The following is a 121,896-nucleotide window of genomic DNA, read 5'->3' as shown; positions in this document are numbered from 1 at the left end:
TATATACATGCAATTTACAATTTCTTTTAAATATTAATTGAAATTATGAATTAAAAAATAAAATATGAAAAATATATGAATTATTTGGTAAAAACAAAAAAAAAAAAATAAAAATTAAAAAAAAAAAAATACGTTATTTACACTTTATTTTGTTATTATTATTATTTACTTATTGGCTTTGTTAAAATGAAAATCAAATATTATTATAATTAATTATAATTAATTATATTTACATTAAGTAAAAACATCAATATTATTATTATATTATTATATTATGAGTAAAAAAAAAAACAAAAAATATAAAAATTTAAAAAAAAAAATCAAATAAAGAACTAAAAACAATAAAAAATAAATATTTTTTTTAGCGATGGATTTAAGATTTACTGTTTGGTTTATTGTTAATGGAAATATTGGCTAGTCTAGATATTTAAATTAATACTGTTATTTTTTATTCCTATAAAAAAATTATACTACCATCGTAAATTTTAAAAATTTTTTTAATCTAAATAGTACAAATGAAAGATAGGAAATAAATGCATACATATTTATTTATATTTAGAGAGGCTATTAGAGAGGGTGATGCTATCATTTGAAGTTGTTTCTTCCACTTTTCTCAATTAAGTTCTATTCCAAATTACTGGGGATGAATTGAAATCGAGTTTATGCTATCTCGGTTTATACCGGTTTCTTTACTTAATATTGTCCGGCAAATCGAAGTCCGAATTTATGTAAGTTCTGTCGTAACCGGACAGAAACGGTTTGTATATATTCTGGAAATACTTTGGACGGGGGTTTTTTCAGTGTTGGGAGTCTCACGTCCAACTCTCTGAGAGATATTTTCGGTTATTTACTTTTGACCATAATAGCTATAAGTGGAATATGGGAGAACTACAATAAGCCATTACAATAAGCGGTTGTCAGAGGGGACGAGTTCTTTTCCCCATATCTAACTTCAATGATTTAAAATCTACAATGAAGTTAAATGATCAGCGATAAGACATAAGTGATAATAATATAAAACAAAAGGTTTTGTTAAAGAGCTCGGTCCATTATAGACAGAAAAAAATTTTTATAGGTAATTATTAGGTACAAGTAGGTATATAACTGACTATTTTGAAAATAATAAATTACATACGCATGTTATTGTTCTGTTAGTTGTAAAATTTTTTTAGAATAACACGAATTAGGATAAGCTAGTCAGTGAATAGTAATATTTGCAAGGAAACCTTTATGTTTTGTTAATACTTTTTTGTTTTGAATTGAATTATTTTTTTTTTTAGCATTTTATATATGTACATACATATTTTCTTAAGCCCTTTTAATTTCTAGATTTTAATTAGTTTAAGATAAAAGCAGCATATTTAGGCATATCGAAGCATATCAAGCATAATTTGTCTTTTTATATTCTATATCCATGTATCTATGTATATCAGTTTTTAAATTACAAAAATTGTGAGAGAATCTCCAAACACAGGACGTTTACCTAAATGTAGGTCTCATGTCAACTTGACTTATTCAAGAATACTGTCTTAATTAATAAATCAATTTGACGTTAGATCTGCATTTTGATAGACGTGCGTAGTCATTCGTACCATAATTATTTTGTACATTATGTTAAGCAAGTAAGACTATAAATTAAGTAAAACAAACTACTACATATGTTTTTTTTTTGTAAATAATTTTTATTTTAATAATTTTATTAATGATAACACTTATATATTATCTAAATTTAAACGTTTGGATTTCAAGTGTATACTTACACAGTTGAGATTAATAATTTAATTTTAATAAAACAAAATATTATTAAATTTCATGTCTAAATTTTATTTAAATTATGTACGTTTCAATAAATACATATTTATTTACCTACCTACTAATATTAACTTTATTTTTATATTTTTGTATACTTTAACTTTCATTTTAAATTTTCGATATTAGACTTTCATTTTAAATATTATTTTGGTGTTAACCAACTTATTGTATACTTTCATATGGACAAGCCACACAAAATTTACTTTTTAAAATTAAAGCTGTTTTTTACGGCATATTAATTAACAATTTAATGTAAAGAAGCAATAATTTTGAGCATTGATTTTTTTCGGGAATTACACTAAGCACAGTTTCATTAAATAAGAAGCGCTATAACATATTTACAAACATCGATTTTTTGAAAAGCAATTTGCATGAGCAAATTATTGGTACTTACCTATTCTATATTGAATAAAATATTATTTTCGATTGCGATTTTTCATTAATTTTTAATTATTTTAAAAATTAAAAAATAAACTTTCAATTTTAAAAAGAAAAGAAAACAATTTTATTTTTACAAATACTTTTTTTTTTCTCATGATTACCATACCATAATAATTATAAAGAAAAATTAATAAATAATGAAAAATGAAATAAAAATAAAGTAAAACAATTTATAAAACAAAAAAAATATGTAATGGTCATAAGGAATAGTCAACATAATAACATAATTTTTTTTTTTTTTAATTTTCAATTAATATATAAAATACAAATTTAATATTTATTTAGCTACTCTTCGCCTCAAAACTGGCGTTGTTGGAGTTGGTGGTTTTGTAACCTAAAATTTTAAATTAACAAAAAAATTATAAATATTTTTTTATACATACAAAAAATTATTATACTGATATGAGGGAGTAAAATGAACTTACTGCTTTATTAATTGGTTTTATTGAATTAACATTATTTGTTATTGGCGAGTATTTTGGTGTATTATCTTCAGCTCCTCCAACTACTGTAACTGCTACGGGTCTTTGTGAATCAGGCAATCTTTCTGTACTATTACCACGTGATTGTGAACCAGATCTTCTAAACATACCAGATAGACGATCTTTTAAGTCTCTTTTACTGCTTCGTAGATCACTTGACATGCTAATATCTGAATCTGAACCTTGCATCTACAAAAAACAAATACACAAGGTATCAATTAATTTATTAAATAATAAAATAATTTATTAAATAATAAATAATAAAAAATGTTTATAAGTACTTTAAGAAATTAAAGTAAACTATTTTTTTTTAATACTAACCGAACCCTCACTTTCAGCATTTCGTCCACCTTTTGTTAAACTTCTTAATTTACCCATAAGACTACGTTTCTTTTTCCTTGGTTGTCTTGGAATATCACTTTGTGTTGAACCACCCGATAATCTTGAATCTAAATCAGAATCTCTAATAAGACCTACACCACCCATTTCAGAATCTATTGATTGTATTGATGACATACTACCATCATCTTGTCTCCAAATAGACTATAATAAAATTATTATGAGTATTTCATTAAATATTTATAAATTATAGAGTAAAATTATAATATAAATTTTATAGAATACCTGATCAGCTTTGTTAGCTTGATCTAAACTTAAACTTTTACGAACTAAACCACCATTTTGACTTCTATGTAAACGACCAGGTGCTCTTGGTATTGTTCCACTACTATTACCATCATTTTCTGTTGATGCAGCTCTTCTTAGATTACTACCTCGTCGTATACGATTTCTTTCCATTTCATCTTCAGTCATTCTTTGATATCTTCTTAATTCTTCTGATGCTTCTGCTAATCTTGCTAAAACATTAGATATTTGATCGGCAGTAACATTAGATGGTGATGGGCTTTGACTTCTTCTCATTGATGCTGAATCTGGTCTTAAACTGTTACTACTTGATACTCTATTTTGTTGAGTTGTTGCAATTTTAAGATCTGGAGCTATTTTAACTAATTCATCAACAGTTTGTAATAATGTGCCAACTTTTCGATCACCATCTTGTTCTAATTTTCGCCTTAATAATTCCTTTTCATATCTTTCACGTTCACGACGTAATTTTTCATTTGCGGTACGAAGTTTAGCATGAGCATCTCTTAATTCCAATAAATCACATTGTAATTCAGAAACTTTCTTTCGGCTTTCTTCAACTTCTTCATCCTGAGTTCGTTTCAATTGTTCTAATTTACGTTTAGATTCAATACGTTCTTTATCTCTTTCACGTTCAACTTCAAATAGAGTTTGCCTAAGATCACGTGCCAGTGTTGATGTTTCTTGTAAAATTCTCTGTTGCTCTTCTCGTTCTTTTTGCCATGATAGTTCTAATTTTGTTTTAACACCAGCTACTCTTGTTCTTCCTGAACCTATTACACGATCTTCTTCAAATTCATTTAATTTTGATGTCATTTCGGCAATTTTTATCTCATTTGATGTTCGTTCTGAAACTAATTGATTTTTGTATTTACTTGATTCCAGACGTGCTTCACTTAGTTGATCCTCTAAGCAGCCAATCTTAAATAATTTAAAAAAAAAAGAATAATTTTATTAAAAATTAAGATTTTTATTTCAAAAATTAAATATTTTATTAAAGGAAACGCATTTTACCTGTTGTTCTAAACCAATAATTCTTCCCTTAAGATCATCTTCGTCACCACTACTTCTTGAACTTCTACTTTGTCGTCCACTTCCAGTATTATGTTTAAGCTCTCCAATCTGTTTTTGAGCAAGTTCTAATAATTGTTTAAATGAATCACGATCTTTTTTAAATCTTTCACATTGCCTTTGCATTGAATTTATTTCAGCACTTAAGTTTTTAAGTTGTTGTTCGTAACGGAGTCGAGTTGAAGCTACCTCAGATTTTGAATTCAATTCGGTATTTTCAAGTCTAAAATCATGAACAAAAGGAATTCGAAATAAATTAAAACAAAACTAATTATAGATTTCACTTACTTGATTTTCAAAGCTTTAATTTCATTTTCAAGAGAAGTATTTGAAGATGACATTGATGCTTGAGCTTTATTAATTTTTTCATAATCTTTTAACTTTTGAAGTAAATCTTCGTTTTCCTTTCTTGCTTGGAATACCAAATCAACATTCATTTCATTTTCCCTTTTCAAACGATTATATTCGACTTCTTTTTCTTCTAATGTACTCTTTAATAATTTCTTTTCATATTCGGCGCTACTACTTTTCATATTTTTTTGTTCGTTCTCTCTAATTGTCTTTTCAGCAATTGCTAATTTTCTTTGTAGATCCGTTTTGTCTGCCTTTAATAAATCATATTCATTTAATTTTTGTTTTATTGTTGATTTTTCTGATTCTAAATTTTTCTTTTCCATTGCTAATTGAGCTTTCATTAAAACATTTTCCTCTGATAAATTCTCATATTTTGCATTTAATTCAGAATATTTTTTCATTTCTCTTGCTACATTTGCCAATAAATCTTCATTTTGTTTTCTCATTTCAGCTAATTGTTTAGATGTTGCAGATGAATCTAATTTTGGTGTTCCAACTTTACTTTTAAGATCTTTAATTTCTTTTTCTAATGTTGTTTTAATTTTCTCTAAATTTTTATTAGCTAATGTCAATTCATCATCTAATTCACTTGTTCTCTTCTCCCATTTTTCACGTTCTTTTTTCTCTTTTTCTAAATCTTTTTCAATTGTAGCAACTTTATCTCTCTCATATTTAAGTTTAGCATCACCTAAACTCTTTGATGATTCTGCTTTTGTCACCTAAAATAGAAAACAATTTTTTTTTTTTTTTGAATAATTTTTTAAAATGATAATAAAAGAATTTAAAAAATTTAATTTACTTGAGTTTCCATTTTTTTAATTTTACTTTCTAAATCCTTAACTTTTCCAGATAAATTTTTACATTCTTCATCAGATTTTTTATATTTTTGTTCCAATTCTTTCTCTTTTTCGGTTGGTAATGCCGATACTGTTTTGCATTTTTCTAAAAAAAATAGATTTTTGAATCAAAAACTAATTTAGATTTTATTGTAGCACGTCGGCTCCCAAAAAATCACCACCAGTATTTGTTATAATTGTTGACAAAATCAAGTTCATTTTTTTTTTCTGGATGTTGCAAACAAATTTATTTTAAATTGTTTTGGATCTGTACAAGGAATATCATATTGTGGTTTCAAGTAAGTGAGAGGGTAACATTATTCATCATCGGATTACAGCCACATTATATTTTATAGGTGATAGCTAGTAGGTAGTATGTAAACAATATTTTTATTTAACAAAAAAAAACCTATACACATAAAAATTAAAACTGATTTTAAATAGGAATCCAAAAGTAAGTCTCATTGAAAATTTTAGAAATATTTGAAAATAAATTCTATATATTTTTTTGTATATAAAATTGATGAAACATACATATTTGTTTTTAGTGAGGTTTAAGGTCTAAATGATGTAAATTTAATAACATACATACATAATATTATAATATTACAAATTATATATGAAAATTGTTATCATTTACAAAAGTATAATTTAATTTATATAAAAGTGTTTAAAAAGTGTTTCACATTTATGGTTGAAAATTTGAAAAAAAAATTTTTTTTTTAAGAATAATATACAATACATTTATAATGTAGGTACTATACATACATATTGATAACAAAACAAAAATTGCATGCATTATGTGTATAATATATACATATATATATGTATTAATATATATATATATTTTATATGTAATTTATTATATACATATTTATATAGACAGACTGATGGATGAAAATTTAAGTATCCGAAGATACATTGGAAACCGTTTTATTATATTGTTTTTTTTTTTTTTTTATTTATTTTTTTGATTTCATTGAAATTGACAGCTTACTAAGTTCCTCAAGTTCATCCTTTACCAATTTTAAATCTGCTTCTAAATTTTCATTTTCACTTTCTAATTTATTTTGTTTTTCTGCACTACAATTCCATACCATAACCCTAAGTTCAGCAATTTCTTCTTCCAATTCCCTTACCCATTTTTGTAATGTTACTCTTGTTATTGTTTCATTAGGATCTTTTGGTGTTCTTGGTGGTAAATAAATATGACTTTCTAATTTCATAATTATTAAACGATTTTTATAAAGATCACGTTCCATTTCGGCAACATTAAGTGATTCTTTTAATTCATTAATATTATCATTTATATTATTTGTTGTTATTATTTTAGATGGACCATTAATTAAATTAGAATTATTATTAATATTATTATTATTTTTGTTACGCAATGCAAGTACTAATAATTTTCGATTTTCATAAACAAGTTTATCATTTTCCTTCGCGATATTTATTAATTTAGAACGTAAAATTTCTGCATCTTTTTCAATTATTTCAAGTTGTTTTTTATAGTCAACATTATTATTTGTATCTATTGGAGCTGGTGGCTGATTATTAATTGTTAATTTTTTTTTAATATCCGCAATCTCACCTTGTAATGTTGTTATTGTACGTTCCTTTTCAGCAATATTTTTACGTAATTGTGCTAATTCATCTTCCAGTTGTTTAACCTTTTTATCATTGGAATTCTTTGAAGATAATATTGATAAAGATTTTTTTGTTGTTGTAGTTGAATTTGAATCATTTGATGCTTTTAATTTATCTTGAAGTTCTTTTATTTGATTTTTAATTTCTTTATTTTCATTTTCAAGATCTTCAACTCTTAATCGTAAAATAGATGCTTCATGTTCATTAACTTCTAACAATAAACGTAATTCAGCTGGATCATCTTCATCAGAAATACCTTCATCACGTTCATGTAATGGTTCTGGACGATTTGATGTTGTCGAAGGTTTTTGACCTTAAAATAATTTTATAATAAATTTTTACATTCTTTATATATAAGATATTTATAATAAAAAATTTATATATGTATTTCAAATAAAAATTAGAGTGTTATACAAAAAAAATTTTGGTATAAAAACAATAACAAAAATTTAAATAAAGCAAATTTGCAATTTTCGGTATAAATTCTGTATTTCGGAATGCGCTTACATTTTTAGTTTTATGAATATAAGGTACTAGTTCAAATTTATCGAAAATTATTGTAGGGGCCGAATGATTTTTTTTTTTAAATAAAATTATAGAATAAATGATTTCCGTGTGATATATGATTAATCGTCTCTTATATCACGAAAATGTTTAATTCAAATTGACATTAAATGTATTTTTTGGGATAGTTAAAACTGAAGCTTTTCGAAATTTCCAATTTATTTTCTTCGATTGCAAATATTTAAACGAATTCGAATGAATTTTAAAATAAAGATTTTGATCTTTAATTCAATTTTAATGATTTTTTAATAAATTTAATGAGTTTTTGTTCATTTTAATGAATTTTTAATAAATTTAACGACATTTTATTATAATTTTTATTGAATTTTAGTAAATTTCAATTCATTTTAATGAATTTTAATTAAATTTAATGACTTTGTATTTAATTTAATGATTTTGTATTTAATTTAATGATTTTTTATTCAATTTTATATGAAATTTACGACATTATTTATGAATGTAATTATTAATAATATGGGTAAAAACTATAAGTGTATATTTTATAATGTTGTTTTTTGTTTTTATATAGCGAGTATGTTCATCAGTTTATAATACATATATTTTTCATAATGAAATTTAACAAAATCACTTCAATTTAATGACGCAAAATACATTCTTATACAAAATAATCTTTCGATCTTATGAATATAGATAAGCCAATTTTATGTACAAATTCTAAATTGAATTTTCGAATTCAGTGAGTAAAAAACCTATTTTTATTATTAAACCAAATTTTTTTTCATTATTCAATATACATACATACATACATACATTCATTAAATGAATTGAAGAAAAATCTAAAGATTCAAAATTTGATTTTTACGAGATTTTGTAAAATTGATAAAAATGCTAATACCTTGTATTTTTATGTAAAATTTTTTAAATATTAGCTGCACATTCACATTTATGCTTCGGTTATGATTGTAATGGAAATATAACAATAAGTTAGGTACCTATACATAGTTAGTAAATTTTTTCACAAAAAAAGCTAAAAGAAAAAAGCAAGCCTTTATTATTTTTTTAATATTATTTAAAAATGTTAGTTACCTAAAAATTAAGAAATAAATTTTGCACTAATAAAACCGGCAAAAGAAAAAAGATTAGAAAAATTTTTCCCCTAAAATTGTTTTTTTCAATTAAATTTTGAAAATGATTCAAAAAAAAAAAACAATTAATTGAACAAAACTGAAAAGAAAGATTAAATGAGCAGCTGCAAAAAATGGCAAAACCAAATTAATTAGATTAAAGAAAATAGTTATAAATTAATTCTTCACACTTTTTTATTTTCTCTCTGAATCAGAGTAGAGATTATATTTTTAGTTCAATAAAATTATATAATCATGAATCTTATATGTCAGTCAGTCAGTCAGTCCAAACCAATCGAATAAAATAGGAAAATTTTGAAAAAATTATACAAATAATAAGTAAGAATTAAAAAAAAAAAATAAATTAAAAATATTAAAAAAACTATCATAAAAGTGTAGTATGTAAATTTAAGAACAAAAAAAAAAAAAAGTATAAGTAAGAATTCATACTTCCATATCGTAATGCCATTTTTCTCAACTGCATCATCAATGATTCATTTTCATCTTCCAACCTTCTTGCTTTCTTTATAATTTTATCAGCCTGAAAAATTATTAAAAATTTTTTTTGTTTCGTTTTTTTTTTTTTTGGTTTTTTTTTTGATTTGTTTGTGATTTTTGAAAATTTAATTAAATTTATTTATTTTTTTTAAATAATAAAATATTTTATGAAAATGTTGGAATGTTTATTTTTAAATATTAAATATGATTAACCTTTTTACTTTTGGAACTTTTGTGTATTAATTTAAAGAAATTTAAACTGACTTATATAAGTGTTGTCGCATGTCTGTAACATAATTTTACTTTAGTATCAGAATTAGCTTGAAATAGAAAATTTTATCTGTCAGAATTTGACAGTTTAAATTATTTTTTAAATTGTAACAGTATTGACTAAAATAAAGAATCTATAAAACTCTATAAATAATAATTAAAGAGTAAGAATAGAAAAAAGAGTAACAGAATGAAGTCAAAATGTAAAAATAAATAGTAGCAGAAAAAAGCTTATAACATAATAGATCTTGCAAATACGAAAAAATAATTTTTCGGAAGTCACCACAGATAATTTCTGTGTAGTATTTATTGCATAGGAAAAATTGGTAGACTTTTTTTTAGTTAATACTGTCACTCTTTCTTAAATCAGTTAATATTCTTCATGTTACACTTTATTCTTAGGTATTAAAATTTTCACATAAAAAATTAAATAAAAAGTAATATATATTTTTTTAAGTACTTGAAATTGTAAAATTTTAAAGTATTTTTCTAAAAAAAAAATTGCAGAGAGTTTCTACGCGAAATTTAATCTATCAAAACAGTGATTTGACAAAGACTTTTGCGTCAATGTTTTACATACATGCTATTTTCAATAAAACACAAAATTATTTTATAGTACATGTGTTAACCGTTGGTGAAAGAGTCGTAGTGTAAATATAGCTAATAATAATTTATAATTATAATATATTATGTTCTAGGTATAATATTATAAAGTTGAATTTTGTTATTCTTTCAGAGATTAAAATGCAATATAAAAATATGTATAATTCCGTTATTGAAGAAGTGGTGAATATAAAATATAATCATTAAATTACACATGAACTTATGGTGAATATCAGATAAAACTACAAAATTTTATATTACTTCTTAATATATTATGTATAACCACATACGACAAACTTCAATAATTTGTGTTTCATAGTTTAATGTTTCTGCATGCGTACTACATTCGTAGAGAAGTAAAGAGGTTAATATTATAAAATTACGTTTTTTAATTAAAGTCGCATAAAATTTAGACGAATTTTATAATATTTTATAATGATGAATTAAATTTGATATAAAATATCGAAAGTATATAAAGTCATATTAAAATTTTTAATAAATGACAGAAAATGTAAAAGAAAAGAAATAATAGTGTTGTAATTTTTGTATTAAAAATTTGTAAAAATAAAAGTTTTATTTCTACTTTTCGAATTTTTTTTGTTATCCATATTTTATTTTGCATAATTGGTTTTACTGTTATTTATAATATTGTTAACAAAATATTTATTACTGTTATTATAATAAGTACTGTTATTATTACTGTTATAATAATAAGTACTGTTATTATTACTTTAATTAAATGCCGTTGATAATAATTATCGTATTTGATCTTTAATTATTCTCCGACAAATTTACAAAAAATTTGTTAAAAAGTGTAAAATTTGTAATTATACAATATAAATAGGTTTTATTTTAATTCAGCTCTTGAATATTGTAATAATATTATATTTATAAAATCATAATATAGGAAATATTGAATTAAAAATAAAAAGGTTATCTACAATCTATATTAGCTATAAACTATGTAAATTTGCTTTTTGGCATTGGATAATTATCATTTATTTATTTTAATAATATTATATAAAATTTTATTTTGTTCGCATTATTGTATAAATATATATACTGAACACATAAGTATATTATTACGAAAATGTTATATGTATAAGGTAAATTATATAAAGTAAACCAATTTTTTTTTACTTTTGAATTTTAGATAATACCTGTTGTAGCAAATACTAAAGCTTCTGAAATACATTTTGGGAAGAAAAATCCCACTGATTTTGCAACACCGAATAATCCAGATGAAGCCATTGGGCTTGGTTCTCTTATAATATTATTTTCATCATTAAATATTGTTTTATTTAATTTTATTTTATCTAATAATTCTTTATTTGAAATATCATCATTCATATTATTTTCTTTATGAATAATTGTATTATCATTATTAATATTATTATCATTATTATGATAATTATTAATATCATCAGTTTGTGTATAAACGCTACTAACTGAGCGTATTTCAGTTTTAGTTAAAATTAATTCTTGTAAACTTTCATCATTAATATCTTCAATTGTTTGAGTTGTTAAAGTAATATAACTTTCATCAGTAAATGTATATGCATCTTTTTTCTCAATATAATTATGATTTTTATTAGAATTTATTGGTAAAATCATATTAGATTCATGATCGCTTTCTGTTTGATCGTTATTATATTGCAGATCATTATTATTATTATTATTATTAATTGATAATTTGTCAACTTTTTCAATAATTTTGTTTAAATTATAAAATATATCATTATTTTCTGTTTCGATAGAAACATCAATCTTTTCAATATAATCTGTATTTATTGAATTATCAATTTTTTCAATTTCTTTTATACCATCAGTATTAATCGATACATCAATCATATTTTTATTATCATTATTATAATACCTTAAAATATCACATTCTATTGATACATCACATGTTTCTTTTTTATTTAATATCATAGTTTTATTATTAGAATCTGAATAATTGATATCATTAAAGTCATTATTATATGTTTGAGTTCCAGTTGGAATTAAAAGTAAACCAACTTCTTCAGTTTGAACACCACGATTTTCTTGTGGTAATCTAATTGATATTTTTCGGCGTTGCCTTAATCTACGACTCTAAATATAAATTTTTATATTTTTTTTTATCATTTTATCAAATACAATAATATTTTTTAATGTATATAAAAAAAAAAGTGTATGTAAATGTTTGTGTGTTGTGTAAAAGATAAAATGTATAATAAATAAATATATTGGAAAAAAAATCGATTTAACATCGTAAGTACCCTATGTAAATTTAAATTGTGCATGATATTACAAACCTCTTCTTCAGCAAATTTCAATTGTTCTTTTAAATCTGCTTCTCTTTCTAAAGAATCTTGTAGATCACGGCGTATTTGTTCAGGATCTTCTTGTGATCCACCACGTGTTAATGAAGCCCTCGTATGACGTCCGCTGTCAGCAGATGTTGATTTACCGATTGTTGCTAAAATTGGTGCTTTTTTAATAATACCAGGAGTTTTACTATTTTGATCGATTTCAGCCTAAAAAATTTTTTATATTTATATAATATCATATGATTTTTTAATGTTAATTAAAAAAAAAAAATATTAAACACCTGTAATCTCCTTGAAAGTTCATTAGCTAATTTTAAATCATTTTCTAATATTTTAACTTTATTTGCCAAATCAATTGAGGAATGCTGTTGTTTTTCATGTTCTAAAGTTTCTATTTTTCTTTCAGACTTCTTTAGCTTAAAACTAAGTATACGACAATTTTTCGTTTGTGCTTCTAGCTCTTTCTTCAAATTTGTGTATTCGGATGCTTGATCCTCACGAAAACTATCATGCATTTCATCCATTTCTTGTTCAACACCTCTTAATTCTCTTTTCACTTTATTATTTTCATCCATTAATTCCTCACATAATTGTTCGGCAGCTTTTAATTTTTTTCGTAAATCATCTTCTGATGATTTTGATGATCTTGTTTCTAATTGTTTTAATTTAGTATTTAAACTCTTTTTGTCTTCTTTTAATTCATCTACTTGATTTTTTAATTCATTAACTTTTTCTTGTAATTTTAATGCTTCAGAGGCAGCTGTACGATTTGTTGTTGTATCTAAGGATGCAAGACGTCGTAATAATAAATCACTTTTTTCGCGTTCAGCTTTTTCAGCTCGTGCTTTCATTGATGCTAAATCTTCTTGTAATTGTTTTATTTCTTCTTTTAAATGATAATCAGATGCTGCAACAATTGTTGTATCAGTTGATTCAGTTGTTATTGATGATAAATCATCTTGTTTCTTTTTTCTTTCTAAATTTTTGTCTTTAATTTGCATTAAAAATTGAACATCTTTTTTAATTGTTTCTTCATGATTATTTGCTGCAGCTGTAATCACTGTTGTCTTTTTCGTTAATGTAATTTCTTTCTTTTTGGGTGTTTCAATTTTTTTAATCGGTGGTAAAGAAGATTCTACTGGTAATGATAAACGTTTCTTTGCATCACGATCCGGTCTAGGTGGTGGTGGTTCTGGAATTGAAACCGGTGATTTTTCTTTTACTGGTGATTTCTCCCTAAAAAGGAAAGTGGTTTTAAAATTTTCAACTATTTTTTACGAAGATAAGAAAATGTATAATTTAATATTAAATAGAAATCGAATTACTTTTCAACTTTCTTTGGTAGACTTCGTTCTCTACTTCTTTCTCGGCTTGCTTCTCTTTCTTGGCTATTTTGTTTTTTTAATAAATTCATTTTTCTAACTCGTTCCGCTAGTGAATCAGATTTTAATATAACAATATCTTCTTTGACTGCCGATGAAGACGATGATCTTGTTGGTGGTACTGGCGGTCTTTCTTTTGATAAACTTTCTTCTAACTAAAATGTATATGACATTAAATATGTAAAACAAATTTAAAAAAATGATTTTAATAATTTTTTTTTTAGCTTATACTTCTTTTGTATCAATGATTGTGGTATGCCTCCTATTTGGTAGTTGAAGTTTGACAGAAACATTAACGTCATTTGATTGATTGCTGCTATTATTTGTAGTTGTTGTGCTTTTATTATTGTTGTTTGCTGATTTTTCATCTAAGTCTGGAGTTGAATTCCATGAACTTGGTCTTTTACGTAATTCTATGTTATAGTGAACAACTATTGTCAGTTTTTGTTTTTTTTTTTAAATTTTATTTATTTAATTTTCAAAAAATTTAACAATTTTTTTTTGTTTTCAGCGTTAGGCAGCAATCGTATATATTGTGTAATTAACAACATTATGTGGCGGGCGACGGCGTGTATGATGCAGCGATTTACAACACAAAATACATGTTTTTTGTTTTTTTTTTTTTTAATATTTTTGTTGATTATTAATGCAGTTGTTAGTTGTTGCGATTCATATTTTTTTTTACGATGACAATTTGATTTGAATTTATTTTTCAATTTAATTTTGTTTTTGTATACATTAAATGTTTGTTTGTATTTTAGCAATAAATAAACAATCAGTAAACAATACATCAACAATATATAAGTGTTTGTTATATAATAATAAAATAATTAAAGCAATAATTTTTCAATTGTATCACAAAAAAAAAACAAATTGTTTATATAATTAAAGTAAATTCAATTAAATTTAAAGTAGTATACAAAACAAAGATAATGTAGTACAATTATTTTACACAAAAGATTTATGTTGATTCAAAGATAACACATAATATTATATAATAGTTATATAGAGATGGCAAATATGTAAGTTAAAGATGGCAAATGTAATATTTAAAATAAAAATAAAAAAAAAGAAAGTACTAAAATTAGTGCAGAAATCTTTATATAGATTTTATAATAATAGAGTAAACAAAAAAAAAGTGATAGAAAAATTATAATTTATAAAAATTTTCTACATTAAAAAATTAAAATTGAAAAAAAGAATACAGAAAGAATAAAAATAAGTATGAAATTTAATTTCATTCAAAAAATTTAAAAGTGAAAATAATTAAAAAAACTAGAACATTCACTAGAATTATATGACTAAATAAAAGTGTGTTTAAATAAAATTTTAAAAATTATCACTAAAATCGCACTAAAAAAAAAAAAAATAATTTCAATGAAAATTTTAAAATAAATTTTCTACTCTATTTTAAAACATACGCGCTATATTTTGGTTTTTAATTTTTTTTTTCTTTTCTTTTGTTTTTATATTATATTAGACAACGAACACTTACCAATATCACCATTACTATTTGTATCAGCACTAGAAAGATTTTGTGTTGATGTCCAAGAACGTTGTGAACGTGATATTGAACTAGCATCTGATATATTTGGTGATGATGCAGCAACTGCTTCATCAGCACGACTTTTGCCACCATGCTCCTTATAATCACGAAAACATCTTTTACAACGTGTTGGCCATCTTACTTGCGGATGAAATCCTAATGGACATAATTGATCACCTTTTGACATTGGATACATACGATGCATTTTGAAATAATTTTTTTTTTGGATGTTCACGTACAAATAATGTGTAAAAATTTTTTTTTTATTTAAAAGTAAAAAAAAAACGAACTTTATAAAAATTTTTATTTTTGTATAGATGAGTTTCTGAAAAAGAAAAAGAAAAATAAATTAGAAACATTAATTTTTTAAAATAATTTAAACTTAATATTCTTAAATGTAAAACAAATTAAATTTTTAAATAAATTGTAATTGAATAGGAGGATTGTACATATATTAAAGCCGGTTTTCGCAAACAGTTTCATGTACAAGATACTTTGTTATTGAGTAGTCTACTTGTATTTTACGTTTAAAATTGACATGACTTATTATGGGGCTCCGTTTAAGCCGATTGCACACTTTACACTTACAACAAAAAATAAAGTAATTATTGGGAGGAAAATAGTTACGCACATTTCCTCCAGTAGATGAATTCTTATTCTTATATGGAAAACATTCATTAAGGTCAGTTTTTATTTTCCTGTATAACGGAATTGCCATACAATACAGCGATCTGTTTTAGATACTTTTCTAAATTATTTTTTTTAGAGGCGTGAAATGTCATATTCCTTTAAATTGCTTATAAATTGTTGAATTAATATGAAATTACCGTTTAATATAATGTACTTTCTAGTGCACATGTACGTAAAAAATACTTTATAATATATAAAAGCATAATATAATGTATGTGTATATAATGTAAATATTATTCTTTTTCACAAAAATAAAAACCGCATTTGATATCGTTTAAAAAAGAATATTACTTATGTTAAATAGTAAAAATAAAAAATTTCTAAGGATTCTAAAATATTTCTAAGGATATACATAAATATTGTTTATATATAAATACAACTCTACGTTTGAGTGTATTGTTATACTTATAATGCATGTTGTTATACATGCATACATTGATTTACAAAATATGTGAGCAAGAAAATAATAAAATTATTTTAATTTATTGAAAAAGGATCAACAAATTAACAAAAATAAAAAAAAACTTAAAGAAAAAATACTTTGACCAAAAAAAAAAGTTTAATAAATTGAGTTAAGTAAAATATATAAATATCGCTGTGGACAGGATTCGAACCTGTGCGGGCAAAGCCCAGTGGATTTCGAGTCCACCTCCTTAACCACTCGGACACCACAGCCACGGGAATCCTTATTGCAAAATGTAAGTTTATACATATATATGCTTGTAATAAAATTTTGAATTAATAAATAATTTAATATTCTAATTTAATTTAAAAAAAAACAAAAACTAATATACATACAATATAATTGATTTTTGAACGGGTATCCAAATCAAAACAGTCTTGAAAATTGTATAAATTTTAATTTAAATTCTAAAATTCGATTAAGTAAATGATTTTTGTTAAAGTGAAAAATAATATAGAATTTTGTGAATTGTATAATTTTGGCGCGAAACTTGATGCCCAATTTTCGATAATAATAGAGATAGTGTCATGCAAATCAGCACTTATGTTAAAAGGGACGTTGTAGAATACACATTGTGGAATTAATATAAGCTGAACCTTTCAAAGGTAAGTGTTATATGGATTAATAATTAAATTTAGAAAAAAAAATATATTATAATTTAAATATATGGGAAGGAATAGAATAATATAAATATAAAATAGTATTAGTGAATTTGGCTTATATTCTCAGATTTAAAATATTTTATATTTATCACTTTATAGAATTCTCTATAGTATTTGCAAAGGTTTCTTCTTTTGTAGTTAACTAAACAAGAAATTATAAATAATTTGCAAATAAAATTATTTTTGTATAATAATCTTGTGAATATGGCAACAGGTGATGTATAACGTCATTGAAATTTATCGAATGTGTCATGGATTTTCACGGTCAATTTAAAAAAGCGATAATCATTATAATTTATAGGTAGAAAAGTTATTATTAATAACTGGAAATCTGTATAGTAAAAATTCAATAATTTATTTTTATGCAAGTATACATAAGTAATTGTGTTCTTCTCCTTTAAGTTACTTTCCCTTTTTTGAATTAAGTACATAATTAATTTGGTTTTATTTATAATACAATTTTTACATTCATATACATTTACAAGTTGTATAACAATTTTCCTTTAATTAACCTTGAAATTTTAAATATTTAAAAAAGACTAATATTTAAAAATATCAAAATAATTTCTTCGGTATTATATTTATTGAAGAAGTATAAGTATATTAAAAAATATAATAAATTTAAAGATATACAGTTAAATTTTTGTGTATACTTATACATTTTTAATATAATATTTATTTAATTTTATACTTGTGAGTAATCATGATTTTGCGTATACTTTTAATGATTTTTATTTATTTTATAAAATTCCAACACATTCTATTAAAATACTTTAACATTTAAAATATTTTGGACATTCTATTGTTTTATATACTCTTTGAGTGTGGCTAGATATATAACATAATGCTTGTTATGTTAAAAAGTGAGATTTTTAAAAATTTTGTTCACGTTCTAAGTAATTGTCATGATATTTTTTTGCAAAAAATTTGTACTTATAAAATCATAGAGACACAATATGATTTTGTGTTTTATTAAAAGATTGTAACAACATCCTACTTCGGGAATGATCGTCATTTGACAGTAAAGTGTTCGGCGTCGCTATGTCAAAATGATCGTAAATGATTGCCAAACCGGGTAACTTTTTTCTTTTTTATGATTTTGTGTTATTATAGAGGTTCGTTTTTAGTAGTTATTTGAAATTCAACGATAATCAATGAATATTTCGAGACAATACTTCGTAAGTATTATCTTAAAAAAATTTAATTAAAATATTTTAGATGGAGCCATTCCTTTATTTTAATGTTATTATCATGAAGATTAGAATTGTTATAAAAGTAAATACATCCGTAACATAAATCCAAATCAAATGACAAGCAACAAGTTTATGATAGTTATGACGATGAAATACTTAGATTGTTACCGCCATTTTGGACGCGTCAAATGACGATCCTTTTGCGGGAAGGAGCCTAATTTGGAACATATAAATTTAGCAATTATACCGGATGGTGTTTATTACTTAAAATACTTAAGACGAGTAGTTACAAATTTCTCCAGTAGATGGCATTGAAGTGACTTTTTCAATTCTATAGAGTTTTATTTAATTTCTGATATTTTTAATGTTTATGACTAATTTTAGCTTACGTATCTATAAGAAAATGGAAAAATATTTAAAATATAAAAAAAAAATTGTGATAAAATTTCCTTTAATCTTTGTGATTCCGTTATTTTTCTATTTATGTAAAATCAGGGCAGTCGCATAAAAATATTTTACATCGATACTTTTACATAAATATTTTAGATACGTTTATGTAGTTCACATTTTTTTAAATAAAATTTTACTTTAAACATTACAAAATGTGTAATATAAAATAAAGAATTTCAATAAGATTTAATTTGATTTGATGTCACGGACCAGCACCAAATATTTTTAATTTTTATTATTCAATTTCATACCTACATACACTATTTTAATGATGAGATTATTCAACAGCAATAAATCTTGATTTGTTACATGTGATACAGTACTATGAATACATAATATATTTCATATAAAAATGCATAGACATATATATATATATGTCTATAAATTTGGTGTATATATATATATATATATATACACCAAATATTTAATATTTTATGAAAAAGAAATTCATTTCCTGAATCATAATCCAATAAATTTGGTGTTAGGTAATTTAATGTCATCCCTTTTTATTTTTTTTTTTTGTTCTAAATTCAATTGTTCTATATTATATTTTCATTTAAAATATTCATAAGAAATTTAAAAAATGGTAACAAAATATAATGAAAATATTTTTATCACTTTTTTTACATAGTGCTGTTCAAAAGTATGATGGCATAAATTTTCGGTTTTTTGAGTAGATCTTTAAAATTCCTATATTTCTATAATTGTTTTCTTCATCAAAATGCAAAGCCATCTACCGAACTTATTGTAAGAATATCTACCGAACTAAATCGACAAACGGCAACGACGGACGATTATCGTTGCTAACTCAAAACAATAGCGGGACGGTAAAATCAATTGTGCAGTATTTGCTATAAAATACCAATAGGATTTTAGCCTATTTTACCGACAGCCCTTAAATGCGCAGCTGTTGTAATTTCGCTTGAAACTGGCCAGTGCCACTTATGTATATTGTGTATTGATTATATGTTTATGAATTCTGACATTTCGCTGCGGAAAATCGCTCTTATTCTGTTTTCAACTTAAATTAGTATTTGCATGAACATCTACCGAACTAAATTACCGTATATTGAGATCTTAGAGAGTTATAAAGGCAATGAAAAAATTTATAATTAATAAATAAATTGGCACTCAGAATGTTAGATACCCTATTTGAGGGTTATTTACAAAATAAATATTGCTTATTAATATTGAACTCGCGTCCGCAAATTGGTTTGATCGCCTTCTCATTTTAAAGTTCCTTTGAAGTAATGTATGTAATATCTTGAATAAATGAACTGAATGTGTGTAAACAAGTGAAGTGTAACAACAGTATTTTGCATGATAATAAATTTTGTAAAGTATTGTGTTTTTTTTTGTTTCATTTTTGTATTCTTATGAATATTAGCCATAGATAATATGTTAATATGTAGAGAAAATTTGTTAGGTTAGGAAAATAAAAACGTCAGAAATAAAAATATTTTTTAATTTTTGGTTTTTTCTTTTTAACATTTCATAAACAGAGACTTTTTCCGTTTGGCAATTTTCCATTAAAAAATGAAATTTTTTTTTGATATTTTTCAGAATAGCAAAAAAAAAAAAACAAAAACAAAGGAAATTTTAAACGGCTACTTTTTTGTACGTTGGTACAGTTTCATAGTGTGCGTAATGTGTGTAAATATGTACATATGCACGTAGATAAAAAATATGTTTTTTATAAATCTAAATATTTTCTGTTTTCTATTCTCTTTTCTATTCGAATAGTAGGTGGCATGGCAGGTTTATTCAAAATTATGGTTCATTTGTTCGACAATTAAATAGATTTTGTTTAGAAATATCGCAACAGTATATACTTAAGCCAAAATATTCGGTAAAAATATGAGGCTGTTTTGTAAAATATATTCTTAGAAAAATTAGAATTATTTGTTTCAATATCTCTCTTGTTCTTTTCAGTTTAAATATATTACATTTATTATAAATGTATTAGAGGCGTGTTATTTAGAAATTTATTATTTATTATTAAAATTCCATCAAAGAAACACAAATTCTAAACATAATACCATATGTACATACATATATACATTTATACACACATATATTATTTATGATTGTAAAACATTTTATAAACTTTCTAAAATTTTAAAAATTTTAATTTATAGTCAAATGTTTTTAAAATTTTTAAGAATAAAATAAAAAATAACAAAAGAATATTATTTATACTCGTATGTATATATTTTAGAAATTTTTTGAATTGGCTCTCTTTAGTAACAATATTTTTATCTATGTATGTCTATATATCGACTGACCTAGGTTAATAATATATTCTCTAATAAAATTCAAATATGAGTTCAATATAAACCTATACACATAAATGTTCGTTATGTCATTCAATAAATACCTACGCGAGATGAAAATATACATACAATAATCAAAGAACGATTGTAATTTCGAGATTTAAAAGTTAAATATCTTTAATATTGAAAAATTTTCCCAATAGCCTTACATAAATATGAATATCGTTTCTAAAAAATTTTAAGAAAATTATTTATAGAGTCATAGAGACAAATTTCTAAAATATAATATGTGAAGTAATATTCTCCTTTTTAAAGTCGCGGCTCCATTAATTGTAGTCCTGTCTCAAAGCACCTACGATTAACTAAGCAAATTTTATATATTAATATAAATGAAGCCCCGTAATTTTTAAATGAATGATTATTAAATTTGGAGAATGTAAAAAAATAAATAAAATCCGATGTTATTTAACAACAAAAAAAAATTTTTTTTTTTTATATTTTGTAGGTGTAAAGTTCGGGCCAAGGCCAATTTTTAATATTTAAAAATTAGGTCAAACAATATACGATATACAATAGTATGGTTCACTTCTATGTATCCTATATTTATGAAAATGTAAATAGATTGAGAAATCTAAGTGATTAATAATAATTTCTAGCTGGAGATTTCATTTTATTTATTTGATATACTTAAGTAGTGCATGTATACATGATAATGTTCCATGTATATGCAAGTATAGTTCTAAAAATATTTATGTATTTATGTTTAATATGATTTATTTTTAATTGTTTACAATATTTAAAACAACAGCATTATTTTATTTTAATTTAACATATATACCCAAATTTTTTTTTTAGATCTAATTTACATATTTTTTAATTAAAAAAAAAACCTAATATTTTATCATTTTAGAGTAAAATGTAAACATATTTTGAGAGCGGTGCTCATTATTTACCTTATATGAATTTTTATAAATTTGTACGTAATTTAAAAAATAAACACACGCCTCCACTTATTTATTAATGTAAATAAATAAATTAGTAGGGGTTAAGCTCATATATTTTACATAAATTTTGATCATCTTATCATCTGTATTGAAAATTTTTTAACTTAAGTTATACCAATTTTTAAATTAAGTATATAATATAAAAGTGATTATTCCCTTAAAAAAGAATACATACTACAATAAATTTTTAAGAATACATTTAAGTTTTTTTTAAATAAAAAAAAATTTAATATACCGTTACCTGTTACTTAAGGCAGTTCTTAAAGAGGATCAAATATTTTTGTAAGATTTTTCAAGTTTTTTTTAATAATTTGTAAAGCATTGATAATTTGAAATCTTAAATAATATATTTTTTTCGAATATAAATATATAGAAAGAAGGTATTAAGGTGCATGCCTCTATATATCGCAATTTATTCGCTTCATTAACTTCTAAATTGTTGTACATCACACTGTTCATACTTGTAAGGGCTCGCCCCGCATTATTGTTAAGGTTCAAAGCGATGGACATAATGATTTCATTAGCGTATTTTACGAGGTATCTACTCAGGCAACACAAGTACAAAAACTGGTAGGTCAGTGTGTACCTGCAGGTGGCTACTAATCATCGGGTGTGACACAAATGCACATCACGGGATATGAGGGAGTAGCAACACTAATATTACCTGTGAATCTTTCCAAATTTGAAGTGCTACTGGTGGGCTTTGCTTTCACGGCAGCGAAATTGCCATTTTCCGGGTATTACAAAGTGGTCGAGTTCATTAAGAGGGTAAACCTCGAACAGGTATAGATCCCTATGCCTGGTTGTACAAAATTAACAATCTATAATCTTCATAGGTATTTCGAAAATATTAATTAAAATATGTGTATAAAAACTAAAAAAATTTGAAAATAACATATTATGATTATAAAAGTAAGTAAAAACTATAAAAGAAATATTTCTTTATTTTTCTTTTAATTAATTAAAAAGATATTATAATGTAAACGATATCATTTTAAAAGTATAATTTGGCAGACATTCCAATTTGCGTCATAAATATTATAATAAAAATAATTTTGTAAATATACAAAAAGAAATTCCTACAATAATCTTTAGTAATTTTTATTATCCCCACTAATAAAAATTGATATAGGAAAAATAATGAAATGTAAAAGAATTCAATCCTAATATATTCAATAAATTTTTATGGCGCCTATAAATTATTTTATAATTAAGCTTCATAATTTTTCAAAAAGAACAATAAAACAGAAAATATTTTATTTGTATACTTGGAAAATATTAAAGAGTCTGACAGATTTGGCAACACTTTTAAATTTTTCTTATATTTTTTTGTTTTGATTTCTAAATAGCTAGCTGTTTCACTTGTTTTTTTTTTTTAAGAAAATTTTAATTGTGAAACTAATAAAAAAAAATTTTTCGGCTTCTTCTAAATTTAATTTAGAAAAATTATTTTTTTCTGTAATTTTTTAAATATTCAGGTAAAATAAGAAATAAATTTTATTATATTGTTGGATCGTTGACCTTTTTTTTGGCATAAATTTTTAATGGCATTCGCATTATTAATCGTTTTTCATATACACTAAAAATAATTACTAATTATTTTTTTTTATAAAATAAAAAATTAATTTTTTAAATTTTATTCTCTATAGTCTTTAATTATGTCGAACAGGAATGTATGTTTGTATATGTACCAATTTGAGTTTAATAAAACAATTAATTTTATAGATTTTAATAAAAAAAAAGTTTTTGTTCCGGAAATGGTTTTATTGTTGTGGTTTTTTGGTGATAAAAATTATTTTTTAAAAGTACTTGAAAAAAAAATATACTTTTGGTTCCGTTGTCAGGTGTGGGGTTCGAACCCACGCTCCCGTTTGGGAACCAGAGCTTAAATCTGGCGCCTTAGACCGCTCGGCCAACCTGACGTACAAATATTAGAAGCTTTAGTATATTAGATATATACGCAGTGTTGAAAGTAATGGAAAAATTACATGGCAAACGTCTAAAATAACATTTGCCGGGTATTATACTTATTAACAAATTTATTTTTCTTCAACTTGCGGTTTAAAAAAAATGGTTTAATAAATTTGTCAGGTGTGGGGTTCGAACCCACGCTCCCGTTTGGGAACCAGAGCTTAAATCTGGCGCCTTAGACCGCTCGGCCAACCTGACTATATTTTAAAGGCTATTATAAAAATTATAATAGTATATTGTCTCAATAAATTGTAGGCTATTATTGTTCGTGTTAGGTGTAAGAACGCAGTTCTTCTCAAGTTTTGTGAATAAACATAAAAATTAGAATGGCGACAATATTCAAAACCCATTCAAACATCATTTTATGTAATAATATTACAAAATATTGTAATATATTAGACAATGTAATAGTGTAATGCGTTGGCTATTATAAAAGTGATCGTATTCGGATTCAGTTGATTAACTGGAAACTATCGAAATTTCGTACGCAAAAATTGAAATTAGGACTTTAATAATTAATTTTATCGTTTTATTTGAGCGATTGAATATGATAAAATAACAGGCATTTCCATAAAATACAGTAGTGACTCGATGTATTTATATTTGATTTTCGGATTGTTCAAGGGTGCATGAGAATAAGAATAATTTTCTTTTTCGAAAATTTATTACTTTCAAAATTTTTATAAGTAATAAAAATTATTGTAATATATGTACAAATTTAATTGTACAGTGAAGTTGTATAATTAAATATAAAAATCCAAAAAATATTAATAAATAATTTAATTAAAACTCTTATATAATATGTAAAATACGAGTATATCAATTTTTCTAAATTATTAATGAAATAATGGCGAAAGAAAACAAATTTTCTTAAGTATAGAAAAAATTTTCTTTGAATTTTAATGTATTTAATATGAAAATCTTAAAGAATTCCCAGAAAATAACCTAAATTAAAAAATTTTTAATTTAATTTTGTTCTTATGAGATTGTTATTCTGTTTGTTTATTATTTTATGTGCACTTAAATTTTTTTTTAATTTTTATTTTAAATATAAAAAGTTGTAAAATTTTTAATGATTAAATCGAACAGAACAGAACATAATAAAAGTTGCACAAATTTTAATTAAAATGCAAGAAATACAAAATAAATTTCTATAAAAATTAGGTTCATATGAATCATCGTATTATTCTTACACTCCTTTAATTATAATTTAATAATAATTTACATTGTTATAACAGCATTTTATAAAGATATACATGCATTTAAATTGAATAAAAATAAATAAATAAATAAGATTAAAGAACATTTTTTAAAAACTCAAAAAAAAAAATTTAAAATGTTTATTATTACACTTTCAATTTAATTTAATTTTAAACGTGTATAAAATTTATAAATAAATGGATATAAATGTATGTATATCGTAGGAACTTGAATGTTATAGTATAATATACTGTGAATATTCATCTAAATTGAAGTATTCTATATTCTTCTTGGTATAATATATTTTACACACGTTTATAGCTTTCCATTTAAGGGCATACAACATTCTATATATGTATATAACACTCCCGACGGTATTTATTTCCATTTCAACTCGTCTAGACTAGGCAAAGTCATAGTTAAAAGGAGTTGTTAGGCACATTTATTCTGAGAGATGGCTATATATTATAAATTACTTCAGAAATGGCTCTAAATTGATTTTTGTAAGTATAACAATAACTTGTATAACAGTTATAGAACAATATAACAGTTATAGCACAATATAACAGTTTCAAAAATATTTCTGGAAATTAATTTCTATTAGAATTATTTGACTTCAAACGATTAAAAAATTTTAATGTGTTTTTTTTATTTAGAAAATGAATTTTTTCTCAATGCGTATTCTTTTATTATTGTAAAGTTTAGTATTATGACCGAAACACTGCGTGATAAAGTTTGGATTAGGGAAATTTTAGGAAGTTCTCAGTATTTTACTATATATTTTAAAATAATAAAATGCGCAAATCCCAAGGTATATTCTTATACATATGTATACGTATTGACATAATATTTTAAAATTCTTGTTTCAATTGCAATTTCAATACAACTTAACTTGTATAACATTGTGTGTTTAGTGTGTTACACATGATGTGTAGCTATTTTGATGGGGCCCTATAAGAAACAATCGTTGTTGTTCTAAATAGTTTTTTTTTGTTTCTTTTTATTTATTATCTTTAAGTACTTTAGTTTCTTTTCTGTAAAACATTCTTTGTTCAATTGAATTGTTTTCTATATTTTATAATTTAATTTTATTTGAAATTTTGGCTCATCTAATGTTTTAATGTCCCAATTGCGGTTTATAAATATACATAATTATTATATCTTTTGTTCTCATGTTTTTTTTTTGCAAATTTTTCAAACTTGATGCATAAATGAACGCGTGAACATTTTCTTTCCATTTTTAAAAATTAATTCAATAAAATTTCAATTTATTTGAAAAATTTCTGTGAAAATTATTGAAAATTTTCTTACAATTGAATTGAATTTTGTAATTGAATTCTTTATAAGAGAAAGGATATTTTGATTTAGCCATGATGTAAAACGGTCATTTACATTCTAATTTTGTACATATACTGAAAACTAAAATTGTATAACAAATTATAAGAAATTACGTAGACTTTATCCGATGCCAATTATTTATACATATTCAAGATATTTTTGTCATTGGCAATGAAATATTTAAGAAATATTTTTTTAATTTTAGCTTCTTTTTTTTGTAATTTTGATTGTTTTTTGTAAATAAAATTTTTATCATTTACTTTGGATATTTTAGAAATTTATTTTTATCCTTTCTGGAAAACAATCTGAATATTGAACTGATAGATTCGAAATGCAAACATTGATATTTTTTATGCGAGTTGTTTTTTCCATCTAAATTATTGCCTATAGGTGTGCTATAAATATAAAACAAACTTCAACAATTAAAATAAAATTTATTTTTATTTTAAAGAAGACCCGCTTTCCTCCGTAACAAGAAGTCGCCTATATCTAAATAAAAAATATACATGCCGTTACTGTATGCTAGAAGTTAAGATAACAGAAAAATCTGAAAAAGTCGTAATGTTTGTTCTTAAGAGGCCTTGAACAATGATTAGTATAGAACTCTTTGAAAATTTAACAAAATTCGGACAAAATGTGGGAATTTTTATTTTGAATCATGTTAGTCTTTATAAATTCTTATTCCCTTGACAAAAAGCATAGACATAGACATACTGTTCTTGAACTTGCGATGTAAAAAAAATGCTTTATTAATTCTGTCAGGTGTAAGGTTCGAACTCACGCTCCCATTTGGGAACCAGAGCTTAAATCTGGCGCCTTAGACCGCTCGGCCAACCTGACGCACAAATATCAAAAGTTTTAGTACATATAATATACATGTAGTATTGATGGCAATTGTAAAATTACATGGCAAACGTCTAAAATAATGTTTACCGGATTATTATTTATTAAGAAATTTATTTTTCTAACTTGCGGTATAAAAAAAACTGCTTTATTAAAATTTGTCAGGTGTGGGGTTCGAACCCACGCTCCCGTTTGGGAACCAGAGCTTAAATCTGGCGCCTTAGACCGCTCGGCCAACCTGACTTCCGAGTATCGAGAGTTTTAATCTAATATTGACCTTTAATACTCGCAGTTTTATTTGATTTTCACTATTTTTCACTATTGTAAGTTTTTTACTTCTGTATCCACACGCAAGTAAGTATATGCAATTAATAATGTACAATAGTAGTATATAGGTAAATAACTAAAATATTGTTCAGCTATCAAGAAGATTTGTTGTTGAATACTAATAACATATTATTCATAAAAGCTTTTTGTGATAAGAAAGAAAACTATTTCGTTATGCATGCCGATATGTGGTAATTGAATAGGTACATTAAGCATTTATAAATTTGTAATCATATCATGTTATAAATTATTAATTTAACAATTAATAAATTGAGATTTAACAGAGCTAATGCTAAAAATTAAATTGTGGTGAGTAATTTGACAGACTCATGGAGTGGGGACTTGCATATACATATGTGATACTGACAAACTTAGCTACACAACATAGCTCTATCAATAAATATAATTATACATATATCATGCATGTATTATTCGAATTGTTTTCCATGCCTTTTGATTATGAGAAACGTGTACAGTTTTATTTGATTTTCGGTCTAATTTCTGGCTATTTCAATTAAATTTCGTATATATTTTTTTTTGGCTTTTAGTTATTTCTCTTTTTTTATTCAAACAGTAAAAAGTTAATCGTGAAATGTAAAAAATGTTGTTACATTTTTCAATTCGATGGTCAGAGATTAAAGGCTAATACATAAAATGTATTGTATTGTGCAGGATTGTCTTTGTTAAAAACAAAAGCAATTATCTATTATTTATTTTATTTTGAAAAAATTGGGTCAATATAAATGGTATGTATGTATAACATTTAGATGTTTACTATGTGTATACGTGTAAACAATTAAGATTTGAATCTATATAGTTCGACTCCCATTATATAAATCATTATTTTGTCACAAGATTAGTTCGTAATAGAGACAATAGAGACAATTCGCACTAGTTAGAATGTCATTCATATTAATTAATTCAAATTAGTTTGTGTTAGAGGGAATAGGCGTGATATAAAATACGAATTAATGATTTTTAAACGAATTTAATTGTTTTTCGTGTTAACGAGGTGGTTTACATTAACATTGTTTTGCTTCGAGCTAATTTCGGGAGAATTTGTGTTTTCTAGGCAATCAACGCGAAAGATTCGTTTTTTTGACACCTAAACGCAAATGCAAAGTGCAGCAAAACAGTTCGTATTAAGGAGAATTTCGTCTTATAGGATCCGTTCTATAGTAGTTTGACTGTACAATTATCGTCCAAAATTTTACAATTTTCTAATTAAAAATGTTTGCCAATTCATTTTTCAGTCTAATTGTTTTTCCCCTTTCCACTCATTATGCCTAAAGAACTTTCTCGAGACCTAACCTCCTGATAAATTCGAGTATGTTGTGGGAATCGACTTCTCCTAGCTCACTTACTGCGAGGACGAAACCACCCAGAGACTCCGTACTGTTCAATGCTCCACAATCACCAACAATTTTGTTAAATATTCAAATATTAAAACAAGTACATAATTTATTATGCGATTATTAGAAATAATGCCTTTATACGTAAGTATACGTTAATTAATCGAACCGGGTGCAATTTTCATTTTTAAGTAAAAAAATGCACACCTACCAAAACTAAATGCGTATTTGCATTATATATGTTTATCTAACTAAATAATGTAGATGTATACCGGCCGATAATTATTATTAACAATATAATGTTAAAAAAAAATCCCAGACAATTTTATTTTAGACCTTCGAAAAATTCAAAACGTAATATAAAAAAAATTTTTTTTTTATTTTAATATTTTTTTTATGAATGAATAAAGGCCTATAACCTTTATTACTCATTTTTTTTTCGAAAAAAAAAATAAAAATAATTTAAGAGTGACAATTTTAGTCTATAAGTACATACATTGAAATATATAAAAATATTAATTTATAATAAATAATTTTAATATTGCTCTAAATGTTAATAAAAATTTTATATACATACATACATGCCTATAATGTACATGACGTGAAAGTGTTGAAAACGTGTAAATAATTTATTTTTCATTTACCATCATGAGAAACAATTCGACAAAAAAAAATTTTTTTTTCAAAAAAAAAAAATATTGTTATGATTTTGCGTTTTGAGTTTTTCCAATTCTCACCGCGCTGCATTGCTTACCATGCTAACTCATAAAGTTTTTGTATTTTTTCGTTGAATTATCCAATATAAATTATTACCGTAATTTATAAATACATTGAAAACAACTGTTGAATGTGTTAGTATCTATACACTTTACATAAAATTCATAAAATACTTAGTTATACATGTGTGTATGTATACATATAATAGCGCGATATTGCAAAAGTATTTGACACAGTAAAAAATGGCTGGTTTTTATTATATTTATTTGATTAAATAAATATTTAAAATAAATTTAAAAAATCAAAAAAAAAATATATTATTAAAAAAAGAACATTTTGATTTATTACTGTTTTGTGTAATAAAAATATTTAAACACTTTTTACTTTTCCAATTTGAAATCATAAACAAATGACTCCTTAAATATTTGGTTTATTAAAATTGAATATCGAAATAATATGAAAGTGTACGTATGTATGTGAGGTGCGTATATGTATTGTGTAAAATATAAAATATGCGAAAAAATTGGTCAGACAATCTAACCTAAAAAAAAAAAATAATAATATGTAAATTCAGCGCAAAAAATTTAACCTAAAAATTTTCATATATGAGTATTAAATTGAAACGATAAAAATAAATTTTTAAGTGTAAAATGTAAAACAGTGATTCTCAAACTTATTACGTTTATAAACTGTTTTAATATGACAGTTTCGTAAAGCCGTTGTTTACGGTATATTGTTCACATTTTTGTGAATGCTATAATCATTCAATTTTGGTGTTATAATTTAAAAATGAACTGTCAAAAATAGTTGCCATTGTGTATATTAATTTTATATGGAAAAAAATTTAGTGTCATCATTAAAAAAATAAACTTAATGGCACAGCTCTTTAATATTCACTAATTTTTTCTTTAGTTTATGATAGTTTTTGCCTTTCACACATTTTGCCTTCTCTTTTTTTGTGGCAATGATGGAAGGCGCTTGCAGTAATGCAGTATACTATTACACGTTGCACTTAATGAATTGTTAGCAATATAATCTTATCATCATTGATTTGTTAAGATGATCAACGAGTATCACTTCAGATGGCGCTCCAATTTAAAAAAATATGCCGTATCGTTACCATTCTCTTACAAAAACCAGGTTGTCATTGTGCGTCTAGATACAGGCCGGTTATAGGAGTCAAATCTTTTCTTTAAGAAATTTATCTATACGAGTATACCTGACATTTTTTGCTAGAAAAAATATCAAGTCTGGTCATGCTCTTCATACTAAATTTCATATTTTTAGTTAAAAACTTATGAAAAATTTTTAAAATTTGAGATTTCGCTGCATATACGTATTGTAAATCGGCTATTAATTTAAAAGTTAAATTTATAAATTCGCTTTGTTCTATAAATTGATAAGAATGTACAATGTATTTTTTTATGTTTTTGATTATTTTAAAAATTCTAAATTCTTAAACCAATTTATTTTAAATTTTTTTATTATTATTTTATAGTTTACTTTATGTATACATTAATGAATACATTAAAACGTTTACGTACAAAACTATAAAAACAAAAGATATTTTGAAAAATTGCGTAATTAAAAGCACGCCATGGCAATACTTTTTATAATATTAAGTGTTTGGATATTATTATAAAAAATTCTGTAATCGTTTCAAAACATACCATACACAATTTTTTTGTTTATTTTTATAAAAAAAACCCATTATTAAAATAATGAAAAGGTGCTCGCGTCCTCATAAAAAATAAAACATTAAAAAAGAAAAAAACAGAATATTAGAGCATAGAATTCTAAAAACAATAATTTTCCGCATACTAATCTAAAATTTTTTAGACAAACCGAAATATCCGCATGCATACGTACAAAATAATATTATAGTTACGATGATAGAGATGATAATGTACAATTTACGAGTAAAAACAAACATTTCAGCTAAACTGTTTAATAAAAAGTTTTCCACTCCGTTTTGTAAGACCTTATGTTTAAAATTTAGTTTGGTAAATTAGTGACTATGCAATTCTCTTGGAAACTATAGCTATCGCGCCGCAACATGCTTCGATCTCAAAAGAAAACTAGTGATATTTATGCTATTTATTTATGTCGAGTTCGATAATGATTTGAATGCATTAAGGATTGTACCCCATATTAATATTCCATATTTTTGTTTATGATTTACACGTTCTCTAAGGATTTACTTTTATAATTAAAGGAGACTATATGGTTTCTTTGGGATCTCGAACCCGATAGTACTGAGTTTAAAAATCTTTCTAAATATTAGTTGTATATCACACCCACATTGAACAGCCGTATGAATATATTTAAAGACTTTTCAATTTTAGTATAACAGGAATTTTAAATTTAGTATAACAGGCATCCTGCAATTATTCCAAATAATTCGGATGAATATATAAACTTAAAATAATAATTATTTTTTTCAAGTCTCTCCAACTTCTAAAAATATTTATATTTTTTTATAATTTACTCTTATATTTACATTTGTAAATATGCACACTACCACACTACAGATAAATATTGATCTGTATAACAGTTATTTTTATGAATTATTGTGCATGAAAAATTGCTGTATACGTATAAAAGATAAATATTCAAAATTTACTAATTTCATTACAGTTTGAAAGCTTCTGAATGTATAAAAATGTTACGTACATATTTGCATATTATATACTGTTATATACTGTTATATACTGTTATATATGCAAACATTTAAAATTATATATATGTGTGTACTTACCTTTCTTATAATACTATGTATATTTAAATATAAAATTGATTTTATTTGTTATTTTTTTTTTTTTAATTTTTTTTTTATATATATATTAATTAATTTTTTTAATTTCATTAATTAAAATAGAAAACAATTATTATATTTTTATAATATTTATATTGTTGTTATAAATAAAATTTATATTTCCACTTTAATTTTATTAAAAATTTTCTTATCCATATATTTATTTCATTATTGCGTAACATTTATAAAAGAATTTTCTTATAAAAAAATTTTTTTTTTTTGTGATTTTTATTAACTTTTATTATTATTATTTTATTGTATAAAATTATTTTTTTTTTAATTATAAATAATGTTGATCTTTAATTTTCTGTGCATCAGGTTTTTTTTGTTTTTTAATTAAAAAAATTAAAGGAAGAATTAAAAAAAGAAAAAAATTAATTTAATAAAAAATATTATTAATAATTTTTTTTTTGTGATATTTTATTTATTTATTTATATAAAATATTTAATTTGATTTGCAAACAGTTAAAACAGAAATTTTAAAATAAAATTTAATTTTTTTTTTTATTTTATTTTACAAAATATTAAAATAATTTTTTTTATATATTTTTTTTCATTTTATTCCAATTGCGATTTTTAAAATTTTTAGCTTTTATTCAAAAATAGATTGACAACAAAAAAAAAAAGACAAAAAAATTTTTTTTTCATTTTTGTTAATTTTACCGATATACGGCCGCATATACTTAGTGTGTTTAACACACGCACGCACACAAATACAAAAAAAAAATTCACGGGACTTCTTTTTATTTTATATGTCAATTATGTGGGAATTTTTTTTTCTCTTTTCGATTTTCAAATGAAAAAATTATGCGATTTTTTTATTTTTTTTTAATTTTTAATTTATATAAAAATAAATAATAGAAAAAAAAAAAATTAAATTAAAAATTTTCGTTATATAAAAAAAAAAAAATTTTTTTTTTTTTATTTTTAATTAAATGAGCATTTTGAAATATGGTACACAAATTTGAAGTTGAACAAGAAGCGAAAAAAAAAAAATTTTGTTTTTTTTTTGTTAAAATGCTATTTTTAGGTTCAGATTATTTTTTTTTTGAATATTTCGATTTTAAGTTTTTTTTTTTTTTTTTTTTTTTCCTTTGACGACTTAACATTTGGAAAACACGTACTCAACTGAATTGAATTTTCTAAATTTGAAAAGAAAATAAAAATTTTTTTTTCGAATTGTAAGAAAAAAATTAATATCGAAATTTTTTGAATTTTCGAAAAATTTAATTTTATAATGATCGGGTTGATGCGCTCATACAATTGCAATGTATAGAAAACGACAAGTAAAAATTTTTGTGATATTTTTTGAATATTTTTGTTTTTTTTTGTGTTTGCAAATATAAAAAAACCACCTTGTTTGTTTTTGTTTCAATTTTCTTTTAATCATTATTTTCTTGTTTGTAAACACATCAAATTTTTGCTCATTTAGTTTTTGTTTATCGTTTTTTTTTTGGTGTTCGTCCGTACCGTAACTATATTTATTAAATGGTTTGCAAGACGATATTATGACAGAAAATCTAGGCCATGACATTCATTGTACGTATGTTCTCAATTTTCTTGGTATATTTTTTTTTTGTGTGCGGTTGTCTTCCATAATAAATTTTTTTTTTTAATTTTCTTATTTATTTTTTTATCAAATATAATTTGAGAAGAGTATTGCAGTAATACTCTTTTTTTTTTTTAATTTTGATGTGTTAATAATTTTGTTTTAAAATCAGGTTTTACAAATTGTCGAGAGATAAAGATAAGAGAACTCAAATCTTTGTCAGACATATGTATAAATTGTGAGGGAATTTAACACAGTTTAAAACGCACCTGGTTGGGTAATAACATTAGTTTTGCTTTATTGTTACTAAAATGAAAATATTTAGTTTATGGAGGAAAATGTTTTATTAATGTGGTATTTTATGGAAAGAATTGCAACAGTATATCAAAATACTGTTGAGATGTTCAAAAAAATAAGCAAACGAGTAGCGACGGATTCGACCCATCATTGAACTCAAATACTAGAAGTGATTTTTTTTTGTTATTTTTTTGGTACATTTTTTCTTAATTTTTCTATGTTTTTTTTTTTGTTTATTTTATAAAATTTATATGAGTGGAAGACGATAAAATTGAAATTTATTTTGGACATCAATTAAAGTGAATTATGTGTTTATATTTTATTATATTGGATTTAAATATTTGTGTACTAAATGTATTTTTTGGAGTCATCATGACGATTAAAGTATTTACTGATTATTTACATTAAATTATGTTAGAAAATTTTAAGATATTTCTCGTAATAAAATTAGAATTAATTGAAAATGCTGTTTTTTTTTGGTTCTCTATCGAAGATTATTTTGATTTTGATTATTTTTAATTTGATTTTGATTTTCTTTTAACAGGAACGGATGGAATCGAAATATGAGCGCCATCTATGTTTTATATGTTAATGGTTTAGAGATTGGCTAAGCGGGTTTTTTAATGATATAAAAATTTTCCATGGTTTGATTCTTTGCTTTATTTACACTCTTTCATTTATCAACCTTTTTTTACTGGATAAGATTTTACAATTTGATTGTACCAGATTTCACATGTATGTGTTTTGGTTTTTTTAAAGAAGGTTTTTTATTTAGCTGAATCCTTAAGTAACAATATTTATTATGATGATTAATATCCTTTATACTCAATCAAATTCGGAATTTTTAATAATTTCAAAAATTAACCTATATGTATTATGTGTATGCGTCGCAATTGCACCGATGTTAATATATTCGGAATTTTTCTCATATGTTTATGTGAATACAATGCAGATATTTAATGAACGTGTACTAATTATAAAATAATCTGGTTGTTTATGTCAATGATTAAATTATAGCATTTTGTGACATCCAACAATTTGCTATCTCAGGCAAAAAATTGTGTAACATTTAGTAAGTAAAGCAAAAATTAGATGCACATAGCTACATAATACTATCTTATTCGTTCATAAATAAGAATATTCGAAATGTTCGAATTGAAATTTTGTATGCAAAAAAATGTCATTTAATGGTTTTTTAAAGAACTTTTTTTCGAAGATAGTTAAACTTAGCGAAGAATTTTTTTTCGAAGATAGTTAAACTTAACTCTTGTTTGGAAAAAAAAATTGTTAGTTTCGCTGAATACTCGTAACAAAAGAGAGAAATAGATGTTAGTTGTAAAAAACAACTTCCAGTTTGAGAATTGTTTAGTGAAATACATTACACTTTCGAAATAGTCTTCGATGGATGTAGAATACCCAACAATTTAACTCATTTTCTAAAACACTATCAATCAAAGTCAATATATTTCTTAAGCGAAAATTCAGTTAAATTCAATGAAACTTAAAACATTAACTAGGATATACAAACATACATATTTTGTTTCGATTAAATGTATATACATTTTACAATATAGAATTCCAGTTTTATATTTTCAAATCGAGAGTACATTTATTTTTCAATTCAAAACTATTTAGCAATATTTTCATTCATAAAAAAATGTCCAAAATAACAAGTAAAAAATATCGCTATCAATATTCAATTTACTTTAATAATGTCAGCAGAGTGTAATGTAAGTTTAATTATTTTCTGAATGTATTTAGGTTATACGACGACTAATTTGAATAAAGAAAATTTTTTCCTTGTTCTCTTATCAAAATGGAAAATTTCCATTGCACGTTTTCATATGCATCGTTTTTTCCTCACAATTTTCATTTGTCAAATTTAATTTTCACGATTTTACAATTTTTTGCTCTTTTTTGCCGTCTTTCTTGTTGTTTTTTTTTTTTTGCAAATTCAATCTTAAAATAAGATTTTGAGGGTAATTTTATTTGGTATATAACGCAGTTGAACAGCAGGTCTCAATACACACAATTAAAATAAAGCAACAAATAAAATTTTTTCAAACCAAAGCAACTTTAACAATTTAATTTTATTAACGAAAAAAAAAAAAAGGAGCGCAGGAAGTATTTTTTTCTTCTTTTTTTTTTTTATTGTTTTTTAGGATATTTCCTGATCGAATGGGGTCATAATAAAATCATGTTGATGAAAATTGTTACCAATGTTCCGATTAAGTTTGATTGAAAAAAATGCTTTTCGAAAAAATCACATTTTTATTAAAGAATTTTTGAGATTTTTGAGATTTTCTATCTTAGATAACATTGGGGTAGTGTATGTAAGCTTTTCCAATATTTTATCCATGCTATTATATCCTTGCAATGTTTAGCTTATAATCTTATTATTTTAAGTTTTTATTTTAAGGAATCGTTCCAGCTGATTTTGAAACTGCTAATCATTGCTAATCCTTGCTTTGCCTACTGTTAATTCTTCATATTTAAGAGCTGGCTTCAACATTATAGCGTTGAAAATATGAAAACAAAATGCTTTTAATTTCAAAACGATGAATTAAAACTGTCGCCTCTTGCTGTTATTCGTAGCTTGAGTTATATTATAGGTGTTATACTATGAAAAGAATTATACTATATCGTAAAAAATTTTTTACTTTCAGTGTCGATTAATATATTTCGAATTCAGGTGCTCTAACAAACTGAAATCAGTTAGCACATTTTGGTTTAAAATTTTTCGGAATGATTCTAAAAATAAAAAAAAAACCATAATAAGTAATTTTTTTTTTTGGAATTGAAAATTTCATGCAACATGTTGTAACAAAAAATTTTATTTTTGAAAACTTATATAATCATATATAAAAACAAAATATAAGAAAAGAACAATAAAAAAAAAAAACCGGAATAAAATTGTGATTCAACGATTTGTAATTGTTGTAGTTTGTAATTTGAAATTGTACATTGAGTCCATGTCCCAACAGGACACTAAAAATGTATAAAAAATAAGTGAGTAAAAAAAAAAATAAAAATAATAATGTAACACAAAAATTTTAACGAATTCTAAAAAAAAATTGAGAAAACAAACGCAAAACACTTTAAATTGGAGTCAAAATAAAAAAAGAAAAATTTTAAGTCTGACATACTAGGTCGACTTTTTTATTAAATTATAGATATTCGAACATTTTATGTTGGAAATTACAATTTCGGTTGCTATTACTAAATTTTATATATAAAAGTGTAATTAAAATTGGGAATAAATATTACAAATTCCTTCTTACAAATGCAGAACAAATGGATGACGTATAGCCAAAATAACGGGTAAAGTCGTAAAAAATTGAAAAATTTTTTCTCCCCGAACTGGATTACAAAGCGTCCAGTTATAAAGGTATGAACAAATTATAGGCAAATAGTTCTCCACATATTCTCCACATATATAGTCGTGATCATCATGACTACAAGGTATTGTTTACATTCGATCGATTCAATCGTCTTTGAACAAACACAGAAACATCATATTTATAGGATTTTATGACTGTTATACGCTAATGTTATACAAATAACTTAATTATGCCTAATTATAATAATTAAAGAACTATTTTGTCTGAAAAGATTTCTAAAGAAAATTTTAAATTTTAAAAATTTTAGCTATTTTCTAAATGGTTTAAGAAACAAAACGTTGATATTTTAACAATTCCGGCAATAGATTTTTAATTTTTGATTTTTGAATTAATAATTAAAGTTAATTGAAAGGTAAATTCGTTAATTTTATTAACATAGTTTAGTGTATCTTAGTTTTGTTTTTTCTTTCATATCAAAAACTTCGATAATGTTAATAATAAACCGGTTAAAAATCGCGGTAATCAAGAGTGTTAAACATAATGTTACTTGTTTTCAAAAACATAAGAGACATACACATTGAACTTTGCTAGCAATTTAGATGATAGTACAAGAGATCACCTAATATATTTGAAGGGATAATCCAATGCTAGCAACTCAACTTTTAATACGGTCCGAAATTGCATTTGTGCGCATATAAAGACGCACAATTAACCAATTTCTTTGAAGTTTAATATATTTACTCAGGGTGTTGCAGCAACGAACTACTTAATACCTTGGAAATATCAGAACTAAGAAACTGAATTTACTTGGCTTCTACTAACAGTCAAATTTGCATATTTTAGGTATGTTAACTGAAAGCTTACTGGCCGCCTTAAAAATTGCAAGAACTATTTAATGCACGTTTTCATAATCATGAGTACCATATTCGCTAACTTAGAAAATACACCTTGCCGTCGATTATTTGTTTATCACATTCGATTTTTTAATAACAATTTTGATCAATCTTTTTTGCTTTAGTTGATATTTTTAATTCTTAATTCTTTAGTAAATATTTTTAATGTTTTTTTAAACTTGATTTTCAAGTTTCGATTTATTTTGTTAATGACCTTTTTAATTTAAATGTAAATATAGAATTCATGTGTAAATATCGTATGTACAGTGAAACTTTTATAGCTTGAAATTTGGGTCCAGTATTTTAATACTTTGTGTACGAAAAACTCATACTTTTTTACAAAGAAATTAAACGTGATTAAACGTAAAAGGTAAAAGAAATCAATAACCAAAACTTTATTGAAGTTCCTTAAATTGACACATTACTCGTTTTTGTTACATCATATTTTAAGCGTCATAAAATGATTCGAGTAAGAGAAAGGTTCGAATTAAAGAGCTTTTTCGAGCAAGGCAAAATAGTTAATATGGAAAAATTAAGAAAAAAGCTAAAAATGTTGAATGGTTCCAGTTCAAGAGCAGTTCGAGTAGTAGAAGTTCAACTGTAAATTTTTGATTTTTGTCATATTTGTTTTATCAGAATCCATTCTTTCGAAAAAACCTATAGGTTGCTCGTGTTTTTAAAATAAATAAATTTATATTGCCGTATTATCTTATAAATGTGCTCTGTAACGTGTTAAATTAGATATTTTTTATATAATTCTTATACGTGTATAAATCCGCTAATAAATTTTTGTAACATGTGGGATAAAAAGAAAAAGAATTGTGTATAATTAAAATTTCAATTGGATGAAATTTTCTAAAATATTTTCGATTTGATCAGTTCTTAGTAGCTCGCTTTAGTGAATAGTCACTCATATTTGTAACAAATAATTTTGTGTTTCAATTAAAACTAAGTAATACTCATATAGTGGGAACAACGCGAAGAAACAATGGCTATTGTTTACTTTCATAAAAATGATTTTGGTTGTGTTAAAAATGGAAACATTAGAAAATATTTTTGTATAATTCCCATACTATTTTTATTATTAATAAAGTTACCAAGTTCAAGTGCAAGATTTTGTGATGTAAAAGTATTATATTACCCTGGGATTAAGTCTCTTTGTGAATCAAAGGAAGGTGATTCAGTAGGTTGCTTAAATAACCCTGCAAGAGCGTATCTTTACTGTGGCCCCGGTTATTATAATGACAAAAATATTACATTACAAACAATTAGTTGTATGGAAAATGGAGAATGGTCTGAGAAACCATTGATATGTTTATCAGAATGCATTGAAACTTCAACAAAAATCGGTCCAATACTATCAAGTCCAATACAGTTTCCAACTTCATATGTTGAAATTTTCGAAAGATCAGATGATGGAATAGAATCAAACAGATTTTCTGGTGTAATTGTAAACGAAAGAAATATTTTAACAATATGTGAACCAACTAAAGATAAACTTGGTCCTGATTTTAAAATACGCGTTCCACAACAAAATTCTGAATGGAAAGAATATGATATATTTTTTATATGATAGTATTGAACGCGTCAACACTAATAATGAAGAATTTTGTGTTTTATCGATGAGGGATTATTTAAAGTTCGATAAAACTATTAAACCCAGTTGTTTAGGTCGTAAAATTAATTTTAGCTGCTTTGTTTCAGAAGGGTAAGGAATTTTATAGTTTAAAAGAATTGTGTTTTGAGTTTTTTTATATTTTATTCTTCATTCATCAAGAGTGCAGCCACAATATGAAAACAAATGTTTTACACCAAAACTTGAGCACCCAGAGAGAATTGAAGTATTATGCTATAATTATGAAATTGAAACATTTTACGAAGTTGCTAGTACAGGTGGCGGTGTTTTGGGTGGTTCCAGAACTGTGGAAGAACCAGTCGATTGTTCAAAAGGCGCTGATATTATAATATTAAGATGTGATCTGGGATATCAAAACAAAAAATCAAAAACTAATAGTTTTTTGAATAAATGTGTGTATAATAAATGGGAGTACGACACAGAGGATAGTAATGATTGTGAAAGTGTTTGTGGTGAAATTGATAGAATTTATGAACCAGATTCAATCCCATTATTATATAAAGGTTCTCCAGTTGATATTTTATCAGCTCCCTGGCATGTTGGCATATACACCAATAATACAAATCCAGAATTTGATCAAGTTTGTGGGGGCACATTAATTCATTCAAATATTATTATAACAGCTGGTCATTGTTTTGATAATCATGCCACAGGAAGAAAATTTCCAGCATCAAATTATCTTGTAGGTGCTGGAAAAAGGTATCGTAAATTTGATTTGGATGAAAGGTTCCAACATTTTGCTGGTGTAAAGGAGATACACACACCTCAAAAGTTTGTAATATTTAAAATATATTTTTGTTTTTGATTTTTGAAAGTAAAATTTAAAAAATCTTTAAATTTGATTTTAGTTATCAATCTGATCCAGTAAGGAATGATATTGCTGTTTTGATTTTGGATCATCATATTGAATACACTAGTCATATTAAACCGGTGTGTGTAGAATGGAAACCATATAATGATTATCATGTAAAAGATAATGTTATAGGAAGACTCTTCGGATGGGGATCAACTACCTTGGATGATAGGTCAAGTGGAGAACTATTAACTATTCAAGTATTAACAATAACAAATGCGTTATGTAAAAAAATGGTACATCCAAATTATAAAGCAGAAATTACTGGAGATAGATTTTGTTCAACGAATAATGCAAATGCAACAGCTTGTCGAGGAGATAGTGGTGGTGGTTTTGTTATAAAGAAAGGATTTGGCAATTACGGAAATTATTATTTATTGGGTGTTGTTAGCGCGGGCATTGATTATTCAAAATATTGTTCAGATGGTTTTATAACAACATTTACAAATATACAATTCTTTCAAGATTTCCTTAAATTTATTATTATGAGCAGTAGAAAAAATGATTAAATATGATTTCAAAATTTGAATTTAGTTAAGGCATTCAAAGCCATAGTAATTGTGTTGACAATAGATTTATCAATATAGTTTAGGAAGAAATAATTTTAAATGTAAGAAATGTTTTTGAAAATCTAAAAAAATGTTAATTCAAAAATAAAGAAAGATATAAAGCGTTAACTTGACTTAAAATATATTCATCTTAATCACTTCCGCAAAGGTTTAGAGCAGAACTAATAAGTTATGGAGTAGATGTTTTGTTGTATTGCCTACATTAATTATATTAGGTAGAATTTTAGTAGGGTAATAACCTCGATTATATACTACGTCGATTAAGACAATCTCGATTTAATGTTAGTTTATGCATATGAGAATGTTAATTTGTTAAACATAGACAAATGCATGTGTACATATAAATTTATTTAAACTGATTTCTTTATCCTTGCCATATAAACCAAAAAAAAAAACATAATTGTAAAAATATTTTAAATTCTTTTTATACTTAAATTATTACTTTTCTTCTTCTTTTTTTTTGGGAGGTAATAAAAATACATTAACCTGGTGAGAAAATTCACACACTTATACACAATAAACTATATATGTGAAAAATAAATAGAATTTTGTAAAAGATCATAAAGCTTTCAGCACCAATTTTTCAACATTTTTATATGAAAAAAATTACTTATTTTGATAATATGAAAATAGCAAGACTACGCGTGTAATTTAAACTGGTACAAAGGAGAGGAGATGAAAAGGAAAAGTACACGAAATTTTTTTTAATTGTTTCTGTTGGCCCTAAAGAAAATTCCTGGACTTAATCCCATGTCATTGTTTTTTTTTGTTATAGTTTTAAGATTTGTTCATGTGGTAGAAAAAAATGCACCTTCCTTTTTTGTGTATATGCGGTTTTTGTCAAACCTAAATGAAATTTTGAGTAATTAGAAAAAATTACGATAAGAGAGTCTTAGTTTTATTTTTGAAAATTAAAAATATTGCGGGAGCACAAGACCATTTTTGTGGTAAATATAGCAGCTTAGCATCTATTGTAATAAAAGTATTTAAAAAAAAAAAGAAAAGAACAATATCTGGGGTCTTAAGGGAAAAACTATTTAAGTCGAAAGAATGCATGTTTCATATTAATAAAGCAAAGATTTATGAATATAATTTTACCAAAATTAATGCACAATAAATTTTAATACTTTTTTTTCCAAATACTTCGGAACTAATTGAGATTTATTCATCATATTATAATCAGCATATTTTGAATTTATTAGCCTTGTATGTATTTAGAATTCGAATACTTTTAGAAAATATTAGAGAATTATTTAACTACTACTAAAATCATAGTTGAATGGGGCTTGCAGTGCAGCCGTAAATACACAATTTGGTGGCTATTTCAAATACATTTGCCGAATTTAGAAATACTTGTAGTTACTGTTATTTATTATAAAAATTTTACAGTTACTATTTCGAATTGTATTTCGAAATTTAATTTTGAATTCATGTACCTTTAATCCGCTTCTATATATTTAGATTTGGTATATTATGGAAAAAAATACCCCTTAAAAATTAATTTTATAATTAAATTCTCAATTTGAAAAATAATAAATTTTTGCTTAAAAAAATTCTTAATAAATTAAGAATATTAAAGACAAAAAAATTAATTTTTTAAATAATATTTTACATTTTCCATTCCATATTATTCTGAAACTAAAATATTCGCCAAAAAAAAAATAAGGACAAAAAGGAGTAAAAAATGCCAAAAGAAAAGGAAAACTATAGGTAAATGGATATAAATTGTGGCAGAATGCAGTCTAATTATTGTAGAAATCCGAAAATCCGTTTTAAAATCCATTTTCACTGTTTTTTTTTTTTATTTTCATTAATTTTTAGATAAAAATCTTTCATTTCTTCTTGCAATATATAAGAGGAAAAAAAACAAATACAATTCTGCACAATAAAAAAGTTTACTTTGCAAAAAAAAAAAATAATAGTAAAAACACAAACCTTTTTTTCTCTTTACTCATACATAATATCGTAAATACGTAATATGCATTTTATATCTAGTTATGTACTCTTTAAATTTTACCTATTCTTTTAAATAAAAACTATATTGCGTCCTTATGCTATAACAATAATGCCATTAGATAACCAGGTATATATAAAGGTTTGTTTCTTTTTCATTACAACAACAATAAATATAATAAGGTACCATGTATATACAAAGTTCAAGTTCTCTTTATACGGATGATGAGAAACGGTGAAAAAAATTTATTTTAATGGTGTAAAAAATTAAAAAACAAAATTAATGGAAAATATAAAAGTAAAGGATATTTAAGGAAAGATTAAAGTATTATTTGTTTTTTAAAAAAAAATTTTTTTTTGATCTGTTTATTTTTGGTCTTCATTTGTGCTCCTCTGATCTACTATACTATATATGATTAGGGCAATTTTAGAAAAAAACGTAATTTTATATTGGTTAGAGAGATTTTATTCAAAAAATTTTTTTAATATTATACTTAAATTAGCAACTAATTTTAAAATAAATTTTGAAGAAAGGAAGGTATAGTTGGTATATCAGTAAATATGGCATTTTCGTAACCATTTTGTAATGGTAAGCGATTATAGAAAACAAAAGCTTATTTGTAATTCAAAAATATTAAAAGGAAAGAATGCATTCCATGTCCGAATTTCTTTTTTGGGCTGTATTAGAACCAGTGACACGAATATTTGTGGTAAGAGAGGCAGCGTTAGCAATATACGGTAGGAAATATTTATTTTCAAAATAATTTGTTGCTGTGTTTGAAAAGCGGATCTAAATTCGACTCTATCATAATTAGTTTTACCTTATAGGTATTTGGAAACTTTGTATTTCGGATAAATTCAGTTTATATACTAAAATTGTTATATTTTTTTTTAATTAATTCAAACTTTTCAAAAGCAATTTTATCGAAGTCTGCCGTATTACTTAAATTTCATTAAGATTTTAATTAGAGATTCGTCCTACAACTTGAATTTTTTTATCTTATTATGTAATAACACTTTTAATATTGAGAAATTATATTTTAATTTTATTTTCGTTTAATGTGAACGAAAATTGGAAAGAAAATTCTGGATAAAGTTTATAAATTTTTGAAAAAATAGAATTTTTTAAATATAATTTCGGAATTAATTTAAGTGTATAATTTTTATTAATTAGTTATTTATTTATTGTTTAATTTTAGACAATTTATATTATAATTGTAAATAAGAAATTTAAACTAAAACTAATCTTACAAAGTAATTTTTCTGTAAAATTCTTAATTTGAATTTTTTTTTTTACAAATCTTGATGTCAGTCGGTAATGTGTTAAACATCCTTAATACAATGCGATTTAGGTATTTCAGCTTCATAAATGTCCTTGCTTAAAGTAGCATAGAAATGCTCTCTCTGCTTAGTATTGCAAATACGTATTGTATCTCTTGTTGGAGTTGAAAAACAATGATAACGACGATCTAATCCTATAATTACTTTATTCAAAAATTTTAAAATTTACCATAGTAAAAGTTAAAAAATAGTTAAAAGAAGCAGAGAATTATGAAGAATCTATCAGCATATTTTAATAATTTAAAATAAAAATCAATATTGTATTAGAGTATATTATTAAAAAAAATAATATTTTAGTATATTTGATTAAAGATTGCCCTTTAATCTTAGCATTTTTATATAGGTACTCATACAGAAATGAAAAATAAAATATTTTTTTCTTTTAAAATAAAATTAAATTTTCCAGACGGCATTTTTATATTATAAATGTATACTAACGATATTATCGCATTATAAAGTATATATATTATGTACGTATATACAATTTTATTTTTTAACACTTTTACTGCAATAGCATTGATACCATCTGTCACCATCTTATATAATATATGTATATATACTCGTACATTTAGAATGATATAAAAACAGTAATAGTTTTAATAGTATTTATAGAATTTTTAAATTGAAATTGGCTTAAAATATAAAAATATAACAGTTTTTAGTTAATACCCTTATATATAGAATACGAGTACAATAATAATAATATAAAAATTCATTTTTGATAGTCGTTTCCTATACAAATTCTTATTTCTTACAAATTGTATAAAAAATTCTCTTTATTTAAATCTTTTTTTTATTCGCTTTTATTGTTTTATATTTTATTATATTACAGTATATATACCCATTAATGTTATTACAGTTATATAGTGTGTGTGTCCGTTGGTTTATTAATTTAGTGAAAGTTAAATGTTACAATTTTCCATACATATACAGATTTTTCTTATATATTATATAATATTATATATAGGACTTAAATTTAATGTGTTATTGTCCTTTGTTGTATCCATATAACAGAAATAGAACTGTTAGAAATAATAACAATAAATTACCTATTGGGATTTTTTAATTTTTTTTTTTAAATAGGATAAAAATAATTTTTAAGAAATAATAAATTTTAGTAAAAAAATTTTTACACCTATATTAATATAAGTGGGTGTGTGTATATATATTTACATATATATATAAGGGTATAATATTTAAGAATATAAGGGTTTTATGTATATATATAACACTTTATTAAAAGGCAATTTTATACTTTAATGTTAAATAAAAAAATAATATTTTTTATTTTAAATGATTCTAGAATTTTTTAAATTTAAATTAAATTTAAAATTTTAATATTATTTACAAAATTGTTATTTATGAAAATTTTAAATATGATTTTTTAATATTTTTATGAATTTTATAACAATTTTAATCTTGTTAAAACGAGACAGTTATTTTATGTGAATGTGTGTACGTATCTATAGTATATTTTATAACATTAAGTACTATCCTATAAAGAATCGAAAATGTTTGTTTAATTTTGTTAGTAGTATGCGAACCTGGAAAAATTGCTTGGTTTTTTCAAAAACGTGGGTGTTAAAGGAGTGTTTTAGGCAAAATACAAGGCGCTCCTAAAACATTGAGCACAATAGATATTTAACGTCGCAGTACATTATCGGTTCAATCTGCCACTTACAATTTAGTAGTATGACTGTATAAAGTTTCAATTATAGTTAACAAAAATTTCGAAATATATAAGGTTTTTAATTAGAAATTTTGAGGTATTTTACAATTTGTTCACATTTTCTTTTTAGATGTAATTAGTTTTTAAAATATTCGAACAATATATGAATTTCAAAGAGTCAGCTAAAAATTGAAACTGAGAAATTTATATTAATAGCATCTTGGCTGAATTTCGTAAAGTATCGGAATGACAAATCTTATAATTTCCAGAAAAATTCGAATTTTTAAATTTTTTTTAAACTCTCTTGTATAGCGTTAATAAAGATTTTAGGCTTGTAAGAAGCCTGAAGAAAATTTGTTTCGGTTGAAATTATTTTAATAGATGGCTGACTATCTAGTCTTTTTTGTTAAATGATTAAATGATCTTGATATTATACTTAAATTATATTTAATTTTTTTAAAAAATATTTCAGAAGAAAATAAATTTTGAGCAACAATTTTTTTCTAATAGCATTTTTAATATTTTTCTACTCATTTCCAATTTTTGCAATTTTCTGAATATGTTATCGTAAATTCTGTAATTAATGGTATAGTTTAAAGTTGAGAGCTTTAGGAAATCGCTCTGTACAAATACAATTAAAAAAATGGTCAACATAGTTAAATTAAAAATTCAATTATTTTAAATTGTTTTAATATTAATTTTCATAAAATCAATATAAAATCCACACTGTATAGGAATTAAATACGTATACTTAATTAACCACAATTATATATAAACAATTTATTTTTAAAAATCTTTTTCATTATTACAACCACTATAATTACATTTTAAACAAATATTTGTACATTTTTCAGAATTTTTCGAAACACAACCACGTTCAATATTTGTTTTACTATTAACATTTGTATAACAGCGATCTTTTTCCATATATTCTAAACATGCTAATGGTTTTAAATTATTTTTTTCAACATTTAAACATTCTTCACCACCAGAACATTGATAACATAGAAGACGATCATTTGGAAAAATTTCTTCATTACAAAGTGATGTTTTACATGTTTTACATAATTTCTCTGGACAATATTTATTTGGAAATAATGTTGAAAAACAATTGCGATGTGTTATGCCATTTACTAAAAAAAAATATAAAATATTTAATTATATAGGTATGTAGAATTGAATTGTATTTGAATGGTTTAAAAACCGAGTGGCCTACAATTCATTGCAAAATAAGCACTTTAAAAAATATCAATTTTTAAAATTCTTATAAATTCTTTACATATTTAGTTTATCAATTTCAATTATTGGCTCATTCTTAATGATTTATTTACGTGCTATGGTAAATATTTTATAAATTTTTCTAGTTTAAGCCACTTTGATTCTGAGATGCTTATTTGTGTATACAATATTTGTAATAATTTATTACCAATTGCTACTACACATTGATCTGTATCCAAACAATCTCGTATTTCCATATCTTTTCTTGGATTAATTGCACAATTTGGTGTTACATCTGATCTACATTTATAACATTCTAATGTTGAACCTAAAATAAATTATTATTAGTAAAAAAATAATTTAATTCTTATTAATTCATAATTTTTTATAAGTAAAAATTAAAAATTTAACCTAAATTTATAATAGAAGCCAATAGGAAAATCGCAGTTAATTGATTTGCCATTATTAAAAATCTATTATAAATTTCTTCCTAATGGTAACAGTTTCTCTGAAACAGTAAATCTAAATCCAGATTTAAAAAAAAAATTTATATAAATAAAATACAAATTGTTATAAGAAATCTTTGATAAGATAATAAATCAAAGCTTTGTTCTTTTATAAGTGCATTTTGAAATCTAATCTATAATTTTCGATTTCACTATCATATCATTTGGCCAGCTTTGATTTAAATAGTATAATATAATATAATAACAATATGTATTGTCAGGGTAGTACTCAAAATTTTAAGGCATAAATTCAAAAGCAGGAATATGCAAAATTAGTTGTAAATATTTGATTAATTTGGAGGTCAATAATATTTGAAAATTAAAATATTAAGCTGATAAATGAAAATAGTGATGAACAGAAGGATACCGCGTGTTATATGCGCTAAATACGAGTAAAATTCAATAATATTATTTAATTAAATTTCTGCTTTTAATATTTTGTTTTTAATATTTCTGCCCTTTAATATTTTCATTGAAGAAATTTGTGTATTTAAATGCATTGTTTTTTCAAATTAATTCAATAATTTTGAATTTTTTATATTTTCTCAAACATAAAACTTTTGTCAAACTTTTCAAGTTTTTATATTTTAAAGTTTTTAATGTGTCCATAAAATTTGCTTACAATATTGATGATTGATCTTTTTGAAAAACATAAAAATTGCATGCGGTTAAATGATAAATTTAAAAAAAAGGAAAGCGAAAAATTTGATTGGAAAAACAACAAAAGTTTTAAAAATATTTAAAAAAGTTAAACTTTTTATTGAAAAACGAAAAATACGAGGATGCATTGTATGTATATGTATAAAATGTCTTGCACAGGGCAGTCCAGAACAGATATTTAAGCCCTCGTTTTGTGATTTTTTGGAGATTTTTAAGAAAATAAATTGCCCGCGACGAGGGTTAACTCAAGTGTCTTTTAAGGGTTAAAGAGAATCTGATTGAAAAATATTCTGCCTGACAAATATTCATAACAGCTTTGAAGCTGTTGAAGTTAGAGAAATATATTGTTCACAACACATTTTCTAATGTATAACAATGTCAATGGTTGATGAGTTACCGTCTCTTATAATATCAGCTTTAAGCACAAAATTTTGGTTAAGAATTTTAAAAAATTCTGAGAACAATCGAAAATTTTTTTATTGAATATTAGTCATTACAGAAGTTTTTCAATCTGATTTTTTTTATCTCTAAAGATTAGCAATAGACATGTAGCGGCCATTATTATTAGTAAAATAATATCGTAAAAGAAGAATCTCGTAGCATACTTCCGAATACCGCTACTTATGCCAAATTCTACTTATAAAAGCAATATGCTTCCTTTTCTTCCTTCTCACTATTTAGTGCAATAGGGTAGTGTGAAGTGACACTAAGTATAGTAATTCTAATATAATAATTAATATTATAATGATAAATTAATTTGTAATACAAAATTAGAATTGAATTAATAATCGAATTTTAATAAAATAAATTAAGATTAATAAAAGTTTTTATAATAAAATTACATGGCGGTATAAACAATCCTATCTATAACCAGCATTGACATTCTGAATTCCAATATATCTACGTGATAATATAATTAGCACCATCTATAACTCAGTATTGACATTCCGAATTCCAACCCTCCCCCCTTCGCTCCTCGCCCGAATAATTTTTCTCCTAAAAATTTTCAGTGAATTTTCTATTAGAGTTTTTACTCCAGTTCCGAACCACTCTGTATAATATTTTTCATATTTTAACTTTTGCATTGAATTACGAGTACTATATCGTTTTAAATGTTAAAAAGAACGTAAAAACTATTTGTGTTGTCATAAAAAATTTTAAAGAACAAAAATTTATTTTTTGGTTATTTTAAAAAAAAATTTGCAATATTTGATTTGTATAATTTTTATACTTTCGGTATTTTTAAAATTTTTAGAATACTTATTGGTTGATTTTTGGTAATTTTTACATGTGCCACCTGTTACTAAAGTGCTAACAAAAAAAAAAAATTCAAAAAAATTATAAATATTATAAAAAGTAATTTATTTTTTTTTCGCTCTTATTGAATGTTATTAACCAATTGCTGTACAACTGGTAGTAGCTATAAAAGTGCTATACAACTGGATATGTAGTATTTACGATATTAAAATGATTTTTTAATATTAAATTGAAATTGTTTTATATTTGATATATTTACGGTCACTAATTTATTTCGAAAAATTGAAGTTCTTCAATATTTTAAAATATTATCATGATCTGTTAAAAAACAACTACACAACAGGACAATAGAAGAATTACTGGTATTAGTAACTGCAGAATAGAATGGATGGACAAATTTATAAACTTCGTTTTGAATTTTTAACATTTGCATGTATTACTAGTTTACTTAAATATTTCCAACGTAATAGAATTTCAAATTATAACAAGAGATATCTTCCGTTTTTAAATTTCATAGCTCTTTATAAAGTGTAAAAATTCGAAATTTTGCCTATCAAATTGTAGAAGAAAGAAACCTTAAAATATTTTCTTAAATATTTTCAGAAATCTTGCAACATTTTTTATACTGAACTTAACAAATTTAGTTACAAAAGCACGTAAATTTAAAAAAAATATAAATTCATTTCATTTAAGCATAATTTCTTGTTATTATCACTGAATGATGAACACAATTATTAGTATTAAGAAAACACTATCATTAAAACACAATAGGTATTAAAGTATTTACATAGAGTAATGTGGGATCAAAATATATCTTCGAAAATCACTCATTTACATTATATTGTCTTGTTAAAATAGTAGTTCTAAAAATGTATATATAAGTACTAAGGTATTTGAGGTCATCATCCATATCATTACTCTCATTAATTTTTAATTCTCTATCAGAAACTGGTGAGAGTACTGCTTAACATATTATTTTTAATGGATCTGAATATGGGTCTGTTATATGTTCTTGTTATAATACTTGCAACTTAATTTCAGCGATGATAATATAATAATTATAGTGAATTTCTTTAAAATTATTAGAAGAAATTTAGTATTCTTCTTATAAATTTCAATTACCTTTAATATTAAAATCTAATAATCTATATGATTATTAAAATTTTCAGACCAATAATTAAATTCATAAATTAAATTTATTACATGACATCATTCATTTACTATGAAAATTAAAAGGATTGAAAATTATTTTTTAGAGTCCTTTTGTAATAAAAATTATTTTTTGTTTTTGTTCTATAGACCGCGCTACAATAAAATAGGATTCATTTTAATGAATTAATTAAAATTTTACAATTATGTACTAAATTTTTATATTTTATGTTACATAAAATATAAAAATTTCTTACCTGAATTTTTAATAGTGTTATACACTAATATAATAATATGTATATCAACTATATTTTGTGTATATTAAAAAAGGATTAAATTCTTATAATATTTTCAAAATAACTTTTGAGTAAAAGAAAATAAAGAAAAAAAAAAATGTTAGCTACTTTTTGTAATTTTAGAATTTTCAAAAATTACCTTCTTTAAATTTCCATTTATAAAATGAATTTATAATAATGTAAAAAAATAACAAAATTATTATAAGAAAATTTTTTTGTTGTTTTTCTTAAATGCTTTTTTAATAGACTTATAACCACTGCTCAATTATCCTTAAAAATTTTTCAACCATGTTTTTTTTTTTTTTTAATCTGATTTTAAAATACTAATCTTTTTTCTTTTATTTATTCTTTAAGAAGCGGATTAATATTTTCTTTTCTTTTTTCTTATTTTCTTCTATAAGGAAAAATAGCAAAGGAATGCGATTTTTAAGGAAAAGCAACAAAAAAAAAAAAACAAAACCGAAAATGAAAATTTTATTTTGTTTCATTTTCTTCCTTGCTAGCTGTTTGTTTTTTGTTTTTTTTTAATATGAAACAAGAGAGGAGCAACTAAAAAGAAAATTTAATGTAACTGTGCATGTAACTTCCTTTCGGTTTGGTTTTTAAGGACGTGGTTAAAATCTAATGAAGTGGAAAACAAAGTTAAAAAAGAAACAAGTAAAAAAAATAAAAATGTTTTATTTTTTTTTTTTAATTTCTTACATTTATACTTTCTTTTCTTGTAAGTTTTTACACTTAAATACATTTCTACGCCATGTAATACTCTTATACACAGTGAAAAATTTTTTGTATATTTTTTTTTTAAATTAGATTTGAAAATTATTTGAATGCTTGTCATATGTGAGATTTATTTTTGTAAAATTGTAGAAATTGTTGCTAAATTTATTTTTGAAATAAAATTTAAAATATTACTGAAAAAAATTTTCGTGACAATTAATACTAGTCTGGGGCGAAACAAAGAAAATTTATTGAGAATTTTACAAAAGATATTGATAATTTTCCAAAAATAATTTATAAAATGTAGAAAAAATTTTCGTAACTGCGTAAAAGAGACTCTATAATTATGGTAGGAATGTGGAATTTATTTGTGCTACGTATACACTTTACTTGAGCTATAACACTCTATTTGTGTTAATATCATATTTAGTGCTTAACATATTACGTACACAAATTCACTATTTTATCCATATTTATACAAACATTATCATTCGAAAAATATTGCAATTAAATCCCGAGAATGGGTTTAATAAAATTCAATAAAAGATGAAATTGCATTTATGAAAAATAATGAATAATTGTTTCAATAATATAAAAAAGTAATAGACTTTTCTACATTTTTTTGCTCTGTTTAAGCATTCCACATTAGTAAATGAAAAATGTTGGAATTATATAAGTAAAAGAGGCAAAAATTTAACTTCCCATATGGAATGATGATTTTTTGTTTTAAACATTTAGAAATTGTACTAAAATATAAACAAATTTTTTTAATAGTGTTGCCATTATTAGTGTACATATTTATTATTTAACCCGAATATTACACATTAATATCAAGCACAGGGACTGTCAAAAAATTAACTTACTTCAATGCAATTTTCCACAGCCATATTAGTTATGGAGTTTATAAATTATGGGGTACAGTTACTAATCAAATTAAATCGATAAAATACAAGTCATTCAAAATAGGGTTACAAAGGGCTTTTAAAATTATAGCTTGCGTGAAAGTCATGTACATATTCACAGGGGAAAAAAGTCATTTTAGTTGAAGATTTGGTAAATTTGAGTTTAACTCTTCATATTTATGATATTATTAACTCCAATATAGAACATTGTCTAGAGACAGAGGCGGGTTTTGAGACCGTCATGATGTTATTACCAGGAATAAATATTTTATTGACCTCAATAAAAAAATGTCTACATATTTTATTTTCTTAATTATTTTTTCAAATTTTTTTATTGCACGTCAGTTCATTAATAAATGAATAATTTGGTATGATTTGAAAGAAAAATTTTTTACTGTGTAAAAAAAAAATTTTATGAAAATATTTTTATAGTTACAAAAATTTTTATAGTTTAAATAGAATATTCGATTTTAAAAGTTTTTGTTTTTTTTTTTCTATTTTTTTTCTTATTTTCATTATTTAATTTTTCAAAAATAGAAAAAGGAAATAAAATAAAACAGTGTGTGTGTGAATTATTTTCATATTATGCAAAAGAATTAAGTTTAAAATCGTTTATCGTTTATATGAGTAGAAGTAAGCATGTAAGAACTTTAAAATTCTTATAATGTTCAAGAACTATAAAAGGTAATAAAATTATAATGAAGGGATTATTTTACTTTAAATGAATTTTGTACACTGCTTTAAGGTTGATTTCAACATACGTGTTTTTCAAAAATGATATTTTAGATTTTATGATTTTGTAAAATTTTTATATTATATTTGCATTCCTATATTATGGTGCTTCTATGAGAATATAAAAAAATGCATTTAGAATTATAATGTGTATGTATGCTTGTCGTATAACACAAATATAAAATTTTATACGTTAAATGTAATTTTAAAGTTCTTATAAGGTGCTTTTTGAAAGTGAAATATTTAGATAATTAAAATATCATAAAATGGAACATGGAATATAATAAATGAAATAAAAGTATGTTTGCATATAAGTATGCAGGCTCAATCGGAATAATATATATACAATAATTGTGTATAACTATTATAATTATTACATTACATTATACAGCAATAAACTATGCTACCTTAAAATTATGGTACATATTTTAAAGAATTAATTAATTATTTTTATATTTCATTAATTTATTACTACATATTGATATTATTTGAAGCACTTTGGATTCATAAAAGTGTAATATAACAGTTTTTAATTATCAGCTGTATACATCTATTTATTTGCATTTTAAAGCTATTATAAACTGCTTTAATAAATTAAAGCTCTTTATTATAAGTCATTTATTTAATTGAGTATTGCAAAAATTTTGTAGAACACTTTGATTTGTTTACTCCATAAAACAACCATTATTGATTAGAACTAAATATATTTGTACAATTATATATCTGTTATACTATTATACTCGTACGGCAATTTAAAGAAAACTTTATCGATTAAAAAGAAACATATTAAAGAATATTTTTCTATATCATAATTTATTTTCAATTTGGAATTCTTTAAAAAAAAAATATATATAACAATAAATAATTTAGAATAAAATAATAAATTTTAATTCATCTCCCTATTATAGATTATTGTTATAATATTGTATATCTGTATTTGTATAGGTGTTATATGTATTACAATATAATAATTTAGAAAAAAAAAAATTCTTTAAAATGCCCTTGATATTTAAAGCTTTTCGAATTTAATTTATTGATAAAAAAAAATTCAATGTAAGTATAATGATGAGAATATTTTTTTTTTTATTTATTATAATATTTTTTATATTTTATGTTAATATTAGCTATTTAAGATCAAAAACATGTATACTTATTTGATGTTATAAAAATATTATATGTGTGTATATAATTATATAAAACTATATTAAAATTCATATTGTACTCTTATTCTTATATATATAATACACATACATATGTGTGTATACATATTCTATCTATTATATATATGTATATATATTATATATATGTATATGAATATTTGAAGAAAAATTTTCAATGAATAAATTATTAAGAAATATTAATATAGAAAAGTAACGAATATTATATTATATGCAAGTAAGTGTTATACTCTATATAAATATATAAATACCTATAATAATATGACTTGCAAATATGCATAAAATTTATTATGTGCTTATAAGAGTATATAAGAGTACACATGTAGTATAATAATAATAATAATAATAATAGTAATGACATAGAGAACCTTCAAAAAAAATAAAGAGATGGGAAGACAGGAGTGCGGTTTCTGATGAATTTTAAATGTTATAATATGCATAATTATGGAAGTTATGGTTATAAAACTACTAAAATTTGTGTATATAGAAAAAAATATTATTTTGAATTATTTTAAAGAACAATATTATCAATACTCGTATAACGGGTTATACAAGAAAAATATACATTATCGAATTGAATATTTTTATGATGTCTCAAAAAAAAAATTTATTTTCATATTATCTATATTAAATTTTAATAATATACTTTAGTGCAGTGTAGGTGCAGTATGTCGATTGTTGGAGTATTGGTGTGTATAGATGCAGTATACAAGATTTTTAAGTGCAGTTTATAGTTTTATTAAATATTTATGAAATTGTATGAAATTTAAAATATTTTGTACATACGGGGAGTTTTTTTGTTATACACATATAATATAGAAGTAAATAAAATTTTCTTATTGATTTTCTACATTCATAATGCTTAAAATAAGGTGTCAGCTTTAAAATGTTAAAATTTTTTTTAGTACATTAATATTTGACAATGAATTGACAATGAATGCCTGCATGTTTGTTTGCGATTTTATTGCTGCAATAGAATAAGTAGGGGTTTTAGTAGTATATATGGTTGGTTTTCTTTAGGGATTCATTTTAAATTTTCAGAATTTAGTAGCTTAGTTTCTTAATATATTAAAAATTTTATATATTAAAAATTTAAACCAAAAGCTACCTACTATTGTATATTTGAAGTTGCTTTTATAATATTATTTTAGTAGATAACTGTTATACTAAAGGCGTGATCGTATATCTTGCTTTTTTCCCGTAAAGTCTGAAGTAATTTTTATTTGAGTGAGAGGAGTGTTTTATTCTTTTTGTGAGAAGAATTCATTGAGAGTTTTGTAAGTCAAGAATATTACTTCTCATTGTTTCTTATGTTTAGACAGTTTCAAAATAATTTTTTCACTGTGTTCTGTGTTACGTTTCTTGTTGGTTGTCTGCCTATATGAGGATGTCACTGTCCGATTAAGATCCCTTGAGTTGTTCTGCGGCTAATATTGTATTCCTTTACTAGGTTTCTGGTGGCTACTGATATTCCATTTTTGCTTCATGAAATTTTCTTTAAGAATAATGTGAGAAATTTTGAATGTAATTAAGTTATTCAATTATTTATGTTAATCCTTTGGTATAAATACTATAATTTTTCTTTTTATCATTAATGGGAACTGGTAGTCATTATATTAATTAGATTTAACTGCAGTGTTATAGAACATAAAATATTTTGCATTGCACTGCATACCTTTTCATTACATCCCATTTAGTTGTCTAATACAAATTCTATTGTGAACTGAATTTTTTAATAAAACTGTTAAACAATGCTATAAGCATGAATAACATGCAATCAATATTTTTAAATTATGTATACACGGTTTTTATCCTTTTAAGAATGTTAAATTTGAAACAGCGTATATTAGTGTATAACATTTACAGAAAATAATTCCCCTATCATAAAAAAAAAAAAGAATTAAAAAAAGAAAACAAAAAATAAAAATTTTAATTTATTCAGCAAAATTTGTTATTTTCTATAACAGTTAACAGATAACATTTTTTTTATTTCACAGGTAACAGTTGTTATTATTTCATGTTTTTATACAAAATCGCTTAGTGTTTTATTATAATATGGTTGTTATGCAAAATTTTTTGTACTGTAAAAGTACAGCAGTGTAACATTTTAACATACAAGTTACATAGTTAAATTTTTTAACATTCAGGATGTTAATGGTATAAATACTGGCGTGTTGGTCTCATAATGTAAGATGGAATTGCTTTATATAGAAGAGCTGTTAAAACATTTTTATAACAATGTTATATAACAACTGTATGGATTTTAGTTTAACTAGTTTAACTTGGCTCATTAACAGAGCTGTATATTTTGATGATTTCCACTAAAGTTATGAAAGAAAATTGCTTAAATAATTTTTATATCCTTGTTGTTGTTTCTACAGGTCTATTATATGAGATTTTGAATATTCAATTATTTTCTTACAGTGTTGAATGATTCTGTTATTGCTCAGTTAAAGGTCTGTTATAAGTTTTTGAAATATTCTAGGATTTTCTTACAGCATATGTATATATATTTTCTTGGAAAGGATTCTGTTATTAACCAGCGTAGCTATCAAGGATGTTAATTGTAAAGAGACCTCTTTTCTTCAAAACATGGCTTTTATACAATTGCCATTTTAATATTGTTCATATAAAAATTATATAAAGAAAATCTTGAATTTCTATTTTATTTGCTAAATATTATAAAAAAATAATAAAAATGAGAATCAAAAAATTTTCATTTATATAAGAATTTTTTTCATTTTCATATTCATTATTTGCTCTTATTATTTTTTAAATGGCCCGAAAGAAAAATCATTAAAAAAAATAGGCTTTTTAAAATGAAAAGAAACTCGCATAGTTAATTTATATTTGAACGGTTCTTATGGTTTATTTATATGGTTTTCAAAAGGACTTTATACACAAAACATTGAAGTGATTTACCTAAGGTTACTTAGACTTATAATAACGTACGTCGTTTTGCATTACAATTTATTTTGAATAAATATTTACATAATATTTTTATATTATATACAAAATGGGGTTGAAATGATTAAACTTTCTTCTGATGAATGATAAAAATTTCTTAAAATATAACTAAAGCAAAATTTAGAGTAAATTTAATGTTGAATATTGTTGAATATGAAAATTATGGGTATAAGTGCGCAATTTATTTTATGTTGAGTCTCTAAGAATATCCTACCGAAACTCACATTGTAATATACACAGTTAACAATAATATCCTTTAAATTTTAGTTTATTAACATGCATAGCGAAGTTTTGACAACTGTTAGGAAATGCTAACATTTAGATCTGTTAAATAACAGTGGAGAAATTGTCGTAATGGATCAGAGCCAGTATACAGAAAATTTCCTTTTTTTTTTTTGCTGAATTGTGAATCGTTAGATGTGAATGTTATGTTAACTTTAAATAATAATTATTGTGAATGATAATAGACACGAAGATTTTTCTATTCCATAATTAATTTTTCTATTCCATATTTCTATTCCATAATTGTTCATTAAATCATATTCCGAAAATTTTGTGTTCAACAAAAATAATCAACAGTCACTTGTCAAGGTTAATTTTCTCTTGCTAGCCGTCCGGGGACAACGACGCGTAAGATATTCGCGCACTGCTATTTATTAAATGCTATTTATTATGGTTAATGAAATTCATATTTTATCACGTTTATTTATAACAAGGATCTGAACTCTCATATAAATCTTGATTTCCTATATTATGGAAATGTTTAAAATTTCAGAACTTTTTTGTTAATTGTGTATACTAACATTTGCTTACATACCAAATTTCCACTTGATAGACATTACAAGAATTCCTTAATTTTCAAATTGTTTTGAAAATTTTTTCCGAATTTCCGAAAATCTGTGGAAAATAGAATTTAATAATCCAAAATAATCAAAATATTAAATTAACAATCTATAAATTAAACAATCTAACCTCAAAATTTATTTTATAACTAATTAAATTGTTTTCTACTTAAGCATATACCAAACACTTCTAGATAAGCACATATTTTCATATATATCATATTATGTACGTATTTATGTATTTATTTTAAAATATTTACTCTTCTGATTAATTTGTAAATATAATAATCGAAAAGTTTTGAATTGTTTTGGTTAGAAATTCTTTAACATCAGCTTACATACAACACACAATTATTACATTATGTTAATAAATAACTGAGTAAAATATCAACTATAAAATTAATGCCTATTAAACGCTTATGTATATATTTATGTATATATATTTCCTTGGAAAGGTATTCTATGTATATAGTATATAAATGAAATTTGCAGATTATTTACAATTTTACCTTATTTAATTACTTTATTTTATTTGTAAAAAGTCACAAATTGACACCTTACCTGTGTGGTTTTTATATTCAATATATCAGTGTATTCATACATAGATATATATGTACATATATGTATTTTTTAACATAATTAATCTTATTTGACATCGTATTAATAGAATTGACGGTCTTTTATTATTATATCTATAGACATTCTGTGGGTTGTATATTATTCAATTTGGGCAACTAAATGTGTTATATTATTGTTATATAAAATTTGTTATATGGAAATTATATTATTTTTGGATAAAATATATGAGCTGCATATCAAGGGTTCATGGAGAAAATTTTCTTGAAAAGTGGTGTTTAAAAAAATTTCGAAGTAATTTGGAAAAAAATTCGAATATATTATTTTGCTATTATTAATTGCAAAATATTAGGTATAGATGGCAATTGGAAATATTGCAGTAAAAATTTCTAGTAATAAGAATTTAGTTAGTTTTCACCAATTAATTCAAAATACTTCAAAATTATGTTGAATAATATGTTGAATAGAGGATTTTCCCCATAAGCCCTCGTTAAGGGGTAATGATATACACAGGAATTCAATAATTGAATTTAAAGCAATTCTTTCTAATGAATATCTTTTGTATAACAATCCTTAATAAATTACATAATATTTAAGTATATTAACTTAATTATTTTTTGTTGAATAAAATATTTCGGTATATACTATAAAATTTTTGTAATAAAACGAGTGCAATAATATTTATGTATATTGTATATTCTTGATCCTTATAAAAGGTGTAACTATATATGTGCATTATAGGTATTTTACGCATTTAAATTTTTGCGTATACGAGTACATATATTATGTATGATTGTGGTATTAATTAATTAATTTAGAATGAATATCCTATCATTATATCCTATATAAATATTATTATTTCAACCAAAACGAAAAAACTTTTCAAGTATTTGTTTTGTTTAATAAAGTATCTTATACAATTTATGCCTTAAAATGTTACTATTATGTATATATATATACATATATATGTAATAATAGATGATTGTAAAAGTTTCATATAACGTTTATATATTTATGTATATGTAATATGATTTTAAAAGTGATTTGAGGTGTAAATATATGACGCATTTAGTGTTAATCTCTACTAAATGAACACCTTTATTTTATCAAGTATCATTGTAATTGTTTGTATATACTTTATATACGTAGTTACTCATATGTATATGATTGCATCTATAATTAACTTTACATCAAAATTATATTGATTTAATAGAAGAAAGTTTTAAATAGATATAGTTATAAGTGATAAAGAATTACTTTTGATGACTTTACGAGTAAGAGGATAATTTATTGTATAGAAGAATGACTATTAATAAATATGTAAATTATACAAAATTTTGTTTTGTTTTTTTTTCCGTCTAGATATTTTATAAAATAAATGCAGTCAGAATATGTTATTTTGTATAAAAATTAATAGAGATAATAGCATTGTGATGTTAGAATATTTGGTATTATTGACAACTAATCCAATATTATTTAACAAAAATTTTTTAATTATGGAGAAATTTTCGATAATCGGAATGATATTTGTGAGTGATGAATACTGAAATGTTGTATAATTAGTAATTTACTTTGTATAATTTTCATCCATCTTAGTGAAGGATATATTAACTGTGATATGAATTTTTGTCGTGTTATTTAGGCCTATAATCTTCACGTAACTACAGGATCGTTCAAGCGCTACCTCCCACAATTCCGAGAGTGTCCTTACATATCCCCCCAAGTGAACCAATCACCAACGATTTACAAAAACAAAGAATATGATCAGTCGTCTCAACTTCATTATGGCAAAATCTATATGCAAACGGTCTTCATATTATCCTAATTTGTGCAAGTTATAACGTGGTTAGCAATGTTTAGTAAGAAGCTTCTCTTTTTCGAAATATATTCTCTATTTCGAAATTTGTTTTTTTTTTTTGTGAAATTACTAAAGTGTAGGGTATAAGTCAGTTGGTTGGAAAATTGGCTGAAACGTTTTTACATGCTGTACATATTACATATATGTATGTACTATACTATATATGAACTGAATATATTGTGTAGATATGTTTACGGAAAAGTAGTGAAATTCTACGAGATTCTCTTATTTTTAGTTAAACCTTCTTCATATACTCTCCATTATAAAACAAGCTTTATTGTGAGAAATTAATTTAATTTCATCAACAGTCTGTAGCGATATAAATAAGAAGACATTTAAGGTCAGGCTCTATGGTATCCTTAATATTATTTAGATATATATTGATTTTTATTTTTAATTACAACTTTACAAATCTGTTACTTTAAGAAATGGAAGCATATAAATTGAGTGGTTGTAGATTCTTTTATAATTTTATATGTGAAATACAATGCATTGTACCTAAATATCGCCTAGAATATTATATAAACATGTAGATAAAATTATGAAGAACTCAAATTGAGAATAGCTTAAGTCTACTTATGAGCACCTCTTGTTTGCTCTCATAGATTTTTTTACACATAAATGTTTACAATATTAAGTTTTGCGTTACGCATAAAATTCCATTAGTTTTTATCTAAATATTATGCCGGAATTTTCAATATATTGTTAAAAAAGCGTTCGTAACAATACTGAATTTCCTAAAATTTTTAAAAATAAAATTACAAAATTTTCATTGTATATATTTAATTTTTGAGAATCGTCAATCGCAATTTGATCGCGAGTAAATTCATAATTTAACCAAAGATTTTTTCATTTCTAAAATTCTAATTTTTATTAAATTGTCGGTGAAAATTCTTATCGAAGAAAAACAAAAAATAATCAAATTAATTATTTACTATGGGAGAGCATTAAAACGTTTAATTTATAATATTTTTAATATTAAATTAAATTTTATTATTAAATATTAAGTTTTGAAAAAAAAAAAATTAACATATTCTTTAAAAGGAAACTCTTAAATATTTAATGATAGCCTAAATATATATATATGTATATAATATCTAAAGTTTTTTTTATTATAGTTGAGTCCTTTTTCTTTCTAATATTTTTTTTTGTGAAAAACGAGGAATTTATTATCGAGGAATATTTAATTTTTAATTTTTATTTCTGTTGATTTTTTTTTGTTGTTCTGCTTATTTCTTTCATAATATAGCGGAAGCAATTTTTTCCACTTTATTTTTTAGATAATTTAACTTTTAAATTAAATATTAAAAGTGAATTCCTTTTTTTTTTTGTGTCATAACTTTAAGAAATTTAATTTTGTTGTTCTCACATAAAGTCAAAAAGAACACCTTGTATAAAATTTGAGAAAGCGAAAAATATGAAAAGGAAAATTATAAGAAGAAAAAAAAAAACTAAACTTTTACTATTAAAAATTTGAAAAGTTTTCAATAAAAAAAAAAAAGAGAAAAATAGAGAAAAACTAATAAAATAAAATTATAGAATTTTATAAGACGAAATGAAAAATATTATATAATATAAAAGATAAAAATTATAATAAGTAATAATAAATTTATTCTATATACCTAAAGGATACTTTGCAATTAATATGTTCTTAAAAAAATTGAGAAATGGCGTCTTCTTAATACAGCAAAATCTTAATCTATACAATGAATAAATTATCGCAACAGCTTTGATTGTTCTTAACGTATTTTGAATATATGATTTAAAGACTGTTGCAACAGTAGTGGTATGACAAATTTTTTCATGACAGCAAAATGAGAAATTCTCTTTATAAGTTTTTCGAGTGTATTATAAACTATATTGTCATGCAAGGGGGCGTTAATGAGACCGCCGCGCACATTCTCTGCGATTGTCCGACATTGGCTGTTCGGCGCCGCAATTGTCTTGGATATGGGTCCCTAAATATTCGAGAACTGTTGTCCAACTCCCTTAGGGATATCTCCGGCTTTGTGGTTGGGACGGGGATATTATAGGTGGGAGCGCGGGGAGGCTACAATAAGTCAAGAATGGTTGCGGTGACTTGGGGGGTTACTCCTGCCCCATTTGATTCCCTTGAAATCTACAATCTACAATCTAATATTGTCATGCAAGCGAATTTTTAATAAAATATTTTTAATGACATTTATTTTTAAAGTGACAGCGTTAGCGTTTCCTAATTGGAGTAGAAATTACTCGAAATATTTTGAAATTGACTATATTTCTGATATAACACCGCAAGACCATATTTAATTAAAGAAAAATGAAGTTAATTAAAGGCAGGATTTGCATAAAAAACTAATTGTTAAATTTTTGATGTAAACACCATATTCGATAGGAAAAATTTGATCAATAGAGCAATTCAATCAGCATCCAGAATTAGACTTTTCTGAAAATCAAATAGTTTAGAAGATTTACTCTTTATAAAGAGGTGATATGCCGATAACTTGAAAATATCTTGTGGTTTGGGTGACATTTCCGGTGCCGGTATATACTTCATACCTATGGCAATGTACTCAAGTATCTTTCAGACGGAAATACACTCTATTGAAAAGCGCCCAATTTAACTTGGATAGACCTGAAATTATTGCAGGGCTATTGATCTATAATAAAAGGGACATCTTGGATGGACTTTCGCTTGTGAAACTGTCATTGTGGGTTATGCTGAATTCATCTAAACCTGGATCTTCGTAGGGCGTTTCAGGAAAGATAATAAGCGTTCGTGGGTTGTGCCACAATATTTTTCTTATAGTCTTCATAATTTTAGCAAGATTACAATTATGTGGTAATGTAAACCTTCCATCATGTGAACTTAAAAACATAAAATCTCAGAGGAAATAAAATTGTTTTTCCAATTTAGTGTTGACAACTTTAGAAAAATTAAAAAAATAAATAATAAGAATAATAAAAATAGAAAAAAAAAATTAAAGTTTATCCTTCAATCACGACAATTTGATTTACTAAATATTTTGAAGTTAGGCAAGTTTTCTTATTTTCTTGTATTTCTTCTAAAATTTTTTTCCTTCATAAATTTTCACTCTTAAATTACGAAAATCAACAAAAATTCATAATATAAAAATTAAAAATTGGCAAAGGATGTTTTTTTTTTGTATGAAGACAAAACTCCTTTTTTAAAACTTTATCATTGTCCTGTTGACTTATTAATTTTGTCTTTAACTTTCATAACTTCCAAATTTCTCAAAATAAATTAGAGTAACTCCTGCTTATATATTTTATATAAATTTGTGTATTATATAATAATTGTGTAATTTCAAGGGCAATTTGAAAACAAGGAGTTTGCCCACAAAATTTGGGGCTTAATTTGTTAATTTTTTGCAAAAGAATATTATAAACATTAAGAGCATATTGTGACTTTTATATATATTAAGAATTTAAGTTTATATTTAAATGTGTATATAAGGAAGTTTTACTTTAGTTGATTTTTAGGTTAATAAGATGGATGGAATTTTATAAGGAACACACAAATAAAATTTTAGAAATCGGCAATATTTATAATAAATGAAATTTTTGTCACAATACCGACGATTCTTGTTCTACTATACAACTGTTATGTGCCAGACAGTGTGCTCTCGGTATGTTGAACATACATTTATTCTTGAGGCGGAGAGTTCGATGTCCGACACGAAAAATATCTTCCAAATCCCTCACCAAAATTGAGTTCTTCTTCTCACAATTACACTATAAATGAGTTTCCTTATTGAAATTTATTACTTTGACTCTAACAATTGGAATACGAAACCATTGTCAAGAAGTTATAATTCTTCCAATATTTACTATCTATGCTTTCATGCATTTGAAATAAAAAATTATTTCTTATTCTTATGTTCTTCATAAATTTTTTATTTAAACAAGGAATTAAAAAAAAAAAAAACAAATCATTAGAAAATTTTCCTTGTTAAACCAAAAATATTAAATCTTAATTTTTCTTTGAAAGATCTCTTCGCTTATTTTGTTGAACATAAATGTCAAAATAATTACATAATTTGTCATTTTTCATGTGTTCATTTTGCAATATCGTATAAATAACAATCACCGTTAGATTTTTGTTTTCTTCTTTGTTCTTGTATTTTTTCTTTTTTATTGTAGTTAGCTATTAATTTAATATTTGTATTAAGTAATATATACACATATTTTATATAACAATAAAAATTTTACGAGTTTTGACAGATATAGTGACATATTATGTAATTGTACATATGATAAACATGCCAAAATTTAATAAAGACAAATGTCACAATATAATATAGACAATTAATGTAGAAACGATTGTGTTCAGAAGTGCTGTGTTCAGAAGTGCTAAATTTTAATTTGAACTTAAAATAAAAAAAAAATATGAAATTTTAATTCATAAAAAATTCAAATTATTGTTAACACGTGTTATATTTAAACAGCTATATGTTCACAGTTTATTCAAATTAAGAAGTTTTCTGCCGAATAAGCCGAAATTAATTATTTTTTTTTCAGAATTCTGATCCGAATTTAAGACTCACAAGAAGAATACGAAATTGATTAATACGCAAAGAGTTAAGTTTTGATACTGTGAATTTATAAAAGATTTTCATTTTATAATATTAAATTTGGAGTGGCGTTCATGATCTAGATCGGGAAAATTTAAATATAAATTTTTACTAAAATGTATACTAATTATGTGAAGATGAATTTTAGATTTTGATTGCAGGATCTTAAAATTTTTTTTAAAAACTATGTACAAAATTATATTGTATGCATTCCATTATACTACACAATATAATTAAAGTTATGAAAATTTAGCGAGCAGGAAGTCATGGGTTCTTTTTTAGAAAAATAACAAAAAAAATTTTGTCACGGTATTTATTGTCAAAATTTTTAGTATTTATAATTTAAGAATTGTTAAAATTTAATTGTGATTTTAAAATTTATTTTAAAAATTAAAAAACAAAATTCTCAATCTTTCTTAAAAATTATTTATTAAATATTTACATAAAAATTTTTGTGTGAGTTCTAATGAGGAATTTAATTTCCTTTTAAATTATTATTTCTATTTAGAGTTATTATTAAAGTATATATGTGTATATGGGTATGTATGTATATGTTTTGTATAATAAAAACAATTTCACAGTTATATAATTTTAATCCTTTAACAAAAAAAAAAATTCCATTTTCCTTTGAATAATTATACTGAAAAAATATTAAAGAGTTAAAAAATTTTTTTATCACTTTAAGGTAATTATAATGACAGGGGACTATGGTCGTTAAATGAACAAACCACAAAATGACTTTAAAATTAAATTTTATTTGAGTTTTTCTTTTTTATTGTGTTTTCTTTAAATTTTGAAGGAAGTTTTTAAAATAATGTATGTGTATATAAGAAAAGAATGACTTAAAATTCTCTAGAGATATTTTCACCTTATACAAGAATAACTTCGAAAGTTTGCTTTATTTAAAAAAAAATAAAAATTATAAAATATATATATATTATATATATACACAGTATGTACCCACTGTATATATATATATATATATATATATATACAGTGGGTATATACTGTGGGTATATACTATATTTACATATAATGTATAAAGATATGTACTATATATACTATATACACTATATATACATAGATATATATATGTATATATATCTGTATATACACTATATATATAGATATATATATAGATATATATATATATACATATAAATATACATATATATATATATATATATGTACCTATGTAATTTTAATGAAACGGAACTACTTAAAAAATCTCAATTTAACGTATATAGCAGTCTATGAATTTATTTGTATATATATTATATATGTAATACGTACATAATTGGTTGATATTTCTATATTATATATAAAATATGAATTTATAAGGATATTAAAGGATACTTGTTTTAAACAGTTTATTGAGTTTATATTATTGTATAATAAAGGATATCCTTCCTCATATTTTTTATTTCTTATTTTTTTTTGGTGTAAATTAATACAAACAAATTGTAGACAAAGTGTATTGTTCTCTATAAATCGTATTATAAAAATAAATCGAAGTTATGAATTAATATTGTGTGGTATATATATATATAATATATATGTAGGTATAAATATGTCTTTATTAGTATAATATGTATGTATATATAAAGTCTATTATAAAATATTATGCTTTAAGGCACAATTCATTATTATCGAAATATTTTGAAGCCTATATACATATGGATATATATGTATATATAAAGAGGAGTTGATTTAATGTGAGAAATTATAATCACATTTACATTTAATTACAATTCTTGAGTAATATGTATATATATATATATATATATATATATATTAAAATATTTTTTTGGAATTTATATGCCCTTCAGCAATTGGATGGCTTATAAATAACTGATTCCATATATTATCGTATTGTGTTACGTTAATAATATAGTTTATATATTAGTAAGCGAGATTATTTTAAAATTGTGAAATTTAGAATATTTAATTAGAAATAATCAAATCGGTTAATTAGTTGGTCGACCATATGGCATAAGAGATAATTTAAGGAAGGAATAGCTATACAAATATATCAAATGTGAACGTAAAAATTAATTAAGAATTCAAGGTGTAGAAGGTGACTTGATTCGGAGTATAAGAATGTGGAAGATTCTTTTGGAACTTTGGAATTTAAGTCTTAGAAATGTTTAAACTTTAGACTCATGCGAGTTAGCAAAAAATTAAGTTTTATTCATGATTTTGTTTAGATTTATTCACAAAAATTGAAGAACGTAAATTTAAAATGAAATTTTTAATATAATTTTTTACTTTTAAGAAATTGGTTAAGAAAAAACAAAACTTTCGTTAAATCGTCGTTTTTTCGTTGATTGTCCGTTTTTCCATACAGAAAAAATTCCTTTAAAATTATCCTTTATTATTTTTGAAAAAATATTTCCCTCTCTCTTAAAAACGCATGATAGAATTAACGTTAAATTTTCTCTTCAAAAGTATTTTATAACTAAAAATTAATTTATTATTTGTTCGTTAATTTTCGAAAATAGGAAATTTACATAAATTCATTCTCTTTTATATTAAGGGTAATTTTACAAAATAAAAGAGAATACTATTTATGCGAATTGCGGCGAATTCAAAATTGTTTAGAAAATATTACGATATTATAGTTTTGGAATTTGTTTTGTACTGGTGGATGTCTTCACAAAAAAATTTTTTTAACGTAATTTAAAGTGATTTTCTATATTAAATTAAATAATCTCTTGATAAGCTGCTGTTTTAAATAGTTAAAAGACATAGGTCATAATTATATGCTATATTTTAAAGGTCATTTAACAAGCAGATGGATTCTTTTTATTAAGAGAATTTGAAAGTAATTTTATTAAAATATTATTTTTGAGTATAGCTACCAGTAGATATTCCTATAAACTTCGACTTTATAGACAAAATATGCGAATCTACAATTTTCGAATAAGCAATGAGGTAATATTTTCAATATTTTCAGAAAATTAGGCTATATCAGTATAAGTCACAAGATCCTATTTATTAGTATATTAGTAACTTGTCCCAAATCAAAATATTCCAGCTAAAATTTTCTTTTAAGTTGATTTGTGTGGAACTTTAATTTTCATAGGTTCACGAAAACAACGCTGTAAATAACTCAAACTTTTTTATTGAACATCCAAAACTTTTATTTATGGATACAGTAATAACAATAAATAAAAGATGTAACTGAAATACTATTGAAGAAAAACGATATCAGAAATTTGGAAAATAACGGACTTTATATAATACGGTTAATATTAACGGCTATTTTGTTTTTTTTTTTAATTTAACTGTGTTATTCCGGAATAGGAGAAGCCTATAGCATTTACTTTTCTGCTTTTGCAGATTGTTTAAAAAAATGTTTTTGGTTTTTTCTATAATAAATAGTTAAAAAGTGGCATTTTTAAGGGGCTTTTACTTTTAGAGGCAGGGGGAAATATTGTAAGTGAAAAAAAAAATAAAACGAAAAACAAATTCCGAATTTCCAGTTTTAAAATGTTATGAATTGCCAAAATTGTTCTAAATTGTCTACAAAATTTTTACGGTTTCTGAGTTTGACAGTTTTGCCGCTTTTTCAGTAACAAATATAATTTAAGGAGCTCTAGGTATAGGCTTTGCTTCTGGAACATGCTTTCACTTCTTACAGGGATCAGATTTGCTTGTTTTATTGCATTTCCACTTAAATTTCCCGGGCATTTCAATTTATTTGCATAAAACGAAATATTAACGATATAAGTAAGTACACATCTAAAATGTAATACATGTATGTAACATGTATTTATGATATATTAAAGCAAGCCCTAATTTTTATGTACACACGCATATTAAACAAAAATATTAAATATTTTTTATAAAATCTTATGAGTATATATACAAAATAATTATATAATTAATTAAATATAATATTATTAATTAATTTATATTTAATTTAACATTGAAAATATTTTTCATTTTTAAAAGTTAAAAAATTTATTATATTCTATATTTTTAAAGAATATACACACAACAAACACACAAAACAGAAAAAACACACCAAACAACAAACATACAGAGAACAAAAAACATAATATTTAAGTTAAGGAAGAAAATTTATAATATAATTAAAATTCAACACTACTCTTCTATAATAATTTTTAATTTAATTGAGAAATTCTATAAATTCTTATATATTTTTTATGAATTATACTATATAAACTTCTACATTCCTATACGTATATAATGTATATATACTAGTGTCAGTAGTAGTATATTATAATTACACTTAATTTTCCTGTTACAATATTTTTTAACAATAATTTTCCTTAAATATTATTTTTTTTCATTTTTTGTACCCACCACAATACAACATGTTTATTTTACACTTACTGATTTTTAAATGTTATGAAAAACAAAATGAAAATAATAATAATAATAATCAAAATAATAACAATAAAAATTTTTAAGTTAAAAATTGTTAAAAATTATTTTTAAGAATATTTCATATATACATATACATATCTATGCATATACATGTATAACAAGTTACAGTTATTAAAAATAATATACAAGAAATCAAGAGAAAAAAAAAACAAATTATAATAAAGCAGAAGGTGTTATAGGTATTGTTTGTTTGTCCTTCTAAAAATGTGACCCATTTTCAAAACCGTGACAACATCAAAAAGTTAAAAAAACATTAAAATAACAAAAATGTGTTTGTATGTATGTATGTATGAATATTAATTTATATTATTTAGCAAAAACGAAAAATAAAATAATTTTCCATCTCTCTTTCGCTTATTAATTTTTTTGCTTTTTCCGTTTCTTGTTGTTTTTCTCTTTTTGTAAATCTTCTATATAGCTACTCTCCTTTTCTCTTTTAATATTTTAAATTGTATTTGTATATGTAAAGTAGTCTTGCATTCCCATAATTCATACGTCTCTATACTTCTCTCTTTTGTGATAAAAGGTCACATTTAATAAAAAAAAAAAGAATAAGAAGAAAAAAATGAAAGAGAAAGATAAAAAAAAAATTGAAGGGTTTTTTATTTTTAAATTTTTTTTCTTTTCCTTCTCTTATTTTGATTATGATTTTTTTGTCTTGCTTTTCTTATGTTTTGTGTCGTATTCCTTTACATTTTTGTGTAGGTATGTATAGTTATATATATATAGAGAGAAAGAAGAGGTGAAGAATAAATTAAAGGAGTGCAAAATAAGTACATAAAAATTAGAAAAGAAAAAAATAAAAGGTAAAATCAAAATAATCATAATAAAAGGATTTAGAAAAAAGGATATAACAAAAAAAATATTCATATATTTATTTACATACATACATATATATATGAAAGGATACCCCCCATTAAAATTCCAATATGATTTTTGTCTCGTACCGGATGCTCGCTCACCCTACAATTTAATTTTTATATATGTAAGTTGTTAAAATTATTATTTTTTTTTTCTCTTTCGCTTATTTTTATTTTTTATTTTTGAATAATTTCTTTTTGACTTGTTTTGTTTTTTATTTTAAAATTATTATGTGTTGCTAGGTATATATATGATATATATACAGATAGAGTGTATATATAAAGGAATTTCTAAAAAAAAAAAAAAAGTTTATTCAAAAAATAATATTGTCGCCGGCTAACACACAAAAATATTTTATACAAAATTATAGAAAAATGCAAAAAGAGAAAACAACACTATAGAAATGGAAAAAAATTAATCTTTGAATATAGAGGGCGTTTGGGTATATACTCGTATATATACATATGGAATGAGAGTGCTGGAATATTAACGGTACCATTCTATACATAAGAATGTATGGTATTTTGTATTTATTTTTTTTTGTAAATAAAATAAAGTTGTCACGTTTTATAACATGAGATTTACTTTTTTGGCTTTCTTTTATGGAAATGTATGATGTGAGACGTCCGAAAAGTAAATTTACATATATAACAGAAAAGAATATTTTGTTATATTACAAGTGCAAGTTAAGTAACTCATATGTAAGTATGTAAGTATGTATATGTACTAAATCATCTTAAAGTATCAACAAACGATTTAATATTTTTTCATTCTTTTGTATAATTTTTGTATTTTTTTATTTAGCCATTTTTGGTTGTTTATTTTGTGTAGTGTGAAACTTTTGTGGTATATAATGTCAAACCAAAACAGAAATATACTTATGTATACATAGGTATTTAATTTTTATAAAATAATTTATTTTTTTTTTTTGCTCTTCCATTAAAGATTAAAGTACATTGTGGAAATTATTAAATTCTTTTAGTTAAAATATTTTTAATACAATTTTAAATTATCTTTTTTGTTTATTTTAATTATTTGAAATTTATGAGACCACAAAAAAAAAATATATGTATATACAGGATGATTGTGAAAGGTATACAACACCATATTCCATTGGTTAGTGTATCAAAAATGGACAAAACATTTGTTCCGGACTGGGTGCCAAATCTCAAGGGTTTTCGAGTTCCAGGGATTTTAACAAATTTTCACGAAATATTTACTTATCCAAGTTTTTTTTTAATTATAACTTTCGTTCTGAGAAAGATGGGGACTTCAAACAAAGAGTTTCTGAAAGGCGTAGTAAAGGGCTTAAATGCTGCTTGATTCTGTATTTTATGTACCTTCGGAATATGAAGCATTCGAACTTTAGGGAAAATCAAATTTTTCTCTTGTTTTATTTTTTCAATTTTTTCTAACTAGATAATTTCCAATTGCATCAATTCCGTGCATTTTAGAGAATTTGGTAAGTTAAGCTAAATTATTTTTAAAATTATCTATTACTTACACAGACGGATTACACAGACAATCAAAGCTATATTTTTTTTAAATACGATAGTCGATTATTATCACAATTGTCACTCAGGTCCTACATAAAGTAGTGTGTATTAACATTTATATGGCACTCAATTCTTTGGATAAATAATCATCTGGCCAAGTGATTTGTTGGCCATCCCTTGTGTTACTATTCTCTCATTGTAGGTGAAGACCCGAAAATGTTTTCGCATTCATTACCTGATAGATTTATTCGAAATTATATTTCAACATGCTGAATGTGAATGAACTGGTTTGTTCATGGTGTCATTTTACTGTACTTTAATTAGATACATATTTTTTTCTTTTGAGTAAATACTGGCAACCTTCTTGGTTGTGAATTTAAATGGAACTTTCTTAGTCTATGGCTGTATTGCTGTTTCATGTGTGAATATGTGAAGGTTCTTGAAAATTCTGCTATAAATTCTGAATGTGAAACTTAATTCTTCAATAGTTTGTTACTTAACCTCACAGTTGGTAATTATGTACCGTTGAATTCTTTTATACTTATTCAATTTAACAATAATAACTATCACTAGGAAATCACTCTTGTTTATTACATTGAATTGGATATACTATATGTGAGTATTATATAATTTGCTCATAATTTCTTGTCAAGTATGAAAATCTATCCGTATTGTAAAGAATGGTATTCACCACAATTATATAAGAATTGTAAATACAGGTACTTGTGAAGGTCAAAAATTAAGGTAATGTATACATCAATTTTTATAATGAAATTTCCATACCTTACTCAACTTTACGACAGCATTTCTTTAATTTCTATCTAATCTCAAATTTTCCATTATCAGGTATTCCAATATGTAGTTCCTATGTACATATGTTTCCCTGTATGTTGTAGTTTTCTAGTTTCTATTTCATTCAATGCATCTATTTCATATAGACAATAATATAATATTTTATTATTTTCTACCAACTTGTGTACCATTAATGAGATAATGGCATTTTTATAGCTTGTCACGTTTGTCGCCTTTTCATTACCAATCGACTTTTTACTTGTTTTCCCTTATTTTTTTTTTTGCCTTCTTAAAATCCTTTTTTTTTTTTCTTTTATCCTTTTATTTTCTTAAATTTTTATTTTTAACATGAATTGTGTGGTACGTAATGACATTAGTTCACTATAATAAGACTTTAAGTAGAGCTGCTGTTTTTCCTGTAAAAACCATAAAAATCTTATATAATATGTTTTTAGTTCTTTTTGTTGTTTATGGTTTTTTATTGTTATTTCTATTATATATGTATGGTATAAATGCATTACGCTTATTTTTTTTGTATTAAATCTTACATACTTATAGTTTTTGCGTTTTATTTCCTCTACTGTTGATTTCCAAGATAATACAAATTGTGGTAGTGATTTTATTTTCAGTGTATAAATTAAAGAAAAAAAAATGTTTCGCAACACTTTGCGAAAATGCTCGTGTCATTATATTTCTTTTTCTGGGTTTTTTTAATTGATGATTAGAATATTATATTAGATGATTGCATTCTTTAGAGTATCGATGAGAAATTGCATATACGAAATAGTTAAGCTTTCTAAAGAATTTAGTAGAAAGTAAAATGTCTGAAAAACAGCTTTGAGACCGTGTTTGGAACGGTTGAAACTCAAATTCTGAATTTTGCGTGACTATTTAGGCAGGAGAAGAATTGACACTATCAATTGGTTTGACTCGGAGGTTGTCTTTGGTATGAGAGAATGATTTGGTACCTTTTCAGATATGTTGATAATTTTTAAATATTCAAGAATAAAGTTAATTGTGTACGAATCCGATTTTGTACTTTATGAAACAATTAAGTAGATGAATTATACGGTCAAAATTTGTTTCAAAGTTTGTATGGTATGTTTACCAAACACAGTTTAGAACATGTGGATAACAGATTTGTTTGCGATTAGACAGATTGCTAAAGACTTTCTTTCGATGATCCGATTCGCTTACCTATAGTTATTTGAATATAGTACATTCAGTGGAGGTGAGATCTATAGGGTGAATGACTTGTAATAGTAGTTTTTCTGTATGAGTAAATGAGTGGAGCGATTATCACTTCAAAAGATCTTGAGAGAGTACATTCTAAAATCAGTAAGGCAATGCAAACTATATGAGTTATTGGAAATTATCATTATCTTTCACGCGGATAATTCTGTTTACCATGCGAGTCAGTAAAACAAGCGGATCATGATATCATTGAATTCACAAATACGATTCTACAGTACTTAATTCCAGTTTTCTCTGCAAAAAATCACTTGTATTGTAAAATTTTTCTTTGTTACTCGACGATTCCTTGTATGCGAGTTTAGGGGGTATGCTTTGCTATAAGCGTTTGTTGTTATTAATTCCGAAGTGCTGATTAAACTAAGGGAGCTCTTTATTGGTGATCTCCCAATTTTCCTCCTCTCCATTTTATTTTAACTAATTCTCGATTTATTTTTCGGAGGTTAACCTTTTTTCTTGTTCTTACTCCCTTTTCCATTAGAATCCTTTTTTTTTTCAAAATTAAAATAATAAATTTCTTATGTGATTTCAACTTTTGCTATGGAAAAAACAAAACAACAAACATATAGGAAAACAATGGCATGGAGGATTGTTTTTAAACGGAAGCACAAATAAAAAAAAATAAAAAGTAAAATAAAAATTTAATGATGCACATATCCTTTTTGTTATCCTAGTTTAAATTTCTTTTATTATTTTTACTATTATTACAGTGTTTTTTTTTTGTGTACTATATGTGTGCATTTATAAATAATGAAAAATTTTTTTTTTTAAAAAGGACATTATCAGTTCATAACGTATAAGTAGCTGATAATGTTCATTTAGACGTCAATGGTAAAAGTAATGAACTTTTTTTTTTTTGTTATTTTTATTATGGCATATGAGCAGTACTGAAAAACGAGTGAAAATTCAAAGTGAAAAAAATCATATGGATGCTAAAATGTAATTGAATGTGAATTTGTATATAAAAAGAGGTGAAAGAGAGGAGAGAGGAAAGGAACAAAAAAAATTATGGAAAAAAAATGATGGAACAAGGTTTTTACAATGTGAAAATTTAAATGATTGGAAGAATGAGAGAAAGAGAGAGAGAGAGAGAATGTGTGAGAGTGAGATAGCGAACAAAGTTCGAGTGATGATTTCGAAAATTATTAACTTTTTTTTTTATTTTTTAATGGTTTTGAATTGCTAAAATGATAAACGACATTCAAATCGCATAAAATGAAAATTGTTTAAAATGACAGGAAAAGTATGAAAAAAAAACAAAAAAATGGTTTTCAAGAGAAAAACAATTTTTTATATTGAATAGTGAATTTTTTTGGGGGAGGAATGGCTTAAAAATAAATATAAATTTTTTTAAAGATCGTTTATAACCGTTACTAACAGAATTTTTTTCTTTTTATTAATGATTAACTAATGTGTCATATTTCCAAAGTTTTGTAAAATTTATATACTCATATTGGCACAATGGGTTTTAAGTTGCTTAAACTTTAGCAAATATTCATCAATATCGTTTATGTGAGAATTCTCAAGTAGTAGAAGCAAAAGAGGTTTGCATACATCATTTAACATTCTGAACAAGAAGTTGATTGTACTCAAGGCATCTACTGGATTTAGCTGAGGCATTTACTGAGTTACAAACCATTTGTATATGAGTAATAAGAATGAAGACTGGTTAATCATTTGTGATACGCTTTATGAATGCATACACGAATAAAATATGTTCTGGATAATTTAAAAAATAAATTGAATTTGAATGGACAATAAATATTTTATTTCTATTGAAATTGAGGTAAATACCATTTCAAATAATTTTGGCAGAGGGCCAAATATTAAAGTATTACTAAAAAAAATATAAAATAAAATTACGTTTATTTCAAATTTTTATCAACAATTATATTGAGGTAATTTGTAATGCAAAAACTACCTAGACGGCAAGGATTAGTGAATAATTTAGGATTATATAATTGTAGTATTGCTGTGCTACTTTCATATTGTACTTGATTTTTAACCGCTAAGAATTATGATAATATTGGAACTAATTTCAGTCTTGTTTGAACAGTGTCTCATGTTTTTTCAAGAGCTCGAATTTTGTGTGCTCTATATAAATTTATTTGAGAAGTTCTAGTGTCCATATTATTATTAATTATAGCTAAAGGCATATTCAAATAAATTTTTTAAAAAATAATTGTCATTAATTATTTGATATATAAAATTTAACTTGCATTTGTAATATAAGGTGAACATCCTTTAGGTATTAATACCTATTCATTAACATGAATTATTAATAAATAGGATAACTGACATTAATTTAACACCTACATCATATATATATATATATATACATTTTAATATGATATGAAATTGGAAACCAGAAATTAAATTCATTTTATTTTGAATTAAAATGATAATTTTATAAGAATCCCGGAAACTTAATTACAAAATAATTGATTTCCAGTGAGAATATTTTAATAATAATTGACAGTTAATGAAATCCTGTTTTACATTTTTTTTTATCCTGTTTTTTTTTTTGCTATTTTATTTTATTTTTCTGCTAAAAACTATTAATTTGAATTCATACTAGCATATAATATAATAATTGAGATAGATGTGAATTTAATTGAACTAAATTGAACTAATAATGTTAATTAAATTTAAATTTTCATAAATTATTCCAAAAAAAAAAAATAAAAAAATTTAATATTTTAATAAATCACAAATTTTGTGTATGGAATTAAATAAAAATTTTTATTTTGTATGTGAATTTTATATGTGAATTACATGTATTTTGAGTGAATGCGGTAAGATGAATTTTTATGGTTATTGTCGAATAGTTTTTAATTGTTTAAATGGAATTTGAGAAATAATATATAAGCTAATAATGATATTTAATAGCAAATCTAAGAAAATATCTTCAATTAATTTGTATAACATTTAGAATTTAATAAGATTTTAAAATTTAATATCTTAGTAAATAATAGGTTATTTATTAATATTACGTTGTGTCCTTAGACATAGAATTAGTCCTAATATATGTAAGTATAATTTCAGTTGTTGATTGACTACTTCACTATAATAATGAAAAATCTTGAAGAATCTCAATAAAATTTAATGTCGGGTAGTTTTAATGTCTTTCTCTTTTTCTTCACAACAACTTCTGTCGAATTCGTTTCGGGGACAATTCATCCCTTTCCTGGCATATTTACCAATCGGACAATGTTCTTTTAGAAAAACCAATGCAACCCCTAGATTTTAGGGAAATCTATAATTTACGCTAAAAACAACATAAATTTCAAGTATTTATTTTACTTCACTGGATTTCTATTTCATGTATATCTCGTATCTCATGCATATATATTACTTATGAGTTATAAGAGTGACTGAGTAAATATACAAAATTGAATAAACAGTAAACCTATAATCATTACTCATAAAACTAATTTCCAATACGATTAATTTCCTGCAGATAAGATGACTATTATTATTAATACTATGAAGAAGGATAGATTTAAACGCAGCAGAAACTTAAGCACCTACCTAAAAAACTTATATGATTCCTAATAAAGAATGTATACTCTACTTTGCAGCCTACTCTTAACGGCTCTACACTTTGAATGTAAGTAGCAATTTAACAATTCGATTAATATATTAAATAGATGTGGGCCACCTGCGGCTGAGATGCTTCGGAAAGGGCTTTGTAAATCTAATAGAAGTATCGCAGCTTGAGGTGGCTGCTATACTACAATTTGTTGGGGGCCTAGGTATAATGATAATGTAGGTGGGGATGGGAATCACAAAAGATTCTATGGATCGACCTTAAAATAAGCCTAAAGGACCTCGGTTCGCAACAGGTGAAAAAAAATCAAATATGTTGTGTAAATATTTGATAAGTACACACGCAGCCTGTAATTATGCAAAAAAAAAATGAATATACAATGCTACAGAGTTCAAATGTTATGGTATTCTACCTATACTTGGTCACAGGTTAATCTCATATTTTAAAATTTGATTATTATTTTAATTTCCTGTTTCCCAAATCCCATTAGCAAGTATCCTTTTAATTATACTTTTATATTATTGCTAAAATACAAGCACTCTAGTACACCTATAACAACACTTTTAATGTAAATTATATTTCAAAATAATTTCTTAGTAGTGAATAATTGCTACCAATTATTATTATTAGTTTTATTTAAAAATTTTCAGGCATTAAAGAATAATTTTTTCGTCTTTAAATTTTAATAAAACGATAATTCTTTTTTATGAATATTTTATTTAAATGGGGCTAAAAAATAGTATACTATAAAATTTTGAGATACTTTATAGTTGAACCCTTTTTATTTTTACACAAAGAGGAAGAAGAAAAAAAAAATGATTTTAACCAATCAAAAAAGAATATTTAAAATTATTCGTAAAACCTCAATTTATTATTTGAATTTTTAAAACTTTTTCTTTTCCTTATTTTTAATAAGAGAAGAAAAAATTCTTTAAAAATTTTCTTTATTCATAAATTTTTAATTTATTTAGTAAATAATTTACTTAAAGATAGCATTAAAGCACCTTATATATAAGAAAAGTTTAGACTTTTTAATTGCCATTTATTTAGGTACTTACACAGAGGAAAAAAAATGGAAGGTTAATAAATGGAAACATCAAAAATTGTCATAGACATTCGATATTGAATAAAAATTTTCGGCTTATAATTGGAAAAATTTAGTATTTTTAAGGAATCAATAAAAGCTCTTTCCAATAATCTAATTGTTCGTACGTCATTGCCATCAATATTCATAATTATAATTTTTTTAGTGACCTGACTACGATTTGAAAAGATTTGGTTAAAGGGCCGGTGCCATTACTACTGGAATATCAGCAAAATGGGTTATTTTGCATAAATTGTGATCTAAACCAATCAACAATAAAGTTGCCTCATGAGAAATGATAAAACACATATCTATGATCGGCCAAAATTTCGCCTATATATACGCTTAACAATATAATGCACGTTTGCGAGATTTTTGAGGTTAACCAGTAATTCAACAGCACATGTTTTTTATAACATGGAATTAACCATATTTAAAAAGGCTTCTTTTCTTTGTACTGTCTTGAAATACCTCTAAATAGTTAAGTGTTCTGTTATGAAGGAATCCATAAAATAATTTACGGGTTTCGTAGAAATCTGTAAAAATTTTCTGTGTGTACTTCGGTCTTCCTATTACACATAGTTTAATAGCTAAGACTAATTGTTATTCTCGGCGTTCTGAGTTTTATTGATGATAATTTACTTGTGATCATGATTATCAGTGTAGAAAATAATGGAAGGAAGAATTTGCTGATAGCTCTTTCATACTATTCTATGGCAGCTTGTAGAGCGTCTTTATAGAAGACTATATGTTAATGGTTTGAGTTAAATTTAAAGAGAAAAATTTTTTTTATTAACAAGTTCCTTTACTCACGATAGTCCATCTACATGTTTTACAATTCTATGAAGAAAGTTTCTTTGTTTTTTTTTTCGTGGCATGAGCCTGAAAGACTTTCTGTTATAAAATAACAGAATCCTGGTTAATCCAGTGAACATGGAAGCAGTGAATATATGAAGAGTTAATGTTGGTTTAATTTCGATTAATAGAACGATATTAAATGATTGATTTTGTCACCAAACAACGATACCTCATTCTGGCTTTAATAACAATTTATGAGGAATTGATTTACTTAAAACATATCAAGAACAAATTGGTCAAAATAAAATATCTTTGTACCTTAACCTAATTTGCTTTATACGAGTATATAACCATCTTATGTTACATGTATAGTGGCTATTTTTATTCGGTTACTTATTTTCTAAAACCAGATACTCAAAAGTCCATTCAGAAAAGAAATTCTTTTAATTAAATTCATATTATAGAATATTGTCTGTTATATAAGGTCATTCAATTCACAGGAGTAATGACTCATAACAAAATGGTTTGTTTCAGTGAATATATAGAAGCAAGGTATTAAGATTTCTGACATAATAAGAATAAAAGAAGTAAATATAAAAAATCTAAAAATAAAAAAAAAAAAAAAACAGAACAAAAAGAAATTTCGTCTGGTTCGTTTAACTTCCTAGACTTATGCTTTGGAAGAAACAAGTAAAAAAAAAAATTTTTTTTTCTTCTTCTACTACCAAATTACAATATTGTTCTTTCCTCTCTTCATCTTCTTATATATGTATATTCAAAATCCTAAAATGGTAGCCTTAAGAAAATTTAGAAAATCATGCATAATGTTACAAGAAATAAAAAATAAAGAAAAACCGAACAAAAATGGCAAAAATAGAAAAAAAAAAATTTATAACTTTGCCCAATTAAATTTTCTTAACCCTAAAGATGTCTCTTTACATTTGTATAACTGTTAAAATAAAATATCATTTATATTCATTTTTATCTATTAATTTATATTATATATTTAAGGCTTCTGTTATCCTTTTCTCTCTTCCATATCCAGTTTTTTTTTAAATATACGTGCTAACGTATCACACTGAACATACACAATTTCAATCACTTAAGAACGGGTTCTTATAACCTTAAAACAATTTGTTAAAATTTTTCTATTATAAAAGCATTTTAATATAAGGTATCCCTGTTATAGTAGAACGGGATCTCTTTCTCTTTCTCTCTCTCTTATTTGAAATATGTTGTTATAAATCTAAATGTACTTGAAAAAACTAGGCAACTGTTATGCGTAATTATTCTACTAGTAATATCTTACTGACAGATTTTGATGGCGAAAGATTAGTTAAAGTTACTGTTTGTCTTCACAAACTCTAAGTAAAAATATGAGAGAAAATATAGCATCTTTGAACTTCAGCTTAAGGAACACTTTGTACTGTTCCGAAGAATTATTCATATTCACGGAATATTCACAGAATCAAAAAGTTACCTTATGGAAAAGTTTCTCGGAATCATCAGAAATGGTACTCTAGGAAAGACGTTGGGAACTTAGAGGAAGTATAATAGAATTTTAGAGCCTGGTACTTCATTACCCAATCTTCAATGTTCAATCTATTATTTTTACAAATTTCGAAATTACTTTGCCTGCTTTATTAGCGTGATGTGTCCAAAGCTTTAGTATTTTACCTTCTCTTGTATTATAAAGTCGAAAATATTTCAATCGCCATAAAAACATTTGCCAGAGTATTTTATCACTTCGGGACACCTAATTCAAAGTTATTAGGTATATTTATGTGTGTATGTATGAGAATGCATGTTATCATTTATATCCTGTATATAATAAAATGAAACAGAAAATAATTTCCTTATAAAAACAAAAAATCGAAAAATAAAAATAAAAAATTTATAGAGAAAAAATTTGTGCTGAAGAAAAATATTATCCGTCATATTTCTTTTATACTATAAAGGATAATAATTGTACATGTGTTCTTATGTATCCTGTATACGTTTGTATAAAATTATAACTAACTATACATATAAGACAAAGAAAAAATAAAAATCAAAAAAAAAAAAAAATAAAAGAAATTAAAGATTTTCTTGTATAACATTAAATGAAACCTTAAAATTTTTTCTTGTCAATTAGTGGGTACTAGTTAAGAAATTAGAGTAAAATCCTTTGAATCAGATAATTCTAAATCTACTCTACATATACAAACAGTTTTAGAAATTAATTTTTAATAATCTGGATTCGACTTAATTAATTGCGTTATGTTGGGCTGCCCTATAAAGAAGTAGCGATCTTGAGATGGTGGCGACTGAATGACGATTGAAATTAGAACATGTAATTATAAAATAGACTAAAATAGGATTAATGAATAAATAAGCGCAGTCTTGAAGAGATTCAGAGCAAATTTATTTATTAACGTAATATGTAATGCATTTCACGTACATTGCTGATCAAATGAATCTTTTGAAGCCAAAACTGTACTTAATTAAAATTCAAGAAAAATATCAATTCCGGGCTTCTAATTGATGTAATAATAGAAATTTTAAATCCGGTTTCACTTATATCAGCTTAGTCTCCGAATTTTAATATAAATGTCAATTTTTGAATTGAATTTCAGTTCCTTATTAATAACTATACCTTGATGGAGTCCTAGAGTATGCAAATTTGGACGCTAAGTTATTCGTAGATTGAAACCATATTTGTTTTTTTTTTTAAATCTTGTTAAAAACAGTTTACTAATTTTATCATACCATCTTGGATCTATTATAAATCAACTCTTTAATTTATATAAGAATAAAAATATAGAAGACAAAAAACAAACACACAAATGACTACATATAAGAAAAGAAAAATATAAAAAAGAAAAAAACTTGTAGCTAAAGAAAATATTCAGGATTTTTAGTATATCCTGATGATAATAACTTTGATGATGATGATTTCGTATATTATATTAGAAAATAAGAAAATGGGGCCAAGGAATTAAGTTGGGAAGAAAATAAAGAACAAAAAAAAAAAAAAGGATAATAATTTAAATATTTTTTTTTATATCCATATATACTTGTGCATATTTTATTTATGTATATATAAAGTGAGTTCATAGATTTATATTAGAAGAAATATACAGTGAGTGTGTGTTTATGTATAGTAGAACTAATAAAAACTTCAAAGGATAAATAAATTTTAAAATTAATGACGTTATTAAAATGCGGCTCTTTTGGTATACTTTTAAAAAATATTTTGTTTTTGTTGTTTTTTTTTAAATTTTCTATATTATTATCATTTTTATCCTGTTTCTTTTATTTTTAAATTATAATATTCAAGTGTAGAATTTCACCTAGTGAATAACTGTTTCACTGGGTTTATTTTAATAATCATATAAAAATGTACATTTATTATTATTATTATTCGAATTGTATAAAAGATATTGCATGTTCTACTAGTGTAGATGGATTTATGTAAGATGTTCCGAATATGCCATTAAATATTTAATTATTTTATATGATAAGATTGTAATAAGTAAGGATTAGGAACAAGATTTTGAATTACAACTGAATGTTATGTGAGAAATGCAATTTTGATTAGTAGTTCAATAAATTATAAGATACAAAATGAAAATAAGTCGAATGGCAATCGATGACCGCATAGACGCTGCTATAATGATCGATAAGGAATAGGAGGAGAATAATCTCTTTTGTTACAAGAATATTGGGCTCAAGAAGGTTTTTGGATTTGAAAATTGTTTTTTCGTAGAGGTAACATATCTGATTATAACAATTCATATAGAGCTCAATGAAGGGCAATTTCAGATTGGTGTTGGTTTGCTTCCCATTATCTGTATTATAAGGACGAATCTGTGTAGTAAAAAATTACTTTTTAAGGGATTGATTAAACATAATCTAATCTACATATTGTATGTTTTCAATTGTATTATTTCAGAAATAATAATTTACCTAAAGCTTCTTTCAACCAATTATCAATTTTTTGTGAATTGTGATGTATTCTCCGGTTCCCAAAATTTGCCATATATTTTGAATGTTATATTGTTTATGTTAATAATTATATTAGTAGAACAATTGGTGAATCTTGAATTAATAATGATCTTGAATGAAAAAAAAAAAATTTATTATAGGAAAATTTCTGATCAAATGCGGTTTTGAGCTTAAATTGGAATATTCAACCTACACTTATTTTAGCATTAATAATTGAATATAATTTTTAGATTTATAATTTCAAAATAATTTATTGGACTCATTTAAATCACTCTATTGAATGACTCTATGACTCTACATAAAACAGACACAATTTGTTTTCTCAACAAAATATTCTCTCTATATATTATAAAGAATATAAATTATATAGTTTCTAATATTAGTTCTGTAAGCAAAAAAAATTAAAAAAAAAAAAAACAAAAAGGATAACTGCAACTAATTTTCTACAATTTATTTATTCATTTTTTTTGCTTTTAGTAGAATGACCTCTCGGTCAACAACTCGAAGATAAATTTAAGAGAAAAATAAAATAAGAAATTTTTAAAATAATAAAACATTCAATTTTATTATCTTAAAATTAAATTTAATTAAATAAACCATATATACATTATAAAAGAAGACAAAAAGAAACCATTAATTATAGTTTTGCATATTAGAATGAAAATTTTATTAAAAAAAATTTTTAAAGTCCTTTGTCAGTTTTAGTTTCATATCTAGACATCATCTGTGTTTAATAATTAATAAAAAATTGAATAGAAATTTGAGTAATACTAAAAAGGAAAGTTTTTTAACAGGAACTTCATATACGATAATTTATTAAAATTCATGTAGGTTTTGTGTAATGGCAATATTTTTAGAAAACGAAGTGAAATTTTTTTGTATGCTTTTAGAAAATTTAAGAATAAAATTTGTATAGAGTACAAATTCACATAAGGTTATTAAAAATTTCCAATATATTAACCACTTACAATACTAGACTATTTGATACCTTTAATAGTTTCCCTTAAAAAAATTTTAAATACTAAAAGTTTTTTATTTTAAATACAATTTAATAAATCCTCTCCATTACAGAATAATGGAAGAGTATAAAAAAAAATTTAGGCTTTCTATTCTAACCCTCTCTCCTATGAGTCGAGAGGCCTCAATGTTTACATTCCAGCTATTCCAAACGCGCCCTATGTTCCATGTGTACAGTTCATTATTTCTTTACTTATTTAAAAGGACACCCAAATCCCTATGAATATGTTAAAAATGTTACTATTGCGGACATTCCAGTCTTATTTTGGAAATTTTCGTATTTATTTCATATGTGTGTTTGATTGGTACAACATAGTTGGCACTTACATTTTATCATGACAAAACATTAATTTTGAATAGAATATATAGAATAGATTAGCAGCTTCCTTCTCGTACTGGAGCTTTAAATACTGTTTACTGGAGCTCATGATATTGTGTTTATAAAAAATTTCAATATATTTTGTATTTTGTATTATCGTAATTATCGCATTAATATCATCAGTTTAGATTCTGCAATTAACAAGTTTCTAGTTCCTAGTAATATAATTTTTATTTCAAGATATTTAGTGGTTTATAGTTCGAAATTCTGACTTCAAAATGATTTTTCCTCATACTTTCTGTCTAGAAAATTTCAATATAATGCGGTCGTATATAAAAAGAAATATTATCGTAAAGGACAAAAAGCAGTTTTATTAAAAATTTCTCTTTTGATCTCTAATGAAATCTCTATAATTATATATACGATATATAATGTATCAAGCACAAAAGTAAGCTCTTACTAAAGAACTCATTATTGTTGAGTTGGGTTAAAGGAATGATGCGTGTCGTGCATTTTCTTCTTTTTTCGTATATATTTTCTATATACACTTTGAGAACTGAAAATTTAAATAAATTTTTTTTTATTTATAAATATTTATTAATACACGACATTTTTTTTTTTTTGTTTTCTTGGTTGCAATTAATACAAAAGACAAAAGTTATAATTAAATGTGAAGAATAAATTGTAAATTTTATTAAAAAAGAAATTCAATAACACAATTGCATCCTTCTAGGTTGCACAAAATTAACACAAAGTTATAATCTTATAGGTCTTTAATTTAGAGAAGGTTAAAAAAAAATTTATTTTTTTTGTTTAATTAAATTTCAAATTTTTTTTTTTGTTTTGAATAATCAGGATTTTTATTTTAACTTTGACGATATCAATGGAAAAATAAATGATTAAAGAGAATATTATTATTTGGAATGGTTGTATACATTAGAATTAAATTAAAATTTTCACAATTTTATTGCATATATACGGGCTCCTGATTTAAAGATTTGATAAAATGTAAGATAAGGTTTGGATTTAATTATTATACGTGAAAAAGTACAACTAGGAGAGCAAAATGTGAATTATTTACAATACATTTAATATTAATCATAGCAGCTTTGATTTTGAAATGAAAATATTAGGAAAAAAAAGTTCTGCAACTCCTCTTAATGTTCCTATAATATTATATTAAAGCGTTAATTAATTATATATTAATTTTCTAAAATACTATTGAAATAGTGCTCCACAACTTCTAAAAATTGGAATCGCGTTCATTAAGGTATTGGGTATTCGAGTCTATACAATATGCCATAGTTGGCTGCAATTACTATAGTAGGGGTGGTCTCGTTCATATCTATCAATCACGATCGAAAATATTACTATATAATATAATGTTTCTGACATGTATGCAAATAAGTATGTGTACAATATTCTCCCGAAAGAGGCAAAAAAAAAATTGAAAATTTTCAATATAAAATCTAAATTTTTCATCTCTCTAGATAAGTCCATAATTAGCCTTAACATTTTTTAAATAATCAAAAAATTGAATTTATAAAGAACTACCGATACTAATTAATAATAATTTTATAATTAGAGAAGAGCATTAGACAGTATTTAAAATGCAGTAATGAATGTAAAAAAGCGGCGAAAAACATTTTCCTACATAAAATTTATTGATTTTTTTTCACTTTATTACAAACCATCTATGATTAAACACTTTATCATTAACATAATCAATTTATACACACTCATACATACACGTACACTTATACGTACGCACATTTACCTGAAACATTAAAAATTATCCTGTGATTGGAAAAATATTTTCATATAGAATTTTATTATATAGTTTGTATAAAGTTCAGAAAAGTTTGATGAAAGAATTTTACAAAAAAAAATAATTCCATTTTCACAGTTCAATTATAAATTGTATTAGATTACATAAATCTGTTATTATTGATTAATAATGAAAAACTAATGTACTTAATATAACGGTACTTAATTATTATAGTTTTTCACACACTTAATTACAGGGTTGTCCTGTAACGTGGTATAATTTTTTGGAAGTAAAAAAATGGGAAATTAATATTTAACCCGTCAAAATCCTAGTTGAAAATATTTAGTTTTAAGATTTTGGTTTTTTTAAGTTAAAAGGAAAGCTGAAAAATAACTCTTTACTTAAGCAGTTTGTCATATGAGGCTTTTTACTTAAAAAGTTATTGAAGAAAGAAGTTTTCACAAAGTAAAAAATTTACCCTATTACTAAAAAACTTACCCTATTTAAATTTTTTTTTTTCATAATTTGAAAAATTTTAAGTTGCTATTCAAATAATCTCTTAACAATTTTTTTTGTGCGATGCCCCATTTCCGAGATAACTCGGTTGTAAACTCGGTTGTAATATAAATTGAATGAAAATTGTTATAATAAAAATTTTTATTAAGAAATTTTTTTTAAATAAAATTTGTATATCTAGCAATAGGTAATAAATTTTAATTTTTTGAATTTTTAGTATTTGTAAACAAATGAAATATACAAGGTATGCATAAGGACTACATGTGCACTTTACTTGGAATATAGATACTTTTTTGAGACCAATATTAAATTTTAAGTGCCTATACTACAAACAATACAAATTTAATAATAATTAACAAAAAATTTCTTGATATATTTGTAATAGTGCATTGTAATGGTAAAAAATTCAAATATTTAAAATTTTATTTTTATTTGAAGAAGAAAAAGCCAGTCTATTAGAATTAATAAAATTTACAATAATTCGAGACCTTGTACATTCATTTTGAAAAATTAATTTTAGCAGATGAAAATTTCTAGAAGCAGATGAGCTACATATTGCTAATTTTACAATTCATTCGAATTCGTAGTTAAAACAAGTCTCAAGGGAGGTGTTTAAAAGTAATTATTAGTTTAAAATAGCCTCTACTATCTCGATTTCGATGTATAGCAATTTAATTTGTAATATATTTTCTGTAATAACCATTAATCGCTTACTTATTCGGGAATAATACTGCATTTTTTAAAACTTTTTGTAAAACATAAGAAATTGGAGATATTTTCTGGGAACTATTTTAACTAAGCAGAAGGTATAATTAAAAAATTTCTAAATGCCTATTATAAGAATCGTCCGTGGACTTCAATACCTTAAAATTGTTTAAAAGGCCTTTAAATTTTTTTAATTTCCAAACCTTCACTAATTTTTCAATTTTCATATAGTATGAAATTGTCCTGTCGGGTATTCTTATTTACTATTTAGTATGTTGCTGTAAAATACAAGAATTTCCTGAATTGAATCTAGGAAATATTTAGTATAGTAGATTTTATAGAATTCTTTATTATTTAAAATTTTTAAAATTTTGTTGACATAATTTACCTCATTCTAATAAAGGAACTTTTATAAATACTGCACCAGGATTCATTGTTAAATATATACGATTAAGGAACAAAAAAAGTGGGAGCACATTTTCTAATAAATGAAATGGTAAAAATTTTTCTTAAAATTACCTTTGTTCATTTATTTTAAATTTTTTTAAATTGTACACACACACACGTATATACAAATATTCGTTTTTCGAATAAAAATATAAGTGCGTATATGTATATGTCAAATGTAATTTCATTACCACATTATTATGCAAAAAAAAAAAAAATGAATGAAATGAGAAAGTATTTTTTGTGCTAGGTTTTATGATGCATCAGCACCACAGTAAAAACAATAACAACAACAATAAAAAAAGAGAAAAAAAATTCGTCCTTTAAATTATTTTCTATCATAAATTTTCTACTTGTTTATATGCATGGGAATCATTTTATTTATTAAAGGAAAGGAAGTACTGCCATAATATACATACATACTTGTTATACACATATATACTATCATGTAGAATCATTATAGATGTTGATTTGATGCTCCAACTTAGATGAATTCTATGATGTTTTTTTTTACATTTGTGTATATGCGTAAATATACTCGTATACAGTTAAGTTTTTCTGTTTTTTTTTTGTGTTGTCATGTGAATGCATTCATAATATTATTATATAAATAAATTCTATATATGTATATACGTATATTATGTTCTACTTATATGAATAACAAAAAAAAAATTCAACTAAAGGAAAAACTGCAAATTTTCAACTTTGTCAAAAGATATTACATGCATAAAATTTACTACCTACAGTAGAGAGAAAAGCACTAATTTATATAAACTGAAGTACAAAAGTCATCATCATTAGATACTTTGCCAACTTTTTATACCCCTCATTTGTCATAAGATAAATATTTAAATGAGAATAAAAGAAGAGAACTAAAATGGAATTGTATAAAAAAAAAGAAAGAAAAAAACAAAAAATAATAAAAGAGAGAATAGAAAAAATTTTATACAAATAATAATAATAATGCATTATCTACATAATAATACAGAGTGTATTAAAAAAATTCGTATATAAATCAATTTAATAAAAGAGAGGCGAAAATATCCGAAATTCAAGAATCCGCAAAACGAAGAAATCCGAAAGTCATGAGTAATCGAATATGAAAGTTTGAATTGAAAACTCGTTGTAACATACGATATATATGGTTTATATAAAAACGATATCGCGGCATGACTATGCCCTCCCAAAATAGGAGAATGCACAACACTTTTAAAATTAATGATGGATGAATGCTTTTTTTGTCAAAAGTATACAGCAAGTCAACCAATCAAATGAATAGTAGATTACTGAAACATTATGACCGAATTTTGTTGAAAATAGTTCACTAAACTCGCTAGTCTCTTAAAAGATCTCAATAAAATCTTAAGACTGTTACGTGTCTTAAGCGATTCGCTTTTTAAAACATGTTACTGGGGCAAAAAAAGAACAGAACGAGGAACATATCTTTCAATTATTCTGATTATTTACAATCTCTAAAGTGCATGTCCTATTTTTATTCATGTTATAGATTCAAAATATTAGTATAAATAGTATCGCACTACTTGTTCCTTAACTAGTACAGTACAGCTGTCGGATATAGTAACAATGAAAAATTTGTCTTATTTCTTGATAATTCTTAATCAAAGACGTTGCAAATCAAAATTTTCCTGTTATCAAAATTAATAACAAACTATGGAAATCCAATTTGTTTTAGCTATAACAATAAGATGTTTGGGCATCTATTAACGCTATATCTAAATTACCACGTCAACCGGTTGTTAAAATTTACATTGATGTTGGTGCATACAATTTTTGCATCCCAAAATTTCTGCTCAACAATCGCATGCGAAATAGATATTCCAATTCAAAAAGATCAGAGGCTCAACTAAATACTTGCCGTACCTTGTTAATTTAGATACATTATACTTAATGTTTTAGTGTTAAATATGCCTATGAGAGGCATTTTAAACCAAGTCCATTAGATGAACTGGTAGTAATAGGTTTTTTGTGTTTTTTCCTTTGCATACACTCTGTTTATAAAAATTTTTTAACAATACATTGTATGAATATGTGCACTCATAAATATAAATAAATTTACCTTTTAAAGCTCATAATAATAATAATAATAATATTGAAGTATGTGTATGAGTAAACACAACAAACGCACATTGTACGAGAATGAAAAAAAAAAAATTATTAATTTTTTTTTATTAAAATAAAAATATATTTTATGAGGTTGCTTTTTAGAAAAAAAAAATTTTTTTAGTACAAAATTTTTATTAAACATAATTTTTTGCTAAAATTGAGCTGTTCCACATAATATTAGCTGGGTATGTGTCTATGTACATGGAATAAAATGAATGCAAGTAAAGCAAAAAAAGAAATATTCTCTGATCTACTCTTACTTTTATAGCATGATATTTTCTTTATCTATTCATTTTACATATACTTTTACTTATATACCAACATTATTTTTTATATATAACAGAATTTCTAAAATTAACTTTTTACTATATAGAGACGTATAATATAGATTTAGATCCTATAGAAAAGGATCAAAATATTATTATTGTCATTTTAATAACATTTATTAGAAATTTTAATATTCATAAAATTTTATTACATACATACCTATTTTGTATATGTATTGTACATTCATATTTGTGTGTATATATATGAGTAATAATATAAAAATCATTTAAAGTAATCGCTTCTTTGTCAAGGTCAATTTTTACATTAGAATATTATGCGTCGACGTCAGCAATTACATTTTTGTATGTGCCTATATATGGGTTAGAGATGATTATATAAAATATCTTGTTGTACATATATGTATGTAATGTAAATTTAGATTAAATTAAATTTTTGGAAATGTTAAATTAATTTTGTTGGAGAAACGTGGAATATTAAGAATTATTTAATGGAAAATTTTTTTTCATTAATTTGTGGAATTAAAAAAGCTAGTGAAATGGATGAGGTCCTAAATATTTATGAAATATTTCTCACACGAGGTATTTGCTTATATGTGTGTATAATACAAGTTTTATATTTTTGTGTAATAAATAAATACAAGAATGCCTCCAAAATTTTTGATTACCAATATTACAGCATGATGAAGGCATACATTTCAATTCAAACTTTATAATTTTCCAAATTCTGATTAGACATAAATTTCTCGATTCAATTACAAAAGCGTATATCATACTACGTTATCTATAATCCTCAAGAAATCTGGTCTCTTCTATTAATGTCTCTTTTTATTTTGAAATTGTACTAGAACATCCACAATTTTTTGGACAAACATGCTAACCTTGTTTAGGAATTAAAGATTTTCATTCATCAACTTTCAGTATTATGGTAATATTAAATTTTTTTCTAATCATCGTTTCTGGATCTTTAAATCACTTTAATTTATTCTTTATTTTACAATTTTTATTTCACAATTTTAAAGAACAACACATTGTTGCTCTTTTATTTTTAAAGATTTAAAGAAACTGTATAACTAATGTTATAAATCTATGTTCAAACAAATATTTTGTAATTTTTTGTTTTACATCAATATACATCCATTTTTACACTATATTTTTTTTATCAGAATATGCACCTGATAACAAAAATGAATGCAACATTCATCTTTAATTTAAAAATTTTCTTTTCCTTTTTATACGTAATATGTATATAGAACTGAGAAAATTAAAAGAATCTATAAGAGAAATGAAATTAACTGATAACATGTTATGATTGGTCCTCAAGATAAATTTGAAAGAAAATATTAGTTAAAATTTTATTTTAACTTCAAAAACAGATAATGAATAAGAATAAGTTTTTAAAGGAATGATGAAGGTTTTTTCACATTTTGTAATATTTTATAAATTTGGATGAAATTGAAAGAGGAGGTAAAATACCTTTGAGTAAATGAAAAATGACTACAACGCTTTCCATTCTATTTAAAAACTATTTCGTATTCTACTCGGTGTCGATAGGTCACTTCATTAATACTCAAAGAGATTTTCTTTTAATAACTTCGGCTTAAGTATAGAAAGGGAGTCGGTCTTTAGGTAAGATGGATAATTTTCTTATAAAACATACAAACGTTAAATCCGGTAGACGTTACATAAAATTGATTGCGTATAATTTTCAGATTCTTTATTTAAGACTCCTATATTATTATTTCCTTATGGAAACCAAGATAAGCACAAAACGGAATCTTAATTTATGGAGAAAATTAGAATGATTCAAATTTGGAAACAACCTATGTTTCCAAATAACAATTGAAAATAAAAAAATATTATAAGTAAAATGCACAATTATTTTCCGTTTTAAACATGAATGAAGACTAGTGACAGAACTTGCACAATGACAACTGTATACTTAGATTATCCGACTTATGTGCTCAACCCTATGCTTGAAATATTTAATTTGTGGTAAAGCGTTACGTAAAAAGGTGAGTTCTCAAAAAATTCTTAACAGTAGAAATAATTCATTCATAAAGAGAAAAGAGAGTAAGAATCGAAGAAAACCTTATACATATAAGTAGATTAAGAAAATTGCAAACAAATACGTCAACATACTCAACGCCTGTTACAGCGTAACCATTCAAAATATTAAGTTGAGTAAATTTGACTTTTTATATGTTGTTTCTGCCGAGTTTCTGAGCTATTCGCAATGAGTAATTAAAATTTACTTTATTCTTCACAAATTATAATTTAAAAAACTCATAAATTTTAATCTAGTTTTAACAAAATTTTCTTATATCAATTGATAAATAACATTTTTAAAATAGACAAGTAATTAATCTTAATGGAAATTTCTTCATGCAACTGCAGAACAGATGGATGACGTAATCAAAGGAACGAGTTAAAGGCAGAAAAATTCATTAAAAAAATTTTTCTCCTCGAACTGGACTCGAACCAGTGACCTACCGCTTTCTAGGCGGACGCTCTACCAACTGAGCTACAGAGGCATGAAGAAATTGCCGACGAAATGTTCTCTACATTGCTTATACTGTAATTCACATGATTACTAAGTATTTGTTTTTTTGTTTACATTGATTGCTACATACAATCTACTATTGAAACACACAATAACAAGAACATATATATATTTATAGGATTGTGCCTATTGCACTAATTAAATTATGAATTTTACTAATACAACATTATAGTTGCGGAATTAATAAGAATGTGCTTATTACACTACTAATTAATCTTAATGGAAATTTCTTCATGCAACTGCAGAACAGATGGATGACGTAATCAAAGGAACGAGTTAAAGGCAGAAAAATTCATTAAAAAAATTTTACTCCTCGAACTGGACTCGAACCAGTGACCTACCGCTTTCTAGGCGGACGCTCTACCAACTGAGCTACAGAGGCAAGTAAATGAGACAAGTAAATTTTTTAATTAATTTTATTTTTGATAAAGATTTCAAACATCTGATTAAAATCTAAATTATATTTTTTTATTATATAAAAAGTTTTTAATGCATCAAAAACTTAAAAATTAAATACTGAAAGTTTATTTAAAAAAAAAAGAGTTATGTAAGATTAATAATTCAATAGAATTTAAAAGGTTTTTCTTTTTCTTATATTTTTTGGTTGTTTGACTCCTTAAATATTTATTTAATGAAATTAATATGTAATGGTATATGTACATGTATATATATATATATATATATTTATATATATATATATATATATATATATATATATATATAGAATAAATTCAGTTCCGGATTCACATACATTTTCTTTGTTTTCCTTGTTGTTTTTCCCCAAAAAATTTGTGTATTGTATTGAACTACACTCATACTTGTATAATGCATAAACGTAAAAAGTATGTACTGAAATTCATGTAACTTCGAACAAGTATAACAAGTATATAACAGTGTATGAATATTGTATTATAAAATTTTTTTGTATTTATTACATAAAAAGTTTTTATTTTTTAAAATTTTTAATAAATAATCGAATTATTGAAAACTTTACAATACACTCTTATTTATTTTCAATAAAATTTTGTTTTTGGATTTTTAATTTTTTTTTTAAATTTACATATGTAGTTAAAAAGAGCATTCTTTAATATTTTGTTAATGACTAATAATGCCTAAAATTTGTTTATTTCAGGATTAAAGCAAGTGTTTTAAGATTAAAGTAATCAAATTGCACTGAATATAATATTAAAATATTATGATACACTCAGAAAAATTTTGCAATCTTAAAAAATTTGTTAAAAATAACATAAGGTTCTAGAACAATGTAATGAAATACTAAAATTTATTTAGGCATAATTTGGATTTGCATCAATATTTTTTTGCATTTCTTATAATGTCCATCAAACACATGTAATTTATTTCATACAAAAACCCATTGTGGCTCATGTTAGAAAATATTTGTGTAAACAAAACTTTAAAAATGACATTTAGAATTTGAAAATTTCAATGAAAATATTTCGTCCTTAATATTTAGTTCTAAAATAATTTTTCAAAAAAAAAAACAAAATATATTGTAAAATTTTTTTGAAATAAATTTCTTCCTACTTTAATTTGACCACATTGGAATTGTCCGAATTGAATCATATTTTACTAGATTATAGATTCGAATACAGAGAATTTACAGATTGTAAAACGTTGAAATTGTAAAAAAATCGACTTAGACAGTTTTGCTTCATTACCACAAATTTATAGTGCATTAAAACCTTTGATAATAACCAAATACTTTATATTAATTGAAATTATGTTTTAATAAAAATTATTTAAAATTTTCGGCTTGTATTCACCAGAATCAAACCTACTCAATACGCGTTAAATAAATAATATTCACCTATACGTAAATTCACTATAAATCTGGGACCAACATTAATTTTGTATACATATAATTCTCTAAATACAATACGACAATTCTAAAATTTTTTTCAATAATTATTGTTGTTTTGTTCATAAATTTTATTTAATAATATAAAATGGTGCAAAAATTGCAACTTGCAAGTGTTATACAAAAGATTTGTTAACAAATAAAGCATTAAGTAATAAATTGTTATCACTATTCGATTATAAAATATGGAACATATACGCATAAACTAAAATATAATTCCAAATATATATGCATAGCTATATTGGAACTAAAAATTTCCAAAAATTTTGCGTAGAACGCATAATTTACAGCTTATATAACTATAAATGAATACAATCGAGTATTTTATACGCATATTAAGGCATTATTCAGGACACAAACTTTAGGTATACACGAACACATAATTACATATTTTATATTTTATTTGTATTTTTATATTGCATAACTTTAGGAACCTTATTTTCGCCTACAGAGTATTAAAAATTATTTTTAAAATTTTTTCGTTTATATAATTTACAAAACGAGGGAAAAAGCCATTAACTTATTAACCTTTTATACAATATCAATTTTTTCTTTATTTTTTGTTTTTATATTGAAAAAAAAAAGTAAACTAAACTTACCCTAGCGTATAATATAATAATAGTTTACGTTTTCCATATATGCATATCTATTCGAATATATTATGGATATAAAAAAAAAAATTGTATGTGTATGTACCAACAATTTAAGTGTTCGGTCAACAATTGAAAGTAATTGTCACAACAATTGAATGTAATGGGCTTTACGTACAATATAAATTGGTCAGGAAATTAATGACATCATCAAACATTTGCACTCAATAAACCAAATGAACGAATAATGCATTTTAATATTATACATATATGTATATACTTTGTATATTGTTATTTTCATGCAAAATATATGTATATAAGTAAATGCTGTATTTAAGTAAAGGGTCTTTCAATTAAGAATTATCATTTAAAACGGAAGGTACACTGGGATTATGTTACCCTTAGTAAAATCGTTAAAAAAATATAACAAAAAAGCTATTATTGTTAAACTGTTATATTAAATAATATTACATTATGTGAAAAAACTGAATGAAATTCTTTTTATTTTGAATTTTAATAAAATTAGAAAAGGTTTTTATATGTTTAAAAATATTATTTAATGCATGGAATTAGCTCTTTCTTTAATAAATCGGGGCTCATTTTTATAACATCAAAAAGATTTTCTTTTTTTTTTATTACAGAAGAGATTTTGTTGAAAAATATAGCTAGAGGATGCTTCCCTATGTAGCAAGAAAATGAAATTATTTGTTGCTGGGTTCAATGTTTCAATTTATTAAAATTATATCGTTTTGAGCCGATATCTTTCAAAGTATTGGCTCAATGTAATATTGCTTGAATTGCTTAAACGTTTTATATATTTTTTGTTACAATTTCAATATATTAATGCATAAATTCCAAAAAAATTCCATAAAAATTTTGAAGTGATTTCAGTTTTTCGGAAAATTTTCATATTAAAATGCATAATTCCGATTTAAATACAAGTATTGAGCTCAATTTTAAAATCTTATTAAGATATTACGTATTTTATATAATATTATTTAAATAATATATTAAATATTAATTTTTCGTCAAATTACCCCCGATAGAAGTCAGTTCGGATACACTAAATAAGTTTTAATTTCTCGAATAAATTTTGAGAACTGTTTCATTTAATTTGCACCGGCCTACGTTAGCAGCATCTGTAATCTATAACGAATGAACAACCCTAATTTACACCTAAATTTTTAAAATATTAATAACTGAAGAACTCATTATATAAAAAATTGAGTAAAAAATCATTTGCAAGAGAAATAAGAACAAGAAAAAAAAACAAGAAAAAAAAATTGGTATAACAGAGAATAACAGTACCCATTTTACCTAAAGGCACCGCTGCTATTATATTTGGGTTCCAAAAAAAAAAATTAAAACAAAACAACAACAGCATATATACATAAAATTGCAGTGGCTAAAGATGGCTTAATGCTTATGCAATGAATTTTACCAATATTTTTTTTTTTTACTCCTTTTACCATTTGGTTTGTACTGAGAAATAATGTGAACCTAACTATTTTTTTATCAGATATGCATCCAATATAATATAGGAGAGATGTTGAGATACAAATACAATATGTGTACAATTTTATGTACAAATACCTACATATATAAAATGCTCATATTTATTTGTAATTTTTTGTTAATTTTTGCATTTTCATTTGCTGAATAATGACTGTTTACATACCCAAAGGTAAAGAATTGGTCTCATCCTGGAACATATACAATAACAAAAAATGAAAAGAAGAACAAACAACAACAAATAATTTTTAATAGTTTCTGTTGTCCGTTTTTTTCTCTTCTCTTCTTATATTTTCTTTCTGTGTTTTTCTGTAAATATTTTACATATAAAAGAAAAGCAGAATAAGAATTATAAAAAAAGAAAAACGGTATTGGCATTGCCATACTTTATTTGAATTCCGTGAATTTAATTATTGTCAACACCTGATTCCAGGCTATTCTATATTATTATTGTTATACATGAATAATTTATTTTTCATGATTTCCTCTTTGTTCCGTTTTATTTGTTTTCCTTTGTGTTTTGTTCTCTTTTATTCAATATGTATACATTTTTGTGGATTTTCTCTCTTTTATAATATATGATGTGGCATTTGTTATAATTACTGTTGCGTAAATGCATTTATTAAAAGTTATAACAAAAAACAAAAAAAAAAAAAATAATTTTTTCGTATTTTGTATTTGATATTAAAATTATTGCTTAAGTGTTTTTTGAAATCAATTTTTTATTTTTTGTTCTTTTTGTTTTTTTTGTGTTATGACAGAGCATTGCATAATGGGGACATTAGTTAGTGCGTATATGTTAATAATGTACTTTCATAGTACATCATTACGTGGACAGTAAATTTTGCAAATAAAGTAAAATATTGTATTTAAACGATAATAATAAATATTATGTATGATGAAAGAGTAAAAAAAATATTAAATGGAGAGTAAATATAGAGAAATTTGACTTGCTACCTTGGTTGAAAACGTCAAGGAATTTGATTATAATAGGGGTGGGTTTGTTTTAATACTAATTCGAAAATAATGTTAAGTAAAAAGTAAATATTTAGTAAAATGAAAATTTTCATTAAATATTTGATTGAATGGAAACTTAATTCTACTGGTTCCGAAATTAGTAAGAAAATTAATTGAAATATCAGTTGATATATAGTATACTTTTATAGTCTATTTCGGTCCTGGGAGAATTATAGGGCTGGTGGTTGATATTGTAGATAATCAAGAACTGGTTCCCTGCGTCATTGGGCTTATTTGGTAGGTGATGAGTCCACCGTAGAATATAGTATATAGTTAGTTAATATCGTATTCGTTGAAGATTACAGACAAAAAGCAATTTTCTAATAAATTAATTACAAAATAATTTTTTCCTGCTTAAACATTTTAATTTGTTGCATTTGTTACTGTGCAACTACTTCAACTCAAGTAGCTCAACTCAAGCTTATATATATATAATTACGTATATATAAGCTTTGATAATTTCTTACAATTATTTTTTAAAATTTATTTCATTCGCCTAAGTACACATAAAAAATATCCTTAATTATTCATGCCATTATTTATAGAGTTCCTCATTAACATCAAACGATATATATATTTTATAATTAAATTAACTGATCACTATTTTCTTTTTATATCATAATATTATAAAATAATCATTATTAATTTTCATTCTGGTTCACATAATTTTACAAACTAACCACATATTTTATATAATAACTAAAATCAGACTATCTTCCATTCAATACGTTAATCTTAATATGTTATATATACGATTCACTTACATACTAATATATGACTGCATAAGTGTGTGCATTATATGATTGATGTATACTATTTATAGCGAAGAATAGTTAAATGTGGTAAAACTGTTCATTTTACAATGTTTAAACATTCTAATATTACAACTTTTAAAATAATTTTTGAAAAAAAAAACACAAAACAAAAATTCCATCCTATGGGAAACAGAAAATAATAATCCCTGTCGCATTTAACAAGAATGTACATTCAATTTATGTGCATGTGTATATAACACACATATACTGTAGATAAAAGAGAAGAAAGTTGAAAATAAAAGGATCAAAAAAACGGGATAATTTTTGATCTAAATATTGTAAGAACGTATATACTTTTTATCAATGGATTTTTCTGACATATGTTATAATTCTTATATGTACATATATGTATATATACAAACTATATTATCAGATACTTGTATTTCATATTATATGCAACTTTTAAACATAGAGATAGCATCATATAGGAGCCAACAAATTGTACAACTTCTTCTTCTTTATATGTTTATATGAACAATAAGTATATTTAAGTAATGATTTTTAAATATACCAAGTTATATTATAAACATAATATATAAGAGTTATTTAACATACATACATAAATATAGTATGTATATAATTATAATAACACGCTAGAGAATGCTTTGTATCGTAGAACTTTATTGCAACAACAAAACGAAAAAAAATAAAAAATTTAATGCAACTTTTTAAGATCACATTATTGTGTTGACTTATCTTTTAAGATTAATGTTTCAAGTCATCCAATTTGCTGACATAAGAAACTTGTTTTACTTTTAAACACAATATTATTACACATCCATATATATGTATAAATATATCGGGTAGAACGTTAAATTTCACGATTTTATAATATTTAGTTGAATATATATGTGAAATTTTCATATTATACAGGACTCCTTTTAATATAATAAAACCTAGAGATAGTTAGATAGAGTACAAGAGTCTATGAATTGATGATAGAAGATAATATGGAATTGTTGCAAAAGGATTATAAAATAAAGGACTTGTACTTTACATTTTTATATTATATGCGCTTTATATATGTAATTTAAAATTATTTCAAGGATATTTTTTTATTCCTTCTAAATAATATAACAGAATAAAGAAGGAAATTTTTAACGAAAAAAATAACAAATAATATAAAAAAAAAATTAAATTCATTGATTATTTTCTCTTTTTTTTTATCCTTTAAAAATTATTATATGAGATTTATGAAGTTTTTTCCTCCTGATTTACAAAGTAGTATATAGAATGAATAATAATACTATGAAATTTATTTGTTATACTAGTATAACAAAAGAATTTTTATACAACTGATTTTATGCAATTAATTTTAAAACAAAAAATTTCTTTTATTTTATTTTAGTTTTTATATTGTGGGGGCCAGTTAGTTAGTATTATACTAAAATCGTATATATTGAAGACCATTATATGAAAGACTAAGAAACAAATGGTGATTAAATTATATATGTTTGTAGCCAATATTTATTTTAATAATTTTTCGTTTCTTTTATAATAATAAGATTTTACAATTTTATGGGAATTTGTAAATTATTGTAATGTTCATTCATTAAGATTGTTTTCATGTTTATTTTTTTTTCTTTTAATCAAGAAATAAGTTTTTAAGGAACATCTGATTCAATATCTTGTATACGCTTGTGTGTGTAGGAATTTAAGAGATGTTCAAAAGTAATTTGTATTGTTAATAAATCTTAAGAATTGTTTAGATTAAAATTATTTAAAATGAACAATGTGATAAATATGTATAGTGCATTTGTATGTAAAATAATTAAGATAGAAATAAAAACACACTAATAATAATAGAAGGTAGAACCGGGTATTATGAGTATTGTAAAAGAAAATTAAAGATTTTTGATTAAAAAACAAATGTTTTTTAATTGTATTCGTTTCAAAGAATAATAATTAAGATTTGCAAATTTTTTAATTACTTAAACGTTTATGAGAATAAGCCCCATGTTTTTCTATGAAAAATTTCCTGAACAGGCATATTTTTGGTGTTTTTTTTACGGCAAGTGCTCCAGACAGACGCATTTTGCGTTCTTCAATGATTTTCAATGAAAAACGTTCCAGACAGGCGCACTTTCGTTTTTGCAGACAAGCGTTCCAGACAGACGCATTTTTTGTTTTTCCATTTTTTTCGATAAAAAAGTTCTAGGCAGGCAAACGTTTTTTTTTCTAAATTTTTCGCAGTTTTTCGATAATAAGAGTTCCAAAACAGACGCATTTTTCATGTTTTGGATGAAAAGCATTCCACGTAGACGCATTTGACTTTTTTTTCGAATTTTTTGGATGAAAAACATTTCAGACAGACGTATCTTGAGCTTGCGACTGTATCTCGTTTAAACACGTTATATTCACAATATTGATTAAATTTTACTTATTTACAAATTATTACACTTATTTTTACAAATACATGAGGGCTTGATTCTATATTTTAAATTTTCATTCCACAGGCAAGAGGAGAGTCCTTAAATGAAATCCAATTTAAAATGAAATTTTCCAATGAGAAACATTATGTTCTTAACTTAATTCTAAGTACATATATATATCAGTTTTTTTTTAAAAATGGTATTGAATTCAAACAACACCAAGTCAGGTTATTTTTGGAAGGTATATTAGCTTTTTAAATTATAACTGAATTATTCACAATAGTTTAGGTCTTTTTCTTAATTAGTTTCAGTTTAATTCATTCAAACTCTTGTCGTAGTCATCAATTTGAAAAAAAAAATATTCACTGTCATAATTTTCAAATACATATACAATTTCTACTAAATTCCTAAATGACACCTAAATTGTCTTTGCAAATAAAATCTAGTCTAATAACCTATGCAACTAGGACAGGCTAATCACCTACCTATAGTTAACTCCATGACGCTATGGAACTAGGGCATGATATCATGCACTAGCCTTATGCTCCTCCTAGGAGTGAAAAAAGGAAAAAAAAAGAATAACCTATGCATATGTGAGCTTCACAATATTACGTATACATAGCTAGTGATATATTATGTATAACAAATAATTGAACAGTGAATAATTTATGTTTAGACTATATAAAGCAAAAAAAATAGAAAACAAAACAAGTAACAAAATAAAAATTAGAATAAATTTAAAGAATTTGTCGAAAATTTTAAAAAAAAAGCTAAGATAAGCGTACAAAAGGAGGAATGAATTTGACATTTTTACTTACCACATTTTAGCAATAAAAAATTTATTTTGTTTTTCTTTTTGTTTTGTTATCAGACGGAATTCCTGAATATTTAACAGAGAAGAAAAAAAAAATTTAATCCGAAAAATAAAAATAATAAAAAAAAAAAACAAGATCTCTTTCTAGCAGAAATTGTTTTTTTTTTTTTTTAATAAAAGACTCAAATATGTTCTTCGGCGGTGTTACCATGAAAAAAAAAATTGTTTACCAATCAAGAGAAAATTTTTTGTTGTTGTTATTTTTGTTCTGTTACGATTTTTCACTCTTTTATTTTTAGAATTTTCTCTATTTATTTTTTATTTCTCTTTTTGCTCAAAAAGTTGATCATATCTACATAATTTTTATCTTTTTTTTTTGTACTTTGTGTGTGAGAAACCAAAAGTAAAAATATTACATCCTTTGATATTTATTTTATGTCCTTTTTTTTTTCTTATTCAAAAATTTCAATAATTTTTACATACTAGAAAAAAAAAAAATAACAAGTTTTGTACACATATTTTTTTTCTATTTTATCTTTCTATTACATACATATTTACATATTTGACTATTTATGACGTGTTTCCTTTAAAAAACCGAACAAAATAAGCAAAAAAAAAAATGTCATATTATCAGAACAAGAAATAACACATACACATACACATACAATTCATGACGGTAAAAATATGGAGAAAGCGCCAAATATAAAAAATCTAAAATAAAATAAAAAATTGTGAGAACATTCTATCGTGAGGTACGTACGTTATCGCGCGATAAGCATAAGCAATAATGTATACAAAATTTTTGGGTAGGTTACCAACAACCAACAAAACCAACCAAATATATAAATCAAATAATGTACACGTAGGTGCTAAAAAACGATAAATTTTTTAATAGCATTTTTTTTTTTTTTTTAGTAATATAATTTTTATTTTTTTTTTTTTGTATAACAAATAAATTCATGTCATTTTAAGGAAAATTTAGTATACATATAAATTGGGATGGCATGGAAAATAAGTGATAATTTTGGATGATAATAAAAAAAATTAAATAAAAAAATGAAATATGTAGATGGTGGTTGTTCCTTGTTTTTTGCTATTTTTTATAATTTGATATATCAAGGTCATTTTCATATATATATATACATTATTATATATATATATATATATATATATATATATACATTATTTTTTTAAATAACAATTAATTAAAATGAGATTTCTTAAAAATTATTTTTTTCTGTGTTTTTTCTTTAAATGTTTTTATTTGTTTCTGGTTTTTAATTTAATTTTGAATTAATCGTTTGATAACTGTTATACAGATGTTAGGTGTGCAGTTTAAAATGCAATTATACAAAAATTTTTGATAGTTTAATTTTCACAGTAAGTATGTACAACAACGAATTTAAAATGGACATGGAAATAAGATAAGCTTTAAATTTATTTGTTTTAATAAGGTTTGCAAATACTAGGAGCCATTTTTTAGATTTCGAAAAGTGCTAAAAATTGTGTTAATTGCTATAAAATTCACAAAAATCTAAAGATTTCAATTTACAATTTTGGATAAATAACTCTCTTGAATGCTTGGCAAGTTGACGTGACACCAACTTATTGTATTATTACCGCTACTCCGTCACTGCCAGGTTGTTATTATACGCCATTATCTAACGTTCGATTATAGGTCAGCCAATCTAAGTCAACTGGTCCTTCTTGAGAAATCTATGTAAGTTCCTGATTGCAATCCTCAATATCTCGTCCAGTTCCTCCACGTTTTGTTCCATCTGGCCAGTTCCTGCAGGTCACTTACAGAGCAGGATTGAAGGGTAATCTCAGTATATAGCCAAATTAATTTGTACAGTTAATAAATTAAATTGATAGTTTAACTGAGATAGTGGTTTAAGCGTTTCTTGTTAAAAGTTTAGTTAGTGTTTAACATATTCGGAATAAATGAGTGTTTGGCACTAAATAATCATATGTATAATATTAATAATTGAACTTATATCGGTATTAATTATTATATAATCAGTTTTTTTAAGTAATTTTATAAAAATGAACCTAATATGGCTTTCATAATAGTTTAATATACGAAAAATCAGCAACAAGAGTCAGCAAATTATATTTTTCAATTAAATTTTACGAAGTCTTAGAAATTCAGTAAAATATACGAGTAGTATTAAATTCTGCTTTACGGACTCGGAAAATTTTTTATATAATTTTGAATGCAATAACTGCTTATGTAGTTCCATAACATTCTAAATCTTTAATCGTAACATAAATTCAAACATTTTGAATGGATTTGTAAAATCATAATTCCAAAATCGGCCATATACAAATTGTAACACTTATATATTGGTAGATTAATAGAAAAAGATGACAAAGAAATAGAAAATGTATGGGGATACAAAGTCAAAAAAAAAAAAAAAAACAAAAATATAAAGATAGTTATTTGTCAAAGGAAATTATGTAAAAAATTTCTACTGATGATGCATGAAAACGGGAAAAATTCTTTGATATATTTTTTTTTCGATTTTTAACTTTTTATAAAATGTCATTGAATTATTGAGTCGCACATACGATATTTAACTTTGCTAGCTGTTTGAACAAATTATAAAAAGAATTTTTGTTTTTATTGAAAAACCAAAATGTCAAAATTTGGTTAAATGTTAAAATTATAATGTTAAAACGAATTAAAAATACCATTTAGGCAATAAAAAAATTGATCAATACAAAAACTAATTTAGATTTTTAGTGATTATTGGCTTATACTTGTATGTAGGTTGAATTATTTTGTTAATTATCAAGGAATTTTTAACAATTTATGATTGAAATATAGAAATTTTGGTTTAGTTTTCTAAAATTAAAATGAAATTGAAAAATTAATTCTATTTGTAGCACGATAAAATTGAAAATTTGCTCTGAAACTTGCTACATTCCTAGGGTGTAAGATGGTAGGTGTTATTTTAATATAATTCATTTGAAATATTCAAAGTCCTTATAACCCATATAACTTCATATATTCAAAACCTATATAACTTCAAATCCATAATGCTGAATAAGATATCCCACTTTAGATAAAACAAATATTGAACAAATTTAGATTATCACTGTTATAATTATTTGTTTTCATCACAAAATCCTGTTAATTAACTAGCAATAAAGATAAATTTAAATAAAAGTAGCAATTTTTAAAGTATTGCATATTTCCTTTGAACATTAAGATAACAATTAATTTCAATAGTCATCATAGAGAGATATACGTAAAGCAATATTTTGTTCCCCAATCATCCGAAGATTTTATTTAAGAAGTTGGATATAAGTTTTTCAATAGCAAGAGAGTTCTGTTCAAAACATCATCGCCTTCTTTCAATCAGAGCAAAACAGTAGCCCAAAATGTGGAATGTAGTCTCTTCTTCATTTCGGTAGAATTTAGAGGAAAAGCAATCAGAATTACTGAATTTATGATGTGCAGTGAAAAAATTAGTAATAGCACGAACCTGATTTTAATTTGTCACTACCGGCTATGAAGAAAGCTTTTTTCAGCTTTGTTCTTGATGTCCAGTAGCCAATTTTTTTTTGCGTTTCTATATTGAAATATTTGTGGTTTCTATATACAAAAATAACCTAAAATGGCATTTAAAAGATTTCACGATACAACAACTTTTAGAAATTTATAAAAGCAGACGCATGTTTCTTGTAAACAGACACATGGATAGACGGGCAACATACCACTAAAACTCGTAGTATTTTTCCTAATTTTGCTGGAAATCTACTCAAAAATTTAAAATATTTTTAATTTAAATCGCATTTTATCAAATTTAATTGTTTGCAGAAGATTAAATAATCTAAATGATGATAGTTTTTTTTTTCTTTTTGATAAAATAAAATTGATTGAATAAAAATTTTGGAATTATTGCAATAGAAAATGATAAATTATCGATTGTAGACCTAAAATTGATAATAATATTTTTTTCCCTTTAATTTTTTAACAAAAATTATGCAATTTATACAAAATTATTTTTTTTTACATTTTTATTTGGTTTTTTATTTTTCCTACTAAATCCAGTGTTTATGGTCCACTTTACATTATTCGATTTAATAACATGTTAATAAAATTTAAAATTTTCATTGAAATTAATTTTGATATTTTGTTGCATTTTCTTTTTTTTTTTTTCTTTATAAATATGTAATACGAAACTTAGTATGATAACAATTCCAATTATCGGACTATCATTGAAAATCATACAAAATATTTTCTTTCTTTGGTTGCTTAATGTTGATGATTTGATCGACAACACAATACAAATGTGTATATACAATTATAAGAATAAAATAGAGAAATTAGAGTAGATATGTAACAGCTTTAAGAATTGTCATTAAAATTTATTGATGTTTAATTACGTTACGGTATTATTTGCTATCCATCTCGTACGCTAAACATGTTTAATTTAATACAATGTTCTCTATGTAATAGTGTTGTCTTCAAGTAATGAAATAAAAAAAAATTTCATTTTGAATTCAGTAAGATTTTTAGCATAGATCTAAAATTAACTGAGAGCAATGAACAATTAAAATAAATTAAAAATTTCAAACTTCTTAAATAATAAATCCGAAATTTTTCGTATTTCTGCTGCATTTTATTCATTAATGTCTTTTATTTGTAATGGTGTCTTAAGTGAAATAATCAATGTTGTTGTGTTTAAAAATATTATATTAGTAAAATAGCAATTACTTTTCCTTATATTTGCCAAATTAAAGATTTTTTCGGTCATATATCTGATCTTGTATAATACAGTCAATTTTCTTTATTTCGTACTCTACATTACACAAATTTTTCTTTAACTCGAATTGTTTATTTCTGATTACTTATAGCATTATGGAAATATTTTTTCATATATTTTAATTTTTTAACACGAACTTTTAGATTAACACTATGAGGAACTTTTTTCTAATATTTGAAGGGTTTGAGATATAGAAGTTTCACTGTATTATAAAATATTATGTTGAACATTTTGGCTTACAATAATTATGTTCGTTCTTTTACAATATAAGATGTAAAATTTAATTACGAGAAATAATTATTCAGAATTTCTAAGAATATTTTAAAATCTTAAAATCTATTAATTTACAGTAATTTTAACTCTAAAACTTTGTTTACAATAGGCAACACATTTAAATATTTCTCAATTAACAATATTTCCCAAAAATTTTAAGACTCAGTTATGTAAAATCACAACTTTTTCCAAAACTAATCGTTAATAGGTTCATTTACCTTATTATACATACATATATATAACAGTTCATACATATTTATAATTAAACAAAAACTTTTCAATATATAAATTTTATAAAATGATTTTGAAAACTAAACCACCTGTAAAATAAAATTACAAATTCATATTATAAATTTTTTTTTTTTTAATTCAGAAACAAAATTTCATTGTTTTCCATTTCACTCGTTTTTTTTCCATGCTTATTCCATTTTTAATTTTCTAAAACTAAATAATATAATATGTATAACAAATTTTAGAAAAAATACAAAAAAAAAAAAAAAGAAATAAAAACCTTAAACATTTTGGTCAAGTATTTTGGCAACTATTCGGTTTAATTTGGTAAAATGTTTAAAAATTTATAAGAATTAATTAAAAAGCATGGTCGAAGAATTTTTTATTTTTTAATATTTTACATTTTATTGTTATACATACATGTAAGGCATGTGGATATAAATATATGCATATATATATCATAATATGTTAAGTGTCTATGCATATATATCAGCATATATGTATATATATATATTAATTATATAGAGGCGTATGTCCTTTCTGTATATACTCATATATTAAAATTTTGTATGTAGGTATACTGAAATGCTAAAAAATTTTAATAAGACCATAAAATATGGTTTTATGAAAACAAATAGCTATATATAATATATATGTGTATATATAGATGTAAATTATATTAATAATATATTATATATTTACCTATACATATAGCAAAAATTTTATAAAAATTTTTACAATTATTTAATTTAATATCATTATCATTTTTGGAAAATTGTTTCATAGAATTTGACCATCAACTACATATTTTATTATTCCTATATATCCTATATTATTCCTATATATACCTATATATCTATATATTATTATATTAAAATTCATGGATATGTATGTATAATGTATCAAAATATAGATATATATAATAAATATAACAAAATAATATAATATAGAAAACCCTTATTTATTTATTAAATTAAGTGTAAAATGCTAATTTATTTTTAATATCTGTGCATACAAATAATATTATAAATATGTATGTATATATAATAATAATAATAATGTTTGCATATATGTAGGAGCATAAAATTTGTAAAAAAAAAATTTATATTATTGTGAATAAGTACGTGGATAATTTCTTTTATTGAATTTTCCTATACGCTTTATAAAAATGTAATTTTAATTTTTTAAAAAATCAAAAAATTTAATATCCCTTAAAATAATAGTATATATATAGTATATATAAAATATATACATATATATATGCATTGATATATACACTATCACTGGTATTACACTAATTTTGATGGTTTTTAAAAAAAATTTATATTATGGTCAATATTATTCGGGTTAGAATTATTTTATTTAATCGCATATTTATCTTTATATTAATGGTTGTTCTTGGTTAAATGTTTATATGACTTTAGGTTATTGTGAACCTCAACAGAATTTTTCAAAAAAAGAAATTCAAGTAATTAGTGATTTAGATATTTAGTGAGGATGTGATAATAGAGATTTTTTGTAAAATTTTTTAATATAAAAATTTTTTTTAATAATTTTCTTTAGTCGTATACGTGATACGCTCGATTCTCTTCTACATATATTATAAACCCTAAATAATTTTAATTTACTGAATAATTTCTTAAAATTAACTTCAACTATTGTTAAAAGTAATGAGAATAGTAAATAAATTTTTCAAGAAATAACACGAATTGAAATTCAAATTAAAATAAACAATATTGTCAATATAATTCACAATAGATTTACGATTTTAAATCATACAAAATTTGTTAATCGTATCAAACATATAATATTCTCAAAAATTTCCCTCCGATACTCTCAATATAGCTAGTTAGTATTGAAATTGAAATGCCGATTTTCTATTTAAACAAAAATAAATAAAATATTTTATTCTCAAATATTTTTAACAAGGGAAATAATCTCTCAATGGAGAAAATATTTAATAGTCTTATTAAAATAACTTATAATTATAACTATTCTCTTATTAATTTCGGGAACAAAACAAAACCGAAACATATGTATCAAATTGCATACCGTGCGGCGTAATTGAGATTTAAAAATGAGAGTTTCGTGATATTTATGGCAATTTCATCCATATACAAAAATTGCTGAATGTTTTTTAAAGAATAAAAACCTTACAAGACATAAAACGAATAAAATTTTCAATTGGATTTAAATAGGAGTAAAATTTCCCTTAAAATATCCCAGTTTTTTTCATTTAAATATGTACATACTTCAAAAAAAAGAGAAAAATCCTATTTGTTTTTTTGGGTATAAGCATTTTGTAATTAAAATTAAAATTTTATATTTTTGTACTACCAAATTCTTAGCGTAAAAATAAAAATTTTAATAGTAAATTTTTTGGGAAATTTTTCTCATGCGCAAAAATAATTTTCCTTTTTATTTATTTTTTTTTTTTTTGAAAAACACATAAAATATTTTTATCTATGACATATTTTAAGTATACAAAAAAGAGAAAATAAAAAAAAACAAAAATAAAAAAAAAAGGAAATTTTTTTTTGTTCATTCTTTCAACCAAAATAAAATAATAAATACATGAAAAAATTTTGAAAAGAAAAACAAACGAAAACAATTTTTTCGTGAACAATATGTTCTGCATTCTATTTAAAAAAAAAAAAAAAACAAAAAAAAAAAAAACGCAACAAACCACAATTTTGAGGGTAAAAAAGCAAAATTATTTTCGGCAGTAAAAAGCAATAAAACAAAATTGAAATTTAGTTTTAGCTCGTCTATCGGGATACCGTGTCGGGTTAAAAAAGAAATAAAAGACAAAAATAAAGAAAAAAATTTTCTTGTTTTTTTTTTCCGTTCTTTGTTTGTTTTTTTTTTTTAATGACCGTTATTTTTAATGCCAAGAGAATTTGTTTTTTTATTATCGTATATTAAAAAATCTCGCATGCGATATTTATTGTTTCTTTTAATTTCTGATATTAATTTTTAAAATAGCTATTTTAAATTTAATTTTTTATTAACTTTATGTAATTAAATTTTTTTTTAATATAAAATTAAAATTAATGATATTTTAATTGTTTTGTATTAATTAAGATATTTAATAAAATTGTATAATAATATTTGAGATAATAGTACAAATGAAATGGTGTAAAATATAACAAATTTACCCTTCAAGTACATAAGTACCTAGTATATATTAACAATGTCTTAATGATATAGCAATAACATAATAAATAAATGATTTATGTACATAATTGCCCCTCCAGAATAGCGCACATGGGTAATTAATTATTCAGATATATATATTTTGTTTCTATATATAATGACTGTACTGTATTATGTTCATATAATTTTTTTTCAAAAATGTATATCGTATGTATTCTGTGTTAAAATTGAAAATTTGAGAAGGAACACAAATTTATGGTTGCTCAGTTTTAAGTATATAGAACAGTAAATTGAATATGAAATATAAAACTGAATAAAGGATCAAGAAGGATCATGCAATGATCAGGTTCTGGATGCTATAAAATAGGTATGTTTAAATTGATTACAGTTTGATTTAATATGAATACTATAAATACATATGAAGAGCATTGATATAATGATGGATGTAGTGATAATTATCATCAATGATAATGCTTAATATTTTAAAGGTTTTCTTATAATAATAGAGTTTTGTTTAACTTTAATACAACACCTCTCCAAAATGAGATTGTAATTTGCTGAATTACGAAATTTGCTGAATTCAATAAAACAATTTGTTTTCGGAATTCAAAATGAAAATTGAAATTGCATTTAACGTGAATTATAATTCTAATTATATTTGGATTCATTTACCTGGATCAATATTGTGACGCAATCCAAAGAAATAATTAATTAATTATTATTACACGGATCAATTATTATTTATATGGGTAATTTGTCAACAGATTATTCTTTTATTAAATAGAAAATACAAACTTACTCCATTACATATGTGCCGAAAATTTATAATGCTAAATTGGAAATCCTTACAATACGGGTTCTTCATAGCAATATTGTTCTTTATATATAATAATGGTAATTAACTCAACACTTATTCTCCAAGTTATTCGCCAAAGAAATCCATTATGCGAAAGTTATCTGACTCAATAAATGTAAAGTAGGCGTTAAATAGATAAAATGAGTACTGATCTTGTGAATATTGTAATTGTATTGAATTTGTGTTTTATTTAATAGTGTTATACGTCATTGCATTTGTGTTAAATGCACGATTTACCGCCATTATTATTTTATTTAGAATACTAAAGAAATGTTCTAATTAATTATCTGAAATAATTTTTATAAAATAAAGGTTTTCACTAAAATTAATTACCTTATACGCATTTTAAAATAATGCTAAAATTAATGTTATACCAAGCCCTCATTATGTATATAAATTATTTATATACTATTCAAATAATTCTAATTTAGAAAAAATAAATATATATTTATTTATTTTTATTTTTAATGATAAAACAATATTAAAATCTATTTAGAATCATAATTAAATTTTAAAATTGTCTACATACATTTATAATAATATTAAATGTGGTAAGCTATACATCGATTTGTTTGTTATACTCATATTTTGTTATATTTAATATTATAATAAAAAATGACCTGAAGGGGATATGTACTTTTTTCTATAAAAGATTTGACCTACTTATTTGTAATAGCTATATTGACGTGTTGAACTGATTAAATGTTAAAACGTTCATTATAATATTCTACACCTAGAATAAGGTACACATAAACTGTTAAATAATAAAATGTTTATATTAGTTTAATAAAAATTTAATAAAATTATTGGGTATATTAATTGAATTGGGCATATTGGGGATTGGAGAGGAATAAAAATTAAACTGATAATTCTGAGAAATTAAGAAAATTATGATTCTTGAAACATTAAACGGATTTATTTTAATTAATATAGAGAGCAATTAGAGAGTAAAATTGACAAAAATGGAATAAAAACACATACTTACAACTAAAAAAAAAATTCAGTGTGCAATTCGTAATTGTCCTGAGTTTCAGAATATGAAATGAAGATTTTAAAATACTATTATTTAGCGTTACAAAACTGCATATATATAGAAAGCTAGAACTCATAAAATTTAATATATATGTAAGAGAATTGTGCTGAATTATTGAATTATTTTGTAGTATGTGCACAGCTCTATTTGAATGGCAGATGGTGAACATTTCGGGCCTTGAACAAAAAAGCTACTCGTAGTTTAGAAATTCTTAATTGATTTATTATAGGGTGGTGTGGGAATTTTAAAAGTGAAGCATTTCTTATTTGATTGTTTCAATATTTTACAATTAAACAATTTAATGGAGATAAGTACATGTTGCTTAAGTCTAAAAATATTATCTGAAATTAAATAAAACACTAACTCTTAATACTCAATATAATTTATATTCACGTTTTTTGCACCCTTCCACCTTAGTCGCACGATAACTTCATATCGAAAAAAGAAAACACCATATAAAATTTTAGAAAATATTTCTATTCTGTTAAAGACGGTTGTTATCGTATAATTGGACCAATTTGAACAATGCGTTCGGGTAGCTATCATATAAATTTAAAAGTTCATTTCAAATATAAAGAAAACTCTTTGAAATTTGACAAAAAAGGGTGAAATTATAATTTGCACTCGTATTAAAAATTTTTTTGAGCTTGCTCAGTAATTTGTGATTTTATAATCAAATTGTTCGGTTCTATCGTTCACAATTTTTCCAATTAAGAATTGAAACGATTTTTACATGTTATATCTAAATATGTGTGAGCTCAAACCGTCAACATAACGAATGTAATCTACTGCCAAGAATATATTATTCAATGATTTTCATTAATCTACATTAGAAATCATCAAATGCTTCTCTATACCTGATCATTTGGAAATCTTTTGCAATAATCTACATTAAAATCTAATTTATCTATCGTAACTATTCTAAATATTCATTACATTTTGCGCTATTTAATTATATATAGATTTTATATATACAAATTTCTTAATTAAATTATTCCTATAATATTATGACAGCATTTTATCAAACCATAAAGGCTTTAAAACCTTAAACCAATTCAAATTAAAATTTACTTTTATACACAATATTTTTTGTTTACACACATACGAGTATACTAAAACTGTATAAAATCCCAATTCAATTTTATTATAATTTTTGTTATTATTTTTGTTAAAAATATTATGTGTGTATAAAGAATGTCCTTCAATTGTTTACTCTTATATTATATTATATTGTATATTATCCTTTTTTTCATTATTCTATATAAGTATTGTAAATAGTGTATGCATAGTATAAGTAAAATCTTAATATTTTTAGTAAATAAATGTTTTTGATTTACAATAGAAAATTGAATTTGTCAATGTTTTTCTTTTATATTATTAATCGTCTGTTATTTTAATTGCTTTCACTATACATACATAATATACTTGTATATATTATCTATTATAATAATATAGAATTATAAAAAATATATATATATATGTATATTACTATATAAATAATAAAGTTAGTGTATACGCTCTTAAAGTAATTTACTTTATTGTCAAGTTTGTTAAAAGATTCACAAATATTTAATTATTAAGAAACCTGACTGGCTATGTATAAAATAATTTTTTTGTAAATATAAATAAATTTTCTATATATGAAAAAAAAAAATAAAAATATTAACTATATGTACAAAATGTTATTATGTACATGCCATATTTATATATTAATATTCTTTTTCCACTATATATTTAGTTTCGAGTGGAAGACACGCAATTGTTGAGTGTCTTCATATAGGTATAAAGTAAAATTATACGTGTCCGATAATTCTACATTCACTATAATAATAATTGTTGTATAAATAAAAAATTTTATTTGATTAAAATGAAATATAAATGAAGTAAAAAAAAAATTATAGTAAAAATTTTTTTAAAGTAAATGAAATATCAGTCATTTGAAAACTCTTCTAATATTTTTGATTTTGATCTAAATTTGTAGCTCAAAATTCTCGACTTTAAAGACTTGTACACATAGGTTTTGTTGAGTCTCGCATAGAGGCCTCATAACACTAAAATTAGGGCACAAAACTCATATTGTCTGGAGGCACTTTATTACCCTGCTCTGAGATCATTATATCAAATCTTGCAGACCCTTTACTGCCAAATTTGTTAAATATCGTAACTTTTTTCGAAAGATTTATCCAAATTATTTAATTTTAAATTAAAGAATCCTAATTGAGCAAAAATTTTTTAATGTTGCTACCCACCCTGAAAATTGGTTGCTTGAAATTAAGTGACTGATAACAAAATCAACTGAAATTAATTTGATAACGTGTACCTATATACAAATATTGCAAAACCAAGAGCTACGCCCACACATTTTGGAAACAGAATAGGGCATCGAATAACTCAGAACCGGGCCTTCTCCTGTAGTCCTATAGTCGAGTGTGCTCAGCCTTGTTATACACCTTAATATTACACGTTTAGACTGTTATATGCTATACTCATAAATGGAACGCTATATAAATGTTATTAATTTTAACAAATGCTATAAGAGGCAAATTCCCTTTAGTGTTTGAAATCAGAAATATATTTAATTTTATACCGCCTCTTACAACAAAGTTTCAAAAATACTGAATTGTAATATTGAATATTAAAAGACGAAAGAGTATAAGACAAAATGACGAACATTTGTTTATAAAAACAACATTTATTTAGAAATTTCTTGTGTTTACAATGCAACTATATATAGAGCCGAATCACTGATAATAAGGAGTTAATTGATTTAAAATTTTTTTTTAGTATATCTTGTAAATATTTACACAATATAGGTACATAAAATTATTTTTGATTTACATAATCTTTTCAATAAAATCTTCTATGTACATATTTGTCTTCGTTTATATATTAAACATAGATTAGATTTATGTACAATATTTAGTAGCAAATTAGAAAATAAACTTAATAGAATATAAAGGGCTCTTTAAGTATACAATATGCACCTACTTAAAATTGGTTAATATTGCAAAGATTTTAAATATTTTTCTCATAAAGGACAATTAAACTTAAAATATTTGAATAAAATAAAATAAATTTTTCAAGAATTATTTAAAATTTTGTAAATATTTCACTTAATATAATCTACTTTTGGATATAAATGACTTCTTGCAACGCAAATTTTGAGGGATTGTTCAAAACCAGAAAAAATTGAGAAGGTCTATTTCTGTATTTCGATCCGTGAGTTTCTAACCGGTTATGATTAGAAGCGTTTCACTAAATCAATGACAATGGTCCAAGTAGAGACTTTTTTTGCTTACAGTATTTAAGTGTTAACTATTGTAAGTGTACAGTACAGAATGATTAAGCTCAACTGATAGAATATGTCAGAAAGTTACGCATAAAAGAAATACCGCATACGCTGTAACGTAAAAGTTTATTTCACTAGAAAAATAAAAAAATAAAGAATGATATACTCTTACAAGGATATTATAATGGTAACACTTGTCGGACATTATAATTTCCTCTGCCAGAAGTATGGAGTCTCAAAACTGTACTGTAAAGTGAGTTAGGTCTTAAACGGCAGGGAATAGAAATATTTTATTTCCTGCCGTTTAATTATTTTCAGAATTGCCTTAAATTTTAGAAGCATGCCTATAAGCAAGTCACTTAATATAAATATTAAGATACCTTTATGCCCTAAAATTTTAATGTGCTCAGTTTAAGGAAACATTTAAGGTGTAATATTTCCTTTAGATATTTTTAATATTTAATTCCATTTTACACAATAAATTCACATTTACATAGAGAGAATTTAAGAATTTAAGTATTTTTTTAATGTTAAATTATTAAATAGTTCAAAAATTACCTTTGTAATTTAAAATTTATACATATATAAGGATATAGATATATAAGGACTTAAATGCATCTATAGTTTTTTTAGGTAAACCTTTAAAGCCACAAAATTTACTGGTAAATTTCAGTATAATTTAAGTATATAAGTTACAAGGTTAAAAGTGAATTAACATATTTTTTAAATTACTCTTATATGCACTTTAATATTACCTATATAATATTATTATTTACATATATATATATATATATACATCTATATAACAGATGGTACTTATCTCTTATATTTTAATATAACACATATGGCATAAATTTAAATATTTATTGTCCTTCTTCTTTAATATTATTATATAGTATAGTAGTATAGTATCTAAATGCTTTTTGATTTACTCATGTGAATTCAGGAATAAATGATATTTGATTACTGCTACTATTCCATAAGATTCAATTATATTTTTAAATTCTAATGTAATTCTTTTTTTTTTATAATCTTAATATATACCATAGCATATAAGAGTTGCATTTATGATCGTTCTCTATATACGCACTGTGAGATGTGATCAAATTTCTAACCAGTTATTTCTGAAGCGTAATGAAAATAAAATGTTGTTTTATATATTGAATAAATTCGGATTAAATCAATGCCGTTGTGCAAAGTAGCACTTTTCCTTGAAACAAATGAAAAAAGTTTTAATTATTTTATTAATATATCTAACAAAGTTATTTGTGTGTAAAAAAAAATTGCATACTTTTAGGTGTAACCAAAAAATTAAAAGAAACATTGACGAAATGGTCTTGAATTCGACGGCTAATTAAGTATAAATTAGAATATAAAAAAATATATTTTTTTTATATATGACAAAACATTTTTTATTACTTCTTTGCCTTTATAGAAATTTTGAAGAGCTTCGAATTTCGGGAAAAGAAGAAGTCGAAAATTGAATTTTTGAGTGGCGCCAACAAGGACGGTTTTGGAAAAAAGGAGAACTAGAAAATTTTTGCTCCCACTAAATAAATCGTTTTGTAATTTTTAGAAATTTTTTAAAATCTTAGACATCGCTCAGGGCGGCCACCTAAGATAACAAGTAATGTTGAAATTTTGATAAAAGAAAAACTAGCTTATGATAACGGGTAATTTTAATTGCCATTTTGTCTTTATTATCTTTGACTACGTTATTATAACAGGCAAATTGTTAATTAGTTTGGAATTCTGTTGACAGAATTTAATAAATATTCGAAATTTTGTTACAAAGAGTTATTTCTTTGGGACTTTGTAGTCACCATTGCTTTTGACTCAATAGGTATAGCTTTGTTGCAAATCTATAAGAGATTGCAATGTGTATTTGAATATAAATTTTATTTTATAGAGCCACGAGAATGTACCAGAAATTAATAAGCACATTTCACCAATTTTTACTGGAAAAGTTCTAAGAATCAAGTAAAAGCAAAATGAATATTATGTGACATTCGAATGGTTTATTGTATATAACAAAAATAAACTGCGTATTTATGTACATATAACAGTAAATTTTATAAGGAGATGAAGTGCAGTAGGCTTGGATGATGATGAAGTACAAAAAACAACAAAAAAAATTATTAGATGTTGGTCTAATCCACTTAAAAATCATATGCCATTTTATTCCTTTTTTCTCTTTTTTTTTTACCCTTTCGGTTCCTTTGAGACACAACATCAAATTCATATTATTAAAAATATTTGTATATTAACTTTTGTTTGAATTTGTTATGGAAAAAAAATCTTTATGAGCCCATATTGTTTGAGAAAAAAAAAACCGAAAAAAAAAAGGAAAAGTGAAATTCAAAACTTTTTTAATTGAAGGAAAACAAGCTACAAAGATTTTCTTTTGAATTTTTGTTTTTTTTCTTTTTTCATTTTTTGCAAAATTTTCTGTTTTGCTTCTTTTTGTTTTTCTGTGGCTTTTTCAAAATTCAATTATTTTGCCATGATGAAAAACGAATGAAATTAAAATGACAGATGAACAGATGTGTTGTTTGTTTTGTCCTCTCTCTATCTCTTTCACTCTCTCTTTCTCTCTGTCTCTCACTCTAATTATTTTATTTTTCGTTTTAAATTTTTATTTTCCAGCAGAAATATATGTGTCACATGCATATAGATATTTGTATATGTGTACCCACATAAGTATGCCAAATTAATATATATATGTATGTATGATTTATGTACAAATATATAAAAAAATACATACATATAAATTTTCTCTATCATTTTATTATTTATTAGCATACTTTTAATTTTGAATTTAGATCAGAGACGCTTTATTTTTTCAATGAATATATATATATATATATATATATATGTATATATATAGAGAACATAATATTATATAGAGAATGTGACTATAATAACGTCTAATCTGATTATTAAATAATCTATTGGCGGAAATTATGCCACTAGTTTAAAATAAATACAAGCATAGTCAGATAAAAAAAACAGAAGGATTTTTTCAAGCAAAAATAACAATTGAAAATAGATAATAATTAATTTTATTAAATAAAAAAAAAAAATTCGCAGAGAATTATAAAAAAAAATAATAATAATAATTCTCTTTGTTCTCTCTTTTTGAGCATCTCTCATATATTATTAGAATCGGATATAATTGTAATTAGAATAAGAAACAAATTATTAATGTTAAAATAGTGAGGGCGACGCTTTATTCATAATAACATGATAAAAAATATAATAAATTTTTTTCTTTTGTTATATTCCTGTGATAAGGCTTAAGAGTGACTAGAAGGAAGATGATAATGGGAGAAATAAGAGCGTATTAATTAATTAAAGAGAGTTTGATAATATTTTATGGGGCTTATTTAATTAAAATTGTCTTAGATATATTTAAAAAAGGTTTGAAACTTTGATATTTTTTTTAGTATTTTAGAATTACAAGATTTTATTTTGTATTATACGCTTGGCGTTTAAATTTAGGTGTGTACATATATGTTTTCTATGATATAATAATTATGTAATATAAAATTATTCTATGTTATTCAGTTATGTCCAAATTATATTTAATATTAGCGTTTCTGTTTGACATATTATAATTAGTGTTAGGACGAGAGGTAAGAATACTTGATACATAATGATATTTGACAATTCATATTCTACATTATAAATAGTATTGCTAATTACTGGGAGAGAAATTTTTGCAGTTTATCACATTTATATATAACGGGCGGCATAATTGTAATAGCAAGTTTTAGTCGGTAAATCATATTTGACATTATTTATATCTGTCTCATAATGCTTCTTTCACATTAATTCAACCGTCTTAGATCTTAGATTAAGAATATGAGGTAAGATATTCTATTTTTTTTAAAACCTATTAAAGGGCAAGAGCAATATTTCCTGTGAATTGGAAGTTTATTCGGATAATAAGATATCCGGCTATTAATCTTATTATCCGAATAAGATATTCGGATAATAAGGTTAATATCTTATCTTATTCGGATAATAAGATAATATATTAATTCAGAATTTAGTTGTATTATCGCTCAAATCTAATTGTAGTTGCATTAAATTCCAGCAACATTTAATATAGATGAAATAAAATTTTTTTGTTATTCGACATTTTCTGTAAGCATGTTTAGACAATAAATTAGACTAAAATAGTCTTTTATAGGAAAACTTACATAATATACAAATTAATTATTATATTATCGCCTTAGAATTATTTCTTGTGACATGAAGAGTTTACGATAACACTCTTAACAAAATTTTCTATTTTACAAAACAGTTGTTACTAAAAATAATATAAATTTACAGTCAGAATATTAAAAACTTTTTTTAATATTAATATTTTCGCTTTTTCATTTAAGAAAATAAAATTTATAGTTTTTGAAGGATAATTTAAAAATTTTAAACTTTTTAAATTGGTAAACCATTTAAATTAATTAAAAAAGCTTTATTCACTTTTATTTTATTTTTTTCTTTTTCTTCTTTATTTTGTTTGCTATTTTTATCTACATAATTAACCTAGATAAAAATTTTATTGGCCCCCAAAAGTAGGCAATTTTTTTGTTTAAATAAAATTTAAAAAAAAAAAATTTATTTTTAATATGCTAGCTATAGCCTAGTTAGTATGGCAATTTTATTGCAAAAAAAAATTTTAATAAAATTATTGTTTAAAATTAAAATTTCCAAAAACAAAAAAAAAAAAATAATAAGTGAATTTTTTTTTTAAATATTTTTATGTATTTTATTTAGTTTATGACTGTTAGTAAGTGTGTGTGTATGAAACACTTTGTATATAAATTGTATTTTTTTTCTCTCTCTCACTCTCTCTTTGTCTGTTTTTGTGTGTCATGAACTGAACATTCAATTAATTTTCTTTTTATATTTTATACGTGCATTC

General features: G+C 23.8%; 3 protein-coding genes and 5 non-coding genes across 12 annotated transcripts; 1 reads left to right on the top strand and 7 right to left on the bottom strand.

Annotated features, from left to right (window-relative positions):
* Positions 1–2,287: 2,287 nt before the first annotated feature.
* Positions 2,288–33,815, bottom strand: LOC129614253 (myosin heavy chain, cardiac muscle isoform). 5 transcript variants are annotated; one of them, XM_055528749.1, is made up of 16 exons: positions 33,510–33,815; positions 32,790–33,153; positions 15,498–15,873; positions 14,234–14,433; positions 13,946–14,157; positions 12,902–13,856; positions 12,606–12,827; positions 11,469–12,402; positions 6,639–7,601; positions 5,605–5,747; positions 4,740–5,524; positions 4,395–4,674; positions 3,360–4,301; positions 3,057–3,278; positions 2,679–2,924; positions 2,288–2,587 (listed from the first exon to the last, which is right to left on the bottom strand). In XM_055528749.1, exons 3-16 carry the CDS (start codon positions 15,751–15,753, stop codon positions 2,531–2,533), a joined length of 6,417 nt encoding a protein of 2,138 aa, XP_055384724.1. In that variant the 5' UTR covers positions 15,754–15,873; positions 32,790–33,153; positions 33,510–33,815; the 3' UTR covers positions 2,288–2,530. The 5 variants fall into 5 exon arrangements, with proteins under 5 accessions (XP_055384724.1, XP_055384725.1, XP_055384726.1 ...); XM_055528750.1 differs by having other exon boundaries at positions 14,234–14,415; positions 33,510–33,814; XM_055528751.1 differs by having other exon boundaries at positions 7,233–7,601; positions 33,510–33,811.
* Trnas-cga (transfer RNA serine (anticodon CGA)) lies at positions 16,832–16,913 on the bottom strand. The gene has a single exon. It is a non-coding gene; the product is annotated as a tRNA-Ser (tRNA).
* Trnal-uaa (transfer RNA leucine (anticodon UAA)) lies at positions 24,122–24,205 on the bottom strand. Its single transcript has one exon. It is a non-coding gene; the product is annotated as a tRNA-Leu (tRNA).
* Trnal-uaa (transfer RNA leucine (anticodon UAA)) lies at positions 24,369–24,452 on the bottom strand. The gene has a single exon. It is a non-coding gene; the product is annotated as a tRNA-Leu (tRNA).
* Positions 27,549–27,632, bottom strand: Trnal-uaa (transfer RNA leucine (anticodon UAA)). Its single transcript has one exon. It is a non-coding gene; the product is annotated as a tRNA-Leu (tRNA).
* Positions 27,795–27,878, bottom strand: Trnal-uaa (transfer RNA leucine (anticodon UAA)). The gene has a single exon. It is a non-coding gene; the product is annotated as a tRNA-Leu (tRNA).
* A 6,733-nt stretch (positions 33,816–40,548) lies between the features above and the next one.
* Positions 40,549–41,929, top strand: LOC129614408 (modular serine protease-like). Its single transcript, XM_055528996.1, has 4 exons — positions 40,549–40,634; positions 40,704–40,860; positions 40,975–41,333; positions 41,411–41,929. Exons 1-4 carry the CDS (start codon positions 40,549–40,551, stop codon positions 41,922–41,924), a joined length of 1,116 nt encoding a protein of 371 aa, XP_055384971.1. The 3' UTR covers positions 41,925–41,929.
* A 5,779-nt stretch (positions 41,930–47,708) lies between these two features.
* LOC129614396 (uncharacterized) lies at positions 47,709–48,692 on the bottom strand. Its single transcript, XM_055528972.1, has 3 exons — positions 48,577–48,692; positions 48,374–48,493; positions 47,709–48,080 (listed from the first exon to the last, which is right to left on the bottom strand). The coding sequence occupies exons 1-3, from the start codon at positions 48,626–48,628 to the stop codon at positions 47,734–47,736; spliced, it is 519 nt and encodes a 172-aa protein (XP_055384947.1). The 5' UTR covers positions 48,629–48,692; the 3' UTR covers positions 47,709–47,733.
* Positions 48,693–121,896: the final 73,204 nt, after the last annotated feature.

This window comes from Condylostylus longicornis, unplaced genomic scaffold (assembly GCF_029603195.1).
Source record: "Condylostylus longicornis isolate FDR11 unplaced genomic scaffold, ASM2960319v2 ptg000107l, whole genome shotgun sequence".
Classification (NCBI taxonomy): Eukaryota; Metazoa; Arthropoda; class Insecta; order Diptera; family Dolichopodidae; genus Condylostylus; species Condylostylus longicornis.
This window is presented reverse-complemented; position numbering and strand designations above follow the sequence as displayed.

Excerpts from the sequence above, each read along its gene's own strand:
- LOC129614253 (XM_055528749.1), bottom strand. The coding sequence starts at position 15,753 with ATGCATCGTATGTATCCAATGTCAAAAGGTGATCAATTATGTCCATTA. Across the intron at positions 14,434-15,497 it reads AAATAGTAATGGTGATATTG|TTGTTCACTATAACATAGAA; the intron begins GTAAGTGTTCGT and ends AACTGACAATAG. Across the intron at positions 5,748-6,638 it reads GGATGAACTTGAGGAACTTA|AAAAATGCAAAACAGTATCG; the intron begins GTAAGCTGTCAA and ends TATTTTTTTTAG.
- LOC129614408 (XM_055528996.1), top strand. The coding sequence starts at position 40,549 with ATGAGGGATTATTTAAAGTTCGATAAAACTATTAAACCCAGTTGTTTA. Across the intron at positions 40,861-40,974 it reads CCAGAACTGTGGAAGAACCA|TACGACACAGAGGATAGTAA; the intron begins GTCGATTGTTCA and ends AATAAATGGGAG. Across the intron at positions 41,334-41,410 it reads GAGATACACACACCTCAAAA|TTATCAATCTGATCCAGTAA; the intron begins GTTTGTAATATT and ends ATTTGATTTTAG.
- LOC129614396 (XM_055528972.1), bottom strand. The coding sequence starts at position 48,628 with ATGGCAAATCAATTAACTGCGATTTTCCTATTGGCTTCTATTATAAAT. Across the intron at positions 48,494-48,576 it reads GGCTTCTATTATAAATTTAG|GTTCAACATTAGAATGTTAT; the intron begins GTTAAATTTTTA and ends AATTTATTTTAG. Across the intron at positions 48,081-48,373 it reads TCAATGTGTAGTAGCAATTG|TAAATGGCATAACACATCGC; the intron begins GTAATAAATTAT and ends ATTTTTTTTTAG.